The following is a 144179-nucleotide window of genomic DNA, read 5'->3' on the forward strand; positions in this document are numbered from 1 at the left end:
GGTTTGTTTCTCAGGAGGGACGCAGGGCGCCCCATACTTCTGACGAGCACTGTATGTTTATGGCAGTTTCGAGTTATTTTTTACATTATTGTTGTACCCATGCCTGGAAAAGGGAGTGAAAGAGTTGAATTTTCAGTCCTAAATGAGAAAACTGCACATCCTCCAAGGCCAGGCTCTTCCACGGGAGATGAAAGCGGAGGGTCAGATCTGATTAGCATAACGGAAGTTGAATCGCAACTTCCAGCTCCCACACCATGAGCATGGCTAAAAATAGAATCATAATGCAGTTTCAAAACTACAAATAAGTCTAATTATTACAAATACAGAGACAAAGCAGAAATAAATATGTTTACAGATGGGGGGAAACGTATTTTTTCTGTAATAACACATTCACCTTTCTCTATCATTTTACCTTGTTATTTTTGCAATATATGTTGCTGCTTCATAAACAGGGTGGTTGTGTGTGTTTTGTAAGGGAGGAAAAAGATTATATTTTCTGTCTGGGTCGAGATAATGGGTGTAACTACACCCAACGTAAATTGACTTAGGACCTATACACAGAATTGCTATGGGAGAGTTGTCTGTCCTTGCTTTGTGTTTCCACCTCTACCAAGCGAATTTTTTAGGCAAGAAGTAACTGGCAACTCCTCTGGTGTAGGCGGGAGGTGGTGAAACACTCAGCACGTCAGTGCTTGCCCAGAAGCGAGAGTGGGAGTATATGTTCCCGTTGCTCCGAGCTTGTGGGAGTATATGTTCCCGTTGCTCCGAGCTTGCACCTCCCTCTGTCTTTGTATGCATTACTGTTTGCTCTGTTATTTTCCTACAGTTGAGTTGTCATGCCTGGAAAGTACTGCTCAAGGGATGAGATGGTCCGTACCATTGCTTGGAGGCAGGATAATGCCCCTATCAACACGATTTGTGAACATACTGGACGCGCAAAGTCGACCGTCATGAAGATTCTTGCTGCAGCGTGCGGCCTGCCACTTGATGTAGTACCAGAGCACAAGCATGGCAATGGAAAGAAGAATACGACTTCCAAAGGTACAGATGCGCTTCTGAAGAGGGAAGTAATCAAGAATCCTCAACTGACAGCAGCAGAATTGAAGAGAATGCATCCCCAGCTGTTACAAGACGTCTCAATTCGAACTATCCAACACTGCTTGCAGAAAGAGCTGGGTTTGCCAAGCCGCACCACAACCAAGAAACCGCATCTCACTGACCGCATGAAGAAGCAGCACATTCAGTTTGCCAAGAAGTATGCACACTGGACATCAGATGAGTGGAGAAAAGTTAGGTTTTCCAATGAAAGCACATTTCATTTGTTCTGGGTGCGTTCTGCCAAAGTTTGTTGCCCTGCCTCCCATAGTCAATATGACCCTGCTTACACGGTGCCGACTGTTAAGCACCCACAATCAAATAATGGTATGGGGGTGTTTCAAACGTGAAATGGGAAAGGGAGGCCTTTACTTTCTTCCTAAGAACTTGATGATGAATGGTGGCTGGTACATTCAAATTCTGAAAGATCATTTGTTAAACTTTTTTGCTATATTTTTCATGCACGATTCAGCTCCATGTCACAAGTCAAGAAAGGTGACAAAATGGGTTCAGGGTAATCAGACTGAGGTCCTCGACTGGCTTGCAACAGTCCAGATCTTAATCCGATAGAAAACTGCTGGGCAAAGATGAAGAAAATCATGGCAGAGAAGACACCCAATCTGGACAACCTCAAGACTGAACTAATAAATGTTTGGTGCAAAGAAATGTCCTTAGATTACTTTAGAGATCTAAGTGATTCCATGCCAAAATGCATCCAACTGGTCCTGAAAAACAAGGGAAACATGATTTCCTATTAATGAATGGCATTTCATGAACAAACATTGTGATATACTACAATTTCTGTGTTTTTTAATACCTTGTGGGGGGAGGTCTGGTCAATTTGCAGTAGCTGTATGTGTTTTTAGGCAGGGCCCCGAGCAAAAAAATCGTACAGCCACTTGTCAAGGCGGCAGATGTTGAACTGACAGATGATATGTGAGAGGGTGAAGTGAAGGTCGGTCTCATATCCTAGATGTTCGTTTACTTCCCAAAAGTTTTCACAGTTTTCTACAAGTTGCTCTACATCGAATGATCCAAACCATTACAACAAACCTGAGCAAATGGGGAAAGATACCAAGACAGACTGTATTTTTCACTTATCATCATCTCTCTTTTGTTTGTGCCTGCATTAATTCATAATCATAAACAGGTGGTTGTGTGTGTTTTGCATGAGAGGACAAAGATGATATTTTCTGCCTGGGTCAAGATAATGGGCATAGTTGTGCTTGTTTAGGCATGGCCAGGTGCGAAAAAATTGAATATCCACTCATCACAGCAGCAGGCTTTGAACAGCTTGATGAGGTGTATGGGAGTGTAGTGTAGGTCAGTCTGAAGATGTTCAGAATATGCATTCACTTCCTAAAAATTTTGCAGTTTTTTATAGGCCGTGCTCAAACGACGCCTGCGGCCATTTATCACCTAAACGTCATTCGACGCCGGCGGCCACGGAGGGGTTAATCCTTAGAGTTCAGTTTGATGAATACATATTTTTGGCCATCAGGTTACCTTCATTTATAAAGGCTCCACCATGCTTGCATGCATTGACCTTGGTCATCTAATAGCAGCTTTCCAAGCTACATGATTTGTATCAGCCTTTCTGTTCAGTCCCTTATCCCTGAAGTCACACTTATGACCTAGTCCCAGGTTTTATTCAGTCAGCCACTTGCAACCCTACCCTGTGTTCACACTCTTACCTTCCACATCTGGTTGATGACCATGGCAACCATCATCCACTCACTTGGTGTACTGCTGCCTACTTCTTCCTTCACCTTTATCACTCTATCTCTTTGTCAACCCACCTCATCTCTTACTTCTCCCCTCCCTTCATGTCAGTTTTTATTACCCCTCTTTCCACTTCAGGTGGCCTTACAGTGAGTGACAAGCCTAATGGTTTCCTGTATCCCAGGGAACCATTTACTATGCTAACCACATAAATAGATAATGAGATGATGGGAAGCATGCTATTGTGCTTCTGTTAAACTGAGTGGGAACACTAATGCAGGATTCATCCAGGAACCAAACCTCCACACTTTTCCCTGCCTCACTGTTGCATGGTACTATCAACTGCAAGGGAACATTGGTTCACTGTGTAGTACGACCCTGCAGGGGTGGTTGCTTGCCTGTGGTTGATGTGTCTGCTTGGCCAGACAGACCAGGATTGATGAACAACAACCCTCAGCACCCAGTTGTCATCCTTCATCCTCTCCATATGTCTTGACCATCTCAGTCTACCCCTCATCACAGCACTAATTCATTCAAGTTCTGTCCTTCCTTTCACATTTTCATTCACAATCCTGAACACCCTGGTTGGCTATTCATGGACACACCACACATCCATCTAATCATCCCTGTACATATGAGTCTGTATGCTCTTCCTTTGCTGCCCAGGTCTCACTACAGTACAGCATTACACTCCTAGGAGATGCTGCAAAAAAGGACCCCAAAGCATGGAGGGAGAGCTCTTTCAAAGTCAGGAGAGGCAGCAACTTCCTGAACTTTTTCAGTCACTCCTTACTCTTGCCACAGACCCACCTCCAACACATACATCCCCCAAATAACAAATCTCCCCCATAAACTCAAGAGACTCCCCAGCAAAATCAATTGTTTCCTACTTCTCTGAATGCTCTCCCCTAAATACTGCATTATTTCACAGCCTATCTTTAATACCACTACATCTCGTATGCACCCACACGTAACAAACACTGCACAAAATGGAGTCACTTCCCACACCCTTGCAGCACACTATACATGGCCACACTTCATCTGCTATAACAGTGCCACCACCATTCCGAGATATTTTTGTTTTACCTGCATTTACTTTCAAACCCTTTTACCCCATTCCATCTCTCCACTTCATAAATCCTTCCTCCACCGCCCTCTCATTCTCCATGATCAGCACAAAGTTAGCACACAACACTTCCTATGTGAGTCCAGTCACATAAGAGGAAGGAATAATCCCCCAAGCTAGACCTCATTAGATCATATAGCTCTGCTAGGGTGACGGGAGAACGCTACCCCTCCCAGCATGGCAGCCACCCGGGCGGGGCGCGAACCTCTGACCTTACGGTCTCGAGCCTGACACCCTATCACTGAGCTGCCATGCTCCCCAAGTCACATGAGACAGCTTCAAGCACAGTAAACAATAAGGGTCTTAAGACTGACCCCAGATGCATGCCAGCATTCACAGAAAGCTCATCACTCAAACCTTTCACCCTCGCCAGGGTCCAAGCACCCTCGTATTTTGCCATAACCACTCCTCAATCCCAACCTTCCTCACTGCCCATTTTGCCTCCCTGGGGACCATGTCATAGGCCTCCAAATCAACAAAAACAAAGGTACAGCTCTCTCTTATGTATTTTTCCTGAAGGTGTCAGACAATGACTACTGTATCCTAGAAATGCTTGTCACCTGGCTCAGTGTCTAATACCCTGTGGTAGTTGACTTTAGGACAATACTAAAATCTGAATTTGATCCCCTGGAACCAAACAGCCTCCTTAAAGTCTGTGTCGTTATCAGCCCAAGACTCTCTTTTTAGTTTTCCCTACCCCCCAATTACCACTGAATCACCCAATAACATGTGAGGGGGTCTTTTTTTTTTTTTTTTTTTTTTTTTTTTTTTTTTAAGTGCTACTGTGCCATTTTGTATCCTCAGGTTATATAAAGTGAGAATGAAGTAAGAAATATATGGAAATTAACAAGTGAGTATTTAAGTAGGTTTGTGATGATGATGTAAGCATTTTATATAGTATATAGTACTGTATAATAAATATATTGCACACTGCTAACTTTAACTAAAAGATGCTAATTGTGCCACAATTGCCAGGTAAATGCCTGTAAAAGGGAGGTAAGTACATGATCAGTGCAGTATATAATACTATTTCCTAAGGCAAGAAGTGGTTTTTGAAGGGGTCAATTGTACCAAACTCTTTCATGTGTGCAAGGCATTGCAAGCAGGTTATTATTGATCAACTCCAATCCTTCTGGTCCAGTAGACATTAAGTCATGAAGTGAGAGATCCTAGTACCCTGACTTGTCAATGCAGTAATTATGCCTGACACACCAATCGTGATCACAGATCAGCTGTGCCACTGCTGACTCAGACATTGGATGAATACAGCCCTATACATAACCTCTTCATAAATCTGGTAGATTGCCCTAATCCTTGGAGTAGGCTGCTCAACTGGCAGGTTCTTATGGGTGGTCTCCATCTCCTGTTTTTCACATTTCTCCTCGGGCACATCTGTAGTTTGTGGAAAGAGGACACTCAATTGTCACAAGTCACCAACCATGTACAGGGATAGTGGTAAAATGACCTCTACAGCTTTGTGGCAGCTCAGAAACACAGCCATGCCAAGCCTTCCCTTCCCCCACCCTTTTTTAAATGTTAGGAAGTGGAACCAAAGGCTAGAAGCCTGCAAGATTTTCCCTTAAAAAAAAAAAAAAAAAAGGGTTCATGTGTGTCCATGAGAGAGTGCAAGTGATTGAGTGATGATACATGGCAATGATTTCTATGTAGGTCAGGTAATGGAGAAAAACAAGGACATGTCTTGGGTGTAGGACCTGGACTGTAGAGGGAAGTTATCAGCCCAGTATGGTTTCGTGCAGAACTTTGGCCATCAGATTCATGACAAGACGGCAGTGTTACTTTGCAGGGAAAACTTGGGTTAGCAACCCACTGCACTTTTCTGAGTATAAGACCACATGTAACTTTTATGATGGCAGTCATTACCCATAGGCCTGGTGGATCATCTTTGGTAGTTAGCATGTACAAGCAGAGGTCCATGATAATCCAAAGGGTGTGATCACAAACCCAAATGTAAGTGAATCGTTGCCCCTATCAGCGATGTCTTGTTGTTGCCAGTCTGGAGACAGTTGGCTTGTTACAATAATATTACCAAAAGAGTTAGGATCAGCAACCTTAGTTATATGCCAGTCCTGCAACTAATGCCAGAAGCAGGATTTGGTCTGTGATCTGACCAGAATGAGATCCCGTCTTATGGGTGGCCATGAGGCCTGATAATTTCCTCTCTAAGGGCTCGTAACTCTTGACTGATGAGCTCAGGTCAGGCAGGATAGAATGTGATATGGGCCAGTGACCCTGCTATCAGCTTAGAGGAATGGTGGGATTAGAATTGGCCAAAGTCCCTCTATATTGTCTGTGATTGGTACAGGATGTTACCCTGCTTTCTGGTTTAAATGTTTATTAACTGAGGTACTGATAATACAGTAATGCCAGGAATTATTTTCACTGATCAGTCAAGAAATCTTCCTTTTCCAGACAGCTGCTCTGCTAAAAGACCCTGATGTGATAAAGCAATAGGGGTTGGGAACATGGAGGCTAGGTGTGGCTGGCTATGAGAGGAACCAGCAAGCCTGCCTGACCCAGCATAAATTTATAGTTTATCTCACAGGGTCACAACCCAGACACAGTGTCTGATCGGCAACTTACATTAAGCCCAGGGCCATTTTATATACAACAATTAACAAATATGTATCTGGTAACAGGCTGAGGAATGCAACATGAACTGACAGACAGGGGTGTGTGACCCTGAAGCACTGTGCAACACTGTTTAATATTATGTAGGGTAGGAATACACAGAAGTGCTGTGAGATGGGGGAAGGATATGAGACATTGGTGAAGTGATTATGAAGGATGCAGCACATGTCAATGTAATTGTATGTATACACTATTACTGTATATATGTATGTATACACGATTACTGTATGTATGTATATGTGTATATATATATATGCAGTAATCCCTCATTCATCCAGACATAATAGAGCCAAAGGCATGTCCAGGTAGTGGCAACATCCGGACAATGAACACTATTCCCCTACCATACCCAGACCCTACCTATACCCACCTCCAACCTATACCTATCCTATTTGTACAGTACCTATGCTTAACCTAGCAGTGTTTTCTGGTCATTCAGCAATATTAAGACATCAAAACACACATTAGGCCAAAGTAATGGTAAACACCAAGAAAACCATGCAGAAAAATCAGTGAAAACCAAAAAACACCCTACTTAACCCCTTAAACACGGATCGTCGCATTTGCGACGCTCGCCAAAAAGGACATAACGGCGGAGCGTCGCGTTTGCGATTCGAGTTACTTTTGAATAAACCCGGGCAAGGATGTTCCAGCTGGTGTTGTCTATCAGTACCACCACCCTTTAGCTACAATTAGCATACTTTACCTTTGTACTACTGACCTCCGTTGTTGCCAAGTATCGCATTCCCCCCCCCCCCACGGCCCGGCCAGCCTGGCTGTGATACATGGCAGCGCTCTAGCTGCTCAGAACTGTAAATCTGCGCTCTCCTCTCACAAGCAGTTTATGCTAATAGGAAAGGCTTGTTTCCCCAGTTGTAACACTAGCTTTTTTTTTCACACGGTTTGCCCCTGTTTAGCATCAGTTTACCGCAGGCTTTCAAAGTGACATCATGGCGGGTTCTAGCTCTTCCGAGTCAGTGCGAGCGGCCGACAGGAACGAGAATAAAGTGACGGGCGTAAGGCGGAATAAAAAGCGCGCCGCGGTGATCTTTTGGGAATGAATATGATTGAAAATAATGTAGTATACATGTTTTTAGCTGTGAAAATGGAAATGTTTGTTGAGTGACAGGAAGACCGCCACCGCGCTGCATGTCGGCCGTACGCTCCGTTGATTTTAGCCTTATTTTCAGTGCTTATTGTACAAATACAGATTCCAAACTACCTGTACGTTGTAGTATAAAGTTTACTGTGACAGAATGAGGCTGTGGTAGAGGGGAAACCAGGTTACTGGAGGTGTGAAAGTGAAGATTTGGTTACCCAACTTTGCAAGTCTCCACAAGTCCTTGGGTAGTCCACGAAGGCTCAACACCTGTCTCTGGAGAAAGCTGAATGTAAGTACTATCTGCCATACCAAGTATAATGTTCTAGGGTTAATCTCTGATTTTTGGCTAATATTTTCCTACAGGTACTCAGACCGCGATACAACCCCGCCACCTGGGGGGGGTCGGCTGTCCATGGCCGCGCATTAGGGGTTAACCCCTCCGTGGCCGAAGGTCTGGAATTTTCCATACACCCCAGGCCGACGCCAGTGCCATTTTTTGAAGTTTCAAAAATTGATTATTTTTCTTGCCATATTGAAGAGAAAGTTCAGATGCACCTAACAGTGCAAATCCCAGCTTCCTAGACGCATTTTGTGGCTTCTAATGAAGCTCGGAAGTTGCAGAAATATCGGCAACTGATATTGCCGCCCAGGGGCGCTGCTGCATCGCAACTGGGCAGGTGTTGTTATTTTTTTTTTTTACCTTCCCAAACAATGCGAATGGTGCTGAAATGTTGTGCATATATGAGATATGATGATATCGAATCATTTCAGTACATAATCTGTTAGGAATGGCTGGAAAAAAAAAAATGTTATGAATACATTTTCACCTTTTTGATATAAAATATGTTTATGGTAGTTTTGAGTTATTTTTTATGTTATCGTTGTACCCATGCTTGGAAAAGGGAGCGAAAGAGTTGAATTTTCAGTCCTAAATGAGAAAACTGCACGTCCTCCAAGGCTAGACTCTGCCACGGAAGAATAAAGTGGAGGGCCAGTCTGATTAGCAATGTGGAAGTTGAGTCGCAAATTCCAGCTCCCACACCACGAGCATGGCTAAAAATAGAATCGTAATGCAGTTTCAGAACTAAGAATAAGTCTAATTATTATGAATACAGATACAAAGCAGAAATAAATACTTTTACAGACGAGGGAAAACGTATTTTTTCCGTCATAACATGTTCATCTTTCTCTAGCATTTTACGTTCATCTTTATCATTTTACCATGTTATTTTTGCAATATATAATGTAAACAGGGTGGTTGTGTGTGTTTTGCAAGGGAGGAAAAAGATTGTATTTTCTGTCTGGGTCGAGATAATGGGTGTAATTATGTGTGTTTAGGCATGGCCACGAGCGAAAAAATCATACATCCACTCGTCACGACTGCAGGTGGTGAACTGACAGATGATACGTGAGAGGGTGAAGCCAAGGTCAGTCTCATGTCCCAGATTTTCGTTCGCTTCACGGTTTTCTACAAATTGCATTGCATCAAATGATCCAAACCATTACAGCAAACCTGAGCAAATAGGTAAAGATACCAAGACAAAAATGTATTTTTCTCTTATTATCATGTCTTTTTTGTATGTGCCTGTATTACTTCATAATCGTAAACAGGTGGTTGTGTGTGTTTTGCAAGAGAGGACAAAGATGATATGTTCTGCCTGGGTCGAGATAATGGGTGTAGTTGTGCTTGTTAAGGCATGGCCATGAGCGAAATAATAAAAAATCCACTCATCACAGCAGCAGGCTCTGAACTGTTTGATGAGGCGTATGGGAGTGTAGTGTAGGTCAGTGTGAAGACGTTCAGAACGTTCATTCACTTCCCAAAAATTTTTGCAGTTTTTTATAGCCAGTGCTCAAACGACACCGGCAGCCATTTATCGGCTATACATCATTCGACGCCAGCGGCCACGGAGGGGTTAAACACTACTGTATGTACAATACTCCTCCTTATTTTGCCATTGTTTTCTGGTCATTCTGCCATATTTTGACATCAGAACATATATAGGATTATCCAAAATAAATTTCAACACCAAGAAAACCATGCCAAAAAACAGTGAAAACCAAAAAACACTCTATGTATACACCACTATGTACAGTACCCCTCCTAATTTTGGCAGTTTTCAGGTCAATCTGCCATATTGAGACATCAAAACACTCATAGGAATATCCAAGGTAATGCTAAACACCAAGAAAACCATGGAAAAAAAAAAAAAAAAAAAAAAAAAAAACTGAAAACCAAAAAACACACAACCTATACATGACTAAGTACAGTACCACTCCTAATTTTGGCAGTTTCCAGGTCAGTCTTCCATATTTAGACATCAAAACACACATAGGAATATCCATATTAATGCTAAACATTAAGAAAGCTTCCATAAACAACAAAAATCCACAAAAAAATTGACGATGATTTGAAAATCTGTTGTCTGTGACGAGTGATTGCTCCCAGGGCTCAAAAAAAATTCCATGGCCAAATATGCTACTGAAAAATGGTTATAATGGTAGAAATGTTATACCATTACCTTTGCTGGCGTTTATACTATACCATTACCTTTGCTGGCGTTTATACTATAAGCTAATAAAAACACATAAAACTGACAAGTAAAAATACAGAAATATAGCAAGAATAAAGTGTTCAGAGTAAAACTTCATCATTCATCCATCATCCAATCCTACATTGCCCCACGAGAAGTGTAGGAGCCTGGGGCTAGGCAAGTTGGTCCTGACATTTAAGATGAAAGTGGTCAGCCTTACCCATCCCTGAGTGGCATTACATGTGCAATAAACCCCAACCACCCCTTGGATATAAACCTTCACTGGCTGAATCCGATTGGAGCGCGATTATTACCCACTAAACCACCAGACACCATAATTTGGTTATATGGTTAACACCCAGCACAGTAAATGGTTTCCTGGTGTACAGGAAACCATTTGGCTTGTCACTCAGTGTAGAGTCACCCACAGGCAGAAGGAAGTGGAAAGAATGAAGGAAAGAAGAGGGTTGTAAAGTCACCCATAGGCAGAAGGATGAGGAAAGAATGAAGGAAAGACAGAAAAGGATGGAAGGAATTAATATTATATATATATATATGCTTGGATGATGGATGGATGAATGAATATACTGTATATCATCATCATCCGGACCTCCTTTCCCACCCTAGGGCAGAGTGAGGAAGGAGTAATCCCTGTACTTTCCGGACACCCCACTTACCGGACCTTGTGGGCCTGGACCTTTGGAACCCAAAAATGGCCAAAAAAAGAAAAAAATCCCCCCAGAATCCAATTTTTTCCCCACCCGTAATTTGAAATTGCTGTGTGGCGCCGAACTGCTGTTACACCATGGACCCTTCACCCCTTCCTTCCTCCCCCCTCCCCCCTCCCCTGTCAGGGTTGCCATTTGGTATTTTTCATTACCAAATGTGGGCCAATTTGGTAATGAAAAATTCATTTTTTTTTTTTTTTTTTTTTTAAATAACAGAACGGAGGAAGGAAAAACAAATGGGGAAAAAAAAAAAAATCCATACACCAGATTACTGGTGTCCTCTATTCATAAAATATCTGTAACAGTTAGACTTAAACAGTTGTGGGTTGAAATTTGGAGGAAAACAACTCTGGGGAGGCGAGTTCCAGAGAGATGCAGTTTGGGGAATGAAAGAATTCTGATAGGCAGAAGTTCTGCAATATGGTTGAGTGACATTCCAGTCATGAGCGCTACCAGATGCCCGCGTAGCATGAGGGAAGGCATGGAGAGGTGGCACCATGGACGCAACTTCGTCTGAGCATTTGCCAAAAAAATATCTGTAAAATAATGCAAGGGAGGCAACATTCCTTCTTACTTGCAGGGGAGGTAGTTTATATGTAATGGCAGGGTTGTTAACCCGCGGCGTCCCGTCGACGTACTTCCACGTCCTCACGTTTTGTCACTGCCAATCCCGTTGACGTACTTCAACGTCCTGCAATTGCAAGGTTCATAATTTTCACAATTTTCAAAATTTGCGCGAGATTTTCGATTCGCCCACCTACCCAAGCCTCCCCTACCTGCCACCAGGCGGGCAGCGTCCCAGACCCCGCGTGACCTGCGCTTGCCCTTGTCTCGGTCACTCACCTGTTAGCAGTGACCCAGGTCAGACATGGCGCGTAAAGGTCTCTCAGACGACGAAATACAATCCGCCCTGGATATCTTCACTGGAGATAGTGATTCTCCACTTGATGATGATGTGGTGGATCGAGATTATGTGCAGCCTGAGGAGGAAATAACAAGCAGTGATGAGGAGGTCCCTTCGCCCCGGAAAAAACGGTATGTCACGTATCGTAAGGCAAGGGAAGGCCAGCCTGCACCCAAAACACCTGCATGGACCTCTCTCCATCCCCTAGAGAGAGATTCTGATGAGGACGAGGATGAGGATGATGACGATGACGGCAGCTTAGGACATGATGTTGCCTTGTGGTTGGGGAAGGAAAAAATCTCACCCCGAGGATCAGAAGGTGGGGCGAGAAGGCAAATAAAGTATGGCCTAGTGTTTTGTCTGGGGAAGGCGAAAGTGGTGTGGTGGGAGTGCGGGGTGAAAGGGAAAGTGGTGTGGCGGGAGTGAGGGGTGAAAGGGAAAGTGGTGTGGCGGGAGTGTGGGGTGAAAGGGAAAGTGGTGTGAGGGAGGCAGCACGAGCACGTGGTGCACGCAGGCCTAGGGGAGAGGAGGTGGAGCCACTCCCCAGCACGTCTTTCACCATACAATATTCCCAAACTTCTTCCACACAGCCCCAGGATGTGGGGAAAGGAAGGAAAGGGAAGGGAAAGGGTAAAGGAAAAGGGAGAGGGAAGAGAAGTGCGAGTGATGAAAGGCGCCGCTCTCCACCTCCCCCACCACCACCAATGTTGCGTTGTGCCTTCAGCCATGTTTCAGAGAGTACCATAACTTCCTACACTACTGAAACTGTGTGGGATGGCGATATGACGCTCAGTATAATGGTAAGGCCAGTCAGTATGTGCTAAGTCTTACATAAACTTGAAACGGGTGTAATGTTTGGAGGAAAGTAATGTATAAGTTGAGAAATAGTGTAAGTTGAACGAAGTGATATGAAAACTACACCCACTGTATAAATCTGCGAAAATATGACGCTCAGTATAACACTCTGGTCAGTAAATATGTGATAGCAAGAATATAAAGTGGAAACGGGTGTAATGTTAGCATGAATAAAACATATAAGTTGAAAAATAGTGTAAGTTGTAATAATTGATGTCACGAGTACACCCACTGTGTAAATCTGCGAAAATATTACGCTCAGTAGAACATTCTGGTCAGTACGTGATAGGAATTATATAAAGTGGAAAAGGTTGTAATGTTAGTAGTAAGGTAAGTTATAAGTTGAATACTAGTGTAAGATGAAACAAATGATATCGCGATAACACTCACTGTGTAAATACGCGATAATATGACGCTCAGTAGAATCGTAAGGTCTGAAATTATGTGATATCAATTATATCAAGTGTAAACATGTGCAGTGTTAGTGGAGAATTATTATATAAGTACAAAAATAGGTTGTAAGTTGAAATAGTAGTCATAGCGACTTCACCGTGTGTTTTATTATGCGCTATTATTACGCTATATATTTACGTAAGGCCTGAAACTATCTCAAAACAGTTCTCTAAAGTTGAAAAGTGTATAATGTTATTAGGAAAGTATTATGTAAGTAGAAAAAACACAATACGAGTTGAAACAACAGTCACAGCGGGTTCACTCACTACGTAAATAAGCGCTAACATTACGCTAAATGTTATTGAAAGGCCTGTGAATACATAAAAACAGTTCAATAAAATGTAAAATGGTATAATGTTATTGTAGAAGTATTATGTCAGTAGAAAAAATGATATGTATCATGATTCTGGAATGTTAGCGATTCATCGTGACCAGTCTGCCCGATTTTGCTCGTTTCGCACGATGGTACAATGCTTATTTCAGCTCTATTTTTGTATAAAATCCAATTTACTCTTTTATCACATGTTTTTATGTTTGTAATAAATACATATCTACTTACTTTCATTGGTTTCCCAGACTTATAATACCATAGAAAACGTTAGAGGCTCAGACCACCTACAGAGAACACGGTGCCAGGTGTGACCAAGGCATACCTGTTTAGGGCAATTATGGACCCCGGGGAACAATTTCTTCGTGACTGACCATTGTTTCTGACCAAAAGCGAAAGTTTTAGCAAAAAAAAATTTGGGTCCAAAAATGGTCAGGATTGGGGGGTACCAGTGGTGAGAAAGTGGTCGGGATGGGGCGGGTTAATGATTCTAACAGCTTTATTCTGAATTTTGTCTAGTTGTCTTAATGCAACCTCTCCACAACCATTCCACAAGGGTGAGCAATATTCAAGCTGAGAGCGCACATGACTCTTATAAATTATAGCTAACTGCTCATCGGCGAAGAAGTTACGGACTCTGTACAATAATCCAAGTTTCTTTGAGGCGGTTTTAGCAAGTGATCTGACATGAGAGGTCCAGCTGAGGGCACTGTTAAGTGAGACCAAGAATTTCAATACTTTTGGAGATGGGAATATTAGTAGCACTGAAGGTAATGTACGAATCTGGCAATATCTGTCTATTAGTAAACTGTATATATTTAGTTTTACTAGCATTAAAAGAGACAAGGTTGTTTTGTCCCCATTCACTGATTGTAGCTAGATCTTGATTTATGGAGATGGCTGTACTGAGTTGAGAGGTACAGATATTAGACTTTGTAAATGGATGTCTGAGTGTGAATGAACTATGTAGTGTTGAGTCATCTGCATATGAGTGAACGGGATTGTGAGTGACAGATAAGAGATCATTAATATGAACCAGAAATAGGGTTGGCGCCAGAACTGATCCCTGTGGCACGCCGGCGTTAATTGAGTGGAAATTCGAATATACATCATCTACTTTTACTCTTATTTTCCCATCACTAAGATAAGAAGAAATCAAAGGAACAAAAGACGTTAGTCCATAGCAAGGGAGTTTGGACAGCAGGGAACGGTGCCATACTCTGTCGAAAGCTTTAGAGATATCAAGAGCTACTGCATGAGTTTCTCCAAAAAGATCAATTGATTGATGGATGGTATGAGTTAAGAGATTGAGTATGTCAATGGTGGATCTTTCGTGGCGAAAACCGTATTGTCTATCACCAATTAAGTTGTTGGATTCAAGATGTTTAACAATATGCTTATTAATTAAAGTTTCAAATACCTTACCAAGAGAAGATGTGACAGCTATTGGTCTGTAATTGGAGGGGTCAGACGAACTTCCTTTCTTCGGAACTGGGTGGATATTGGCTTCTTTCCATGAATCAGAATAATGCAATACCGAACAGAGTTTTCACATGTGTGAGGATACACAGGATGAAGATGGTGGATTGTTTGCTCTCTCTGATTAATCTGCTAGCCTATATAGTGTGAAAATAACAATCAACATGCTGTTAATTATAAGAGTGATTACATGAATTTCCACTTGTATATATAATTTGTGAAGAATAAATGCTAGCTTTACGAATTTGTTAATGAAAAGTTAAATTTTGGTAATGAAAATTGAGGAGTCTGGTAATGTGGCCGTTGCGATATGGCAACTCTTTTACCCCATCATCAATAGTCACAGCCTAACTCCGATCGAGAACAGATGCTTACCTTAATGGAAGCCACATGTGCTCGTTTTTTGTGAATAAACAGTGAATAAACTGCAATACCTCGCCACCAGACCACACGGGTATTTACAGTGTTGTGCCGTGTTAAAGAAATTAGAATTTAGAGTGCAAAGGATTAACTGTGGAGTGCAAACTGGCAGTTGAAACCAGTCCGGGAGCCAGGGACTTGTTGTAAGTACCCAGAATGTTTAATATTGTATAAATTCACCTCTAAAACCTCATTCTCTGGTCCTTTTGCATTTATTTCAGTCTTTTATGTCCCTTATTGGTGTGATTTGGGTCTTATATAGGTGCTATGCATGTCCAGTAGGGAGTTGTGTAGGTGTTTTTCTGAGTCAGGGTAGGTTAGGGTCCATAAGTACAAGTCCACGAGGCTGGGGCCCACTTTCCGGACGGGACCACTTTCCGGACATGCTTTTGACCCTATTACATCGGAAAGTGGAGGGATTACTGTTTATATATATACTGTATATACAGTAATCCCTGCACTATCCGAAAGCCCACTTTCCAGACTCTCCACTTACCAGACATTGTGGGCCTGGACCTTTGGAACCCAAAAATGGCCAAGAAAAGAAAAAAAATCCCCCTCAAATCCTAATTTTTTCCCACCCGTAATCTGAAATTATCGTGTGGTGCCACACCGCGCTGAACAGCTGTTTCCACCACGGCCCCTTCACCCCTTCCTTCCTCCTCCCTCCCCAGTCATGGTTCCCATTTGGTATTTTTCATTACCAAATGTGGGCCAGTTTGGTACTGAAAAGTTCGTTTAGTAGTAAATCGGCATGATCCATTACCAAACAGATTTTTCACATGTATGAAGATACAGAGAATGGAGACAATGGACTGTCTGCTCTCTTTCATTAATCTGCTAGCATACATAGTGCAAAAATAAACATGCTGCTGATTATAAGGAGAGTGATTAAATTATTTCCTTTTGTACATATAATTGGTGAAGAATAAATGCTTCCTTTAAGAATTTAGTAATGAAAAGGTAAATTTGGTAATGAAAACTGAGGAGTTTGGTAATGTGGCCAAGCTCAGATCTGGCAACCTTGTCCCCAGTTACTGGCTAACCACCGTCCAGGGAGGATGTTCATCGCAATGGATGCTGCACGTGCTCATTTTTGTGAATAAACAAATGAATAAAGTGCAATACCTCACCACTAGACCACATGGGAATTTAGTGTTGTGGTGTGTTAGGAAATTAGAATTTAGAGTACAAAGGATTAAGGGTGGAGTGCAAAGTGGCAGTTGAAACTGGTGTGGTGCAATTAAGAACAGAATGTGCAGTGTTAAACAATTATAACTCACAGTGCAAAGAATTAAGTGTAACACAACACTGGATTACTGTACGTGCTTCAAGAGCATTTTCACAACTACCAGAGCCTTAGAGAAGGCAGCCACAGACGTGCTGTAAGTACCCTGTACACTGCTAAGTATTTTCCATACTCCTAATTCCTCATTCTCTGGTTCCTTTTCATTTATTTCATGCTTTATGTCCATTATTGGTGTGAATAGGGTCTTCTATCTATCTATCTATTGCCAGACGCCTCAATCCCGTTTGGGGTGGCCACAAACAAATCGCCTCCAAGTCGCCCTGTCCCCCGCCATTTCACTGCCCTGCTCCCAACTCACACCCCCCTTTCTCATATACCTCTCCACCCCATCCCTCCATCTCATCCTCGGCCTCCCCCTCCCTCTTCCCCCCTCCACCTCACTCACATACACTCTCTTCGTCAGTCTTTCACCCTCCATCCTCTCCACATGGCCAAACCACCTCAGTGTGTTCCTCATAACGCTTCCTATCACATCCACATCAACACCACAACGCTCCTTTATATCCTCATTCGCCAGCCTGTCTCTCCATGTGACTCCACAGGCTCCTCTTAAATAACTCATTTCCACTGCTCTCACTCTTGACTTGTGTCCTTCCAACAACGTCCAAGCTTCACTTCCGTACGTTAGAGTTGGTATCACAATACTGTCATGTAGTAACTTTTTCACTTCCATGTTTCTTATCACTGCTTTCAAAGAACCAGCAACCTTTCTTCCCTGCTGTACCCTTTCAAGCACTTCACCCTCCAAACCTCCATCCTTACTCATCACACTACCCAAGTACTTAAACGTACTCACATTTTCCAATTCCTCACCATCCAACCTCGCTGTACATTCACTGACTTCACCTCTCTCAAAGACCATCACTTTACTCTTCCCTACATTCACCTTTAGACTCCGTTTCTTACACACTCTCCCAAACTCATCCACCAGGCCTTGCAGCTCCCCTTCGTCTTCAGTCAACACAGTATCATCTGCAAACAACAGTAGAGAGAGTTTCCAAACACTATCCTCTCTCACCAGGGCCACTCCAACATCCACTACCCTACCTTGTACCTCTTTTATCACCCCATCCATGTACAGATTGAACAACCATGGAGACATGACACATCCCTGTTTCAACCCAACTTTCAAAGAGAAAAATTCACTTAGTTCACCATCCACACACACTGCAGCCTTCGCACCATCGTACATACTCTTCACAGCATTCAACGACATCTCATCTACTCCATATATTCTTAACACCTTCCACAATCCTTGTCTATCCACCCTGCCATATGCTTTCTCCAAATCCATGAAAGCCGCATACAACTTCTTTCCCTTCTCTAGAAACTTTTTCACTAAAGATCTAAGAATGAATATCTGATCAACACAACCTCTTCCCTTCCTAAAGCCTCCCTGTTCTTCTCCAACTAATTTCTCTGTTCTTTCTCTAACTCTGTCAATAAGTATCCTACCATAAACTTTTCCTATTATACTAAGAAGACAAATGCCCCTATGATTACCACACACTTCTTTTTCCCCTTTTCCTTTGTACAAGGGAATAATTATACCTGACTTCCAATCCTCCGGGACTCTACCTTCCTCCCAGGCCAATCTGCACATCTTCCACATCCATTCTACTACTATCTCTCCCCCATGCTTCAGCATTTCACCACACACTCCAACAATTCCTGGGGCTTTCCCCGATTTAACTTTCTTCATTGCTTCCACAACTTCTATAGGGTCTTAAATAGGTTTAAATAAGTGCTATGCATGTCCGGTAGGGAGTTATTTAGGTGGCTTTCAAAGTAAGCTGGGTCAGGGTCATAAGTACCAGTCCAGCAGGCAGGGGCCCACTTTCTGGACATGTCTTTGGCTCTATTACATCGGATAATGGAGGGATTACTGTATATATGTGTGTGTGTGTGTGTGTGTATATATATATATATATATATGTATGTATCTATCTATCTATATCTATATATATCTATCTATCTATCTATCTCTCTATCATCATCATCATCATCCGGACCTCCTTTCCCACCCAAGGGCAGGAAGAGATATTTTCGAGAGGAATGTACAGTGAGGTCGGATGAGGAGGAAATGGAAACTGTGAGTGCATTTAAGTACTTGGGTAGTGTGATGAGTAAGGAGGGAAGTTTAGGGGATAAAATGCTTGAAAGGGTACAACAGGGACGAAAGGTTGCTGGTTCCTTGAAAGCAGTGATAAGAAACAGGGAAGTGAGCATGGGAGTGAAAATGCTATTACATGACAGTATTGTGATACCAGCTCTTAATGTATGAAAGTGAAGCTTGGACCTTGTTGGAAGGACAGAAGACAAGAGTGAGAGCAGTGGAAATGAGTTATCTGAGAGGAGCATGTGGAGTCACATGGAGAGACAGACCGACAAATGAGGAAGTGAAGGCGCGTTGTGGTGTGGATGTGGATGTGATTGGAAGCATTGGGAGAAACCCGCTGAGATGGTTTGGCTATGTGGAAAAGATGGAGAGTGGGAGACTTACGAGGAAAGAGTGAGGTGGGGTGGGGGAGAGGGAGGCCTAGGATGAGATGGAGAGATGGAGTGGAGAGGTATATGAGAGAGGGGGGGGGGTGAGCTGGGAGCAGGGCAATGAAATGGCAGGGGACAGGGCAACATGGAGGGGATTTGTTTGTGGCCACCCCTTATGGGATTAAGGCATCTGGCAATAGGTAGATAGAGAGATTATATATATATATATATATATATATATCCATCCATCATCCATCCTACATTGCCCCATGAGAAGCGTAGGAGCCCGGGGCTAGACAGTTGGTCCCGACATTTTAGTTGAGAGCGACCAGCCTCATTCATCTGTGAGTGGCATTACATGAGCAATCAACCCCAACCTCCCCTTGGATATAAACCTTCACCGGCTCAATCCGACTGGAGCGCAATAATTACTCACTAAACCACCACGTGCCAAAATTTGGTTATATGGTTACCACCCAGCGCAGTAAATGGTTTCCTGGTGCACAGGAAACCATTTAGCTTGTCACTCAGTGTAGAGTCACCCACAGGCTGAAGGAAGTGGAAAGAATGAAGGAAAGAAAGACGGAAGAGGGAGTGTAAAGTCACCTGTAGGCAGAAGGACAAGGAAAGAATGAAGGAAAGAAAGACAGAATATATATATATATATATATATATATATATATATACAATAGAGAAGCACTTGGTAAAAGTTTGTCACCCTTCCCCCCCACCCTCTTTTTTTTTTTTTTTTTTTTTTTAATTGGTACTTGGTAGTCAACAGAATGAGTCTATCCAACAAATGTATGTGAAATGCATCTACACAGATAAATATGGGCACAAGGTGTTTCTTGCAAGGTGGAGCCATGAATCCGAAGCCTACACTGACAAGTGAATGAATTTGTGGCCCATATCACTGGGGATGTTGACAGTTCTCCTACTATTGTGTTTTCTTTGTTATGGATCCTACCTCACTATATCTTCAGGTGGAAAAAAGGACTGGAGTGATGATGATGATGGAACACATCATTTAACATATCTGTCTTGACATATCTAGTTGATCCTTAAATACATGACAATGTTTTGACAATACAAACATATACAATGATATTATTTTTAGTGTACACATCAGTACTATAATCAGACACAACTTGAGTACAAGAAATAGATCACTGATTGTAGAGGTACCTTGAGATACTTCGCATATGCAATGTTATTACTTAACAAAGACTTGGAGCTTAAAAAGAAAAAAAAATACATTGTAACATTTCTGAAAATGATAATTAAAGTCACATAAACAAAACTATCAATACATACAAGAATTTAATTAATAGGATACTTCTAACAAAGTCTTCCAGTACAGTGTCTTGGATGATTTCTTTCCTCTTCCAGATGATGCCACAAAAATTACCATCAGAGGCATGTGCTTCTGGCTAGTTCATTTTCCTTGAACATAAGCTGCTGCTAACTGAAACATTTCTAAAGCACAGTTCATTTACCATATCTAAACCACTTGTTTCCATTTAAAAAAAAAAAAGAAAAAAAAAAGGGGGGGGGGGGGACTCAGAATTTTACCAAACTTGCTCACTGGCATGGCAACAATTAAGAAAATATTATATAACCATATCTAAGTTAACAGATTCTGTGACGTATGACAGCCTTTTCAACCAAAAATGTTGTCATATCTACTAAAATGGCACATCACTATGTTTACAGTATATCAGTAGGCAACTCTTATGATTAATTGAAGTTACATATTTACCCCAAAGCTAATAAGTGGAATAGCTGAGGGGCTGTATTAAAACTATGGGATGGGCTTTTGATCCATTCAGAATGATTGTCAGACTGGCACAGACTACAGAAAACTAAATAATACATCATCATCATCATCATCTAATCCTGTGTTACCCCATGAGGAACGAAGAAGCCTGGGGCTAGGCAAGTTGGTGTTGATATTTAAGATGAGAGTGACCAGCCTTGCTCATCCCTTACTGGTATTATATGAACAATAAACCCCAACCACACCTTGGATATAAACCTACCCAGGCTCAATCCGGCTCAATCCAACTGGAGCACCTTAATTACCCACTAAACCACCAGGCACCATAATCTGGTTATATGGTTACCACCCTGCACAGTAAATGGTTTCCTGGTGTACAGGAAACCATTTGGCTTGTCACTCAGTGTAGTGTCACCCACGGACAGAAGGAAATGGAATGAATGAAGGAAAGAAAGACAGAATACATCTATACTAACTGATGAATTCCACTGCTTGACGCACGTGGCACCACCTACTAATACATATTAACTATACGTCACTCCTGACACGTCAGTACTGTACTGTTATTATACAGTACTGTTATTATTTGGAAGTGCACCAATATGAAGTAGTCCGCTTGAGTTAGGCTGACTGACGACCTAACCCTGTCAGTCTAAGTATGTCATTATTGTTTTATTCTTGCTGCTGCCACACGATATTATTCAGATCAGTAAATAATGTTTTTTTAATGTTTAATAGATACTGTATACTTGGCAATATGAAGTGATACAGTACAGTGACACTTGATCACCTCATTTTAATGTATATCGAGTGTATAACAGTCTAGGATTTCAGAAGACAACAAATCATCAAATGACCTCAAAATATTCATCCTGAACCAGTAAGGCCATGCCAATGACCATGCACTTGGGCAGAAACTTCTGCCTGATGCTGGAGACCTGAGTCTTGAGTAGTGTCTGAAGAGAAAGCCCAGAATGCTGCAATTGACAGCGTCGCTTGGAAAGCAGCCATCAGGCAGAAAATAGACTGACCCATGCAAGCATGGATCCCTGTTTAATTAAATGTAGACAAGTATGAATACTGATGGTAGTCCGATAAACAGTACTCAAAACAGTATATAATTCCTATGATTTCACTGCAGTCACGTGTGTCTACTGATATCTCCTACAAGGTAAGCCAATTCATAATACAGTACTGTCACAACCATAAGCTATGTCATTTAAAGTACTTACAAAGTACATCCTGTTTCTAGGTAAATCCCAGCCAATTTGCTCTTCTTCAGCTCAGAATCTCATAATTTAACATTTGAAAACACAATTAAATAAAAAATCACAAAGTGTTATATGTCGATGCTCTTTGCATGTTTAGCCTGCATTTTGCTGTACTTATTCACTTAGCATTATACCTAAAGAGTACAGTATTTAGAAAAAGATATATATTTACAAAATGAAAGCATGAACTACATACAAATACTTGTCATTAAAGACACAAATAAAGCTGCATATACAGAAAATGTGTGTATCAGTTGGCATGAGTCAGTAGGGAAGAGTTGCAAAGACATTCCTCTTGTCTGAGGGTCAGGCAGCACTACGTCGCCTCACCAGATACTTGCCATGAGCCAGTTGAGCCAGGGTGATCTTCAGTCTGATGTTGTCTGGCACTTTCCTCACCATGATCTGATAATATAAGTGGTTATAAGCATCACAATCACAGTTTACTCTTACTTTGTGACTTGCTGTCTTCACTAAGAACTGATAATGCCATGATTAGTATACGAATTGCCATAGGCATCTGCCAGAGATAAGCTCTTGCACAAAATTAATATACTGTACTTCCTCATGTAGCACCCATGACATTAAGCATCCAGTACATATTCTTTCTTTAATTTATAAGGTAGCACTGGAGAGGGATGCCTTCATGTAATGGCAATGATTTAACCAGGCAGTTCCATTAACTGGCTATATAAACATCCCTCAACTTCTTTCAAATATATATATATATATATATATCTATCTATCTATCTATCTATCTATTGCCAGACGCCTCAATCCCGTTTGGGGTGGCCACAAACAAATCGCCTCCAAGTCGCCCTGTCCCCCGCCATTTCACTACCCTGCTCCCAACTCACACCCCCCTCTCTCATATACCTCTCCACCCCATCCCTCCATCTCATCCTCGGTCTCCCCCTCCCTCTTCCACCCTCCACCTCACTCACATACACTCTCTTCGTCAGTCTTTCACCCTCCATCCTCTCCACATGGCCAAACCACCTCAGTGTGTTCCTCACAACGCTTCCTATCACATCCACATCAACACCACAACGCTCCTTTATATCCTCATTCGTCAGCCTGTCTCTCCACGTGACTCCACAAGCTCCTCTTAAATAACTCATTTCCACTGCTCTCACTCTTGACTTGTGTCCTTCCAACAACGTCCAAGCTTCACTTCCGTACGTTAGAGTTGGTATCACAATACTGTCATGTAGTAACTTTTTTACTTCCATGCTCACTTCCCTGTTTCTTATCACTGCTTTCAAGGAACCAGCAACCTTTCTTCCCTGCTGTACCCTTTCAAGCACTTCACCCTCCAAACCTCCATCCTTACTCATCACACTACCCAAATACTTAAACGTACTCACATTTTCCAATTCCTCACCATCCAACCTCGCTATACATTCACTGACTTCACCTCTCTCAAAGACCATCACTTTACTCTTCCCTACATTCACTTTTAGGTTCCGTTTCTTACACACTCTCTCAAACTCATCCACCAAGCCTTGCAGCTCCCCTTCATCTTCACTCAACAACACAGTATCATCTGCAAACAACAGTACAGGGAGTTTCCAAACACTATCCTCTCTCACCAGGGCCACTCCAACATCCACTACCCTACCTTGTACCTCTTTTATTACCCCATCCATGTACAGATTGAACAACCATGGAGACATGACACATCCCTGTTTCAAACCAACTTTCAAAGAGAAAATTCACTTAGTTCACCATCCACACGCACTGCAGCCTTAGCACCATCATACATACTCTTCACAGCATTCAACAACTTCCCATCTACTCCATATATTCTTAACACTTTCCACAATCCTTGTCTATCCACCCTGTCATATGCTTTCTCCAAATCCATGAAAGCCGCATACAACTTCTTTCCCTTCTCTAGAAACTTTTCCACTAAAGATCTAAGAATGAATATCTGATCTACACAACCTCTTCCCTTCCTAAAGCCTCCCTGTTCTTCTCCAACTAATTTCTCTGTTCTTTCTCTAACTCTGTCTATAAGTATCCTACCATACACTTTTCCTATTATACTAAGAAGACAAATGCCCCTATGATTACCACACACTTCTTTTTCCCCTTTTCCTTTGTACAAGGGAATAATTATACCTGACTTCCAATCCTCCGGGACTCTACCTTCCTCCCAGGCCAATCTGCACATCTTCCACATCCATTCTACTACTATCTCTCCCCCATGCTTCAGCATCTCACCACACACTCCATCAATTCCTGGGGCTTTCCCGATTTAACTTTCTTCATTGCTTCCACAACCTCTATCCTACTGATTTCTACCTGTCTTCTCACCTCCCTCCTTCTCCCAGCCATTCCCCAGCCACTTATACTCGCATTACTTCCATCCTCTACGTTCAACAATTCCTTAAAGTGTTCTCTCCATCTGCTCACTTTTTTCTCCCTTCTCCACTAGTAATCTACCATGTTTATCTTTCACTCCCCTGCTAACTTCACTTCCACCCTGTCTTACTCTTTTCACTTCTCTCCAGAACATTTTCTTACAGTCCCTCCACTTTACACTCAAATTCCTTCCAAATTCCTGATCCACTCTCTTCTTACTCTCTCTTACTAATCTTTTCACCTCTCTCTTCCTTTCCACATATAACTCTCTCTTCTGCCTCTCAACTTCTTCCACGCCCCTATTTCTCATCCATTCATTGTATGCTTTCTTCTTTTGTGCCACAGCCTGTTTCACCTCTTCAGTCCACCACGCTGTTCCTTGCACCCCCTCCGTCTTCTCTTCCTTCCACACACCACATCACATGCTGCACATATTTCTTCTGTAAATATCTTACACACACCTTCCACGTCTCCCATCTGCTCCAATTCATATTTGCCCAATCGTTCCTCCACTTCTCTCTTATACTCTGCCTTTTTCTCATCCTCTTGTAACCTTTCCACTCTCCTTGCAACTACTCCTTCCTCTCGTCTTTCCCTTCTTCTATTCCTCCATCTTACTTGCATCCTAATTCTGGCCACCACCAAGTAGTGGTCAGAAAGGCCACTCCCCCAACCTCTATAAACTCTTGCATCCAATATACATCTTCGCATCCTTTCATCCACACACACATAATCAATCATTGCCTTCCTTTCATTCAGTTCACCACCCACCCTTCTCATCACTCGCCATGTATACCTGTGGATCATTTTATGCCTGAAGAGGGTATTGGCTATTACCAACCCCCTCCCAGCACAGATGTCCACTAACGCACTCCCATTCTCATCTATCTCAGCAGGCACACCCCACTCACCAACTATTCCATCCACCTTCACATTACCAACTTTACCATTCATATCACCGATCAAAAACACTCTCTCATTCCTTCCAAACTTTTCCATGCACACTTCCACATTTGTCCAGAACTCTTCTCTCACTCTTCTAGCACGATCTTGCGTTGGCGCATACACACACACAATCGCCCACATTTGTATTCCAACTTTCAACTTTACCCACACAATCCTTGACCCAACTGATCCATACTGTCTTATGCTCTTCTTCCATCTTTTACTCACAACTATACACACTCCTTCCTTTGCCCTCTCATTCTCATCTACTCCTGCACATATACCCCATCCATACTCCCATTCTCTCACACTTTCTCCTCTCCATTTTGTTTCAGTTATTCCACATACATCCACTTTCGCATCCTCAAGCACCTGGACAATCTCTCTCTCTTTCACCTCATCATTCGCTCCTCTTACATTCCATGTACACATTACCAAGTCCTTTGTCCGGTCCTGGGTCGTCAACGTTTGGTCAGTCCTTGTCCGAGGCTTCTTGTTTGTTTTTTTAGTTAGTTGTTTTCCGGGGAGGGGCACTAACCCTCCGCCAACCCTTTTAGTCGCCTTTTACGACAAGCAGGGATACAGTCAAGTCGCCTATGGCGCGGACTTCTATGCCGCGGTTTTCTATGACACGGCAAGGGGCCAGAACGAAAAAATAAACGAACCACGTGCATAAAACACCTATGGTGTGGGGGCACAGCAAGGTTTGAAATGCACCTCTTGCCTTGGAACCCCCAACCTTACCCCTTCCACTTTAGCACTACCACTGTCGGAGTTAGGTACATTAAGTATTTTATGCCCTTAAAGCCCTTTATTATTTATTGTTTAGTGTTTATGTGTAATACATGCATTGACTGACTGCTTAATTGTGTGCCTGTGTAAAGTGGGGGAAAAAGAGGAAAAGCTGGATGAAAAGGGGGACTTTGGGCGAATGTCCAGAACCAAATTCCATTTTTCCCATAGGTTTAGTTATTTGTATGGCACGGTTTTCTATGGCACAGGCTTGGCCTAGAATCAATTAGCCGCGCCTTAAGAGACTTGACACACACACACACATATATATATATATATATATATATATATATATATATATTATACAAAGGGAGATTTCTCCCTTTTGTGTATGCCTCTCACACTCTCACTAGTCCTCCTTTATGAGACATTTCTCTGATGCAGGCAGGGTGATCAAGGATGGGCCTTCATACTGTGTACTGATGTAGTGCATTAATCCCACTGCCCTCATACATGGGGTTGTTGTTGTTGTTTTTTTATGCGAGGAAGAAGGAACCAAAGGCCACGAGCCCACAATAACAGTTCCCCCCCAAGAGAAAAACAAAATACAATAAAGAGCATATAATGCTGCTTACCTTTAAAGTTTGCCCTGAGCAGTTTTGCCTTAAGCCCCACATAGTACCAGACTGAATGATGAATAATTAAATGTTATAATAATGTCTCTGCCCTCAACAACTTTGGTTCACTTTAGCCTTGCTGATACAAAGGGCCCCATGTATACTTTTAAAAAGATTTTCCTATGTAAATCAATAAAAATGAGAATACTTAGTCATGATTTACACAACTTTAGTATCCATTTAAATAAAAATGCACTCTTAAAAGCAGAAACCTAACAGGGTATATGTTTGTGCACAGTATGAAAAATATGCTACCTTATATACATACCATATCATTACTTGCAACAGTGAGGACAGCATTGAAGCGTGTGCCATCTTTACACTCTATCATCACTGCTTGGCCTTTGTGGAACCTGCAGAATATTCATAATCTTTAATGTTTCATCTACAGTACATAGCATGTTAAAACTGTGTGCAGTATTGTCTTAATTTTATTTCCCAGCATTATAATAAAGTGTGTCTTTCTTTCCTTCATTCTTTCCTCTTCCTTCTGCCTATGGGTGACTCTACACTGAGTGACAGGCCAAATGGTTTCCTGCACACCAGGAAACCATTTACTAAGCTGGGTGGTAACCATATAACCAAATTATGGTGCCTGGTGGTTTAGTGGGTAATTAAGGTGCTCCAATCAGATTAAGCCTATGTAGGTTTATATCCACGGGGTGGTTGGGGTTTATTGCTCACTTAATGCCACTCAGGGATGAGTGAGGCCGGTCACTCTCATCTCAAACGTCAGGACCAACTCGCCTAGCCCCAGGTTCCTATGCTCCTTATGGGGCGACGAAGGATTAGATGATGGATGGATGGTAGGATCCAGAAACAGCGGGTACAAAACACAAAAGCAGAACTACTGTGTTCAGTGAAATGGATCATCCACCATTACCTTTCAACTTCATCACTAGAAAATGTGATCAGATGATCCATAAATACAGTATGGAAGGCAATTAAGAACTCTAATAACAGAAAGTCCAGTGAAATGGGCAGCAAATTCATTTACTCATCATTCATGCTTTCCAAATTCTTACGTCCACTCACAAGTAAAAACTCATCCTCACATTTTTTTTTTTTTTTTTTTTTTTTTTTTAAGATGCACTTCACATATGCCCAAAGGGCAGTACCAGTCCATCCACTATAAATTAAAAAATAAGTAAATAAAAAAAGGTGTAAACCTTACCATATGTATCCCCATATATACTTCTATCTGTTTCTACTTAATTCTGTTCTGCCCAGTTTCCACACCCTCACTTTCCAGCAACATTTACTTACCATATCTAGTCATCTTCTGCTTATCCCTCCATGCTTCCATCCAATTACACATATCTTGTTCACCACATTATTCATATTCCTTCTCTGTATAGATGACCAGACCATCAAAGTCCACTCCTTCTAGTCTTTGATTAACAGACTTCCTTACTCTTTCTCTTTATGAATTTTAAGTAATCTGTCTTATTCATGACACACAACCCACTTATATGTTTCTTAACAACTCCATTTCCACTGCACTCACACCTGACCTTTCAAACTCATGCCACACCACTCTTACACCTAATCACTTATCTAAGAAAGGCAGCCCAAAATTCTAGGACATATTCCAGACACAAACATGATCTTTCCTCAAAACAAAAACATCAATGAAAATTATTCTTGTAAATTTAATTCATTAAAAATATTCTTAAACAACACTTTTGGACAACACATGGAATTCATAAAACTGTCTACAAACAATTCTCCAATAAATCTGACAGGGAAGGTTAAAAATAGGTGGTGCAGGTGGAGGAGAGAGAGTGGGAAGAGCCGAGACTGTATGCTCATGCTAGTATGACAGAGCAGGTTGAGTACACCCTGTTATGGCAGAAGAAAGTTGTGTAAGTGGCAATACAGTACAGAAAGTGGGAAGACCTGTCACAGATTTCCACAGCAATCTTTAGTGGGTAAGAAAAGGACGGAGTGGGCAACATAGTGTGATGATGGTGACAAGTGGGACTGGGCAGGAACACTACAGCCTGTGCAGATGGCAGCATGACATGTCAATTTCTTTGGGACAGAAAAGTTTGGGCAAGACTGACAAAATGACTGACTGACTAACATGCATATGGATAATAATAACAATGCTGTAACAGAACACTGTATTGTACAATAAATTTAGTACCAACTGAAAATCTCAGAACTAAGAATTCCTTTTAATATATGCAATAAACCAATATGTAATTAATGATATAATAACAGATCATCAACAAAAAATATGCATTTTTAATTTAACCATGCAACCCAAACTAAAGATACTCATTTCAAAGGAAATTTACACTTACCATTTTTTGTCAAAATATAATTTTCCATTTTCAATTTTTGGTTCATTGGCAATGGTCTCCGCTGGAGTTGCGGTAGTTACACCTGCAATACCACAACTGTATTATTAAAATGTAATGGAAAAAAAAAAAAATCTATCTATCTATCTATAGCCCGACGCCCTAATCCCACAAAGGGTGGTTGCAGACAAAACGCCTCCAAGTCGCTCTGTCACCCACCATTTGCCTAACCTCCCCCCAACTCACCCCCCCCTCCCTCATATACCTCTCAACTCCATCCCTCCACCTCATCCTCGTTCTACTCCTCCCTCTCCCTCCCTCCACCTCACCCACATACACCCTCTTAATCAGTCTTTCATTCTCCATTCTCTCCACATGTCCGAACCACCTCAGTGTATTTCTCCTAATCTTCTCAACCACATCCACATCCACCCCACAACGTTCCTTCACGTCTTCGTTTGTCAACCTGTCCCTCCATGTCACTCCACATGCTCCTCTCAAGTAACTCATTTCCACTGCTCTCACTCTTGACTTGTTCCCCTCTTGCAAGGTCCACGCCTCGCTTCCATACGTCAGGGTAGGGATCACAATACTATCATGCAGTGACTTCTTAACTTCCATACTCACCTCCCTATTCCTCATCACTGCTTTCAGTGAACCAACAACCTTCCTTCCCTGCTGTACCCTTTCACCCACTTCATCCCCCCCAAGTTCCATCCTTACTCATCACACTACCCAAGTACTTGAATGCACTCACATTCTCCATATCCTCACCATCCAACCTTACTATACATTCTGTGACTTCATTCCTCTCAAACACCATAACTTTACTTTTGTTTACATTAACTTTCAGCTTCCTCCTCCTACACACTGTCCCAAATTCATTCACCAAACCTTGCAACTCCCATTTGTCTTCACTCAACAATACTGTATCATCAGCAAAACAGCAATACCGGAATCATCCAAATCTCACCCTCATTCATCAGAGCCACCCCCACATCCACTGACTGCCTTACCTTGCACCTCCTTTACAACCCCATCCATGTATATATTAAACAGCCATGGAGACATCACACAACCCTGTTTCAGTCCCACACTGAGATCAAAGAACTCGCTCAGCTCACCATCCACTCGCACCGTAGCCCTAGCTCCTTCGTACACACTCTTCACAGCACTCAGCAATTTCCCCTCCACTCCATATATTCTTAATACCTTCCACATACCTTGCCTATCTATTCTGTCATAAGCTTTCTCCAAGTCCATGAAGGCAGCATACACTTTCTTTCCCTTCTCTAGATACTTCTTCACTAAACATCTTAGAACAAATATCTGATCTACACACCCTTTTCCCTTCCTAAATCCCCATTGTTCTTCTCCAACTAGCTCTTCTGTCATATGCCTAACTCTATCAATGAGTATTCTACCATATATTTTACCTGTCACACTAAGAAGGCAAATACCCCTATGGTTACCACATACTTCTCTCTCCCCCTTTCCTTTGTATAAAGTAACAATTATACCTGATTTCCAGTCCTCTGGAACCCTTCCCTCTTCCCAAGCCAATCTACACAACTTCCATATCCAAATAAAATAAATTAACTCCTGTTTATCTAAATTCCATCATGATTAATTCTTAGACCTCAGGATTCTTCCCAGGGGCAGGTAAAATAATATATGTTTGTTCATTTTGTAGTAGTAGTAGTAGTTGTTCCCTAGGCAGTTTGGCCAAACAGCCCCGAGTCCCTAAGGAAGGCCACAGCCGAGACCAGGCATTCCCACAGAGCTCTCAAGGAGTGTACGCTGTGTTTTTGGCGCAGGTAACTGTGTGCAATGCAGTCTTCCATAATGTGCTTAACAGTATGGGGTGCTGTGTTGCATCCTGGACAGGCATCAGTGATGGAGTCATCCAGCCTCTTCTGTTAACTCAAGAGGGCTGGATGATGTCCACATCTCAGCCTGGCCAGGTGGAACCTGTCCTCACGAGGGAGATAGGATTCAGAAGGGTGGATATCAGGAAGCCATGCATGCAGCTGTGTGTTGTCTTTAAGTGACTGAATGGAACGGCGAGTGATCTAAGTATGGATATGCTTCTGGAAGCTGGTCTGAGGCAGGCAAGGGGGGAGAGATGACAGTATTTATGTATGACATCATGTACTGTGTGTTGTTCTGATGTTTCTTGGTGTGTGTGGATGTGCTGCCATATAGTGTACTGGATGGTGTGCATTTGTGGAGGCTGCAGCAAGAATTTGTGTGCCTCTCATGTCTAGATGATCCCTGACTTTGAGGACTTTGGTTTCTTGGTGTAGGTGGTCTGTGGGTGTAGTAGCTGTGCAGCCTGTGATTACTGTATTTTTAGGGCCTTGTTCTGTATGGTCTGTGGGGTGTTGTAGTGTGTTTTAGTGAGGTTAGAAGCCCAAGCAGGGCTTGCATAATTCATCACTGAATGTATATATTGTTTGTATACTGTGGTAGTGGAATCTTTGTTGTGTCCAAATGTTGTATGGGCAGGTGACCTTAAGGCACTGAGTCTTGGTGTTAATTTGTCTTTAATGTTTGTGATGTGTTGTTTAAATGACATTGATGTATTGTATGTTACACCGAGGATTTTTGATGTGTGTGTGTGTGGTAGGGGAGTGTTGTTTATGGTGAGCTGTGGAATGTGACTATGTTCTGCTGTCCAGTTTGTGAGATGGGTCACAATAGATTTGGCTGGGGCTATTTTGGGCCTGTTTGTGATGATCCATTCATATACTGTGTTGAGGTAAGGTTGGAGGATGTGTGTGGCTGTGTTTGCATTCTGGTGTGTACATGTAAGTGTTATGTCATCTGCATAGGAAGCTACTTGTATTTGTGGTGTGTAGGGTGTGGGTATTTCTGGCATGTATAGGTTAGAGAGAGTAGGGGACAAAATGGATCCTCGGGGGATGCCATTTGTGAAGTTTCTGATGTTCGATGACTCACTGGCAAATATTACATATGCACATCTGCCTGCTAAATAGTTTGCCAGCCATCTTTTTGTGTTATTGTGTATGTCTGTGTTGAATACTGTATATTGTTTGTGAGGTTGTTGCGGGGGATGGCATCAAAAGCTTTGTTAATGTCTAGTGTGACTAGGAGTGTTCTGTGTGGTGGCCTAGCTGAATTGATGCCATCAAAAACTTTGTGTATGGTCTGTAAGAAGAGTGTCTGTGGAGTGTTGTGACCTAAAACCATGCTGTGATTGGGGCTACGGGGGGTGTGAGGTGTAACTAGTTGTAACACCAGTCGTTCAGTGACTTCGGAGGGGGTGCAGAGGAGTGTGATGGGGCGGTGTGAGGAAGGTAATGTGGGGTCTTTGTTAGGTTTGGGGATAGTGATGATAATGCCATGCTTCCAGATGATGGATATTATGTTGTGTGAGTAGCTGTAGTTTGATATGTTGGTGAGTGCTTGTATGCCTTGTGGTCCAAGGTGTTTAAGGTGTATGTTGCTTATGTTGTCTGGTCCATAGGTAGATGAGTGCTTAAGGTTGCTAATGATGTGCTTCATCTGGGTGTAAGTGAAAGGTGCGAAGTCTGGGTCTGTGGGGAACTGTCTTGCGTCGGATGACATGTTGGTCAATGCGATGGGGGTTTAGATGATTGACACGTGAAAAGTGATTGATGAGAGTGTTTGCTTGTTGTTTGTTTGAAGGTATGGTGTCTGTTGTTGTGATGGCAGTATGTGATTGTGTAGTGTTGCTGCTGCAGAGTGTGACGCTGTTTAGTGTTTTGTAGAGTTTGCTGGTGTTTGTTTTGTGATCAGGTACAGTATTGGAGATAATTATTCCAATTTAGTGTTTGCTGTTCTGATATTTTATTGTTTATTTGAATGTTGAGTTCTTGTCTTTGTTGTACAGTGACGGTGTCTTGTGTATGGGGTGTTGGGGAGTGTCGTAGTGTGACCCGTTGACTGATGAGGCTTTGAATTTCTGATATGAAGCTGGGGTTGTCTCTCTTTCTGTTGACTCTACGGACGTGTCTTTTGTCTGCATTTTCAATAACTGTATTGAAAGTGTGCACAGCAGTGTTGATGTTTGTGATGGATGTACTGTTTAATGTTTCAAAGTGTTGTTCTGTTTCAGTTGTGAAGGCCTCCCAGTTGGCCCTCTTATAATTAGCGTATGTGTGTCTGTGGCCAGCTGGGGTGATTCTGGTTTTGGCAGTGATGATGACTGGGAGGTGGTCAAAGCCAAGGGTTTTGACCACTATCCAGGATGTTGCGGGGGGCGAGGTTTGGGGAGCAAAAGGTGATGTCTGGGAATGATGGGAGGAAGAGGGATTGGTGTGGGATATGGGTATGTTGATGGAGATTATTGAGTATGAAAAGATTATCTGTTTGGGATTGTTGTACCAGCCCTCTGTCTGTATCAGGGTTGTTGACATGCCAGGCCGATGCCTTGGCGCTGAAATCACCACCCAGGATAATGCTGCGTGTGTTAGTGATGCAGTGTACCTGTGGAGAGTACTTGTGTGGTACTGTGGGGGATGAGTGGGCAGAATGTATGTACAGTATTGGCAATTGCTATGTGTGATTTGCTACCAGTGTGTATTTTAAATCCATTCACTCGATATAGTAGTGCTCTCAGGTGTCTGCCCTTTCCTCTCCTTCCTTCTTTCCTTCCTTCCTCTTCTGTCTTTCTCTACTTCATTCTTTCCTCGTCCTTCTGTCTACGGGTGACTTTACGCTCCCTCTTTTGTCTGTCTTTCCTTCATTCTTTCCTGTTCCTTCTGCCTGTGGGTGACTCTACACTGAGTGACAAGGCAAAAACCATTTACTATGCTGGGTGGTAACTGTATAACCAAATTATGGCACCTGGTGGTTTAGTGGGTAATTGCAGCACTCCAATCGGACTGAGCCAGTGAAGGTATATAACCAAGGGGTGGTTGGAGTTATTGCTCACATAATGCCACTCAGGGATGAGTGAGGCTGGTCATTCTCATCTTAAATGTTAGGACGAACTTGCCTAGCCCTAGGCTCCTACGCTCCTCATGAGGCAACGTAGGATTGGATGATGATGATGATGATGATGTTTATTTCAATTGACTGTATTTCTTTCATGGTGTCATGTGGGGGGAGAAGAGACTTTGTGTGTGCACTAGTATCAGAAAAGTTGATGGATTTATGTACTGTACCAAGATAATGAGTCCATTGCCACCGCCATCGGCCCGGTCTTGTCTAATGGTGGTGAAATTATGAAATGTAGGTGTTTTTTGTGTTCTGTGTAGTTTTGTTTCTTATAAGATGGCAATGTGTATGTTTTGCTGTTTGATGGATTGTGTGAGTTCTTGTTTTTTGGTGTTTATGCCACCTATGTTTATTTGAAGCATGTTTATGTTGTGTGTAAGACGTGTGTTGGGTGCTGCAACATACGGGGGAGGTGAGGGTATGGGTGGAGGGGAAGGGGTAGGAGAAGGCTGTGATGGAGGTAAGGGTTGGGGTGAATTAGACTTGGGCGCAATGGGAGGAGTTGGGGGGTTGGATGGTGTGGGAAGGATCAGTGGACTAGGCTGAGAAGGTGTGGAGGAAGTAGGAGTGGGGTTGGTGGGAGGGGGTTAGTGGGTGGGGGGAAGGAGCATAATGAGCAGGTCCAGGTGCTTGTGTAACATTTTTTGAATGCAAGTGCTGTGCAGGTGTAATGGGTCCAGTTCTTGCAAGAATTGCACTGAAATGAACCCTGTCTGTCGGCTTGACGTGATAGGTTTTGAGCATGCAGGTCATGTGTCTTTGTTCATGGGTCCTGGATTGCTCTCAATGTCACCGGCTAGAAGAAGTCTTCGAGAAATGTTTGCCAGGGAGTCATTTCTCGGTGTAGAAAAAACGGTGTTGTTGTGTGTGTTGTGTTGAGAGATGTGGTACTTATCCGGGTGACCGAAGCCACTCCCAGGTTCTTGGGCCCCGTGAGGGGCCGGGGGAGGGGTTTACGGTGGTTTGGCCCCCATGCTGTCCTCCTCCTCTGCATCAACAGCCTTTGGGGGGTAGACCCACGGCAAAGACGCCACCGCTCCAGGTCCGTTCATTTTGATTTTGTTTTTATTTAAAGGCTCTAACATGCTTGCATGCATTGGCCTTGGTTACCTAATAAAACAAAGACACTGTCAACCTAGGTTTCTATGGTAAAGAAGACTACCATACTGTACACTGTACTGGGAAGATATAAACACACTTCACACATCATGGGGGTGGTAGATGGTCACCACCATAATGCTCTCACTTGATGCAGTGCTGCCTACTTCCTTCCCCTTTCTCATACTATCTTTGTGTGTGCTCTCCTCTCATCTTTTTGCTTTCCTTCCTGTCACTGTTTATTACTCTTCATTCCACTTCAAGTGTCTCTAAAATGAGTGGCATGCATAATGGTTTCCTTAACTCAGAAAACCATTTACACCATTGGGTGGTAACCATATAACCAATTTACGGGGTGGTGGAGCCTGCTATAGTGCCCCTGTTAACTGGGCCAAAAGATAAACATGCAGCATCTATCCAGGAACCAAATCTGTATACTATTCCCTGCACCTCATTGTGGTGAGGTGCTGTGAGCCACAAAGGGACATCGGTCCACTGAACAGAACAACCCAGCATGAGGAGCTGGTTGCTTGCATTTGATGGGTCTGCTCAGCCAGACAGACTGGGGTTGATCTACAATACATTATGGGTCACAGCACAGCTCTCAGTACCTAGGATGTTAACCTTATTTATCATCATCATCATCATCATCATAATAACCTTTTTTTTTTCCCACCTAAGCATGTTGAGATAGAATCCAGAAAACACGTAAAAGGAAAGTAGAGATGTGGGGGAACTATCAACAGCATGCCCAGCGAAATGAACCAAACACTCATTAACCCCTACACCGCGGGCTTGTTTACCAATAACTTGCGTGTGCCGCGGGGTTATTTGGGCTCCGACAGACTCTCAAAAAATATTTGCCAAAAATCAGTTATTAGTCCTAGAATAATAAAATTACATATGCTTATGGCACATACCTTCAGCTTTCTCCTGGAATGATTGTTGAGCCTTCGTCGGTTACCGTAGGACTTGTGGAGACCTCTGAAGTAGGGTAACGAAGTCTCCACTTTACACTTCCCGACAACCCGTAATATGATTACCACAGCCAGATACAAACACTATAAACACTATTCTACAATTTTCAAGTAGTTTGGGATCCATACTAAAAAAAAAAAAAAACACTGTGAAAGCAATGGAAATTACGAGCGCGTCTGATCGTCGCACTGGCACTAGTTCGCTCATGGTAGCCTGTCATTTATTATTCATAAAACCCCTCACACTTTATATTTCTATTACTATATAACACTTATATATATCTACAGTCTTTATCCATAAGTTTCCTTCAGTAGTATTAGTTTATTGTCACTGTAGGGATTCAATTTCTTTCAGTAAAATACGTAGCATTCACTTTCTCGTCCTGTATACTGGCATTGAGAGTGAATGTCACTTTCATCTTCACTCTCATAACTCATAGCATTCAGACATGCTAGAGTGAAACTTTCACTTTCATTACTCCTAGGGTATATACTCGTAATCTTATAATACTACTCATTTACATTTCTATTTACGTTCTCTATTTTATTTACGTTATTTACATTTCTATTTTATTTACACTGTGTTGTGCACTGTCACTTGAAATAACTTATAAAACTATTTTCCATTGTTCACGTATATTTACATTCATTACTTTCACTTGCTGTTTACACATTATTTACACATTATTTACAATTCCACTTGCACTGTTTTACTCAATAGAAAGATCATAGTCACTCTTTTATCAATTGTCAGCCCTTTACCTCTTTCCACACGAGGTTTAGTAGGGGGTAAAGGTCACAGAGTCATTTGCATGGGGGTGAAAAAAAAGGCCTTGAAGTCAGCAAGATGAAACGTACGTCCTCTCACTTCGGAAGATGAGAGTACACTGATAACGCAGGGGCAGCCTAGAGGCCTGCTTTAGGGGTTATTCAGAGTTACCAATATTACTTCTTGAAACAGCTAAGTCTAGCACTGATATGATTGGCAGGAAATCTAGACAATACATTATAAATCTGGTAGTTCCAGGTGAATGTAAATATTCTCCCTTCCCTCCTTACATGTATATTTATTACGAAAATAGATTAGAGGCCTACTTAGGAGATATATAATCAGAGCTACCAATGTTAAATCTTGAAACAGCTTTGTGTAGCACTGATATGATTGGCAGGAAATCTAGACAATACATTATAAATTAGGTAGTTCCAGGTGAATGTAAATATCATTTAGGCTTCTCCCTTCTCTCCTTACATGTATATTTATTACGAAAATAGATTATACGGCATATTTCAAGGGGAAAAAAACAGCGAAAATTAGCGAACGAGTGCACGTGAGGTGTTGTCAGGTGATAATTAGCCAATTCCAGGTGTATGGCACTCTCACTTACCTGATTTCTTACTTGTATATATTATTTGGTATAAGAATACGACATAGGGCTTATTTCAATGGATGAAATCAGTGAAAAATTCCAGGGAAGATTTACTTAGCGTAGCATGGCCGGGCAGGCGAGAGCATAGGGTAATGGAGGGGGGGTAGGGAGGGGAGTCAAGAACGGGGAGAAATGGCTAAATTGTCAACAATGGATGGGAGTACAGATGAGATTAGGAGTGCTGACTAGTGTTGGACATTGTCAGTACTGATAGATGATACAAGCCCCCACTGGAAAGCCCGGGTGAATTCAAAATAACACAGAATCACAAAAGCGACGCCCCGCGGTATGATCCCTTGCTCCCAAGCGTCACGAAAGTGAAGCCCCGCGGTTAAGGGGTTAAGCCCCAGAATCCTGGCTTCACCTCACAGTCACAGGCCTAACTTTAAATGTTTTAATATTCTTCTTGATAAATGAGCTCCACATATACTTGTCAAAAAAGTCAATCTATTGACTTTAAAAAAGGGGAGGGGAGTGGGGGTGCAAAACCCTTGTCATAGGCTCCTCTGCAAATAATTAATCTAGCTCATTCACTCTCCTGTCAACTCCATAGTCTTAGTAACTTCCAAACCTCATTTTCTTACACATTTCCCATGTCCATCCATCCCCCTCCTCCTCCTCTGCTTATCATGCCTTCTCCTACCTCCAAACTCACTCACATATACTCTTCATCAGCCGATCTTCATCCATTCTCTCCAAATAACCATAACATGTAGGCATACTCTTCAACCCTAATATCAACAGACTCTCCGTCCCATACCTTCTGCAAACCATATTATTTCTTATGCTATGCATTATATACACACCACACAATTTCACTTCCACTGCTTTTACTCCTGACCCTTCACTTTCCAGCCACACACAATTTTGCACTCATACAAACCTATGTGCACTAACACACCTTCATGCAAACCTCCTGCAGCCTCCACACTCAGTCCTGTTTAACACAGAGGTCTTCACAGCACTGCCCACTTTTCTCTCTTGAGCCACTCTACTCTCCACTTTACACATTTTCTTCCCTTCATATTAATTAACAAACATCATAATATAAGTACTGTACTAACAGGCCCTAAACAACAATACAACCATATGAATAACTTGCCAGCAGCAGATATTGGTGGAGAAAGTTTACCAAGGCCCTATGCATCCCGTGGGGTGCCACAGGAAATTATTGACTGATTGAGTAGTTTACAGATTTTAAAACTGAACTAATGCTCATTCATTCGTTCGTTTTTGAAGGCTCCAACATGCTTGCATGCGTCAGCCTTGGTCACCTAATGGCAGCTCTCCTTGCTGCATGATCTATTGCAGCCTCCCTGTTCAGTCCCTTAACCCTGAGGTCACACTTAATGACCTCGTCCCACTTCTTTCTCAGTCTACCCCTTGCAACCCCACCCCCAATATTAACACTTCTCACCTTCAGCACCCAATTATCATATCCCATCCTCTCCACATGCCCACACCATCTCAATCTACCTCTCCTCATCACAACACCAATACACTTCAGTCCCATCCTACCTCTCAACTCTTCCATCATAAACCCAGACCCCCCAGGCCTTACATGCAGTGACACACTGCACATCCACCTAATGATTGTCATTTTTGTATGTTTCAGCCTGCGAATATCATCTTCCTTTACTGCCTAGGTCTCACTACCAGACAACATCACATTCCTAACACATGCTGCATGCAGAGACCCCTTACCATGTAGGGGGAATCCTCTCAATGTCAGGAGAGACAACAGCTCCATGAACTTCTTCCAACCACTTCTCACCTTAGCCACAGAGCTAGCTCCAGCCCCACCTCCAGCACATAATATGTCTCCCAAATAACAAAACTCTTCCACACACTCAAGAGACTCACCAGCAAGTTCAATCCTTTCATGCCTGACAATCTCCATCTGCTCTCGCTGTCATGCCACACACATAAAATTAGCATTATCTCGCAGTCTACCTCTGATACCACTACATCCCTTGTGCACCCATTTATCACAAACACTGCACAAGATGGAATTACTTCCCATGCCCTTGTGGCAAACTGCACATGGCCACTCTCCCTCGTCTTTGACAATACCGCCACCAACCCTAGATATCATCACTTTTGTTTTATCTGCATTTACCCTTAAGCCCTTGTGCCCCATATATTTTCTCCATTTCCTAAATCTTTCCTCTGCCTCCCTTTCATTCTGTGCAATCAACACCAAATTATCAGCATACAACATATCCCACAGGAGTCCATTCCTGAAGTCACAAGAGAGGGCTTCAAGTGCCATGATAAACAACATGGGACTCAAAACTGACCCCTGATACACACCAACATTCACGGAAAATTTATCACTCAAATCTCCATTCACTCTCACCTGGGTGCCAGCACCCACATACTATCTATCTATCTATCTATTGCCAGACGCCTCAATCCCGTTTGGGGTGGCCACAAACAAATCGCCTCCAAGTCGCCCTGTCCCCCGCCATTTCACTGCCCTGCTCCCAACTCACACCCCCCTCTCTCATATACCTCTCCACCCCATCCTTCCATCTCATCCTCGGCCTCCCCCTCCCTCTTCCCCCCTCCACCTCACTCACATACACTCTCTTCGTCAGTCTTTCACCCTCCATCCTCTCCACATGGCCAAACCACCTCAGTGTGTTCCTCATAACGCTTCCTATCACATCCACATCCACACCACAACGCTCCTTTATATCCTCATTCGTCAGCCTGTCTCTCCACGTGACTCCACAGGCTCCTCTTAAATAACTCATTTCCACTGCTCTCACTCTTGACTTGTGTCCTTCCAACAATGTCCAAGCTTCCGGTGCTGTTCCTCCATCACTTCCCCCCTCTGACTTCCTCTTCACCTGATGTATTTTCTGCCATTGCTTGTCTCAGTACTAATAAGGCATATGGGCCTGATGGAGTCCCTCCTGTTGTTCTCAAGAACTGTGCTTCTGTGCTTACACCCTGCCTAGGCAAACTCTTTCGCCTTTGTCTGTCAACTTGTACCTTTCCTTCTTGCTGGAAGTTTGCTCTCATTCAGCCAGTCCCAAAGAAGTGTGACCATTCCCAACCCTCTACCTATCGCCCAATTGCTTTAACATCCTGTATCTCAAAAGTTTTTGAGTCTATTCTTAACAGAAAAATTTTAAAGCATCTTTCCTATCACAACCTTCTTTCTCATCATCAGTAAGGGTTCCGTCATGGACGCTCCACAGGCGATCTTCTCACCTACCTTTCAGACTCCTGGTCATCCTCCTTTCGGGACTTTGGAGAAAGCTTTGCCATTGCACTTGATATCTCAAAGGCTTTCGATCGAGTCTGGCATAAATCTTTAATTTCCAAACTGCCCTCTTATGGTTTCAATCCTTCTTTCTGTGCCTTCATCTCTAGCTTCCTTTCTGGTCATTCTATAGCCGCTGTTGTAGACGGCTATCGTTCTTCTCCTAGATCTATTAACAGTGGTGTTCCTCAGGGCTCTGTCCTATCACCAACTCTCTTCCTTTTATTCATCAATGACCTTCTAAGCTGTACATCTAACCCTATCCACTCATACACTGATGACTCCACCCTTCACCTTTCCATTCGATTTCCACAACATCCATCTCAGCAGTTACTTCAGCAGGCAAGGGATGAGGCTATGGCACACCTAATGTCTGACTTGGTTCGTATCTCTGACTGGGGTAAAAATAATCTGGTTGTTTTTAATGGATCAAAGACTCAGTTTTTGCACCTAACAACCCGACAAAATCTTCCACAGGTATACCCACTTATGTTTAATAATACTCAACTTAATCCTGCATCATCCTTGAACATGCTTGGGGTTTCATTTGCTCGGTACTTGTCTTGGAAAGATCATATTACATCTCTTGTAAAATCTGCTTCCAAGCGATTGGGTGTGCTAAGCCGACTCCGTTCCTTCTTTGCCCCTGCACAATTGTTGACTCTATACAGGGGTTTTATCCGTCCCTGCGTGGAGTACAACTCTCATGTGTGGGGAGGCTCCCCACATACAGCTCTTCTCAATAGGGTGGAGTCAAAGGCTTTTCGTCTCATTAACTCTCCCCTTCTTACTGACTCCCTTCAACCTCTGTCTCTTCGCCGCAATGTTGCATCTTTATCTCTTTTCTATAGCTACTTCAATGGTCATTGTTCCTCTGAACTGTCTGCATGCATTCCTCCACTTCTACGACAGGCGCGTAGCACCCGTCTAGCAGCAAACTCTCACCTGTTTTCTGTCCAACTCCCTAATGCAAGAGTTAACCGTTACTCCCAGTCCTTCATTTATGCAACAGGTCAACTCTGGAACTGTCTCCCTCTGTCTGTATTTCCTGCTTCCAATGATCTCCAGTCTTTCAAACGCAGTGTGTCCAGGCATCTCGAAATGAATGGATCTTGAATTTGGCTCTCTCTTGTATTTTGTTTTTCTCTTGGAAGGAACAGTTTTGCGGGCTCATGGCCTTTGGTTCCTTCTTCCTCACATTAAAAAAAAAAAAAAAACATGGCCATAACCACCCTAACCAGCCACTCTTCCAAGTCAAGCTTTCTCACTGCCCACTTCACCACCTCTCTAGGGACTCTGTCAAAGGCCTTTTCCAAATCAACAAAAACAAAATACAGATCCCTTTTCTTCCCAATATATTTTTCCTGAAGCTGTCGAACAATGAATATGGCATCAGTGGTCCCCTTGCCTGGCATAAACCCAAACTGCATCTCGTCAATATTCACTCTTTCTCTAATCATACCTTCTAAAACTCTCCCCATTACCTTCATTATCTGATCTAAAAGCTTTATACCTTTATAATTTCCTCCTTCCAGGGCATCACCCTTCCCTTTGTACACATTTACAATTAAACTCTTCAACCAATCATCTGGGACAACACACTCATATATAATCATATTTATCACGTCAGTGACTAACCTCACCCCTATATTCCCTGAGGTCTTCAACATTTCCGCAGTCAACCCAGACACACCTGCCACCTTCTCCACCTGCATCCTGCCTATTGCCTCACTCACAGTAGCAGCATCAATCAAAGGCCAAGGGCCAAACACTGGATCTGCTGGCTCCAAACCTTCCCTGTCCCAGTCAAACTCCTCATTCAACAACCAGCTATAATGCTCTCTCCATGCATCTTTAATATCCCCACTGTTCACCACTACCCTACCTTCATCCTTCTTCAGACACTGCTCACCTATAATATCCCGATTATCCCTCTTCATTTGATTTGCCACCTTAAATATCATATTTTTCCTTTCCCCATGATTTAGGTTATCAAGTAAAAGTCTCTGTGACTCAGACTTCGCCCTGCATACCTCTCTTCTAGCCCTACGCTTGGCAGCCAAGTATTCCTCTTTGTTACCACCCTTCTTCCATTCCTGGAAAAGTCTTCTTTTCTCCTTAATTGCAGCTTGTACACCCTCATCCCACCACCAAGTTACTTTATGTCTTGGTGGGCCTCTTGTCCAACCACATATTACATCAGTAACTCTCAAGAGGTTGTTCTTGAGGGCTCTGTTTTGTTCACTAATGCCTCTGTCTACGGCTCCTTGTTCAGCCACCACTCTCCTCATCTCGCTATAGAAAGCATCCCTTACTATGTGGTTTTCCAGCTTCCATATTTTCCTCCCAGGTACAAAAGTCCTCTTTTTCATCACTCATTCTAGAGCCATATCACAAATCAGTAGTTTGTGCTGCTGCACACATTTCTCGCTTCCTATGACTTCAACATCCCTCACTAACCTCCTATCAGCCCTCCTAACCTGAAAATAGTCTATCTGACTGCTATTTCCCCCAGAGTCATACATAATTAACTTACTCTCTCTTTTCCTAAAATGTGTGTTGCACACAATCATGTTCGTTGCCTCCCCAAACTCGAGTATCCTTACCCCTTCCACATTCCTTATACCATTTGCACATCCCCTACGTACTCCTTCATAACCTTGAGCTGCTTCACCTACATGGCCATTTAAGTCCCCTCCCCAAACCACTATCTCCTCATCCCCCACACCACCTACTACACGTATTAAGTCATCCCAAAATCTATCCTTCTCTACCTCATCCAAGCCTGCCTGTGGAGCATATGCCAATATAATTGCAAACATTCCACCAAATAAAATTTTCACTACTAATATTCTATCACTTACTCTCATAACATTCATAACATGTTCCACCCATTTCTCCACTACCAACACACCCACACCTCCATATACATGTCCCCCCCCCAAAAAAAAAAAAAAAAAAAAAAAAAACTTATAGAAGCAATCCTTCCCAACAATCTTTCTGGCTGATCCACCCCTGTACTGGACTTCCTGCAAACATGCCACATCCACCCACCTCCTACTGAATGCCCCAACAACTTCCCCTGCTCTTCCCCTCAAACTTCCCATATTCCATGAACCCACTCTCATCCCTCTGGGTGATTTAATCTCCTCAGGCTTGCTTTGAAGCTTATTCTTGTATTTAGTCACAGTCAGTAATAATAAAGGAGGTAGACATACCACAGGCCCCACCCACTGCACAGTCCCAGGTCCAGGCAATGCATCTGGGACCCCTAGCCCACCAGCTTACCAGTGGCTGTGGCAGTGGCCTCAGGGCACCCCACAAGGACAGCTGCAGGGACACCCTCCAAGTGCGCCTTGGCACTGCAACTATCCCGCCATTATACACCCACTGATAGGGCTGCCTCCTGGGGTGCTACTCCAAGGCTTGGGCCCCTCTCTATAGGGCAGAAGTGACAGCCTGGGAACAGCAATGGCCTGTACCCTCGAGCACAGGTTCGAGCCCCATCTAGCCCCGGACCCATAATCTACGCAGGCGGAACCCCCATCATGCCCCCCCCCTCCCAAAAGTCCGCCACTATGGTCGTACCATTCTAAAGTGGCGGTTTGGGTGGGGCACGACCCTCTGTACAGTGTTGCCACGTTTTCCATACTCACGATGCCTCTCTCTCTCTCTCTCTCCTGGGGGATGTGCATCACCCTAGGGAATTTTGTTTCTTTTATGTCTTATAAACTTGTGCCTTCATTTCTTTATTTTGTTTTTTATATTATTGCTTTACATATGGCGCCAGATGACCTCGGTGTTACGGCGCCTTTTTATTCAATCATTCTCGCCCTCCTTCCTTCCCTCCCTTCATCTTTCCCTCAGCTTGACAGTGCACTCAACACTGCCCCTTGCCTGCCTTCTCTCTCTCTCTCTCTCTCTCTCTCCTTGGGGAGATGTGCGTCACCCCTGGGAATTTTGTTTCTTTTATGAGTGACTTATAAACTTGTTCTTTCATTTCTTTATTTTGTTTTTTTTTATATCTAATTATGTTTAAAAATATTATTGTTTTACATATGGCGCCAGATGACCTCGTTGTTGTGGCGCCATGATTTGTTTTCATTCAATCACTCTCTCCCTCCTTCCTTCCCTCCCTTCCTCCATCTCTCACTAAGCTGCACTCAACACTGCCCCTGGTCTGCCTTCCCCCCCCCTCTCTCTCTCTCTCTCTCTCGTCTGTGGTATTTTAGGATACATTTTGGTTATTTTCTTTTACGTTATAATGTACATATTGTAAATTTGACTTTATTTCCACACCACCCAGGAGGTTAAAGTCTTGGCGCATTTTTTTCAAGAGGTGTTCCCAAACAGGCCTATTCCTCTATCCCTCACAGATGACCAGGTTGGACTGGGTGTGTGAGTGTTGCCGCTCACGAGGGTTCCGAGGGTTTCTTACTAAGAAACTGGCATATTTTTGCTTATAATCCTGCATATTATCTAATAATCATAATTGTGACATTATTACCCACCCAAGAAATACGGTAACAGCCAATAAAAGTGACTATTTTTTTTTAGCAACACTGTAAAATAATTATGCCACGTTTCTGTATTGCCGTATAAATATTTTACGCATAATCGGTTTACTGTTCTTTCATATATTATAATACACACGTTACCATTATATTCTTATGTGTTTATCTTATTGTGATGCCTATTACATATATCTGAGCCGTTCACATAGCGGGTATGGAACACGTGGCACCACTGTACAGAGGTTCGTGCCCCACCCAAACCGCCACTTAAGATTGGTACCACCATAGGTAACGGGGGCAAAGTTTTCTGGCCGCATGCCCTTGCTGGCGCCAACCCGTTACATAGTGGGATACGTTGTGTGAAATGTAATGCGCATGTGGTGTAGTGCATAAAATAGTTAGAGGAAATGTTTGGGAGAGTATGCTGGTCTACTCTCCATGTTACCGTTACACTGAAAAGGTCAGCAAAGGGGGATGGTTAGATAGCTTGTGAAACAGGAGCTCCAGCTCTCCCTATCACCAGCATTCCTATTCCCCTCGGGAGTACAACCCTGTTTGGCCCATGCTACAGCCTCCTCCTACAACAATTTGATACAATTCTTACTTTTCTTCATATTCAACAACTTGCTCTTGTTAATTAGCTTTAAGTCATCATCTACTTCTCTGTCATCAAGGAGCAGCTGCAGGGTTGTTGACACAGGCTTGCGTCGTTTCTCGATGATGGGTGCTGGCTCATTGCCCCGACGTCGTAGCTTCCGAGTGGATACAGGTTTATACTGTGGTGCAGTAAAGTTATTAGTACAAGGACTATATCCTATCAATAACTTATACCAACATATACAGGACTAAATTACAATACAGAAACATGCTACTGATGGGAAGGGGAAAAAAAAAAAAGGATTCAACAGTGGATGAAATACAGTACCATCATTCTCACCTAATTACCAACAGTCATATTAGGCTGCCAGATCCAGAATGGAGGGCACCTTATTAGGGATAAATCAGAGAAGAAAGGAAGTCCAAGGAACAATTTTCTCCTGTGCTGTACTCATACTCATTTCTTGTGTGCTTCACACTGCTATTGCATAAAATTTCATGTAAAACCTTCTACTACGAAAGCTAGCTAGGAACTTTTGCTCGTGAAACTTCATACAGAACATAACTTAAGTCCTGCAAGAGAGGATTACAAACCTCCATTGAATCTCCAGTCAGCTCAAGTGTGTATCGTTCCTGCTCTATGATTTTCTTCTTCTCTTCAAGTTCAATCAGCAAATTTTCTTTCAGTTCCTTCTTCTTCTCTTCAAATTCACGAGCAGCCAAGCGTTTTTCAGCCAGGTAGTCGCGTTCCACCCACTCTGTCTCCACATCTTTCCATAAATCATTTAGACGTATTCTGGAATGGCAGCAAAAATGAAGTCCAGTGAAAGGAAAACTATGAAATTTTATGATGGAAACAGTTTATCAAAAACTACAAAATCTTTAGATGAAAACAGTTTATTAATTCTCCAAGAAGAGATTTAATAGGGTATCATGTTCTGGGTTGTGGTAGGTGGTGGTGACCATCATCCACTCACTTGATGTAGTGCTGCCTACTTCCTTAGCTTTTATCATTCTTTTTCTGTGCCTGCCCTCCTCTCTTCCTATTTCTCCTATCTTTCCTGTCACTTCTTATTCCTTTTCTTTCCTTTACAGGTGGCTTTACATTGAGTGACAAGCCAAATGGTTTCCTGTAAGCCAAGAAACCATTTGCAACGCTGGATGGTAACCATATAACCAAACCATACGTGCTCCCTACGTGTCAACAAATGGGTTGGTGGAGGGTTGGTGCCCCTCCCTGTAAAACAACTAACTCAGTGTCAAATGGCCACCCTTTGCGGGATTATGGTGTCTGGAAATAGATAGATAGACTGATGTTCTGGGAATGTTACATGGTTTTTAAATGATAAATGAGTGTAATGCATGTGCATAAATTGATGGCAAATTAACATTAAAAAAAAATATATATACAGTATAAGAATGAACAAAATTATAAGAAAAAACACTTTAGTCCTGTACTTCTTGTATACATTTCAAACCAACTGCCAACACCAGGGGTGCGGAGTTGGAGTTGGAGTCAGAGTCAAGAGTTGAAGAGTCAGATACTTTTGGCTGGAGTCGGAGTCAGAGTCGGAGTCAGTAAAAATATCTCCGACTCCGACTCCTTCAAGTGATCAATTCTCGTGTAAAGTACTTGGGTGCTCTGCTAGGCCAGTTGTGCCACTTTGTGGGAGAAATTAGCTTTTGTGGGAGCATGCAATTTGTGGGAATATTGATTTAACATTTTACGATATTATACACTAATAACATGGATGAAGTAAACTTGAAAATATGTAAGTAATGCAATGTGCCTACTGCTGTACTGCACAAGAGGGGGAGTGGGAGGGGGGGCGGAGTCGGAGTCAGAGTCGGAGTCACAACCTTAAAATTTCCTGGAGTTGGAGTCGGAGTCTGAGTTGGAATTTTTAAAATCCGACTCCACACCCCTGGCCAACACTCCTGAATGAAATAAGGTACTTTGGTACAGTATCCAGTAACTACATTAGAATAATTGTTATGTCTAATAAACTGACTAAAATACTGTAAAGTACTGTCTGAAGTACAATACAGTACAATGAAATAGAGAGACTTTATGATAGCAATGGTATCACCTTTATCTTCTGATGCATACAACCTGAGTCTCAGGTGACAGACATTTGATGCTGATGTAATATGTTCATTCATTTACAATCCCTGTATAGGTTCAAGGTGCTGGAAAAGGTCAACTTCACATGGTGGCACCAATATAAATGGGCCTATACAATACAAATGCCCCTTAATTCTCTTCTCATTACCCCACAAGGAGGATGACAGATTTCATGAGAGCAACATTTTCAGCCTGGAGTCCACTGGATTCAGTCAGAAGAGGATGGGACAGCAATAACAAAACCAGCATATGTTCACACACTTGCTAGATACCAATGACTTATACTAAACAGGACACACACAAACACAGCCAATGTAACATTTCCATCGTAACATGCAGTACTCTCACTCCACATGGCCCTTCCTGATTCATACTTGGCCAGCATGGGGAAGGTATATTTCTGGTCCAGTTCTGAAGTGGATCTCACATGGAATGATGCAGAAGAGAAACAACCCAAGACTAAGACTACGAGCCAACAAAATATGCTCTTTAAAAAAAAAAAAAAAAAAAAAAAAAAAAAAAAAAAAAAAAAGATACCTGGGCACAGTGTGTTCAACTGTGTGGAGAATACAGGCTGTGGGAAAGACAGACAGAGGGTGACAGTTCCAGAGATGACCAGCTGTGTACATGACAGACGGAGAATACTGGTCAACCCTTGTGCAAGAGAGCTGTTACACTTGCTCACAATATTGCCATAGCCTAGATGAGAAACAAAAAAATTAGTATAAGGATATGTACAAGAACTGAAAAAATGTGAAATACTGTAACCTTTCTCTGTATGCTGCATCAATCTTTTTTAGCTTCTTGTTGTATTCTGGATGACTGTTGTCTCTAAGTTGCTGCAGCTGCTTCTTTAGTTGTGCAAGTTTGTCTTGATACATTCTGGAAACAAAAAAAAATGGACTAAGTACGAGGTCAGTTCAGAAAGTATACCCCCTAAGGCTCTGAAAAAATAAATACCGGTAGTTAACATATTGAGCTAGGACACTAATTCCCCTCAAAATGGGCCCCTTCTGACTTGTCACATGTAGGCCACCATCCATTCCATGGTCTAAAACATTTTTCAAAGTCAGTTTTCAGTATCTCCTGCAGGTGCTTCATTGCATTTGTCATAATCTCTTCTCTCATCTCAAATCGTGAATCCTTCAGCTGAGTTTTACGCTTGAGGAATAACATTACACGGAGCCATGTCTGGTGAGTAGGGAGCCAGCTGGACCTGTGGAATGTTGTGCTTGGCCAAAAATTCCTGAACCAGTTGAGAAGAATGGAATAGGTGGTGTCATGGTACAGCTTCCAACTTGCCGCTTTCCAAAAGTCTGGTTTCTTCCACCAAACTGCATCACAAAGTCAACAGATAACATCGAGGTAGATATGTTTGTTGACAGTCTGACCTTCTGATGTGTATTCATGAAGTACAACATGGTAGTCGAAAAAAACTGTCAACGTGCAAGTGCATTTCACCTTGCTGCGATTCTGCTGTGCTTTTTTTGGCCGAGACTACCCTGCATGCTTCCACTGGGACAACTGTGCTCTGATTTCTGGGTTGTTCCCATACACCCAAGTCTCATATCCAGTGATAACAGTCTTCAGAAAGTCTGGATTGCAATTTGCACACTCCAACATGTCTTGGGCAATGTCCATCCAAGAGTAGAGATCATGATGAATGAGACAAAGCACCTGCAAGAGATACCAAAAACTGACTTTGTACAATATAGTGCTGCATAATTACCTCACAAAATTACACAAATGACAAGTACTGTAAAATACACATTATCTTCAAACCAAGTCCTTGGGATTCTGATATGTATCCTACAGTTTTTTATTATCTCTCCATTATCATAATCTGATCCAGTAAAAATGAATGAGAAGCACAAAATTAGAATAAATATAAAATAATATGACAAATGATGTGGGCCACACAGTCATGCATGTCATCCACATGTTTTAAATTCTGGCTCCACCATATAAACAAATTCATCTGCACAGATCATCAGGAGCTGCATTAAAAACTGCTTGAGAAAGACTGCTGAAGGATGCCTCCATGTAACATCACTGACTTACCTGAGAGAGAGAGAGAGAGAGAGAGAGAGAGAGAGAGAGAGAGTTTGTTTCTACCATCATCATTAGCTAAACCAAGAGATGATGTACATTACCACGGACACAGGCTAGAATCCCTTCCACTCATTTCATATTAATGCCAATCTAGATACAACAACAAAAACAACATTGTCCACATCTGTTACCCTTCCCACCTACTCCCACACTGAGCTCTGTAAATGATGCTGCACTACCAGTTTGTTCTGGCATCAAACACTACTACCAGGGTATGGTACCTTCATGTGGAGACAAGTCCACATCTCATCTGCTGCATAACCTAAGTAAACAGGAAATATGTAGGCAATTAGAATCATGCTGATGGCAAAAGAGTGTGATGTGGATATTTGAGGTCTGATGTGGAGTTCAGTTTTATAAGTACAGTACTGTACTGTATATCATAACAGATTTATACCCGGTAAATTTACAGGTAGGGTAGTGGATGTTGGAGTGGCCCTGGTGAGAGAGGATAGTGTTTGGAAACTCCCTGTACTGTTGTTTGCAGATGATACTGTGTTGTTGAGTGAAGACGAAGGGGAGTTGCAAGGTTTGGTGGATGAGTTTGAGAGAGTGTGTAAGAAACAGAATCTTAAAGTGAATGTAGGGAAGAGTAAAGTGATGGTCTTTGAGAGAGGTGAAGTTAGTGAATGTACAGCAAGGTTGGATGGTGAGGAATTGGAAAATGTGAGTACGTTTAAGTACTTGGGTAGTGTGATGAGTAAGGATGGAGGTTTGGAGGGTGAAGTGCTTGAAAGGGTAAAGCAGGGAAGAAAGGTTGCTGGTTCTTTGAAAGCAGTGATAAGAAACAGGGAAGTGTGCATGGAAGTGAAAAAGTTACTACATGACAGTATTGTGATACCAACTCTAACGTATGGAAGTGAAGCTTGGACATTGTTGGAAGGACACAAGTCAAGAGTGAGAGCAGTGGAAATGAGTTATTTAAGAGGAGTCTGTGGAGTCACATGGAGAGACAGGCTGACGAATGAGGATATAAAGGAGCGTTGTGGTGTTGATGTGGATGTGATAGGAAGCGTTATGAGGAACACACTGAGGTGGTTTGGCCATGTGGAGAGGATGGAGGGTGAAAGACTGATGAAGAGAGTGTATGTGAGTGAGGTGGAGGGGGAAAGAGGGAGGGGGAGGCCGAGGATGAGATGGAGGGATGGGGTGGAGAGGTATATGAGAGAGGGGGGTGTGAGCTGGGAGCAGGGGAGTGAAATGGCGGGGGACAGGGCGACTTGGAGGCGATTTGTTTGTGGCCACCCCAAACGGGATTGAGGCGTCTGGCAATAAATAGATAGATAGATATAAATAAGTAAGATAAGTGATACAATCATTGCATTTCATAATAAGATTGTCTTCATATGTGGTAAAACAATGGATATTTTCAAGTATGGGACATTTTCAAGTAAGGGACAAGTTGATTCTCCATTTACTCCCTTAAATCAAGGTTTGAGTGTATATAATATATATATATATATATATATATATTTATTTATCGTATATATATATATATATATATATATATATATATATATATATATATACATATATTTGGCTGCCAAGCATAGGGCTAGAAGAGAGGTATACAGGGCAAAGTCTGAGTCACAGAGACTTTTACTTGATAACCTAAATCATGGGGAAAGGAAAATTATGATATTTAGGGTGGCAAATCAAATGAAGAGGGATAATCGGGATATTATAGGCGAGCAGTGTGTGAAGAATGATGAAGGAAGGGTAGTGGTGAGCAGTGAGGATATTAAAGATTCATGGAGAGAGCATTATAACCGGTTGTTGAATGAGGAGTTTGACTGGGACAGAGAAGGTTTGGAGCCAGCAGATCCAGTGTCTGGCCCTTGGCCTTTGATTGATGCTGCTACTGTAAGTGAGGCAATAGGCAGGATGAAGGTGGTTACGGCAGCAGGTGTGTCTGGGTTGACTGCGGAAATGTGGAAGGCCTCAGGCAATATAGGGGTGAAGTTAGTCACTGACCTGATAAATAGGATTATTTATGAGAGTGTTGTCCCAGATGACCAGCTGAAGAGTATAATTGTGAATGTGTATAAAGGGAAGGGTGATGCCCTGGAAAGAGGTAATTATAGAGGTATAAAGCTTTTAGATCAGATAATGAAGGTAATGGAGAGAGTTTTAGAAGGTATGATTAGAGAAAGAGTGAATACTGATGAGATGCAGTTTGGGTTTATGCCAGGTAGGGGAACCACTGATGCCATATTCATTGTTCGACAGCTTCAGGAAAAATATATTGGTAGGAGAAGGGATCTTTATTTTGTTTTTGTTGATTTGGAAAAGGGCCTTTGACACAGACCCTAGAGAGGTGGTGAAGTGGGCAATGAGAAAGCTTGGCTTGGAGGAGTGGCTGGTTAGGGTGGTTATGGCTATGTATGTGGGTGCTCACACCTAGGTAAGAGTGAATGGAGATTTGAGTGATCAGTTTTCTGTGAATGCTGGTGTGCATCAGGGGTCAGTTTTGAGTCCCATGTTGTTTACCATGGTACTTGAAGCCCTTTCACGTGACTTTAGAAACGGACTCCCGTGGGAGTTGTTGTTGCTGATGATTTGGTTTTGATTGCAGAGAACGAAAGGGAGGTGGAGGAAAGGTTTAGGAAGTGGAGAGATGGTATGGGGCACAAGGGCTTAAGGGTAAATGCAGATAAAACAAAAGTGATGATATCTAGGGCTGGTGGTGGTACTGTCAAAGACGAGGGAGAGTGGCCATGTGCAGTTTGCCACAAGGGCGTGGGAAGTAATTCCATCCTGTGCGGTGTTTGTGATAAATGGGTGCATAAGAGATGTAGTGGTATCAGAGGTAGACTGCGAGATAATGCTGATTTTATGTGACACAGACCCTAGAGAGGTGGTGAAGTGGGCAATGAGAAAGCTTGGCTTGGAGGAGTGGCTGGTTAGGGTGGTTATGGCTATGTATGTGGGTGCTCACACCTAGGTAAGAGTGAATGGAGATTTGAGTGATCAGTTTTCTGTGAATGCTGGTGTGCATCAGGGGTCAGTTTTGAGTCCCATGTTGTTTACCATGGTACTTGAAGCCCTTTCACGTGACTTTAGAAACGGACTCCCGTGGGAGTTGTTGTTGCTGATGATTTGGTTTTGATTGCAGAGAACGAAAGGGAGGTGGAGGAAAGGTTTAGGAAGTGGAGAGATGGTATGGGGCACAAGGGCTTAAGGGTAAATGCAGATAAAACAAAAGTGATGATATCTAGGGCTGGTGGTGGTACTGTCAAAGACGAGGGAGAGTGGCCATGTGCAGTTTGCCACAAGGGCGTGGGAAGTAATTCCATCCTGTGCGGTGTTTGTGATAAATGGGTGCATAAGAGATGTAGTGGTATCAGAGGTAGACTGCGAGATAATGCTGATTTTATGTGACACAGACCCTAGAGAGGTGGTGAAGTGGGCAATGAGAAAGCTTGGCTTGGAGGAGTGGCTGGTTAGGGTGGTTATGGCTATGTATGTGGGTGCTCACACCTAGGTAAGAGTGAATGGAGATTTGAGTGATCAGTTTTCTGTGAATGCTGGTGTGCATCAGGGGTCAGTTTTGAGTCCCATGTTGTTTACCATGGTACTTGAAGCCCTTTCACGTGACTTTAGAAACGGACTCCGTGGGAGTTGTTGTTGCTGATGATTTGGTTTTGATTGCAGAGAACGAAAGGGAGGTGGAGGAAAGGTTTAGGAAGTGGAGAGATGGTATGGGGCACAAGGGCTTAAGGGTAAATGCAGATAAAACAAAAGTGATGATATCTAGGGCTGGTGGTGGTACTGTCAAAGACGAGGGAGAGTGGCCATGTGCAGTTTGCCACAAGGGCGTGGGAAGTAATTCCATCCTGTGCGGTGTTTGTGATAAATGGGTGCATAAGAGATGTAGTGGTATCAGAGGTAGACTGCGAGATAATGCTGATTTTATGTGACACAGACCCTAGAGAGGTGGTGAAGTGGGCAATGAGAAGGCTTGGCTTGGAGGAGTGGCTGGTTAGGGTGGTTATGGCTATGTATGTGGGTGCTCACACCTAGGTAAGAGTGAATGGAGATTTGAGTGATCAGTTTTCTGTGAATGCTGGTGTGCATCAGGGGTCAGTTTTGAGTCCCATGTTGTTTATCATGGTACTTGAAGCCCTTTCACGTGACTTTAGAAACGGAATCCCGTGGGAGTTGTTGTTGCTGATGATTTGGTGTTGATTGCAGAGAACGAAAGGGAGGTGGAGGAAAGGTTTAGGAAGTGGAGAGATGGTATGGGGCACAAGGGCTTAAGGGTAAATGCAGATAAAACAAAGTGATGATATCTAGGGATGGTGGTACTGTCAAAGACGAGGGAGAGTGGCCATGTGCAGTTTGCCACAAGGGCGTGGGAAGTAATTCCATCCAGTGCGGTGTTTGTGATAAATGGGTGCATAAGAGATGTAGTGGTATCAGAGGTAGACTGCGAGATAATGCTGATTTTATGTGTACAGCGTGTAGGGGAGAGCAGGTGGAGATTGTCAGACATGAAAGGATTGAACTTGCTGGTGAATCTCTTGAGTGTGGGGAAGAGTTTTGTTATTTGGGAGACATGTTGTGTGCTGGAGGTGGGGCTGGAGTTAGCTCTGTGGCTAGGGTGAGAAGTGGTTGGAAGAAGTTCAGGGAGCTCTTGCCTCTCCTGACACTGAGAGGACTCTCCCTACGTGCTAAGGGGTCTTTGTATGCAGCATGAGTTAGGAGTGTAATGCTGTATGGTAGTGAGACCTGGGCAGTGAAGCAGGAGGATATTCGCCAGCTCAGACGTACAGAAATAACAATGATTAGGTGGATGTGTAGTGCATCCCTGCGTCCAAGGTATGGGGGGGCTGAGTTCACGATGGAAGGGTTGAGAGGTAGGATGGGACTGGGGTGTATTGGTGTCGTGATGAGGAGAGGTAGATTGAGATGGTTTGGACATGTGGAGAGGATGGGGGATGATAATTGGGTGAGGAAGGTGAGAAGTGTTAATACTGTACTGGGGGTGGGGTTACGAGGGGTAGACCGAGAAAGAGATGGGACGAGGTCATTAAGTGTGACCTCAGGGTTAAGGGACTGAACAGGGAGGCTGCAATGGATCGTGCAGCATGAAGGGCTGCCATTGGGTGACCAAGGCCGACGCATGCAAGCATGATGGAGCCTTTAAAAATGAAACGATATACTGTATATATACAGTATATATATATATATATATATATACACAGTATACAGTACATACTGTAAGAAAGGGCAAAAGAAGGAGTGTGTATTGTTGTGAGTAGCAGATGGACAAAGAATATAAAAGAGTATGAATCAGTTGGCTCAAGGATTGTGTGGGTAAGATGGGAAGTTGGACTACAAATGTGGGTGATTGTGTGTGCATATGCAACAATGCAAGATCATGCAAGCAGAGTGAGAGAAGAGTTCTGGACAAATGTGGATGCGTGCATGGAAAAGTTCAGAAGGAATGAGAGACTGTTTTTGACTGGAGATATGAATAGAAAAGTAGTGAATGTGATGGCGGATGGAGTAGTTGGTGAGTGAGGGGTGTCACGGGGGGGATGTGAATTTAAGAATTAAAAATGGCAAATATTGTTTGAAAGTAGACACAAAGAATTGACTTATGAAAATCAAGTAGTAAGTGTTACTTTATGCCTGCTTACTTCGTCGATTCTCTAAGGACGAGAATTTTATAAACTTTCTCAACAGCACACAGTAGAGAGTAATTGCTCACAAATGCTGATGTTTAGTACTGTTAGCCTTTTGAGAAAGTGACTCCACCCCTGACAATCAATAACTAATAATAATAATAATGGACAGGTTCTTGCTGGTGCTTAACTCCTAGCTGGCACAACGGATTTAAGTTTGATACAAAAGAACTGGCCTAAGTACCAGTTATGAATAATGTAGAGTTTGTGCAACTAGGAGCGGCAACTAAAGTAAGCCTGATGTGGAGAAATAAAACACGATTCTAATTACCGTACATTAAGCTCAAAGAAAAGAACTGTAAATTTATTGATAACAATAAAATAAATTTACGTTATATGAACCTCAAAATGAATTCAAAAGGGGAATACACGGTCACACAAGGACTCATTAATTCAAATACAAAGGAAATACACTCACTTACTCATTCAAAAGCTAATCAGACTTAAGCCTAGAAAACGAACGAAAATACTCGTCAGTGGAGGGAATGGAGCTGAAGCTAAGAAAGACTGGGCATCAGCGTGATGAACTCCAAGCACTGCTATTCGCTGCAAGCCCACTTTGCCAATCACCGTCTAGGTGGAGATCCAGGAAATCACTGTACAACGGAGACGCTGCTCTCTACACTGGGCACAAACGATCCTATTCTCGAGGCTGGCATCCCTTACCTGGCAGATCTTAAGGTGAGCCATTAGCTCAGCAGGCCACAACTTTTCTAGCTGCATGCGCAGCATAAGGTCATTTATCCCCTCTCGCGTGGGAGGGGTTTCATCTTTCTCCATCCACTCATCTAAGTAAGCAGTAAGCCCATCGAGGAACTGAACAGCAGTCTCCTTTTCTCGTAGACGTGCCCTCATAAACTGACTCCCGGCGTCGTCAACTGTGAGACCGTATGCTTTGATGAGAGTGGCCTTCATCATCTCATACATGAGATTGTCTCCACGAATTCTGTGGAGAATATTGAGTACAGGGCCCTCAAACAAGCTAAGAAACTGCAGCCGCTTAGCTGCCTCATCCAGCTGGTACAGCTGCGCCATGTCTTTGAAACGTGCCATGAATGGCTCGATTCACTTGCCTTCCTCGTGTGAAGGAAGCTTGAGGCGTGGGGTTGCCAGAACATGTGCAAGGTGAGCGCTCGTGGAGCTTGGGTCGGCTGCACCAGATGTGCCTGAAGCCAAGGAATCTCGCTTGAGCTTCAGCATCCCAAGTTCATGTTTCTCACATGCCTTGTGCTTGGCACGTTCATGTTCTCGCTCTCTCTCTTGTTGTTCTCGCTCGTATTCACGTTCTCCTCGCTCATATTCACGTTGTTCTCTTTCGTGTTCACATTCTTTCTCGCATTGTTCACATTGTTTTCGCTCGTGTTCACATTCTCTCTCGCATTCCTTGCGCTGTTCTCGCTCATGTTCGCGTTGAATTCTACGCTCTTCACGGGCATCACTCTCACCCTACTGTTCATAACTAAACCGTGAAGAGCACATATTCTTTAATTTCTTAGGGATCAATAAGCCCCACATCTTTGGCTTCCTGTACAAATATATTAGTAGCCATGATGCTAACTCAATTAAGGCTGAGGAGACTAAAGACTGAGTACTGACTGCTGTTCCGCAGAGAAATACGAATAATCAAAGGTAAAGAATATAGGCACAGGTTGGTGGTGACTAGTTTTATCTAGTTAAACTAATAAAGAAAATAAGAAAAAAAAATGCAACTGACTGGGAAAACTATTACGCAGAATTAATAGTGATGAATCAATAACCACCAGTGCCTATAGACTTTAATGATAACAAATACCTAGCTGTGAGTGAGTGCGTATTATTTCGTTAATAACTTTAGAGCTAGGAGTTGATATCCTGGAATGAGGTCACCAGATGTCATGGGGGAATGTGAATTTAAGAATTAAAAATATCTGATATTACTTGAAAGTAGAGACAAAGAACTGACTTGTGAAAATCAAGTAGCAAGTGTTACTTTATGCCGGGTTACTTCCCCGATTCTCTGAGGACGAGAATTTTATAAACTTTCTCAATAGTACACAGCAGAGACTAATCGCTCACGAATGCTAATGTTTAGTACTGTTAGCCTTTTGAGAAAGTGACTCCACCCCTGACAATCAATAACTAATAATAATAATAATGGACTGGTTCTTGCCGGTGCTTAACTCCTGGCTGGCACAACGGATTTAAGTTTCATACAAAAGAACTGGCCTAAGTACCAATTATGAATAATGTAGAGTTTGTGCAACTAGGAGCGGCAACAAAAGTAAGCCTAATGTGGGGAAATAAAACATGATTCTGATTACATTATGCTCAAAGAAAAGAACTGTAAATTTATTGGTTACGATAAAACAAATTTACGTTATATGAATCTCAAAATGAATTCAAAAGAGGAATTCACGGTCACACAGGACTCATGAAATCAAATACAAAGGAAATACACTCACTCTTGTGGTAGGTGGGGGCGCTCAACATCCACTCGCTCGATGTAGTGCTGCTCTCGGGTGTCAGCCCTTTCCTCTCCATCCTTCTTTCCTTCCATTCTCTTCTGTCTTTCCTTCATTCTTTCCTTGTCCTTCTGCCTATAGGTGACTTTACACTCCCTCTTCTGTCTTTCTTTCCTTCATTCTTTCCACTTCCTTCAGCCTGTGGGTGACTCTACAATGAGTGACAAGCCAAATGGTTTCCTGTGCACCAGGAAACCATTTACTATGCTGGGTGATAACCATATAACCAGATTTTGGCATCTGGTGGTTTAGTGGGTAATTATTGAGCTCCAATCGGATTGAGCCAGTGAAGGTTTATATCCAAGGGATGGTTGGGGTTGATTGCTCAAGTAATGCCACTCAGGGATGAGTGAGGCGGGTCACTCTCATCTTAAATGTCGGGACCAACTGCCTAGCCCTGGGCTCCTACGCTCCTCATGGGGCAATGTAGGATTGGATGATGGATGGATACACTCACTCGCTAATTTAAAAGCTAATCAGACTTAAGCCTAGAAAATGAATGGAAATACTGGTCAGTGGAGGGAATGGAGCTGAAGCTACGCAAGACTGGGCATCTGCATGATGAACACCAAGCGCTGCTATTCGCTGCAAGCCCACTTTGCCGATCACCGTCTAGGTGGAGATCCAGGAAATCGCTGTACAATGGAGACGCTGCTCCCTACGCTGGGCGCAAACAATCCTATTCTCGAGGCGGTCCAAAGCTGACTGAGTTCAAACTGGGAAGGGGGGGTAAGAGATGGCCGTGTTCGCCGGAAGTAGGCGTGGCCTAACTTCAATGGTCAACGGAGAGAGGGCGGACGATATACACACGCAATAAAATCACTCAGTGAAAGCACTAATGTCGTGAATAAGAATGGTCACTTATGAAACAGTGATAAATGTTCTGAAAACCATCCCAATCAAAGTGCATATGAGGACAGTTGAACTGAGTGATGGCCAGTGGGAATTCCACTAGAGTTTGTGGTTTTCTCACCAAAGTACAATGTCACGAATTTGTATAAATACACAATCATGCGAATTCGTGACAAGGGGTGCTTGCAGAGGTCGATGAGAATGGCAGTGCTTTAGTGGACATTTGTGCTGGGAGGGGGTTGGTAATAGCCAATACCCTCTTAGACAAAAAATGATCCATAGGTATACATGGCGAGTGATGAGAGGGGTGGGTGGTGAACTGAATGAACGGAAGGCAATGACTGATTATGTGCGTGTGGATGACAGGATGAGAAGGTGTGTAATGGATGCAAGAGTGAATAGAGGCTGGAGGAGTGGACTTTCTGCCCACCACTTGGTGGTGGTCAGAATCAAGGTCCAAATGAAATGGAGATATAGAAGGGAAGGACAGGAGGAAGTAGTTAATGCATGGAGAGTGGAAAGGTTACAAGAGGATGGAAAAAAGGCAAAATATAAGAGGGAAGTGGAGGAGAAACTGGGTAAATATGGATTGGAGCAGATGGGGGATGTGAAAGGTGTGTGAAAGATATTCACAGAAGAAATCTGTGCAGCACGTGAGGTGGTGTGTGGGGTGAAGTGAAGACGAAAGGGGATGCAGGGAACAGCATGGTGGAATGAAGAGGTGTGAGAGGCTGAGGAACAAAAGAAGAAAGCATATAGTGAGTGGATAAGACAGGGGCGGAAGAGAGAGTTGTATGTAGAGAGGAGGAGAGAGGTGAAAAAATTAGTAAGAGAGAGTAAGAACAGAGTGGATGGGGAATTTGGAAGGAACTTCAGTGTAAAGTGGAGGGAATGTAAGAAAATGTTTTGGAAAGAGGTAAGGAGAGTCAGACAGGGTGCCAAAGAAGTTAGTTGGGGAGTGAAAGATAAAAATGGTAAATTACTAGTGGAGAAGGGAGAAAAAGTGAGCAGATGGAGAAAACACTTTAAGGAACTGTTGAACATAGAGAATGAATGTAATGCAAGTCCAAGTGGCTGGAGAATGGCTGGGAGAACGAGGGATGTGAGAAGACAGGAAGAAATCAGTAGGATGGAAGTTATGGAAACAATGAAAAAAGTTAAAATGAGGAAAGCCCCAGGAACTGATGGAGTGCGTGGTGAAATGCTGATGCATGGGGGAGAGATAGTAGTAGAATGGATGTGGAAGATGTGCAGATTGGCCTGAGGGAAGGTCCAGTCCCAGAGAACTAGAAGTCAGGTATAATTATTCCCCTGTACAAAGAAAAAGGGGAAAAAGAAGTGTGTGGTAATCACAGAGGCATTTGTCTTCTTAGTGTAACAGAAAAAGTGTATGGTAGGATAAGTGACAGACAATATGGTTTTCGCCATGAAAGATCCACTATTGACATACTCAATCTCTTAACTCATACCATCCATCAAGCAATTGATCTTTTTGGAGAAACTCATGCAGTAGCTCTTGATATCTCTAAAGCTTTCGACAGAGTATGGCACCATTCCCTGCTGTCCAAACTCCCTTGCTATGGACTAACGTCTTTTGTTCCTTTGATTTCTTCATATCTTAGTGACAGGAAAATAAGAGTAAAAGTAGATGATACATATTCCAATTTCCACTCAATTAATGCCGGCGTGCCACAGGGATCAGTTCTGGCGCCAACCCTATTTTTGGTTCATATTAATGATCTCTTATCTGTCACCCACAATCCCATTCACTCATATGCAGATGACTCAACACTACATAGTTCATTCACACTCAGACATCCATTTACAAAGTCTAATATCTCTATCTCTCAACTCAGTACAGCCATCTCCATAAATCAAGATCTATCTACAATCAGTGAATGGGGGACAAAACAACCTTGTCTCTTTTAATGCTAGTAAAACTAAATATATACAGTTTACTAATAGACAGATATTGCCATAAATATATACAGTTTACTAATAGACAGATATTGCCAGACTCGTACATTACCTTCAGTGCTACTAATATTCCCATCTCTGAAAGTACTGAAATTCTTGGCGTCTCACCTAACAGAGACCTCAGCTGGACCTCTCATGTCAGATCACTTGCTAAAACCGCCTCAAAGAAACTTGGATTATTGTACAGAGTCCGTAACTTCTTCGCCGATGAGCAGTTAGCTATAATTTATAAGAGTCATGTGCGCTCTCAGCTTGAATATTGCTCACCCTTGTGGAATGGATGTGGAGAGGTTCCATTAAGACAACTAGACAAAATTCAGAATAAAGCTGTTAGAATCATTAACAACCCTGCCATTACATATAAACTACCTCCCCTGCAAGTAAGAAGGAATGTTGCCTCCCTTGCATCATTTTACAGATATTTTTTTGGCAAATTCTCAGACGAAGTTGCGTCCATGGTGCCACCTCTCCATGCCTTCCCTCGTGCTACATAGGCATCTGGTAGCGCTCATGACTGGAATGTCACTCAGCCATATTGCAGAACTTCTGCTTATCAGAATTCTTTCATTCCCTGAACTGCATCTCTCTGGAACTTGCTTCCCCAGAGTTGTTTTCCTCCAAATTTCAACCCACAACTGTTCAAGTCTAACTGTTACAGATATTTTATGAACAGAGGACACCAGTAATCTGGTGTATGGATTATTTTTTTTTACTCATTTGTTTTTACTTCCTCTGTCCTGTTATCTATCTATCTATTGCCAGACGCCTCAATCCCGTTTGGGGTGGCCACAAACAAATCGCCTCCAAGTCGCCCTGTCCCCCGCCATTTCAATACCCTGCTCCCAACTCACACCCCCCTCTCTCATATACCTCTCCACCCCATCCCTCCATCTCATCCTCGGTCTCCCCCTCCCTCTTCCACCCTCCACCTCACTCGCATACACTCTCTTCGTCAGTCTTTCACCCTCCATCCTCTCCACATGGCCAAACCACCTCAGTGTGTTCCTCACAACGCTTCCTATCACATCCACATCAACACCACAACGCTCCTTTATATCCTCATTCGTCAGCCTGTCTCTCCTGTTATATATATATATATATAAAAGTATTACTGACAGAGTTAGGGAAATAACAGAAGAATTAGTCAGAGAAGAACAGGGAGGTTTAGGGAAGAGGCTGTGTAGATCAGATATTCATTCTTGGATCTTTAGTGGAAAAGTTTCTAGAGAAAGGAAAGAAGTTGTATGCGGCCAACATGGATTAGGAGAAAGCTGACAAGGTGGATAGACAAGGACTGTGGAAAGTATTAAGAATATATGGAGTAGATGGGAAGTTGCTGAAGGCTGTGAAGAGTAAGAATGAGGGTGCTAAGGCTGCGGTGCGTCTGGATAGTGAACTGAATGAATTTTTCTATTTGAAGGTTGGATTCAAACAGGGATGTGTGATGTCTCCAGGGTTACTCAATCAGTATATGGATGGGGTAATAAAGAGATACCAGGTAGGGCACTGGATGTTGGAGCAGCCCTATTGAGAGAGGGTAGTGTCTGGAAACTCCCTGTACTGTTGTTTGCAGATCATACTGTGTTGTTAAGTGAAGATGAAGGGGTGCTTCAAGGCTTGGTGGATGAGTTTGGGAGAGTGTGTAAGAAGCAGAATCTAAAGGCGAATGTAGGGAAGAGTAAAGTTATGGTCTTTGAGAGAAGTGAAGTCAGTGAATGTACAGTGAGGTTGGATGAGCAGGAAATGGAAAATGTGAGTGCATTTAAGTACTTGGGTAGTGTGATGAGTAAGGAGGGAAGTTTAGAGGGTAAAGTGCTTGAAAGGGTACAATAAGGAAGAAAAGTTGCTGGTTCCTTGAAAGCAGTGATAAGAAACAGGGAAGTGAGCATGGAAGTGAAAAAGCTATTACATGACAGTATTGTGATACTAATTCTAACGTATGGAAGTGAAGCTTGGACCTTGCTGGAGGGACAGAAGTCAAGAGTGATAGCAGTGGAAATGAGTTACTTGTGAGGAGCATGTGGAGTCACATGGAGAGACAGACTGACAAATGAGGAAAAGAAGGAGCTTTGTGGTGTGGATGTGATAGGATGCATTAGGAGAAACACATTGAGGTGGTTTGGCCATGTGTAGAGGATGGAGAGTGAGACTGAAGAGAATAGTACAGTAATCCCTTTACTATCCGACGTAATAGAGCCAAAGGTATGTCCGGAAAGTGGGCCCCAGCCTCCTGGACTTGTACTTAAGGACCCTAACCCAGCCTAACTTTGAAAGCCACCTAAATAACTCCCTACTGGACATGCATAGCACCTACTTAAACCTATTTAAGACCCTACTCACACCAATAATGGACATAAAGCATGAAATAAATGAAAAGGAACCAAAGAGTGAGGAATTAGAAGTGACTGTGCTTCAGCCAGGGTACTTACAGCATGTCTCTCGCTGCCTTCTCTAAGGCTTTGGCAGTGGTGGAAATGCTCTTGAAGCACATACAGTAATCCAGTGTTGTGCTGCACTTACAGTAATTCTATGCACTGTGAGTTATAACTGTTTAACACTGCACATTCTGTTAATTGCACCTTGCCAGTTTCAACCACCAGTTTGCACTCCACAGTTAATTCTTTGCACTCTGAATTCTAATTTCTTAACACTGCACAACACTGTAAATTCTCGTGTGGTCTAGTGGCGAGGTATTGCAGTTTATTCACAAAAAATGAGCACGTGTGGCATCCATTGCGATAAGCATCTACTCGTGATCACAGTTAAGCAGTAACTGTTCATGAGGGGGAAGCAGGGTTGCCAGATCACGACTCAGCCACATTACCTCACTCCTCAATTTTCATTACCAAATTCATAAAGCAAGCATTTATTCTTCACTAATTATATATACAAGTGGAAATACATGTAATCAATCTCCTTATAATTAACAGCATGTTGATTATTTTCACGCTATGTAGGCTAGCAGATTAATCTGAGAGAGCAAACAATCCACCATCTCCATCCTGTGTATCCTCATACATGTGAAAAATCCATTTGGTAATGCATTATTCTGATTCATTACCAAACAAATTTTTCATTACCAAATTGGCCCACATTTGGTAACAAAAAATACCAAATGACAACACTGACAGGGGAAGGGGGAGAGGGGAGGAAGGACGGGGTGAAGTGGCCGTGGTGTAAACAGCTGTTCGATGACACACGGCAATTTCAAATTACAGGTGGGAAAAAATTTGGATTTTTTGGGATTTTTTTTCTTTTTTTGGCCATATTTGGGTTCCGAAGGTCCAGGCCCACAATGTCTGGTAAGTGGGGTGTCCGGATAGTACGGGGATTACTATATAAGTGAGGTGTAGGGTGGGAGAGGGAGGGGCAGGCCAAGGATGACATGGGGGGATGGAGTGGAGAGGAATATGAGAGATGGGGGTGTGAGCTGGGAGCAGGGCAATGAAATGGACAGGATGACATGGAGGCGATTTGTTTGTGGCCATCCCTTACAGGATTAAGGTGTCTGACAATAGATAGCTAGCTAGATAGATATATATATCACCTTTTATTTAATCAAACTATGGGAGAAAGAGACTGCCGGAGGCCCAGCTGTGTGGCTAGGCACAAATAAGTGACCAAGGCAGACGCACACAACCATGTTGAAGCCTATATATAGCAACCTTTCTCTCTCTCCAGTATATATACAGTATACAGTATATATCTATCTATCTATCTATAGCCTGACGCCCTAATCCTGCAAAGGATGGCCACAGACAAAACGCCTCCAAGTCGCTCTGTCACCCACCATTTGACTACCCTCCCCCCATCTCACCCCCCCCTCCCTCATATACCTCTCAACTCCATCCCTCCACCTCATCCTCGGTCTACCCCTCCCTCTCCCTCCCTCCACCTCACCTACATACACCCTCTTAGTCAGTCTTTCATTCTCCATTCTCTTCACATGTCCAAACCACCTCAGTGTATTTCTCCTAATCTTCTCAACCACATCCACATCCACCCCACAACGTTCTTTCACTTCTTCATTCGTCAACCTGTCCCTCCACGTCACTCCACATGCTCCTCTCAAGTAGCTCATTTCCACTGCTCTCACTCTTGACTTGTTCCCCTCTTGCAAGGTCCACGCCTCGCTTCCATACGTCAGGGTAGGGATCACAATACTATCATGCAGTGACATCTTAACTTCCAAACTCACCTCCCTATTTCTCATCACTGCTTTCAGTGTACCAACAACCTTCCTTCCCTGCTGCACCCTTTCACGCACTTCATCTCCCAAAGTTCCATCCTTACTCATCACACTACCAAAGTACTTGAATGCACTCACATTCTCCATATCCTCACCATCCAACACACACGGGATGAAATCCCATCTCTACACTATCTAGGATGGAAGTTAAAGGTGAAGAGATTCATCTGTATAACTGAAATATTTGGATGTCCTTTAGAAGCTGCATTGAAAACAAAATTTCAGGCGGGAGAGGCGAAGCAGAGCTGCATATGGTCGACAAATGTGGTGATTTCGAGGGATCTGACCATCAGACCATCATGCATGAGTTAATAAAAGCATTAATGATTAAAATTTCTGAGATGAGAGTGGTAATTGAGAACATGACAAGTGATAGTTTAAAGACAAAGAAAAGTGAAACAAAAGATTGGCAGGAGCTGAGTGCTGCCAAGGAGAGTGCTCTTATGAAGAAAATAAGTGATTTAAAAGAGGAAAATAATGAACTGAGAAAGAAATTGAGTGAAACTGACCGTATGACTGAGAAGGTATGTACAGCTCTGGAATGAGTGCAAGAACAAACAGGATGGGTGGTTAAAGGGCGTGAAAAGATGTCAGAACTGAGAGTAATAATAAAACATCAAAGTGAAGAAAATAAAAAATTGGCAGACAAAGAGGCATCTTCAAAAGTGAAGTGGAGAAAGTTTTGCAAAAAAAAAAAAAAGGGGACAACTGGGAGGAGCACAGTTGAAAAGAAAAGATGTGTGATCATCTTTGGAGCTGAAGAGAATGAACAGAAATCAAAGCAGGCTAGGAAGAAAGAAGATGACCAAGATCAGTGAATTATTTACTAAGATAAATGAAGAAGTAACTGGGAACAAGAAATTGAGGGTGTAAGAAGAGTAGGCCAGTATAAAACAGAAGGACCTAATGTTTGGCTCATCCGGATTAAATATATGAATGAAAACGTGACATAAGAAGTGTTGGGAGCAGCACATGGACTGCGTGATGATGAAAATCTGTAAAATGAAATGATCAGAAAAGATCTAAACTCCAATGAGAGAACTAAACTGAAAACATTACTGGAAGAGGCTAAAAACAAAAATGAAGAATGATTACAGGGACAATGAGAAGTGTTTTTTGGGGGAGTGAAGGGCATGAAACTCAAAAAGTGGTATATAAAGAAGGACTGAAGAGAAAAGGACAAAATGATTTGGTAGGCCTAGGTAAAGTTAGAGCAAATATGGAAGTGATTAAAAAGACTCAGGCTCACATGATAAGGGTAATGTATACACATGTGGATGGATTGATAATGATGAAATTAGAACTTGGTGACTGAATCAGAGAAAAGAAGCCAGAAGTGTTATGTCTAGCTGAAACTAAATTTGATAGTGAATTTGATGCAAATGTGCATGGTTGGAAAGACTATTATGTGTGGAGGAAAGACAGAGAGGGAAAGTTTGGAGGAGGAGTGATGATTATGTCAGATAAAATGGCACTGGTAAAAGGAAAAATGGTCTGTCTATCTATATACCTAGGCTGCTTCCCCCAAGGAAAGGGAGGTAGCCGAGACAGGACGACACACTCCCCATTTACTCATCCATTCAAACACATTTATTCGCATCTTAGCCCCAAAGGGGAGAACGGACAGATCCTCACCGCACAAGGGTCAATTGCGCAATGCAATCAGTGACATCCGCATTGCGCAGTTGACCCTTGTGCGGTGTGGTGCGGTGAGCATCTGTCCGTTCTCCCCATTGGGAGACATTTAGAAAATACAAATGTGGAAATAATGGAAGAACATGGAGAGAAGCTAGATATAGTTGTGATATACATGCCACCACAGACCAGAGCACGGAATACAGATGAGTATGAACAGTTAATGAGGTAGTCTCTAGATATGCTAAAGATGATACTTGAGTGGTGAAACAGATAGCTGCTAGTGGATAATTTTGGTTGTAGAGTGGTCCATTGGGAAGGAACTGATGCAGGGAACAATGTGAAAATCTGGGGGTATAAAGTGATGGAGCTGATAACAGAAAGTATGTTAATAAAGTTGGTTAAAGAAAATACATGAATTAGGGGAGAGGATACACCATCAAGATTGGATCCGACTGTTACAAGAAACTGTAAAGGTATACAGAAATTACAGTATCATTGTCCCCCAGGAAAGAGTGACCACCTGGTTACAGTGATGGAGGTTTAGCACTGTACTGGGTGAGGACACAGGAGAAAGAGACATATCGACAAAATAGATAAAACTATGGATGAGCGGATTTTGACTCTCTAAGACAGTATTTTGGAAATATGGACTGGAGTGAAAAGGAAAGGAGAAAAAATATCCAGGAGAAATATAACAACTTTATGAAAATACCGGTATATCAGAAGGGAATCAGAAACCATGCTCCTAAGGTAGCTGCATATATGGATGACAGAAAGAAAGACTGGTTTTATAAAAGATGTAGGGAGACACTTGGAATTAGGAATAGAGAATGAGATAAAGTAAGAAAAATATACTGTATACTTGTCACGAATCAATTCGCGACATTTCCTTTTTGTGAGAAGCCACGAACTATTAGTGGAAAACTCACTGTGTATCGCTCAGTTAACCGTTTCTCTCTCCATTTCGGGGTATACTTTTCAAATCATTCGTCACCGTTTTCAGGGGTGACCGATTTGATGCACGTCACTAAGTGCGCTACTGAGCGATACTATTGTTTCTTTATTGTTCGCCCCTACTCTCCTCAACCGTTAGCCACGCCTTCTTCCGGTAGCTTGTGCGTCCTGCCTATGCATTATTTGAATTCAGTCTTGTGTTTGCTGTGACGGAGGAAGGTCCTGTGCTCCAAGAAGTGTGAGAGGTCGCTAGCACCTAAGCTCCACTGAGACAGTTAATCCAGTCCTCCCACCTTAGTGGTGATACATAGCATTCATCGACTGGTATTTCTTTTGTGTATTTTGTAGTTTTAAGAGCTTAGTTAAGGTGTTTTTCCCTAGGCGTAAGTATTTAGCTATTGTGAGAGTGAGTGAGTGCGTCTCATTTAATTGATTTGAATTGTAACGTTAAATTTATTTTTTGTGATTAATAAATTTAACAGTTCCTTTCTTGAGCTTAATGTAAGTAAACTCTTGTTTCATTTCTCCATAATTAAGCTTATTTTCCATACAGCTCCTAGCTTGCATAAACGTTTGCTTTCATAACTGGTACTTAGACCAGTCTTGTTGTATTAACTTAAAATCCGTTGTGCCAGGAGTTAATGCATCAGCAAGAACCTGATGTTATTATTATTAGTATTAGTTATTTATTGTCAGGGGTGATGTAACTTTCTCCAGAGGCTAACAGTACAGTAATTCAGCAATTGTGAGTAATTAGCCTCTGCTGTGTACTGTTGAGGAAGTTTATAAATTCTCGTTCTCAGAGAATCGTGCTAAGCCAGCGTAAAGTAATCGTTGCTTGATGTAGCAAGACAATCATTGTCTCTGCTCTTCAATATTATTGAATATTATTATCAATTTAAATAATATTTAACCATTTATATCAAAATTACCGTGATATTATAAAAACCCCGTGACAATTGGCGACCTCGCCAGGATATTAACTCCTAGCTCTAAAGCTATTCACGAGATAGTGCTCACTCATTCATATTTAGGTATTTATCATTAAAGTTTATAGGCACAAGCTTACTGGTGTTTACCCTTAATTTAGCAAGTGAATTTTGCTTTATTAATCAATAGAATACTTAACTCGTTTATTTTTGGTAACGCCAGACAATTTTATTCGCTTCTGGGAAGTCGCCGTACCATTGTGTTTATTATTGAGTCTTCCCAGTCATTTACATTTTTGATTTATTCTTTGCCAGTTAACTGGATAAGACTGGTCACCACTAGCTTGTGTCTGTACTCTTTACTTTTGTATTATTAGCATTCGTTTGCGAAGCAGTCAGTGCTCAGTTTCGTTTGCTTAATAAATTAGCACCATGGCAGCCAGTGCTTATGTACAGGAAGCCAAAGATATGGGTCTCACTGACCCAGAGAAAATACAGAGTTACGTTCTCTCATGGTTTAATTACGAGCAAGAACGTGAGAAAGACGCTCGTGAACGTGAGCGAGAACAACGCGAATACGAGCGAGAACAGCGCGAATATGAGCGAGAACAGCGCGAATATGAGCGACAACAGCGCGAACACGAGCTAGTACAAGAGCGAGAACAGCGCGAATACGAGCGTGAACGACGAGACAAAGAACGAGAGCACGAACGTGCCGAACGTGAGGCACGTGAAAAACACGAATATGAAATGATGAAGCTCAAGCGAGATTCCTTGGCTTCAGATACATCTGGTGCAGTTGGTCCAAGCTCCACGAGCGTTTCCCCTGCACATGTCCTGGCGACCCCACGCATCAAGCTTCCTTCATACAAGGAAAGCGAGCGAATCGAGCCGTACATAGCTCGTTTTGAGGACATGGCAGACTTATATCAACTGGATGAGGCAGCTAAGCGGCTTCAGTTTCTTAGCCTATTTGAGGGCCCTGCCCTCGATATTCTCCACAGAATTCGTGGAGACAATCTCACATATGAGATGATGAAAGCTGCACTCATTAAGGCGTATGGTCTCACAGTAGACGACGCCAAAGTTCAGTTCATGCGAGCTCGTCTCCAAGACAAGGAGACAGCTGTTCAGTTCCTTGATCGTCTCACAGCTTACTTAAATGAGTGGATGGAGAAAGATGAAACTCCTTCCACGCGTGAGGGGATAATTTACCTTATGCTGCGTACACAGCTAGAGAGGTCGTGGCCTGCTGAGCTCATAGCACAGCTTAAGATCTGCCAGGTGAAAGATGCCAGCCAAATGGCAGAGAAGGCTGACGCATTCTTTACTGCATACGGGTATCAAGCTCGTAAGCAAAACACCTGGAGCAGAAAAGATACTGCCAAGTCTGGGAAGCCGTCTCAGACTGAATCCCAGCAACAAGGCCATTCTCAGAGTAATGGCCAAGGTCCAAAACCGCAGTGGAAGGACCAGGGGCAAAACACTCAGAAACCTGAGTGGAAAAGATACAACAAGTACCCTAACCAGCAGCAGTATCAGCCACGCAACCAACCGTCGAGACAAACTTTTCCACCACCAGCTCAAAAGAGGCAGGAAGCGAATGCAGCCTTCATTCCTCAGCAGCAGCCTGGTGGTCACGTCCCTACCAGTGTGGGTACTTCCCCACAGTTCACTAGTCCCACAGTGACAGTGAACCCCCCTCCACAGATGGCCAATGTTCCATCTCCCCAATATAACCTTCAAGGCACAATGTTTGCCACATCAATTCAGCAGCCTCATGAGTGGCTAGCTGCTTCCTCCACAGGCCCTCCCACAGGTGACAGTACCTTCCTTGTTCAGCCAGGGTTTGTGGGAGGCATTCCTGTGAAGGTCCTGAGAGACAATGGTTCCTCAGGTTGCTCTGTTAAGCAGAGTTTAGTTCGGCCTGAGCAGTATACAGGTCGACAGATCCATGCAAAGCTTATTGATGGATCAGTGAGATTGTTCCCTGAGGCATGTATCCAGGTGGCATCTCCATTTTATACTGGTACGACACTTGCAGTTGTCATGCCAGAGCCTCTATTTGACTGTATAGTAGGCAATATTAATGGAGTCAAGGATAGTTGCTCCGATGACGCTACTCAGACTTCGGCTGCTGCGGTAACACGAGCCATGACTGAGGCTCCAGATTGTGTCACCCCAGTGATCATTGAATCGCCGCAAGATCTGATGTGTAGTCAACTTGTTGTGCAATAACAACATTCTGACCCGACACTTGCTGCCGTGTGGAACAAACAAAAGGGTCGAGTGATAAAGTATTCACGGGGAGGTCGAGCCAAGTTCCTTCGCAAACAAGGACGGCTCTACCGTGAGTCACGAACACCCGAGGGCGAGGTTCGACTGCAGTTTGTCGTTCCCGCCAAGTACCGCCTAGCAGTGTTACAATGGGGTCATTGTTCAGTCTCAGGAGGTCACATGGGCAAAAGGAAGACCCAGGGCCGTATCCGAGCTGACTTTTTCTGGCCAGGGATGGGACGGGACATAGATAGTTTTGTCCGTTCTTGCAGTGTGTGCCAAAGTATCACCACTAATCAGGGACATGCCCTTCCTGTGCCATTTGTAACTACACCTGTAATCTCTGAGTCAGTTGAGAGACAGGGTAGTGGTGAAGTGGGTGCAGACCTGACGTCTCGCCCATTGGCCCCACAGGACACAGTATGTCCAGGGCCTGTACATACACGTGTACTGTAGGTTAAGGGGGAAGTTGAGAGGCGACTTGAGGCTATGGAAGACCCAAGTTTGCACAAGGATTCTCAGCTTCCCGATACTAATATAAGTATTGTATTGTAGGTTAAGGGGGAAGTTCGAGAGAGAACTCCACAGAGGCGACTTAAGGCTATGGAAGACCCAAGTTTGCACAAGGATTCTCAGCTTCCCGGTACTAATAGAAGTACTGTAGGTTAAGGGGGAAGTTGAGAGGCGACTTGAGGCTATGGAAGACCCAAGTTTGCACAAGGATTCTCAGCTCCCCGATACTAATATAAGTACTGTAGGTTAAGGGGGAAGTTGAGAGGCGACTTGAGGCTATGGAAGACCCAAGTTTGCACAAGGATTCTCAGCTTCCCAATACTAATATAAGTATTGTAGGTTAAGGGGGAAGTTCGAGAGAGAACTCCGCAGAGGCGACTTGAGGCTATGGAAGACCCAAGTTTGCACAAGGATTCTCAGCTTCCCGGTACTAATATAAGTATTGTACTGTAGGTTAAGGGGGAAGTGAGAATTCCGCAGAGGCGACTTGAGGCTATGGAAGACCCAAGTTTGCACAAGGTTTCTCAGCTCTCCGATATTAATATAAGTACTGTACTGTAGGTTGAGGCACAGGTTGAGGACCCGTGTGCAGTTCGAGGCTATGGAAGACCCGAGTTTGCACAGGGATTCTCAACTGGCCGACCATAATCGTGTGCTAAAATTAATGGCGACCTCGAGTGTACTTTTCATAGCATGTACTGACTGCTAGCCAGAGAGAGTAATTGTAACATAATAAGAATTTTGTCTCATTGACACTTTTGATGCTCCACCTTAATTGGTTTTGCAGGTTCAGCAATGGGTGTAGCAGTTTTGCTGTGCGGACCAGCTGATCATCTGCCGCACGCTGCTGCCTCTTCTCCTCTGCCTTCGTCGTCGCCATATTATTTACTGTGTCATTTTACACGTAGGTACAGTTACACTACAACTGTCACACCTACACCGTGTATTACATACACCACGCTACACAACAATTAGTTGTCAGTGTAAATGTAGCGAATTTTCGCTCAGTTTGACCTGAGTACAGGATTTTCACCGTCGTCACGGAGTTTTTCCCTCAAGCTTGCTTCTATTAACGTAAATACGAGGTTTTTTCACTCACTGGCGACTGCGATTTTCTCCTGTAGCAGGATAGCACACACACCACAGTGTGAATCTTGTGAGACTGAGTTTCGGTTTATATGTATGTATATTGAAATCATTCTTCTGAAGGAAGAAAGATTTAATTTTCATGGGGCGTAATGTCACGAATCAATTCGCGACATTTCCTTTTTGTGAGAAGCCACGAACTATTAGTGGAAAACTCACTGTGTATCGCTCAGTTAACCGTTTCTCTCTCCATTTCGGGGTATACTTTTCAAATCATTCGTCACCGTTTTCAGGGGTGACCGATTTGATGCACGTCACTAAGTGCGCTACTGAGCGATACTATTGTTTCTTTATTGTTCGCCCCTACTCTCCTCAACCGTTAGCCACGCCTTCTTCCGGTAGCTTGTGCGTCCTGCCTATGCATTATTTGAATTCAGTCTTGTGTTTGCTGTGACGGAGGAAGGTCCTGTGCTCCAAGAAGTGTGAGAGGTCGCTAGCACCTAAGCTCCACTGAGACAGTTAATCCAGTCCTCCCACCTTAGTGGTGATACATAGCATTCATCGACTGGTATTTCTTTTGTGTATTTTGTAGTTTTAAGAGCTTAGTTAAGGTGTTTTTCCCTAGGCGTAAGTATTTAGCTATTGTGAGAGTGAGTGAGTGCGTCTCATTTAATTGATTTGAATTGTAACGTTAAATTTATTTTTTGTGATTAATAAATTTAACAGTTCCTTTCTTGAGCTTAATGTAAGTAAACTCTTGTTTCATTTCTCCATAATTAAGCTTATTTTCCATACAGCTCCTAGCTTGCATAAATGTTTGCTTTCATAACTGGTACTTAGACCAGTCTTGTTGTATTAACTTAAAATCCGTTGTGCCAGGAGTTAATGCATCAGCAAGAACCTGATGTTATTATTATTAGTATTAGTTATTTATTGTCAGGGGTGATGTAACTTTCTCCAGAGGCTAACAGTACAGTAATTCAGCAATTGTGAGTAATTAGTCTCTGCTGTGTACTGTTGAGGAAGTTTATAAATTCTCGTTCTCAGAGAATCGTGCTAAGCCAGCGTAAAGTAATCGTTGCTTGATGTAGCAAGACAATCATTGTCTCTGCTCTTCAATATTATTGAATATTATTATCAATTTAAATAATATTTAACCATTTATATCAAAATTACCGTGATATTATAAAAACCCCGTGACAATACTGAAAAAGCTTGGAAAAAGTACAAAGAAGTAAGAAGTGAATATGTAAAAGTAAGAAGGGAGGAGGAACAAAAATACAAGAAGGATACTGTTAATAAAAGGAACAAAGAACCCAAGCTGTTCTACAGGTTTGTTAACAATAAAATGAGAACACAGAACAGCATTGTGTGATCGAGAGATGGTGATGTAATATATGAAAAAGAAGAGGAAATATGTAATATAATGAATGATAAATTGCTGTCACTATTTGTAACAGAAATGGAGTTCCTAGAACCTGTAACAGAGATGCAACCCCTGAAGCTGGAACAATAGTAGTTGACAGAAATGAAATACTTCAACTGATGAAATATTTAGATGTGAGAAAGACAATGGGACCACATGAAGTAGCTGGTTGGATCTTGAACGAATATGCAGACCAATTACTGAGGCCTATCTATGATATTACAAAGGTTTCCAAAGAAAGTGGGGAGCTACCTACTGAATGGAAAAGTGCAAATATAGTTCTGATTTATAGAGGTGGTGACAGGGAGGCCCGCCTAACTACAGACCTGTCTCCCTCGCTAGTGCAGTCTGCAAATTATACGAAAATGCCAAAAGAAAAAGATGGATAAAACTCCTTGAAGAGCATATGGTAATAACATCCAAGCAAATGGATTTAGAGGAGGGTCGTCTTGTGTTACGAAGTTGTTGAGCTTCTATAATAGAGTGATAGATATTGTTCAAGAAAGGGAAGGATAGGCAGACTGATTTACCTGATTTAAAGAAGGCTTTTGATGGAGTGCCACACTAGCCTACATGGAAAATTGTTGAAATGGATGGTAAATTATTTGACAGAAAGACAATTGAGAACCATAATAAGAGACAAATTTTCCTAGTACAAAAAGTAACTAGAGGAGCACCCCAGGGTTTGGTGCTAGCCCCAATTATGTTTTTCATATACAGTCAATCCTCGTAAATCGCGGCAATTTGGGCCTGGACCACTGCCATGATTTACAAATTCTGTGGTTTATAAATACTAACTCTTATGTGAAAAATGAATTTGGGTCTGGACTTTGGCCAACCACCCCCCACAGCACCCTACCTACACCTATCTAGGCACCATCAAACACAAGCATACAAAATTAGGAATATTCAGTGCATGTATTTAACAGAAATAAGCAATGTTAAGGGATCTCACCTTAATCCTATGACGATATTGCTTAAGTGAATGGAGTGGGGTGGTGTTGGGAAGAACTTTGAACCTCTCAGCATGAGGTGGGGGTGCTCCCTCATGCTGTTCTCCCTTCTCCAGCTCCTCTGCCTCCCTCAGGAAGCCCTCAAAGTCTGCCTCAGAGATGACAGATGCTACATCATCCACGTCCTCAGTGTGTGAAGGGCCAGGCTGTGGTTCAGGCTCAGCTTCTGCCCTTCTCTTTCTTCCCTAACTCTTTCGTCAGCCTTGAAAACTTCTCTCCCTTTTCAACACGACGAATGAGCTCCAAACGTTGACTGTACGACAACGGCCGCAGCTTCTTGACACCATGTTGCTTACAGCACTTCATCGGGGGTTTGGGAGGGGCCATAGAAGGTAGGAGGCAGGGGGGGGGGTGCACAAAAAAAGGCACGTAGCTCTTGTACTCCACGGCGATGGTCTGTAGTGTGCGGACTGGTGGGAAGAACAAGAACAACGTGGCGGCATTAGTATGCACACTTGCCACCAGGGATACGTGGTGATTGGTTGTTGGGTCGCGATTTTCAATTTGAATGCCGCGGTTTACGATTCTACTCGGAAAAGGCCCACTTGGGTGTCTAGGTCCGCGATTTTCGTGACTTAACAGTGATTTAAGGGTGCCAGCAGTCTGACAGCCACTTAGCCGTGATTTATGAATCCATGATTTATGAACACGCGATTTACGAGGATTGACTGTACTGTATATGTAAATGACATCCCTGAAGGGTTGAGCACTTACCGGTATATGAGTTTATTTGCTTACGATGCAAAAATTATGAAACACATTAAAGGAGTAACTTGTTGTATAGAATTGCAAAAAGATCTAGATAAATGCTAAAAGTGGAGTCAAACATGGAAAATGGAATTCAGTAAGGAACTAACAAATGTCATGTATTGGAAATGGGAGTCAGTGATAAGAGACCATGGTATGTATACATGATGGGAAATGAAATGACAAGGAGGGCAAAAGAAAAGGATCTTGGTGTTACTATACAGGACAACCTATCGCCAGAGAAACGTATAAACAGGATTACTGGCAGAAGTTACAGGATACTGACCAACATGAGAGTGGCATTTAATTATATGGATGAAGACATGCTGAGAGAGTTAACTGTGACCATAAGACCGAAACTGCAATATGCAGCAGTGATATGGTCACCACACTTGAAAAAGCATACTAGAAGAATACAATGGATAGCCATAAAACTGACACCAAGCTTGAGAGGAGATAAGAAATGTTGAAATTGCCGACCCTGTGAAATAGAAGAGAGAGGGGAGATTTGACTGCAACGTTTAGAGGAGTAAGAAGAACAGAACGTGTGGACAAAGAAGACCGCTTTGTGAAAGATGATGGAAGAACAAGAGTACATGAATTCAAGCTGAAGAAGAATGGATGCCTCACTGATGTAAAGAAATTTAGTTTCCCAAAAAGAACTATAGACAACTGGAATAATTTAAAGAGAGAGGTGGTGTGAGCAGAGAGCATCCATGTGTTTAAATTTAGATTGGATAATAAATATTTGGAGAAGAAAGACGGGAAAACATGAACTTAGCTTAAATCCCATATAATACAATTACAGTAATCCCTGTAATATCCGGATGCCCATTTTCCGGACATCCCCAATAACCGGACATTTTCGTCCCAGGATCCAATATTCCCAAGATGGGCCAAAAACCGCAAAAAATTCGAAAAAAATCCGACTTTTTCCCGCCCATAATTTGACATTGGCGCGCGCGGCCCGGGCCAGCAGTGTTCTGGTGCGTTGTTCCGTCAACGTCCGCTAGAGTGCCCCTGCATTCTCCCCATTTACCGCCCGTCTCTAGTTGTGTGTGCACGCTCGTCGTCATGGCTGCCCACGTGCTCGCTTTTGTGGTGATGTCTTACCTGCTGCAGGCTCTCCTGCTGCTCTCGTGCCTCTCCTTCGTGTGTGTGATGATGGCCGCGCCGCCTGGGAAGAGGAAGAGAGTGGTTTTGACTCTGGAGAAGAAGAGGGAGATATTGGACAAGTTGGATGCGGGATGGTCTACCTCATGCATCCTCCATGAACTCAACCTGGTCCGATCTACTTTGTTTGATATCAAGAGATCCCGTGACAAACTCATGCAGTACATGGCTGAGTTCTCGTTGAAAAGCAAACACAACGTGGAGAGGAAGGTGATGTATACTCCCAAGTATGCAGAAGTCAACTGCTCCACGCTGATTTGGTATCGACAGCAACGTGCTGCTGGTGTGATGGTGCGTGGCACGGAGCTGAAGGCTGCTGCTGAGAAGTTCGCAAGGCTTCACAACGCCCTAGATTTCAAGGTATCCGAAGGTTAGCTCTTCGCGTTCAAGTTACGACATGGCCTTACAAACCCTAAGTCTCATGGCGAAGCTTTGGATGCCAACGAGGATGGAGTAGACGAGTTTCAGCACAAGGTGAAGGGCTTGATCGACAGGGAGGACCTCACTCTCGGTCAAGTCCACAACGTTGAAGAAACTGGCTTATTCTATCGCTCTTTGCCTACGAACACTCTAGCCGAGGAGACGGAGAAGCGTGTACCTAGCCGCAAGCTCTGCAAGCAATGGATATCTGCTTTGTGTTGTGCCAATGTGAACAGCATGCACTGGCTCAAGCCCGTTATTGTTGGCCGTGCAAAGCAGCCTCGGTGTCTTCGTGGGGTGATGGATGCACTTCCTGTCGTCTGGTACCATTCCTTGAAGGCATGGTTCACAGCCCAGATCTTCAAAGACTGGTTCCACTGCCATTTCATCAAGAAGGTCATCCATTACCAGACGGAGAAACTGGGAATCCCACGCAACCAGGTAAAGGCCCTCCTCCTCAACAATGCACCTGCCCACCCATGCGACAAGGAATTGGTGGCTGAGAATGGGCGCATTAGGTGAATGTTTCTGCCACCTAATACTACTGCTCTCATCCAACCAATGGACCAAGGAGTGATCGTGGCAACGAAGAGGCTGTACCGCCGGAAGTTCCTGGACGAGGTGATGATTGTTCTCGAGGACGAGGACAAGCGCAGGGAGGGACGGGACAAGCGAGGCCAGCGGACTTTGGAAAACCTTCGCCACTACAACATCAAGTCTGCCATCTACGACTGGGCCAGTGCATGGAAGGAAATCCCTGTCAAGACTCTAGAAAATGGTTGGTCTCATCTGCTTCTCAGAACGGATGTGGAGCACGATTTCCTAGGTTTTGAAGTGGATGACTTCCATGCACGTCTACGTGCGCATGGGGACGATGTTGATGTGGACGAAGTCCGTGAGTGGTTGGATGACGACGAGGGCGATCCTGGGTATCAGACATTGTCTGATATCGAGAACGCATCTTCAGTTGCAGGTGTCAGTATCCAGCTTGAAGATTCTGACGAGGACGGCGACGATGATGCAGACTCCTCTCAGCGTGACACTACTCCAGCCATCCCCAAGCTGAGTGCACTCCAGGAACATCTAAAGTTCGTTCTGGACTACCTGGAGCACCCGGACTGCGACAGGGAGATTGGGCCCTTGGGACTTGTGGAGGAAGTGCGCACTTTCAGGCAGTGCATCATTAATCATCAAAATCATCGTTCCTTGCGTCAATCAACCACTGACAGCTTTTTCAGGCCCATGACCCCCCCTGTGCCCAGCCCTGGCTCCACTCCATTGCCTCCCCAAGACAGGCCCTCATGCTCCGAGCCACAGCCCAGCACATCAGGCACGGTGGAGTCACCACTCGACGTGAGTTTGCGCCTCTCTTCAGAGTCGTCTGCAGTGAGTACATCATCACCACGACCCAGGAATGCACCCCTAGGTCACCTGCATGAGTTACTCTCAGACTCTGACAGTGATTAGACGCCAAGAACTTCTCCACTAGACCACAGGGGAATTTACAGTGTTGTGCAGTGAAAAAAAAAACAGTGCATAGTGTTAAGGAATTTGAGTTCTGAGTGAAAAAACAAATGGACTGTCAATGTAATATAAATTAACTAAAGTGTGCTTTGTTTCATATATAAAGGAGCGTTGTGGTGTTGATGTGTATGTGATAGGAAGCGTTATGAGGAACACACTGAGGTGGTTTGGCCATGTGGAGAGGATGAAGGGTGAAAGACTGACGAAGAGAGTGTATGTGAGTGAGGTGGAGGGGGGAAGAGGGAGGGGGAGACCGAGGATGAGATGGAGGGATGGGGTGGAGAGGTATATGAGAGAGGGGGGTGTGAGTTGGGAGCAGGGGAGTGAAATGGCGGGGGACAGGGCGACTTGGAGGCGATTTGTTTGTGGCCACCCCAAACGGGATTGAGGCGTCTGGCAATAGATAGATAGATAGATAGTGTTTTGTTTAGAAAATGGTTTTATGAGTGGAAAGACTTTAAGTGCAGAGTGGAACACTTATTTCATTAAGGTACAATGGAGCGCAAGTAAGATAAGAGTGCGCAGTGTTAAGAGAATGGAATTCTGAGTGCAAATGACTAAGTTCTGTGCAAGACTTCATGAGCAGTGTACTGCAAGTGCTTCAGGAACTCCTTCTTACTGTCAGAGTCTGAGAGGAGGCGGGTTATTCATTGAGATAGCCAGGGACTTGCTGTAAGTACCCAGAATGTTTCATATTGTACTGTGCTGTATTTTCCATACTTACTCTCTTCCTATTTCTCCCATCTTTCCTGTCACTACTTAATGCTTTTCTTTCCGTTACAGGTGGCTTTACGTTGAGTGACATGCCAAATGGTTTCCTGTAAGCCAAGAAACCATTTACAACGCTGGGTGGTAATCATATAACCAAACCATACATGCTCCCTATGTGTCAAGTGGGTTGGTGGAGGGTTAGTGCCCCTCCCTGTAAAACAAATAACTCAGAGTCAAATGGCCACCCCATACGGGATTATGGCGTCTGGCAATAGATAGATAGATAGATAAACCTCTAACACCTCATTTCACTCTTTTATGTCCCTTATTGGTGTGAATAGTGTCTTAGGTGCTATGCATGTGCAGTAGGGAGGTGTTTTTCTGAGTTAGGCTAGGTTAGGGTCCATAACTACCAGGCCAGGAGCCAGGGACTTCTTGTAAGTACCCAGAATGTTTAATATTGTATAAACCTACCTCTAAAATCTCATTTTATGGTTCTTTTGCATTTATTTCAGTCTTTTATGTCCCTTATTGGTGTGATTTGGGTCTTACATAGGTGCAATGCATGTCCAGAGGGAGTTGTATAGGTGTTTTTCTGAGTTGGGGTCCATAAGTACAAGTCTAGGAGGCTGGGGCCCAATATCCGGACAGGATCACTATCCGGACATGCCTTTGGCTCTATTACATCGGATATTGGAGGGATTACTGTAGTTACCGGTACATAGAACTGGGTAAATGCACACACACACACACACACATACACACACACACACACACACACACACACACACACACACACACAATTTTGGGAAAGCAATCTTTACAGGACTGAGGAAATTTTTTGAAAATGCAGATAGGGGAAAATTCAGAGAAACAAAAGATGCAGAGGAAGTGGGATATCTTTCTAGACCTCTATAATTTGGGAGTGGAAAAATATGTTCCACGAGTAAGTGGGAAAGAAAACAGGAAAAAGGACTGGTTTAACAGAAGGTATATGAAAGCAAAAGAAAGGGAAGGGCATGGCATGGAACAACTGGGGAAAGAGAAGTAATAACAGAACAAAGGAAAAATATAGAAGAACTAGAAATGAACATGCAAGAATACACAGAGAGGAAGAATGGAACTCTGAAAAAGGTATAACTGACAAATGTAAGGAAGAACCCAAATTGTTTTACAGATTTGTCAATGGCAAACTGAAACAAAAGGAAGGAATCACCAAACTGAAAGTAGAAGGAGAGGTCTATAAAGATGCAGCAATGCAAGCTCAAATAATGAACAAATGTTTTCAACTGGTTTTCACTAAAGAAAGGGATTTAGAGGAGGGGGAGGGAGTGACTAAAACTGTAGTGATAAAAGATATAAATGTGGATGTTCAGGAAGTGTATAAATTACTGGACACTCAAAATGTAGAGATAGCCCAAGGACCAGACAGAATCTCTAACTGGGTACTGAAGGAATGCAGAGAACAACTGGTGAAGATTCATGGTTTAACTGTGAGTTCTCTGGAAGAAGTGAAAGTGCCTCGGGAATGGAAGAGGGCCAATGTGGTACCAATTTATAAGGGAGGAAACATAGAACCCCTGAATTATAGATCAGTGTCCCTGACCAGCATAGTTGCAAAATTGTGCAAGAGAATCCTGAGAGACAGATGGATAAAATATCTGGAGGAGATGAACATTTTGGCTGAAAGTCAGTTTTGATTCAGAAGTGGAAGGTTGTGTGTTTCCAACTTGTTGAGTTTTTACTTAACAGTGATTGACATGATACAGGAGAGAGACAGTTGGGTGGACTGTGTGTTTTTAGATTTGGAGAAAGCCACTCACAAGGTACCTCACAAGCAATTAATGTGGAAACTGAAGCACACAGGAGGACTGAAGGGAAACCTTCTGGAGTGGATGAGTGACTTCTTGAGAGACAGACAAATGTGGACAGTAATAAAGGACAGGATGTCTGGATGGGGGGAAGTAACAAGTGGAGTCCCACAGGGCTCTGTGTTAGCACCAGTAATGTTCCTAATTTATGTAAATGATATGGCAGATGGAATGAACAGTTATGCAAGTCTGTTGATGATGCAAAGATCTTGAGAAGAGCAGAAGTTGAGGAAGACTGTAAAATGCTGCAGGAGGACCTGGACAGGATTCATGATTGAAACTGGATGTGGGAAATGAAATTCAATGCAAAAAAATATAAAATATTGGAAATGGGTAAAAGTACCAAGAGGCCATCACTGAAATATTTGATGGGCAATGAACCAATCACAAAAGTGAGAGAAGAGAAAGATTTGGGAGTGCTGGTCCAGGATAATTTGTCACCTGAAAATCACATTAACAAGACAGTTAGAGAGATGTATAATCTCTTGACTAACATGAGAGTAGCATTTCATTACATAGGTGAGATGATGAAAAAATTGATAGTGGCCATGATCCACCCCAGGGTGGAATATGTGGCAGTAGGGTGGTCCCAACACAAAAAGAAAGATATAAACAACATGGAGAGCATACAAAGAACAGCAACCAAGATCCTCCCTAGCCTGGCAGAACTGTTGTACAGAGAGAGGCTGGAAAAGCTGGATCTGCCTTCCTTAGAAGAAAGGAGAGAGAGAGGTGATGATTACAGTGTTCAGGGCCTTGATGGGAGTAGATAAAATTGACAGAAAAGATCTGTTTTTATGGGATGGGAGAGTAACAAGAGGACACAGAATGAAACTGAAAAGGCCAAGTTGCTTGAAGGATATCAAGAAATATAGTTTTATATATAGATGCACAGACCTGTGGAACAGCCTGGACAAAGAGATCGTCCAGTATAAAAACTTGAACGAGTTCAAAGCAAAATCTGACTTACTGAGAAACAGAGATGGGACCCCACGAGCATAGCTCATTTCCTGTATATCACAACTAGGTAAATACACACACACACACACACACACACACACACACACACACACACACGGCACAATGCTTATACACGTTATCTTACTCTACTGCACTAAGCATACGTAATACATACAAACTGTTATCTAAAACTCAACACTGCAGTGTGCATGCCTCAATAACAATGAGCAATCTGTACAAAGTGTTTCAGGTCAACCATGTAAGAATCTATGAGAGCCAATTTCTGTACTTCTTTGGTCAAACTGAAGCACACTGTACTCTCCTCCTTACTGAAAGCACACAAGTATTCTGACACTTTGCCATCCACATCAGAATTTCATAGGACCAAAATTTAATTACCGGGTAGTTTATCTTTGGGTTAAGGGCACCTTCCCTACAAATTTTCATCTTGAATATCCTATAATTTTCTTGTATATGGTGGAAAGTCTGGTACACAGACAGCCTGGGGTGAAAATATAATCTACACTTTTGTAATGGAGGTAATAATCTGTATTTTAATACTGTAACACTCACTGTTCTTTAATACCAGCATACTCCTCCTTGCCTCTTGGTTCTCCTTCACTGCCAATATCAGTATCTGTAAATAAACAAAGAAATTACCCTCAGAAATAGCTTTGGCTGATGTGCTTTCCACTGAACATCCTGTTATAAGCCTGATGCTTACATAAGTATATCAGGGGTACCTTAAAGATCTGCTTGTAATATCCATCATTCACCTCATCCATGTACACCAACTTTTACACCAAACTCCAGTACAGCAATCATTGTAAAATTATATCTTATTTGTATCAAGATGATATCAATACACAGGGTTATTGTAACCAACAATGAGAGCCTCTCATTACCATGGCACAATAAAGTCGACTGCAGCAGAAAGCAGTACCAGTAGCTGTACTGTCCATGCTGCATGGCTATCAAGAGCTGCCGTGCTGTGTTGCGCTGATTCTTTGCCGCTCCAACCTGTTATAAAGGTCCTTAACCCTTCCACCTAAGGAGTGTTTTTTTGGCTGCATATCCCACACATGGGGGATTTGAGATGTACGGTATAAAGAGAAAAAAATTTTTATACAATGTTCCACATCAAAAAACTGACCATATTTTTCTGAGTAAAATGATGTCTAACATAATGTAAAAAAAAATAATAATAATGATTACCTGTCTTTTAAGCTGTCAAAAACTGTGATGTTGGAGCTCTGTCAAGTGGCAATTAGAGCGGCCAGAGGCTGGCGCGGCAGCAGAAACATCTCGTACCACACTGAGAGAATAAAATAGTGCTCCTGTGATGGCAACACCTCAGTAGTCACACCTCCTGATACGTGAACGATCAATGACCTCTAGTACTGGCGCACAAATATAAAAAGTCCAGAACAAGTATACGTGCCACCCAATGGCTAGACATTTTTTTTTTTTTTTTTTGTGGCACATTTACTGTACGTAACATCTGATGTGAAAGAGTTCAACCTTTGGATCTGAATACCTTTTTACTTTTTCTTATTCTAGCTATCTCCAGACAACAGCTACTATTTTATAACTTACAAATAACCCATTATTCCCACAAATGCAATGCAGTCCCCTATAGGCCTATGCGGTACCACAACACACTTACGTTGCACCACACTGTTACAATACCGTACATACCGTATAATCCTTCAACATAACCTTAACAAAAGGTCTGTGGGAGTGACCAGTTGACATGGCTGGTTTCCTTTGGTCCACCGGGTTCACATCCAGCCAAATATAGAGTTACAACAACACCTAATTATATACCGGTACAGCATTTCTGAACCAGAAAAGTTAGATGTAACATCTACTTCCCTTCACTAACACTGTAGACATAATTTGTCAGTAGAATAAAAGCATCTGGAGGCAGCTTGGATATGTAAAAAATAATACTTGACTGAAAGGGTTAAACTGGCTACCATTTTCCTGCTACCCACACTAATTTCTTGTAAGCAACAGTATTATGCATGCTGTATCACACTGTCATCAGCCCTCATCACTCTAATCTGCCTCATTTCTGCCATACGCTTGTGGGTAAGTTTGAATTCAACACATTTTAAAATGGTAAGCCTATGCAATGAAAGTGCAGTCAAACAATGCCCAGGTTTGCTTGTTACAGTTAGTTAGGCTGAAATTATTATTTCATTTACAATGACTCCAACATGCTTGCAGGTGTCAGCCTTGGCCACCTAACAGTGGCTCTCCACATTGCTTGATCCCCGGCAGCCTCCATATTCAGTCCCTTAACCATACCACCAACGTTCACAATTCTCACTTTCTGCACCCAATATTTGAATATTTTTGGATGATTTTTACCAAGGCTATGTGGCTATGACTGCATATGAAATTCTTAAATGGGGTGGGGAAAGCTACTGCAAAATTGGATCACTAATTTATAAGTGATAAGTAACAGTAGGTCAAAATCATCCAAAACACAAGAGCATTGGAAATGTACACTAATCGTTGTGCAAAAATAAAAATTTACCCAGGCTAATTTACAAGCAGCAGAAAAGTGGAGTGTGGGAAATGTGCTGATGTGGACTGAAGATTTTCTAACAAAGAAAGAGCACACTGTCCATAATGGGTGTCAAGTCTGACTTAACTAAGGCATCAACTGGCATCCCACAAGGCTCAGTACTAGGTTCCTTGTTGTTCTTAGTACTGGTATCCTATACATCAACGACCTCCTGAAAATAGTGACCGGAGCTCCACATGCAAGATCTCTGCAGATAACACAAATATATATAACCAAGTCAATACACATGAAGAACACCAAATAATACAAAGCGATATAAACAATTTGGTAGAATGGTCTGATAAGTGGCTAATGAGATTCAGTCCTTCTAAATGCAAAGTTATGCATATGGGAAGGAACAATCCATGGCACACCTATGACATCAGAGGGGTTTTTATATTGGAGTCCACATCAGAAAAAGACCTTGGGGTACTTTTTAGCGATAACTTAAAATTTGACATACGGTACGGTACCGGTACACACACACAGGATCATGCCTAAGGCAAACAGTATCCTTGGACTTATGAAGACAACATTCAAGTATTGGACAAATGAGTGTTTCACCACCATGTACAGGACATACATCTGACCCCACCTGGAGTATGCCATTCAAGTATGGTCTCCCCAACTAAGAGGAAAACTTAAACAAACTTGAAAAACTTCAACGAAGAGCCACTAGGACAATCCCACATCTCAGACACCTTTCCTATGAACAACGACTTAAAACTCTAAAAGCCCCAAAACTGGAGGACTGCAGAAGACGAGAAGACATGACTTAAGTCTATAAGATACCGGAAGAACATGAAAACATAAACCATTCAGACTTCTTTCAAAGGACAGACATTAGTGTGCACAGGAACTCAAGAGGTGTAGAAAAAGCGATTCAATAAATCACAAACTGGAAACACATTTGCTCACAGAGTAATCGGTATTATTTTACAATTTGCCAATGTGCAGTTCAAGGATATTACCACCATAAACGCATAGCATATTACCTAAGAATGCTAATGAACCTCCATAACCCAATTTGGAAATCGATATTTACAGAGATAATGAATTTAATTAAAATTCCCCAAAACCATACGGTACCTTGGATCTTGACTCGGTCAGTCCATGTAAAAAATGCATGTGTTCGTATGTGTGTTTCCCTTTCCATTGACTGCGCATGCGTCTGCTAGGTCTGTTTCACCCACTCACAGGCATACTATATGTCACATGATGGTATTCTACCAATCAATTTGAAGTGCGGTCTTTGATTCCTTCTGGATGGAAAATTCAAATCCTTCATGTTGTGCCTTCTGATGAAGGACAAGATCTGAGCACCAGGGTTAATATTTATTATTTTTTCATTCATTCATTCATTGCCAGACGCCATGTATCCCAAACAGGGTGGCCAAGGCTTAGAGTTAATTGTTTTACAGGGAGGGGCACTAATCCTCCACCAACCCCACTTGACACGTAGGGAGAACGTTATGCCAACAGCATCTGGTGTTCCCAGGCGGTCACCCATCCAAGTACAGTACTAACCAAACCCAACGTTGCTTACATGTTATTAAGCGTTTCCACTCAGAACCAGAGGAAGCTGTTGAGTTATTGAGAAAACACGATGTATTTTTTCTGCTAGTTTCTGATGAGATTGAGTGATTTTGACCTTCATTTTTTTTGGTAATGCTTCATTTTGCCCCTTTTCCAATCATGAACTCTGAGTGGATGAGGAGGTGAAATGAAGCATTTTCGACAGAAAACGAAGGCAAAAATCACTCAAATCGCATTAAAAACCACCAGAAAAATATACTGCATAACCTGGACCATTGTCTCTCTAAGGTAAGCATTTCGTTGCAGCACGTTAGGTTAGGTTTGGTTAGGTTAGTTTAGGTCTGTCTGGTTTGGTTAGCCAGTTTTTTTAGTGCAATTTGAGTGATTTTTTATTTCGTTTTATGACGGTCAGGTTAGGCTAGGTTAGGTGTGTTTGGTTAGGTTAGGTTAGGTCTCTTTGGTTCAGTTGACCAATTGTGTTATATATTTTTCTGGTGGGTTTTTATGCGATTTGAGTGATTTTTACCTTCGTTTTTTGTCGGTTAGGTTAGGTTAGGTTAGGTCTGTCTGGTTAAGTTAAGTTAGGTTGTGTAGTATATTTTTCTGGTGGTTTTTGATACAATTTCAGTTATTTTTGACTCTGTTTTATGTCAAAAATGCTTCATTTCACCTCATCCAGTCTAAGTTCATGATTGAAAAAGAGGCAAAATGAAGTATTTCTGACAAAAATGAAGGTCGAAATCACTCAAATCTCATCAAAAACTACCAAAAAAATATACTGCACAACCTGGGGGGTGTATTGGCAACTTGTAAAAATTTACCGAGTAATCAGTCACTGCATCAGACTACCACAGAATGCAGTGAGTGCTCCCTCAATAAATATTTTTAAGGAAAGCTATGATAAATACACGATGCAGCTGGAAACGTTGGTGGGCAATAGGATCTATATCGAACACTAGCAAACCCGTGGATTATATTGGTAAGTCTAAAAAGGCTGGAAAGCAACACTTCATTTCTATGGCAAGTTTTACCCAAATTATGAAAGTGTGGTACGTATATATGTTAAACGTCACTTCCAGTAGGCTATGGTAATCCTAGGCTATAACCAACTTGTAATGTTCAGCCGGTGTTTTCACACTTACCATCATCACTTTCTCTGTCTTCATAGTCACGGGAATCCTCAAAGTCGGCATCATTATCGTCATCATAGTCGTAATCATCATGGGCAAAATCTCCTGACCCAGGTGATCTTGGCGACGCCATTTCTGACATTAATATTGGGATACCGGTACTTCAATCACTTCCATATAAAACATTGGGCAGTTTAACGTCTTGTTATACAAACTGTTATGCATATGTCGGAAAATAAAGGATCTCGAGATCGTTTATAATTAAATGAAAAATTTCAGAACCTATGTGATGTGATGTGATGTTGTTGAGGTATTGCCTTTACAACGGCACCTATTACAGTGTTTGTTTACTGTTCCAAAGCACGTTCGGGTCTCGGGATCGGCGGAGTTCGGTTTGGTAATGTTCGGCTCCAAAACCTCAGACCTGTCTGTCTGGCTGAGTAGACCAATCAACCATAGGCAAACGAGTGCCCTTGCATGGCCGTCCCGTGCAGTGAAACGATGTTCCTTTGTGGTTGACAGCGCCCTACCTCGGCGAGGCGCGGGTAAGTGTGAAGGTTGGTCCATGGGTAGTGGCTGCATTTGCGTCTTCCCACCTAGTGGAGCACTATATAGTAGACTCCACTCCGTCATCTGGTTGTATGGATACCACCCACAATTGTTGAAATACCCACCCGAGGAGGAGACCCCTGGGAGGGCGAGACACCCACCCCAAGTGGAGGCCACGGGGAGGCGCACAGAGGCCCCGAGCCACACCGATGTCCTGCATAAAGTCACTCCGTGCATACGACAGTGGTGAGTCACTGATAATGAAAATAGTCTGCTTAAACTGTATATCTTCTCTTACTTTATATTTCATGTAGTTCACAAATAAACCACGATGAGTTGGTCTGAGCAAGTCTGGCTGAATGGATTAACAAAATGCAGTAATCACTGCAGCCCGAGGATGTCTTCACACATTTTTACATTCTTGCCGTATAAGGATTAAAATACCCGCCGCCGCCGGACCGCCCACCCCGCCACCACCCACCCCACCACCGAGCCACTACCACACCACAACCCCAGGAGGACACCACGGAGGGACTAGTAACCCGGAACAAGAGGGTCACCGGGACACTACTGTCCTGAGTCCCTCTTCCCCGCACCTATCCCAACACCAGGTAAGCGGGAAGAGACAACGACCCTGCGAGCAGGACAGCCGTCACCAGAATCGGGGTGGGACTGAACAAGATTCAGTCCCAGGTAACACCGCGTCGACGGCCACTGTACGTGACGGGGAAGGGGCGGCCACTGTACGCCCTTCAGTTACCTCCCCAAGGGCAGGAGGCCCAAGGCTACGGCCAGAAGTACACACCAGGGTAAGTAGACCCTCGGCTATGGCCTCAGTGTGTACCGGAGAGGGCGCGGCCTCTGTGCACCCCTCTCCTGCTGTTCTCTCCTATGGAAGCAACACCGCGTCGACGGCCACTGTACGTGATGGGGAAGGAGCGGCCACTGTACGCCCTTCAGTTGCTTCCCAGAGGGCAGGCAGGCTTACGGCTATGGCCGAAGTACACACCAGGGTAAGTAGACCCTCGGCTGTGGCCTCAGTGTGTACTGGAGATGGCGTGGCCTCTGTGCACCCCTCTCCTGCTTTTCTCTCCTACGAGAGCAACACCGCATCGACGGCCACTGTATGTGATGGGGAAGGAGCGCCCACTGTATGCCCTTCAGTTGCTTCTCTAAGGGTAGATAAGCTCCCGGCTACGGCCAAAATACGTACCAGGGACCCTCGGCTATGGCCTCAGTACGTACTGGAGAGGGTGCAGCCTCTGTGCACCCCTCTCCTGCTTTTCCCTCCTACGGGAGCAACACCGCGTCGACGGCCACTGTACGTGACAGGGAAGGAGCGGCCACTGTACACCCTTCAGTTGCTTCTCATAGGGCGGGTAGGCTCACGGCTACGGCCACAGTACGTACGAGGGTAAGCAGACCCAAGGCTATGGCCTCAGTACATACTGGAGAGGGCACGGACTCCGTGTACCCTTCTCCTGCCTTTTCCTCCTGCGGGAGCAGCACCGCCAGCACGGCCATTGTATGTGCAGGGAAGGAGCGGCCACTGTACGTCCTTCAGCTGCGTGCCCCAGGAGTCACGAAACTGCGTTCACGGCCACTGTACGTGACGGGGAAGGAGCGGCCACTGTACGTCCTTCAGCTGCATGCCCCAGGAGTCACGAAACTGCGTTCACGGCCACTGTACGTGACGGGGAAGGAGCGGCCACTGTACGCCCTTCATTCTTGGCTCTGAAAGCACTCCCGACGCAGGAAGTCCCTTGCGCGGCCGACCCCTTCCCTCTCGGCTGTGTGGGACGCCCTTTGTCACCATCTGGGAGTGTTGCCCTGGAGGTGTTGCCAGAGTGGTGGCAAGGCCCGATCCAGGTCCTACCGCCTACCCCTGGGAGATCCCTGCTCCTGCCGGACACCCGACGGAGACGGTGCCGCAGCTCACCCTTGTCGGCGCCTCCCCCTACAGGTGACCGCAGTCTTAGGACCCCCAGGCCTGACCAGCAGCCTCCAGGTGAGGGCAACCCAGGCTCTCTCTCCCCACGGAGCCAGAGGCGACAGGCCCGCCTCCTACAGCTGTTTGGCCCCAGTCCCGAGGGCCACCTCTCAGGTCGAGGCCCCCAGATCGGAGGGCCTCCCTGCACCCCACCAACGAGGCTCCAGTACGAGGGCCTCCTCTCAGGTCGAGGCCCCCAGACAGGAGGGCCTCCCTGTACTCCACCGACGACCAGGACCCGGGCAGTGTATTGCCCTCTACAGGAAGGCTCCCCCTAGGGCCTCCCCCTCACGCCCGGACACCAGAGTGATTTGTACCCAAGACACACGGGTAAATAGTGACGCCCCTTGTATCACGAACAATCAAGACGGGAAAATAACAGTGAATAGTGACAAAGTGAGGGCCAGAATAATACCAGTGAAAGTTACTAAAATGCCCGCCGTGCCCGCCACAGGACCTCCCACCTCACCACCCCCCACACCACCGCTGAGCCGCCACCCCACCACCACCCCAGGAGGACACACCGGTGAGGTTAGTGACCTCGGGCAAGAGGGTCATCGGGGCATCCCGATCCTGAGCCTCAACCCCAGGCGTTCAGGCAAACTGAACTACTGTGCAGGCGGGGTAGTGACCGTCAGACCAGGGGTGGGACTGAAAAGAGGTCAGTCCCAGGTAACACCGTCTTGACGGTCTTGTTACACCCTCTAGGGCAGGAAGAGGCCCAAGGCTACGGCCATAAGAGAGAAATAGACACAGGCTACGGCCTGACAGAGTGTGTAAAGGGGAAGGTGACCCCAGGCTCCGGCCTTAACACGCTAAGGAGAGAGAGTTGCCTGTGTGCATCCCTCTCCAGTTGTACTTTGGCTACGGCCAGAATACGGTCCAGGGTAGAGAGACCCTGCTACCGTACGTGTAGCGCTACCCAATTACGGAAGCGGCGACTCGGGGCCGGCCTCTCGCCGGAGCAGACGGGTGATCCCGTTTCTCCGTTAGTCGTTTCCCGTACAGGCAGACACTCGGCTCCGGCTGGGGCACGTACCAGGGTGGAGAATTCCCTGACGGTAGGATCTGTCCGTATTGGAGAGAGTGCGGCTCTTGAGCCCCTCACTCTGGCTTGTCTCCTACTGCGGGAGGAATACCACGTCGACGGCCTCTTGCCTCGGCGAAAGGGCGACCTCGATCACCCTATAGGTGTCCCTCGCACGCCGGGCAAGTTCACGGCTCCAGCCAAAGTCCACACTAGGGGAAGTAGAGCCCCAACTCAGCCCTATGAACACACTCAGGGAACCACGAAGAGCGTGAGTCTCCCTTTAGCCTCTTTCCCTTCGGGAAGCCCTTCGTCGCCATCCAGGCTTCTTGGCCAAGAGGAGGCGTTAGAGTGGTGGCAAGGCCCGATAGCGGATTTACCGCCCACACCCAAGCGTTCCTTAGCCCTGTCGGAGCCCTACAGGAGATGCTGCCGCAGCCCAGCCCTGACGGCGCCTCTCCCCCTGAGCACCCGCAGTCCCAGGACGCCCAGGCCTTCTACCGCAGTCCACGACGACGGAGACCCAGGCTCCCTCACTCCCCGGAAGCAGGCCCGAATCCTCCGACTGTTCGGCCCTAGCCCCAAGGGCCCCCGATCAGGTCGAGGCCCCCAGACCACAGGGCCTCCCTGCACCCCACCAGCGCGGCCCTAGGAAGGAGCCGCCCCTCAGGTCGAGGCCCCAAACAAGGGAGCCTCCCTGACAGTAAGTACCAGTGACTTAACCACCCAAGAAACAAGGGTAAAACAGTGACAGTGACAGTGACCCCGAATACAGTGACAGTGATCCAATGCACAGTGGCAGTGTCTAATAAAAGATATATTAAACAGTGGTATCATAGAAATTCGTGTGCAAGCGTTAAACAGTTCAGTCCCCCTCTATAGGAAGGAAACGGGGAGTTTTCTGTGGAACTAGAGGTAGGTGCGTGAGTGAGCCGAAAAGCAAGTGAAGTGTTCCCCCGCGACTTGGTGACAGTGTCGGATGTCGCCATACGCACCCTACCTCTATTATAGTAATATCTCCGCCACAGCCTCCCGATCACAGTGAACCAAAGTGAGACTCCCCCATTTATTATTATCCACCAATGACACGATAATTAATCCAAACTGACAACCACAGTGAAGTGATATCTCATCTAAGTAACGGTAAAACATATCCACGACTGCCCCGTGCCATGTATTAATGTATATTGGATCAGGCTATGTAAACGAGTGTAATATTGTATCTCTGTTCTATTATGTGTCAAATATTGTTGTATGTACACTGTAATGAGTAGAACTTAAGCAATAGATGTGATTCGGTGTACTGTCTCTTTTTATGCCCTGTTCCTTTGTTAGTGCATTACATCCGGTCTAGTAAAAGGACCCCGTTCCAGTGCTCGTGTTTTTACGACGAGAAGTCGCCTTAAAAACACAGCATTACAGTTACCACTAACCTATTAAAGCCCGATACCCGGCAGAATAGAAAATAGCCTGAGTCCCAGATAAGAGAACTTATGGTAATTGTGAACCAAGACTAGGGTGCGCGAAAGAATCAAAAGTCTAAGTGCCGTCGCGACTAGTGACTACATCAAGTGTCGCGATCCGCACCCTGTCTAGTTATAGTAGTATTCACCCCACTGACTCTTGGCCTTGTTCACCCCCAGTGCATCGGACTAAATATATATAATATTAAATCTGCCTAAAGACGAAATGAAGGTATTGCAATATTATAACTAACAACATAAGTGTACATGCAGAATACTGTGTCTCAAGTGTAACTGTAAATCTTGGTGTTAAAGGCTTACTCTGTGTCCCTGTCTACTGTATATCCAATACCTCTCTGTGTTATATTGTAATGGTGTAGAAATTAAGACAATAGATGTGTTAAGGTATACTGCCTGGTTTTTATGTCCTGTTCCTTTGTGGGTGCTGTACTTCCGGTCCGGAAAGAGGACCCCGCTCAGTCGCTGGTGTTCTTAGGACGAGAAGTCGGCTTAAAAACACCCAGCATAACAAGGATTCTATTTGGAAGAGTTACATTTGACCTTCATTAACCCCTTTAGCACTAGAAGTTTAGTTTTGGCTTGGCTGGACTTAAAAAAAAAAAAAACGTAATAAGTGGACAGTTATTCGCTTCAACATCATAGGGACTGACCTGAGTGACAGTTTAGGTCACCTTAGGTATCATGATCAGTACACCTCAGATACAGAAACGAGTAGTTTATTATTTTGATAACGATAAACAGAACAGGAAAGAAGTACCGAAAATAGGTTAGACATTGACTGCGTCGAGTATCCTACACATTTACTTTAGTCCCGAAAGCAGACGATATATCACTATAGTAAAATAGCAGAAGTGGATGTGAGCACTGGGCAGGTTGAATTTTTGTAGAACTGACAACAGATGGACAATGGGATGGTCCTTACCTATACACCAAAATATAAAAATTTGAGAAGTATTTGTCTCACCCCCCCAAACTTTTCCTTTTGGGCCAGAAACCCACTGTATCAAATTTCATTGAGAAATATGAATATTTATAGGTGGCTCATTGGATCAGAAGTTTTTCACCTATCAGGTTCTTTCACGCATCTGCAAAAATACTTCTTACAAATTATTTGTATTTTGCTATTTGTATTGTTATTTTTTTTTTTTTTTGTTATACGGACAAACAACCAGGAGATTATTACAGGGAGCTGATTGAGCTTACCAAGCTTTTCCTTGGTGTCCCACCCCTTCGTAGAACACGATTTGCTGCTCCTGGAGCTATGCATCATGCCTGATGGATGGCTAAGGCCATCTACACTAGTCTAATGATTACTTAGACTGTGATCTACACATTCAAGGTTTGGATGTTTCGTTCTCAGTTCATTCTGACCGCAAAGCAACAGCGAGGGCTACGTGATCCATGCGTTTTCTTGTCCATAATTTACGTCATAACCTGGATAATCGTCCTGTGTGCTGTGAAGGCACCCCAATTCACCTAACCTTAGTTAAATCACTGCAGACTTACAGTGCAATCCATAAAGAGATCCATTGCCACCTTGCACAAGATGATGGGCCACCTTTGGTTCTTGTCAGAAGAGTTGGTTGCTCTAGACTTGTCTGATGATGATGTCGCCTCTGGCATCAAGCAAGAGATGGCAAATGCTATGCTGCAACCGGGTCCAACAGATGAAGAGGATGATCCACCCAAACGTTCAGCAGGGGAACTGCAACTGTTGCAGGGAAAGTCACTTGCGAACTTTAGAACAAAGCACGCTAGAATACTACTGAAGAAGTTGAAGTTGCCAGATGGATTCTTGCAATCACCAACCCAGTGGGAAGAAAATGCCGAGTTCCACACAGCAAAGGCTTTAGTATCAACTCCGGATGTAACCAATGACCATACTGAACGGGGAGTTGCACCGGTGCAAGAGTTCTCTGATCTGATCAAAGATGAAGAGCAGCTGCAGTATGTTCCTCAAGTTGTTGCTGACCACAGGAAACATTTCCTTGAAGCTCTTAAGCAGACCTTAACTGGGCAACAGTGAGTGGTTGGTCACCATGATACCCTACCAATGAGTAGATAATACCCACTATGAAGTGGGGTGGACTCAGACAAGTTAAAGCTGATGGCTCATCCAGTTATGTACACAGTTGTTTTTCCCACCTTTAGCCATCAGGGAAGAAAAACAGATCCTTGAGCCACCTCTAAATATTAATATTTTTTCAATGAAACTTTATACAGTCTGTTTTTGGCCCGAAAGGAACTGTTTAGGGAGGAGGTGAGCAGAAAAAAATCAAATTTCAAAAATAAGGACCACCCCAGTGGACAACCAGTTAAGCCGATGATGCGAGGAAGAGGCGGCGAAGCTAGAAGAGACTGTGATTGGCTGGGACTGGAGAGAACTGATAAAAGGCTTTTACGTGACACCAAACCCTGATGTCCGCCAAGATAAAGAAAAGAGCACGCGAAAGCCAGGTGCCTTTCATATCCCTGCTTGAAAAATTGTGCGTTCTTGCAGCGTCCATGGTTGATTGTCATAACTGGAAGGATCGGGAGAAACAGTACAGGGTACAGAAGTCAGGCCGGAACCAGGGAGAGAACTACTTTAAAAGTGGCTTGCTCGGCTGATTTTTTTTTTTTTCTAAATTATTATCAGGATTTGTTTAACGTTGGGTCTGGTTAGTACTTGGATGGGTGACCGCCTGGGAACACCAGATGCTGTTGGCATCTCTACGTGTCAAGTGGGGTTGGTGGAGGATTAGTGCCCCTCCCTGTAAAACAATTAACTCTAAGCCCCTGGCCACCCCGTCTGGGATACATGGGGTCTGGCAATGAATGAATGAATGAAATGTTTAACTTGTCTCCGGTAAGTCAGGCCCGTAGCCAGGGGGGGGGGGGGTTGAGAAGATCGGACGATCCCCCACCTGCTACGGTCAATCATGTTGGCCAACACGTTTGACAACACGATGTTTGAGAGTATGTTTGAACATGTGAAAGGGGTAAACATGTTGGACCAGCGTGTTGGACGGATGTCTGATCTGGCCTGACTTTTGTGGGCGGAGCTTGCTCGTTCATGTCCATGCATGAACGTCTGAACACGCATCAGTCTCCAACCGTCATACATACTCAAATCTCGCGGAGGTAACATCTATAGCAGCTCCTTCAGTGACAGACTTGCCGATTATTTCCAAAATGAATGATACGTGTGCCGTTAAGGACAAGGAAAGGGAAATTATGGTGGATTTCATTGACATATATAGGAAGCGTATAGCATTGTGGAAGGTGAAATCGAAAGAATACTCTAATAGGAATTTAAGAAATAAAGGTATAGATGAATTGCATGGACATGACAACAGCAAGCTTTGCTAGGAAGTTGATAACTGATGTACTTTTTGAAGCAGAGAATGGGAATTTGACTGCCTCTTCTAAAATTGCAACTGAACCATATCATTTACATGAATCATTTGCAACACCATTACCACAGTCTTCAAGTTCCTCACATTATACCGATAATAGTGACTCCAATATTTGTCAATTTTTCTCAAGTTTTCAGCCCTTGTAACAGTTTCATAAGTTAGAAGTAGGCTGGCAAACGAGGGGTATTTTGTTTTGGCTTGGTATTATTTTTGTTTTGTAATTTTGATTGACTTGAGAAGGTATTTATTTGGTATTTTTTGTTTTAGGTTATACATTATTACTTTTGTAGGCCTATATTATTTACCTTTGAAGAATGAGATAATAACGGGTTACATTTTTGGATTGGTTTGGTTCTGTCCCTTCGTTTACCACTGTGTTTAGAAGTATTGCACATTTCAACAGCAGGTTTCAATATTTTTCACATATCCTGAGTATTATTTTTGTTTTTTAATCTTGATTGACATGAGAAGGTATTTACTTGTTTTTTTTTTTAAATTTTAGGTTATACATTATTACTTTTGTAGGCCTATATTATAAAAGATTACCTTTAAAGACTGAAATATAACGGATTACATTTTTAGATTAGTTTGGTTCTGTCCCTTCGTTTGCCACTGTGGTTAGAAGTATTGCACATTTCAACAGCAGGTTTCAATATTTTTCACATATCCTGACTATGTACTGATTTTCCACAATAAATGAACATTACATTTTGAATATCATAACTCACCTTTAAATAGTCATTCTTAAGAACTTTGTAGATGGCATGACAAGTTTCTGGTATAATCCTAGATAAGGTGCTAGTTGCGATGGGAGCTGAAAATCTCAAGTCTTGCAGAGATCTGCCCGTTGCTAAAAAACGCAATGTTGCGCTCAGCCGTTCTTGAGGGCTAATGGACTTTCTCATAAAGGTGTCTTTACAAGTAATGAATGGAGTGACCAAACTCAGAAGTTCTAAATATGTTGATTCGTCCATGCGCATATAATTGCGCCAATCATCTGGGTGTAATTTCAGCTCCTTCATTAAGTTGGTATGAGAAATGTGGTCCCTTTTCAGTAACCAGTCCTTTGTCCACTTTGAACGCTTCCTTTTCTTTTCGTTGAGGGCAATCACTATCCCAATTGCCATCACCTCGTCTTGAGTAAGGGACATGTTGCCCCTTCGCCTCTTGGCACCGACTGAGGTTGTCTGTCTGTTTGGTTTGAACGTGTAACAACTCTTCAAACATGTTGTGTTGGAGGTTTGATGAGCGAGTTGGCCAACACGTTTGACCGTGTAAAACCCACTTAAGGTTCACTTTATCACTTTATATATATATATATATATATATATATATATATATATATATATATATATATATATATATATATATATCAGTGCAAAAAGAGTCATTCTTTGTTTTTCAGAAGTATTGCGCTGCTCCTCATAATCGCTTATGCATACACCCAGACTTCCATGGCAAGCATGCAGCGACCTTTGATCAGCGGGTTGCTATGCAAATCCAGATTCAACAGAAAACACCTCCCCCCCCCCTTCGAAACGTCTGGCTTCGAGCCTGTAAGTAAAGATGTTCTTCCATCCTAAAGTGTTCCCTGTTCATTTAAATGACAGAGAATACAGTTCCACACTTGAAATTTAAACGGAATGGTGATGCTGCTAGTTGTGCTAAGTGTGCTGGGGATCATCAAACCAACTGTGTTAGGCATTCACGAACTGAAACAAATCATATAGTGAATAGTAGAGGCTGTAAGTCACTAGAGCTGGAACTTAATAATATCAGAGATATGACTGACCATGGATCCTAGAAACACCGATCATATTCAATATGGATTTGTAAATGTGCAGTCTCTTGATAATAAAACTATTGAAATACGAGAATTAATTACTGAGAAGGCATTTGATGTCTTTACTGTAGCAGAAACGTGGCTGAATGAATCTGATTGTGCAAAAAATCCATGAAATGACTCCTACTGCTCATATTTTCATGCATATTCCTAGGATCAACAGAAGAGGAGGAGTAGGGATATTTATATTAAAGAAATACTTTCATATACAATTGCTGGTCTCTCCAAAATTTAACACATTTGAACATACAAAGGGTGTTTTATGATAAACAATAATCAAAAGCTAAAGGCGCGATTCCACCGAGGCAACATTTCGGCAACATGTGGCATGCTACATTGTCGCGTAGGCCAAGTGTGTTCCAACCAGTTCAGCACAAGGCAACATGTAGCTTCCGACTGTGTGGCATGGAACAGGTGGCAACAAGTTGCCCGTAGAACGTGTCGCATGCGACAAGATTTGGCTGTTGCCTAGTGTTGCCCGCCTTCCCACCAGTCGCTGGAAGGATTCGATGTTGAAAGCAACAAGAAAAAAAAAAAACGAAGAATTTATAGAAGAATATAGAAAACTTGTGGTTCTATGAGGATATACGCTTGGAACAATACAAGAATAACCAGGCTAAACTAGATGCATTGCGGGGATTAGCCAAGAACACACACAGACACACACTCTCTCTCGATTTTTGTCTTGTCTCTTCTCTCTCTTCCCTACTTCTCTTCTCTGCGTCCCCCCCCCTCCCCCTCTCTCTCTCCGCCAGTCCTAATACTATGCCAACACTAGCAAATCTCTCATCTTTTACATTATTCTCTCTATCCTGTCTGTTGTTAAGCTAAGATATGGTACTTCAGAAAATTTTTGCATTCGTGCCTCCTTGTTGACGGTGGGCACTCATCACTCGTCTTTCTATACATTCAAACCTTTTTATAAGTTATTCGGCTGTGTGTGTGTGTGTGTGTGTGTGTGTGTGTGTGTGTGTGTGTGTGTGTGTTTTACATGGTATCTACTTGTATGTTTTTTTGTTATGCTCTGTTTATCTACATATCTGTCTGTCTGTCTGTTACATGGTGTTGACAACGGGCTCAGTTTTTGCTGAATCGGTGGAAATGGTTTTGTGGCATTCAGCACTGGCATGTGGCATGCTACATGAAACAACAATGTTGACTTGTCGCAGTCAATATGTCTCCTGGTTGAATGCCGCATTCAACATTCATATTGAAAGCCAGGCAAGTCGCATGCTACATGTTGCCTGTGTTGCCCCGGTGGAATCGCGCCTTAGCATTTATAGACCTCCGGAGACGAATCGAATGTCTTTTCTTGATGAATTTAGAACATATTTAGAGGGAATCGATCACTTAAATAGATGGACCTTTATTTGTGGATATTTTAATTTATGGATTGATGATAACAATGATCATTACTGCAAAGTATTTATTGATGTGATGGACTCTCAGCAATTCACAAGCAAAGTTAGTCATGTAACTCCTCGTTCTGGCCATATGCTAGTCTTTTGTGATAGTGAGTTAGACAAAACTCGACATCTTGCAGTGGAACCAGACTTCTATTTCTCCTAATCACAAACTGGTTAGGTGGTGGCGACCATCATCCACTCACTTGATGTAGTGCTGCCTGCTTCCTTAGCTTTTATCATTCTTTTTCTGTGCCTGCCCTCCTCTCTTCATATTTCTCCTATCTTTCCTGTCACTTCTTATTCCTTTTCTTTCCTTTACAGGTGGCTTTACATTGAGTGACAAGTCAAATGGTTTCCTGTAAGCCAAGAAACCATTTACAACGCTGGGTGGTAACCATATAACCAAACCATACGTGCTCCCTGCGTGTCGACAAGTGGGTTGGTGGAGGGTTGGTGCCCCTCCCTGTAAAACAACTAACTCAGTGTCAAATGGCCACCCTTTGCGGGATTGTGGTGTCTGGCAATAGATAGATAGACAAACTGGTTACTTACAGTCAGGGTTGGCACCAAAGTGGGTAACCCGGTTTTACTCACCCGGGTTTTGTCAGTAAAACCCACTTTAAAAAAAACACTTATCTACTTCACTGGGTTTTATAAAAATATTGTATTTAATATCAAATTCAGTTTTATTTGATTAAATGGTTATATTTTTGCACACAATATCAGAAGTAAATAATGACTACTTAATCATATTCTATTTCACTGGTTAAAAAAACACAGCATCGCCACGTATTTATAATATACTATCTTGGAAGCATAATCTTAGTAATTAAAAAAAAAAAAAGATTACATTTCTCATCACCAACATAAGTAAAACATGCTCTTTGCAAATATGAATGTTGTTGTTTGATTTTTTTCTAAACTATTCTTAATATTTCTGTTTTTCTAATAGCTTTTATAACCAATATCCTTTTCTTTTGAAATGATAATATAACAAAAGAACCTTTTTTTTTTTCTTAATATGAATGCAATTCTTTGCCTCAGTGATAAAATAAAAATGACATTTCACTTCTAAATGACTTACCAACATGAAATAACAATACTTCCTGAAAAATAATAACATTATTCCTTACAGCAGTTTCAAAAAATCAGATCAAAGTTTCCTTCATCTTAAAAATATTTTTACATTGCTTTCCTTCTCAACAGATTCAGTTTTTATACGTCCACAGGTAATGTGGTGAATACAAACTTTACAGCCAGCACTACCTGTCTCTAATTTTGAAAGTTTTGAAATTAGTTGGGTAAATTTGTTATATAACAGTAATCATTACTGGAGTTAACTTATACTATATGTTGTCTCATATCATTACCAAATATCAATAATTCTGTAGAAATACGGTATATTATAACATTGCTTTCTGTTTAAAATAGATGTATTTAATAGGCTTAGATATTTGGTTACCAAAGCTATTATTACTGGTACTGTTAAGATAATGTGTGAAATCACTTATGCAACTGAATTTCCAATAATAATTATTTAGAAGACTGAGAAATGCAAGTATATAATTACCAAAGAAAGGAGAGTAGCAAGGCAAATGACTCCTTCTACTGTTGTGTAGTGTGGACTGATCTTTGCCAGCTCATGAGTTGTGCAGTGTTCTCAAGCCTCTTATGTTGAAGCATGTTTTGCTGTGTAGCAGGCAGCCCAAGGATAACAGCCAAACAGGTCAAAACATGATTGTGTTCATTTCCCTCATTCAAATAACTGTGTGAAAAATATGATTTTATTGGGCTGTTCATATATGTATACCGGAAACATTATTTTATTTAAATTTAAGGTAGGTGGGGGCGCTCACCATCCACTCACTTGATGTAGTGCTGCTGTCGGGTGTCTGTCCTTTCCTCTCCTCCATCCTTCTTTTCTTCCATCCTTTTCCGTCATTCCTTTCGTTCTTTCCTTGTCCTTCTGCCTACGGGTGACTTTACACTCCCTCTTCTGTCTTTCTTTCCTTTATTCTTTCCTCTTCCTTCTGCCTGTGGGATACTCTACACTGAGTGACAAGCCAAATGGTTTCCTGTACACCAGGAAACCATTTACTACGCTGGGTGGTAACCATAAAACCAAATTTTGGTGCCTGGTGGTTTAGTGGGTAATTATTGCGCTCCAATCGGATTGATCCGGTGAAGATTTATATCCAAGGGATGGTTGGGGTTGATCGCTCATGTAATGCCACTCAGGGATGAGTGAGGTTGGTCACTCTCATCTTAAATGTCGGGACCAACTGCCTAGCCCCGGGCTCCTACGCACCTCATGGGGCAATGTAGGATTGGATGATGGATGGATGGATGGATAATGTAAACTGAAAAAAAAAAAAAAAACACTTTTGCCCGTTTTGGGGGGGTATTTTGTGAAAAAAAAAAACGAAAAAAAAAAAAAAAACAGGTGGGTTGGGCTAAAAAAAAAAAATTTTTTTTTTTTTGCCAACCCTGCATACAGTACTGATGTTTGTAAGGGTTTAAAAATCAAGAAAACTATAACTTTCAGAAGTAAAAGAAATTTTGACTCTACTGTAGAGTATTGCTTCATAGAATACTTGATAGAATGTCAGAGAATATTCATAATTTTTGCACACGTACAGATGGTATTGTAATACAAAAGAGTGAATGTCTGAGTTGTATGATCTTATTATATAAAGGTGCACTACAAAATAAATATGACAACATGTGTCCAGTGTTAGAGAAAGAAGTTATTGAGAAGGACAACACTCCGTGGTTTAACTCTGAGGTCGCAAATGCTCTTAGAATTAGAAGGCGTAAGGAAAAACTGTGGCGTACTTTAGGAACAAAGGAAACCAGGAAAGAGTACATTAATGCAAGGAATAGGGTAAAGGAGAAGAAAATGTATGTATTTTAGACAGAAAATTGCTGTAGCAGGGTCAGATGTGAAGAAACAGTATTTTCCTATATGCCCTTGATAGGGCATATAGGAAAAAAGAAGCTTCCTGATAATTTCTCTGATGCAGACTTAGCGAATAAATTTATGAAATATTTTTATGAGAAAATCTTAAATATTGTCAACAGTTTCCAAGGTGTAGGACCTATGGTCCGCCAAGTGCATCTGCCAGACATCACGTACATTGGTTTGTGTTGCTTTAAGGATGTTAGTTATGTGAAAACAGAGACCTTAATGAAAAGAGGTTAGACGACATATTATTCTACTGATCCAATCACAGTGTCAGATATAGCTAATGAGGAAGGCTTCCCTAGTCTTGTGCAGTTTATCATGAAAATCGTGAATTTAAATATTACTGAATGGGTGTGTCCACAAAGTGAAAAGTTGGCAATTGTCAGATGGGCAATAAAGATCATCAGAGTTTGAGCTCGTATAGACCAGTTTCAAATCTGTCATATTTGTCCAAAGTAAGAATGTTATACTTGATCAACTGATGGAATATCTGGTGAACATTAATGTATTACCAGATAATCAGTTTGCTTATAGGCAGTTGTACTCAACAGAAACATTATTCTGTAGTGTCACTAATGATCTACTAGGATGGATGGATAAGGGAAAATACGGTGTCATAATATTATTAAAGTGCTGCTTTTGACACAGTAGTACATGAGCTATTGTTGGAAGATCTTAGGGCTATAGGAGTGACACAAAGGGCACTCAGTTCCTTGGAAAGTTATTTAGACAATAGAAGTTACTGTGTACAGGTGGGGAACTTTTCTGAACATGGTACACTTAGAAGAGGTGTTCCCCAAGGCAGTGTACTAGGACCAGTACTGTTTTGTATTTACACTATTGAACTTTCATTTTTGCTGAGGAAACATGGAGTGGCATTTCTTCGCTGATGATACTCAGTTTTATTTATCTGTTAATAATGTACTGGACACTTAAACTCTGTTGACTAGGATTATGGGAGATATCAAGAAATGGATAGATAGTAAACAACTAAAACTGAATGAAGACAAAACAGAATGTCTGATTATTGGTAATAGGGGTGTCTTGAGAGGTTTGAATGGTTTGCAGGGTTTTAGTATTAATGGAAATATTGTCAATATATCTGAGAAGGTCAAGGACTTAGGTGTGATTATTGATAAACATATGAATTTCAATGAACAGATATATGGAATTGTAAAAATGGCACGACTTAACTTACGAAATATTGTCTTTATAAAGAAATATTTGAATATACATTCTGTTAAGATGCTTATACATTACTATGTCATTAATTGATTAGATTACTGTAATTCTCTGTACGTTAGTTTGCCTAAATATCAACTGAAGAAAATGCAAATTATTATGAACAAAGCAGCTAGATGAATGATGAATTTGCCCGCAAATGAGAGGATTACACCAGTTCTCATTGAACTACACTGGGTGCCAGTGAAGGCCAGAATCATACATAAAATTTGTGTTATGACATGTGGCAGTGAAGACTGGGAAACAGGAATACTTATGGAAATTATTACAACCATCTGAATTACAGACAGATATTGCAGTAAGACATGCTTCTGATAGCTATAGACTCTTGGAACCAAGGTGCAACACAGACATTGGTTTTAGAGGCTTTAAAAATTGTGCCCCAAGACTGTATAATAGACTACCAAGTGCTGTTACGAGCAGTAATAATGTGGATCTGTTTAAAAGAAGACTAAAAACATTCTTATTATTGACTGCTATGATATGGAGGACAAATGTATTAGAGATTATTATGCATTATGAAATTTTGTAAAGTGAACAGTATTAAATTGATAGGAGACATTATTGTGTTATTTTAAGTAAGTCAGTATGACTGTGTTATTTATTATAAAGTGTCAGGGTGATCAATAATAGTCTTATGTCAAATGTATCTTATTATTAAAAGTGGACACTACTGAATCGGAAATACGGTACTAATTTTTATTACTTTTAAGTAAACATAACCATGTTTTTTTTACAATTTTTAATTTTGTCTTAATATTATTACCTAGTCCTAGATTTATAATCTTCTTTAATATTAAGTTTATAATGCAAATATTTTATTAATACATGTTATATTCTTTTTGTAAAATATTGGCGGCTCTGCAGAGCGCCACATGTTGGTGGACTGGAGCCAGATAAACCAAATAAAGATAAAGATAAAGATAGTGACAAATGGTGGGGCTCAGGCTAGTGCCAACAACTGCCAAAGTTAGCCATGAAGGGACCTGGGGGAGCCGAGGCCCCCCAGCCAGACCCATGGCCTCTTCATTGAGCTTTCTCCCATTTGATACTTCTGATCATTCATATTTAAATATAGGCCTGGTACGACCCCCCACCTCCATCCCAGGATACAAACCATCTGACTGTAAGCTTCAAGCCTCATCCCGTGAGATCGTCGGCTGTAGTGATAAGAATATCAAATAGGTAATGTCTGGGTAACTTATCCTAGGAAGGGGTGTCCGGTCATTTCGCGTGCACGTCATTTCGCCCACAAGTCATTCCGCCCACACTGTGAAGCCACTTCACCCACAAGTCATACTCTACTGTAGGTATTCTGTGTCAGGAAAATCACGTACGGGATTAACTCCGTTCTAGTGTATTGAAATAAAGACGATTAATTTGGTGGCGGGTCTAGATCGTTCAGTTACTAACGTGACAAGAGAACAAGTGGAATACTCATCACAGGTCAGGATTGCCGAATCTGAATTAACACGCGTTGTCACAGCATGTAAAGGAGGATGTAGATTTATGCCCCACGTAGATTCAACAGATATGTATGTGACCCTGATCACATCTCAAATAAGATATAAGATTACCCTCTCGGTGTATTTATAGGCTATATTAAAAGGACGTATAAACAAAGTAAGCGAGACAAGTGCGGGAGGTGGCAGCACAGAAAATGTGATGCTGGTGTATCTCCAGCTGGATACTGGGAAGCTGAGATCCGGTATTTCTATATACTGGAATCGCAGTTCCTTCTTGCAATGACAATCATGACAGTATCAGACATGAGTATTTTAGAATCCAACAAGTGTAATATATATATATATATATATATATATATATATATATATATATATATATATATATATATATATATATAATATTGTTGAGAAGCAAGAGAGCTAGTAAAAATTTTCCGGAGTTTCGCGCTTTTTCATTTACTATAGTCGCGGCGCGTGACTCTGAAGTTGTTATTATCGTGCCCTGGCAACGTACCATTCAAAAGTGCGTCTGATATCGTGTATAAAACGAGACGCAAGTGATTCGTGTATAATATGTTCGTGTATAATAATATTCGTGTATAATATATTCACGCATAATATCATTCGTGTATGAAATAATAAGAAAACGGACGCACTTTTGCATAGTAGGTTGCCAGAGTACGATAATGACAACCTCAGATTCGTGCGCCGCGACTATAGTCAGAGTTGCCAGATGTTGTGAGCGGAGGTATTTTGTAAAGTTATGCATTAATTTTTATTGAGCCAGGTACACGAAGTCGATGGTCATCATTTCTGTACGAAATGTGTGTGTCAGAAACTCAAACATCAGAAAGTGTTGATTGTAGAAGGAAAAGTTATTAATAACAGTTGTTTAGAGTCACAACTTGAGCTCATGTCACTCAAACAGCATTGGTAGTCATATCCAGAATTGATACAATAGTCAAGTTTTCATGTAACAGTATTATTACAGTTCAGGCTCACAGATGACAGCTATTCTTGTTCTCTCGTTCTCTATAACGTTTTATTTAGGTGACTTAAATTATGTCATTTGATTTCAGGTTGTATGATAAAACATTCAGAGTGCTACGTAATGTAAGAAAGCCCTGGAATATTTTGAATGTCTCCGATTTGGAATTGTCGTCGCCACTGAGCTCTGTAGTATGAAGAGGCTATCTCCACCGCGAGCGTGTGATTTTGGCGCCATATTGGAACACCAGCACTCAAATTCAAATACTTTATTTCCACAAAGCAGTGGTTATTAATAAAGATACACTCGTGGCTTATAATACAAAAACATAGATTATGATTTTTTTTTCTGCCTAATTCAACGAATTATATCGGGTACATTTAGCCAATGAGTATAAAACAGGGATACTGGGGAAGAATCTTCCCGCCCCACCCCCTTACCTGTGAAATGTAACGCCATCTCTCTTCTGTGAATTCCTATAACCATTTTTATATCCGAAAGCTGCACAGTGGACCATGGCACTATATTTTCCGGAATCATCAGCTGCTTTCAAAAACCCACAGAGCAGCTCAGTACAAAAACGTGGGCATCAGGCGTGGTGTAACATGGCTGCCGCTACACCAGTGGTACCCTGGCGGCAGCTACATTAATTACGCGGTGCTACTCGTGAGAAGCCTCACCATACTATAGAGCTCAGTGGTCGTCGTTAGTAGCACCTATAGAACAATCTAGTATCGAGCAAGGTCATAAAAGGATGAGGGAGAGAATTGAGGAATTTTAGTCAATTTAGTTTTACTAGAGGCCTTGTGAAGTTAGTGTAGCTCCGATACTTGTGAAATCAGTGACGTGCAATTGGCAGGCATACCTTGTAATTACTGTACTTGGTAAATAAAAACAACGAACGCGAGAAGCTTGTGTTATTGCGATGCCTGAGCTGATCTTGTGTAAACTGAAAGCCAGACACTATGAAGAACTGTGTGACGTCCTTCCTATATTGGACTACTGCTGTTGGAGCCTGTGGCAATCGGCTTGTGCGGGCCGATTACACTTGATTCACAGACTACACACATACAAAGCCACTCCAACACTACAGTTACACTTACAAGCACTTCTCACCCTACATACAATCTCTACCAGACAACCTAAGCCACTTGGTAGATACATTGGCTGTATCGTCCCCACTGCGGTCGGGATAGGCCAGTCCTGCAGTGGACACTCAAACGGCTGACAAGATGAGATGAGATATATATATATACACTAGCGGGGGTACCGGCTTTGCCGGGCCAAAAAGGAGAACACTCTAATCCTATTTTAGTTAAAGTCTTTTATATTCCAGAAAGACCATGTACACTACCTCATGCTTTTGAAGAGGGTTTATAAGAGGTACAGGAACTTTCTATTTCGGCTTTCGCAGACTAGCGCACAGTATTTGTGCGCACTTGTTTACTATTACTGACTACCTTAAATGACCTTCGGTCGGTGACCTGAAATTACTTCGAATATCAGCCTCACATAGCACATGTCGTAACTGGAGGACATGTGCGTCTCCATGCCAGAAACTGGGCTGCTGGATCCAGTCGTTCGAGAGTGTATTACCGGTGACCTCAAATGACCTCCGACCAGTGACCTCAAATGACCTCGGAAGTCAACCTCACATAGCCCTTTTCCGAACTGGAGGTCATGTAAGTCTCCATGCCAAAAATTGGTCTGCAGGGGTACCCAGCGTTGCCTGGGCCCAAAAGACGAACACTTTACCGGTGACTTCAAATGACCCAGATCTGAAGATTGACCCTCTAAAACCATCCTTAAGTCACCCTGACTCAGAATATATATGGGTTTGGGAGTCTCTGGCCCTTGATTTGGGCGTCATTGAAGGACAAACAAACAATGCAGCTCTCTCTCTCTCTCTCTCTCTCTCTCTCTCTCTCTCTCTCTCTCTATATATATATATATATATATATATATATATATATATATATATAGAGGGAGAGAGAGAGAGAGAGAGTAAGGAAGTCGGTGGACACCAGAATCGAAGAGAGTGTGCTGAGATGGTATGGTCATGTGGAGAGAAAGGATAACAATAGAGTGGTGAAAAGGGTATATCTGAGTGAATCTGAAGGAGGGAGGAGGCGAGGTAGGCCAAGGAGAAGGTGGAGAGATGACGGATGAGTGTGTGAAAAAGAGAGGTTTGGAAGTCAATGAGGCTAGGGAACTGACAAGAGATCGAGCTGGCTGGATGAATGTTGTGAGAAGTGCATGATCAGGGATTTGGCACCCCTTTTTAACATGGCAGCGTCCTGATAGACTCAATCGGATACGTTTATGTGAAGCTACAGAACGTGGTGCATGTTTTTGGTGTATCCGATAGAGCCAGGATTCCGGGGGCTTGAATGATGAGTGAATGGCAGTGTGGCCCATTGGACTGGGCAAATTTGGACTGTCTGGACATTGCTACTCGAGCCTCACCCTGCCTTAGGGTGGGAAAGGAGGTCCGGATGATGACGATGATGATGATGATGATATATAGGCTATATATATAAACTGTGTATGTGTGTGTGTGTGGGTGGGTGTGTGTGGGTGGGTGTGGGTGTGGGTGTAATTGTAGGCCCAAATATTCGTTCTTTGGGAGGAGTACATGAGGGGCGAGGGGTCATCATAACAGCTTTCGAAAGCTTGTGCCCATCTCAGTGGTCCGCCCAGTCAGCAGCTGATATGTCATCAAGTGATTATATGGCCAAGCATCTTTTAACTTAGTGTATTATATAATTTTGTTAGTTTTGATATTAGCAGTTACTTATTTTGCGTATATATATCTAGAACATGATACTTTGTGCATTATACAGTTTTATAGAATTTAAATATTAGCAGTTACTTGGCTTATATTGTATATATTATCAGAGCTTTGTGTTTTATATGATTTTATAGGTTTTAATATAAGTGGTTTGGTAATTATTTTTGTATATGTCTAGTACATGGATAAACTAGAAAGCTCTCACAGGGCGCGCCATACTTCTGCCAATGCCACTGCAGGATCCGGATCTGGATCTGAATCCCCCCCCAAATTTAATCAATTCTTTCTTGGCCCATGGCCATTCCTTCCACAAAATTTAAATGAAATTCATTGGGAACTTTTGGAGGTATCGTCTGGACAAACAAACAGACGGACAAACACAGGTGAATGCATAACCTCCTCCAACTTCGTTGGCAGAGGTAACAAACACGAAACTTGTGGGCGAATTGACCAGTGTGGGAGAACTGACTCATGCTTATGGGTGAATAAATTCTAGATGTTGGTGAAAGGACTTACGAGACTCGGGGACGAACTGACCAGTCAGTAACCCAGGAAGTACTGTGTACTCTACATCAGAGTCACTGAACATATTGCTCATTAAATACGGATTTTCACGGATTAATGTTAGAAGCGTAACACTCCATCTCATATTCTAAGTCATCCTTGTACTCAACAGGGGCTCTGGATCGACTTTTCCATTTGTTATTTCCAGGTATGATAAAGATTAAAATTCTTTCCGAGACTCCGTGTGTCTTCAGTTCAGTGTTTACGTTGCTTTTTTCGTCATGGTGGCGCATCTATAGGTCAAGAGCCAATAGAAAAGAGTGGAAATAGATGGGAAAATTCAGTGTCCTGCGGTGAACTAACTCGAGCTGCTATTGTTGCTGCTGCTGATGATGATGATGATTATCGGAGTTCAGTTACGTTTCAGTTTAATAAATGCAGGAAGTAATATAAATTCTTGTAATTAAGAATAGTTAATTATTCTTACAGTAAAAGGAGAAACATAATCTCTGTTGTCTATCTCACAAGAAATAATTTCTAGAATCGTTAGCCTACAGACTAGTTCCTGAACAGACTAGAAGTGAAAATGAATTCAGTACTTTACAGGTATACAGCATGGGAGATATAACAGGGAAGTATATAAGAATAAGGTACGTGGTTGGAAGGGGAAGGAGATGGAGACTGAGAACAAGGCGAAGAGAGGTGCAAAAGTTTGTAAGGAAGGCTGATGTGTCGTGGGAACCTAGGTCATTGCTGTGTAGGAGAGAACTCCGAAGGGTTCTTCTGTCGACGCCACCCTTCACAGGATGCAACATTAGTCAGCTGGGTTTTATAGGCTGTGCTTTCACGTTAGATGCAGTAACTGCAGCTGCATTTTTAATCCCTTCAACCCAGTGACGTATTTGTAGTTTGCCAACGAAGTTGGACAGAGGTATTCAACTCGTGTCTGTTTGTCTCAAAAAGTTGCTATCGGATTTCATTGAAATCTGGTGTATACAATAGGTGGGTCACGGAACACGTAAGTAAGTTTTGAATTGGATGTGAATCCGGATGCAAAGATCGACCATATATTTTATTGGCGTTGGTGGAGGTATGCGTTGCCAGATTGTAATACAGGGCAAACGAAGACGATAATATAATAAAACTGATTATGCAAAGTTGTAAAATTATTCGTTTGGTAGGAAAGAGGAATTGCAGCAGTAAATGGAAAATTTTCTTGGCTTTGGCAGAGGTATACATTTTTTTTTTTTTCTAGTTTTGTTCTTGCTATCGTCGGACGATTTTACTCAGCTTGGGGAGGACAATTTTTAGCGAGGGAGCTGATTTTGGCTATACTTAATTCCTCGAAGTCAAAAGTCTCCCCTAAGCTTAATAAAAACCACTGATATTAGTAAGAAAAAATACTTAATCGGACTGAAGAGTTAATATTATGGAAGCGGCCACTGCAGCCTTTGCTCGGTTTGAGTTAGGCTACCATGACAGCTCCAGCCAGCATTCAAAACTGAAATAGTACAACTCTCAGTTTTTTATCATATCTTCTAAAACATAAAATAAAGATAAAACGTGTCTGAACTTTCTTTATGATTTATGACTAAAAAAATCTGTAATTCAGGATGCAAGCTGTTCGCATCTAACAACTGCAGGTGTTCCTTATGACTCCAAAACCTAGGGCTTGCTTACACTTTCGTGTACTCAGCTTTATTAATACGGCTGTGCGGTTCGTAAGTGTACAGCAGGAATTGAATTTTTTTGTAAAGCTCACCCGCATATACAGGGTCGCATCGGGTGAAGGAGGGGTGGCGGGTGAAAAGTTGATTGTTTGGGGATCCCCCTCCCCTTTTCCGCAGTAAACATTACATACAACTAATGATACATGTAAATTTGTGACAGATCATTCCGAATATATACAAGCTTTTTGAGGATCCTTGCAGAATCATACTATGCTGTTTTTATATTTCTTCTTTGTTTATCTACTTCTTTATACATATTTTCCTTCCTGTATCCTTTCAACATTCTCGGCCAAGAATGTTTACCCAGTAGAAACTCCCACCACCCTTCCCCCTCCTACAATTTTGGACACGTCCTTGTATGCGTATACGTGTGTACGCCAAAGTCTGGGTGTACGCGAAATTTTAGATTATGATAGATCTATATGGATACAATAAGAAATATCCTAAATAGCAATTATTTAATAACGTATCTTTAATAGTTTGAGTAGGGTGAAGTAAGCTTTATCTCATTTACTCTTTAAAGATTTTATTTTTATATTGTAATGCTGTAAATGTAGTATATACAGTATTTATAAAAGTCTCAATAAATATTTCCAAGTTTAGATTCGGTCGATAATTATATTTAAGAAGCGCGAGATCATGTGGAAATTATAATGGCAGCTGAGAGCTCATTGTGTGTGTGTGTGTGTGTGTGTGTGTGCGTGTGTGTGTGTGTGTGTGTGTGTGTGTGTGTGTGTGTGTGTGTGTGTGTAGGCACTAGTATATATTTCATAACACAATGTACAGGATGTAGTGTCTGATGGAGATACACACAGCTTCTCACTAGGAATGTCAATCCACATAATGTATATCCACAATTTTCTTGTCCCAGACCATCAAGAATTCTTAACATATGATGTATGTCAAACAATCCCTTTGTAGTCCAGACGACCAAGAATTTCATGACGTATTCAAACACGTGGAGTAACCAGCCCTAGTCGGTTAGTCCACGTGAATGGAAATCTACTAGACACTATATCACACACACACATCCTCTCCAAGCTGTATATAATGGAGTGATTCCTTTCAGGTCAGGAAGGGTTGGAGAGAAGGCGAGATAACACGAGGTCAGCTAGGAGGCCTTGCCGTTGCGCTCCGTTATGCTGTAACTCACTCTTCGATATAACTGCACAATAAACTCCGTAACCCAAGAGTGCTGTAACACCTCGCTGATACACAAAATACAGAAAGAGAGAGAGAGAGAGAGAGAGAGAGAGAGAGAGAGACAGACAGACAGACAGACAGACAGACAGAGACAGAGAGAGAGAGAGAGAGAAAGAGAGTCCTATCTAGTCACTCTTGCTGACGACACATCGTGTAATAAGCAGCGACAAGTTCGAGCCATACTATGTCTCACGACTTTATTCTGGCGGTGCACCGACGATCTACAGCCGACCTTCCTATCTCCCTACAAGTACTTACGACCACGCTATCGAGATTGGTGGCAAACGGTAACAAAGAACCAACTACGATAAATTACGCTAAGCGATGTTGGCGACAGCGGTAAACGAAGCCAATTAACGTCTCAATCAACAATCAAACTATAAAACAGAGGGCGAGAGCTGGCGGAGCATCAACGCAACTTAACTTTGCCCCTAATCGCTCCTAACCACCACAACCACAACTCCATGATTTACGAGAAACAGTAGCAACGATATAAACACGTCTGTCGACAACTCTACAAGCCTACACGTTAATCCCAACAAGTAAGGAAAATCAAACATACAAACGAACAAGGAAGTGAGCGAAGTGTGTGACATCTGAGTAAAGCACAGCATAGCTGACCTACAGTACACCATCCTACTCCACCACCCACCATGAACCCATCACTTTTCCCCACCACCACCATCTTCTCCACCACAAGTACCAGAGTGAGGCACCGACTCGGTCAGCAGCGTCATCGTTTGCTAAGAACATCATAACATGTCAATCATTCCAAGTGCTTGACAACGCCACCCTGCCATCCTGTACTTTCCTGCCGGCCTGCCAGCCTGTCTGCCTACCCCGCAGTGATGACACACCCTACCAACACCCTTCAACCAACATCACTATCATCACCATTACTACAAAAATGAATATTAGTGAGTTGAACATTTATTCTATTAGTTTAATAGTACTACTTAATTTATATACAACCATATGTATATACACAGTGATAGACAATATCCTTACGTCAACATATAAAACATACATATGAATATCTAGTAAAATCAGAGAATCAGAAAATAGGTACTCATGTATCCTTCAAATTACAGTTACAGTACAAGGAAAAGCAAGTGAAAATGCCTAACACAAATGGAGCTAGCAACAGTATGCTGTACTCAACCACACACATTAGTACTTACAACCTATACCTAAAGATGAAACAAAAAGTTGACTTCACAACCATTGGAGAACTATAGTATCAAGTGATGTGTGGTACAAAGAAAACTAAGTGAACACTGAACATACTGTAAATATTGTATACATAACTTTATATAAAATAACAAAATATGGGGTTACATATGATATCATTTAAATTTAAACTGTGCAACATAACTAAGTCAATACACCTATGGTATCTCAAATAAACAAGTAGCTACATCAGATATGGCTGATTCATGATACAATTAGCTACCTTAGACATGCCATTGTATTGCTATTATTATATAAATTATATACATATGTATCAGTTCTATAGCTACAATGACCACATTTGTGATTCCTGCTATTATGTTACAGTTGCTATAATTATTTAACTTAAACACTAGCATTACTGCAATCGTGTTACAGTTGCTACAATTATGTAACTACGAACACTAGAATTACTGCAGTTATGTTACAGTTGCTACAGTTATGTAACTACAAACAATAGCATTACTGCAATTATATTATAATTGCCACAATTCTGTAACTACAATTTGTTACAATCACATTTTGTGAAAGTTGCATTAACACGATGTAACTACAATTTTATTGCAACTACAGTTATGTAGCAGGTGCATTAACAAGATGTAACTACAGTTTTATTGCAACCACAGTTGTGTAACGGTTGCGTTAACACAATGTTATGTTATAGTCATACTTGCGTAACGGTTGCATTTACACAATGTAACTAAAATTGCATTAACACGATGTAACTGCAGGTATGATACAATATTCATACAGTTATGGTACTTTTACAATATTATGTATTTCACTTTATTAGCTTACAAGTTGATTGTAATGTGTATATGATTATGCATTAATGGTTATGACAATATTTACTGTCCTTGGTACGACAGTGGGGGTAATCGAGCGATATGTACGCACTAGTATATTATCTCATAACACAATGTACAAGATGTGTCAGCTGGAGACATACACAGCTTCTCACTAGGAATGTCAATCCACATAATGTATATCCACAATCTTGTTGTACCAGACCATCAAGAATTCTTAACATATGATGTATGTCAAACAATCTCGTTGTAGTCCAGACGACCAAGAATTTCATGACGTATTCAAACACGTGGAGTAACCAGCCCTATTAGTTCACGTGAATGGAAATCTACTAGACGCTACATCACACACACACATCCTCTCCAAGCTGTATATACTGTAATGTCGGAGAGATTCCCCTCAGGTCAGAAGCGGTTGGAGAGAAGGCCAGATAACATTAGGGTCAGCTAGGAGGCTTTGTCGTCACGCTACGTTACGCTGTAACTCACCATTCAATATAACTGTACAGTAAACTCCGTAACCCAAGAGTGCTCTAACTCACCTCGCTGATACAGAGAGAGAGAGAGAGAGAGAGAGAGAGAGAGACTTACCTGTTCGCTCTAGCCGACGACACACCGTGTAATAAGCAGCGACAAGTTCGAGCCTTACAGTACTACGTTTTATTCTGACAGTGCTTCGACGATCTACAGCCGACCTCCCTATCGCCCTACAAGTACCTACGACCACGCTGTGGAGATGTGTGTGTGTGTGTGTGTGTGTGTGTGTGTGTGTGTGTGTGTGTGTGTGTGTGTGTGTGTGTGTGTGTGTGTGTGTGTGTGTGTATGTATGTGTGTGTGTGTGCATGTGTGTGTGTGATTTTATTTCAAGTCTTCTGGGTCCAACGTAATGATACACCGTTGTAAGTAACTCGAACAACACACAGGTAAAGTCTGATGAAGCACTCTGTAGGCTATGCGTCTTCATCAAAGTAAGCAACAAACACCTCGAAGCAAATTCATAAACCGTAGCAGAGTGGAGAAGTGCATGTCTTTATGAATATTTGAAAGGTGGTGCGTGGACAGGGCAGGGTGGGAGGGCGGACCTCAGTTGGGAGGGAGACGATACACTCTCTACACACAAACACACTCTTCATTTCGCTACACACACACACTGCATCGCTAAGGTTTGTTATTTGGACCCGGCTTAGAAGACAAACTTAAGATATATTCCACATTGTAATTTAGATTTGTGTTCGAAGTAAGAAGTACCTTATTCATACTACAGAAACAAGTATTAGTTACGAGCGCAACAATATCACTATTTGTTTCACAGGAAAAGGAAAAAAGGGGAATGCAGAATTTTCCCATGTCTCTAGTTCTTGTAAAATCAAATATAAGTTACAACAGGGAATCGATCGTAAATATCGTACGTTCGAGAATCCAGCCCCGGATTTACACAGCTACAACCAATTTGTTGTCGTAACTAAGATTTCTTTTTGTAGGAAGGCCATGATGAAAGGAAAATTTCTGCACTCACCTTTCCTTGCCTCGCATGAAAAGACAAATATAGCCACAAGATTTAAGGCTGGGTTTTCGCAGGATGAACAGAGAATAGGGGAAGTTGTTGCATCCTCCTTAAGGGAGTTGTTAAAAAGTGTATCTAGCCCTTACCCCCCCCCCCCAAAAAAAAAAGAAAAAAAAAAGAAAAGAAAAATCTTACCCTGAAGAAACTTGTCTGGAGATAAAAAGAACATAAGAAGAAGTATGCCCATGGCCTGAATGGTTTAAGGCGAGAGTGACTTTATTATATTCGCTCTTCCCCAAGCGAAATTATATGAGTAATAGACCTCAGCTACTTCTCAGACTTAAACCCTTATCGGTCACATCCCGGTAGAGTGCCTTTCTTCATTACAGTAGATCATCAGACATTTCGGCCTGATGAAACAGCCAGAATCCAGGCGCATGGTTAGTCCCTTCAGCACAATGATGTATATTCAGTTTAGTCTTTTTTAAACTTTTCAAGCTTAATATTTTCACTACGATGACGTCTTTTATACTTCATTCTTTCGACCACCAGACGATTGCTGTGGCTGATAATGATTGGCTGATGATGATGATGATCATCATCATCATCATCATCATCATTTACTATAAATATACTGTATATTTATATATATATATACTGTATATATACTATATATACTATATATATACTGTATATTTATATATATATACTGTATATATATATATATATATATATATATATATATATATATATATATATACACAGTATGAATAAAGTCCTCTGTCTGAAGGGATCAGTACCAGTTACCTTAATAAGACCTCCTTAGAAAACGAAATGTGGAGGATGAGCAAGGCAACTATGCTCCTTTTACTCTATCTGGGCTTAAAATTGCCAACTATCCATTTTGATTTCTGACCTGTACCAATAGACTGACATTAGAATATAACGGTACTGACGAAGAAGTGCTATGGACAGAATGTAATGCAGTGGCTTTATTTTTTCCCCTGTCACTGAGGTACATGAAACAAGGTGCTAAAGGACAAAAATCCTGGCTGAGTTAAGGTTAAAGAACTGCATTGACCTTGGCAATACAGCTACTGTAACCATTGATTTAACTGACTAACGTAATTATCTTTCCAGCTATCTTTGATATAATTTACTGGCTGATACAATAGAGAAGCATACTGATTAATGCAAATAACCATGATAATAGTTCTTAATAACGCTGACTGACAAGAAAAGGACTCAAACATTCCCCCAGACAACGACACACAATCATCACTACGCAAATCCAGGTTTCTGATTCAGTTATATAGCTTTTTCACCCTAACCTGGCCAAAATTTTCGTCCTTTTGCGGCTTATTTCACATATCTCGAGTAAACAAGGGCAAGGGAATTGATAAGCTAGCGTAACTGGCAAGAAAAGAACTCGACATATAATCCCCGAAACTCGGACACACAGCCATCGATTTACAAGTTCAGTTCCCTATTTCAGATCTAGCTGCGAACACACTGAGGGTAAGGAGACATTACTCAAAATAGTCAGCCCGCGCATCGAACTTGGAACCTCTTAGTTGTGGACGAGTGCACTTCTGATTACACCACCCCTGCCTGTGATAGATCTAACTGTGACAAGCAATTACGATCGTAACTAACGCGACAAGGAATCTACCTTAGACATTTATTGGATAGCTATGTGTAATTATCTAACTAACTCTTCTCACGTACTACAGAACACTGATATATCCAACTTGCTAATCTGTTAGTAATTACTGAACTCTTGCAGGTTACCGCCATGAAGCACTTACTGAGGCTACCCATAATGTTGATCCTTCTGTTCCGCTGGCAAGGTGAGTCATACCACGACCACTCTACTCAGTTCGCTTTAACTGGACGAAAAATTGCTGTCTCTCTATATTGAATTTAATATACTGTGTGTGTGTGTGTGTGTGTATTTTGGGCAGCCGAAACTACGTATTCAAATCGCACCAAAACTGGCACAAAAATCGCAAAAAATTCGCTTATGTGAAAAACTTGGTCCCATCACAATTGAAAAACTTTTACTATATTTAATGAGCGATCACATTTTGACCAAAAAAACGCTGCTCCAGGCGCCCGGCATAGGATCTCCGTAGAATTTTTTGCCCACAGCTATAACTAAAATATATTATAGCAGCTAGAGAGCCCTCCGCAGGAGCAAGTGCGAGGGGCCCGAAGGGCCCAGGAGCACTTGTGTTTAGCTATGGCAAGAGCATAACGTACAAATAAGTTTTATGGAAAAGTTGCAGGGCCATAGCGTTATTTATTTATTTATTAATTACCTGTCCCCGCCCCGGAGGGGCTCAGGGACGGGTAGGCTATTGTTTTCACTCGGTTTGTCTGTTTGTTTGCTTTTCTGTCTGTCTGTCTGTCTGTCCGTTAACAACTTGACGAGAAAATCAATGGTACGATTTTGACTAAAATTATAGGTTTGATGGGTTATGACGTTCTGATCACTTGATTAAATTTTGGACCAAATTGAGCCAAGTCCCTGACAGTTGGCTCAAAAAATGTAAAAAAACGGGGACGGGTAAAAATCTTTTTTTCGCAATAACTCCTTTCAGATTCGTCATATTGACATGAAACCAAAACCTAAAAGTACATCTTTCAAATCTGCATCCTATACCATGCCTCATTGCATCAGGGAGGTCACTCCCCAGTTAGCGGTAGGGGAGTCAGTGTCAGGTGGGTCGTGCCTAAAATTTCAAATGGGCATAAAATCGTCAGGGTTCACCCGATTAACTCCAAATTTGTTGTGACATCTTTGACTTGATATCCTGTTTTGTTCATACGTCAGCACTAAAATGACTGCCGGGGACGGGTTTGCTGTGCCTTGGCACCGCTTATTATTGTTTATTTATTTATGCCGCTGACAGGACCGGATTCACCTATTCGTGGGCCCCAGGTCAAACTCATCAGTGGACCCCCAGATTTTATAGAAATGTTTGCATGTTTCATTAATCAATATATATATATATATATATACATATATATATCATCAGCCGTTTGAGTATCCACTGCAGGACCGGGCTATCCCGACCGAAGTTAGGATGATGCAGCCAATGTATCTCTACCAAGTGGCTTAGGCTGTCTAGTAGAGCTTGTATGTAGGGTGAGAAGTGCTTGTAAGTGTATTTGAAGTGTTGGAGTGGCTTTGGATGTGTGTAGTCTGTGAACCAAGTGTAATCGGCTCGCACAAGCCGACTGGGTGCAAGCATACTTTATAGTAAGCGACTCTGGTTCCACCACAGCACCCCTTGTGGCCGCCTATGCAGTACGTGGCCGGGTGAACACTCTCAAAGTTTATTACCCTGACGGGGCGCGAACCCTGGTTCACCCGTGTACGAAACGCACGCTCTACCACTGTACCACAGAGGTTCCATATACTGTATATATACCGTACATATTGCCAGATGCCTTAATCCCATACAGGGTGGCCACAAACAAATAGCCTTCACGTCACCCTGTCCTCCGCCATTTCACTGCCCTGCTCTCAATTCACACCTCCCTGTCTCATATATATATATATATATATATATATATATATATATATATATATATATATATATATATATATATATATATATATAATTACTTTGCAATGACCAAATGTCATGAAATATTACATAATATCATAATGTAAGAAATAAACACACACCACAAAGCTAGCCAGGAGACAGGACGTGTGTGCTGGGCAATCCCCAGGTCCTGTCCTCCCCCCTTACTGTTTTTTAACCAGCCCATAACCCACTGACCGGGCTAATGTATGGCCCGGCCTGCACTATACGTGCAGGGAATCTTTAAGCAACAACAACAGTAAGAAATAAAAATTTCAGCACAATGTAACACATCATAACTTTTAATCAAATTAGTTCTATATCATGTACATCGTATATATGGGATTTCAGTGGGCCATGGCCCAACGGTTGAAGACCGCTGCGGACCTATACTTATTGTACAGGGGCCTCATATTCCAGGCCCTATATTTATTGTATAGGGCCCGTGTGGTTGTGAATATATTATATAATGAATTACTCGGTGTACACCTGAAACAAGGTTATACGCTGGCACACTGCAAGACAAATTAGTTTCAGTTTGCCTACTTGGCCTATTGGTAAATCCGGTCCTGGTCACTGAGCTATGTGAAATAAGTTGCAAAAGGACAAAAATCTGAGCCAATTTAAAGTGAATGAACTATATTATGTATCCTTTTTACCGCCACACGATCCTAATAAGCCTGCGCTCTACTAGCACAGTGATTCAGTACAACACTTTCGTTACACTAACAGGGCCACTTCTTACATATTGCTGCATTCTCCATTTCTTTTTTTTTTCTTCTTTTTTTTTTTTAAGGATACGCCTCTACTTGTAACAGTCTATTCTGGACTCTTCACTACGATGACTTTTTTGTTTTCACTACTACCAGACATTTTCATTCAGCTTGCGAGAGATCATCATCCCCAAAATTAAAGAGTTAGGCCCTCATTCCCGTCAGTTAAGGAAACACCTTTAAGCCTTTTCCTGGATGATTTATTTTGTGTCCTATTCTGTGTTACATAAATCTTTTCATTATTGTCATACTCTGCATAAATAGTGTACAAAAGGATATTAACCACCCATATCCAAAAATAAATCGCTAAGGAAGAGGTGCTAGGAAGCCTCTATACCTGACGAGAATACGGGTCTTAAGTCTCCACTATTTAAAGGGGTTGATGATGGCTGCATCTAACCCCTCCGGTACGAAAAGTCTTCTGAAACGAATAAAAAGACACAGGGACAGCAAAAATAAAATATAAAAAAGGACATAATAGTGAAGGTTTTATGCTAGCAGTTTACATTCTTGGCGGGAATGCACAGTAAAAATGGTACTGTAAACATATGTTTAAAGATATGTGACCAGGGGCGTCCGCAGGATTTTTTGTAAAAGGGGGCAAAATAAAAGAAATTATACATATATGTGCAGTTATAATATATTAAACTACACACACTCCAAATAGGCATTGGCGTATACATACATGAGTTGCATGACTTACATCAAATGCATAAAGTGACAGAATCCATGAATCGACTCAAATCACTTAATCATCGTTGAACAAGAACTGAAGCACTTTGGAATTCCAAGGGGGGGGGAACTGCCCCCCTTGCCTCCCCCTCCGGACGCCCATGGATGTGACAAGTAAAAAAAAAAAAAAACGCGTTAACACTTTCAGTGGTGACATGTGGAGGTGCATGATATGTAGGAGGACTACTGGGCCTTGAAAGCAGGCTGTGAAGCCTGTGCCCAGAGTCGGACACATAAAAAAATAAATAAATAAAGTTGGATGCCGTATTTTTATATTATGTTTTTGGTACTTCAGAGCCTTTTATTCAGCAGAGGAGAGACTACGAGTTGAGGGATTTTCATAAAGCCTTCATCAATCACTTCCTTAGCAAATGTCTTTCCAGAAAAAAAAATCGTCTGGAGAAAGCAAGAATAACTCCTCCCCTCCCCCAGAAGACGTCACCGGATTCAAGGGGTCAGTGAGAATGCACATTTCTAGATCCTGCTGTCAAACTGGTCCATTGGTAACTTGTCTGGTGGTCTAGTGAATTAAGGCTCTCCGGCTGGGTTTGGCTTATGAGGGTTTAAATCTGAGGGTGGGTAAGTAGCTGAGGGACGTTTGTATAACCAGGCAGCTCCACCACCCAGTTATAGGCCTACCGGTGCCACCACGTGAAGGCGCCCCTCTCCAGCACCTAAATATTTATAAAGGATCTAAGATCGCAGATTTATAAAGGATCTTAATCGCAGAAACTGGTTTAAAACCAGTTTCTGCGATTAAGTCTCTATATAATTTAGGATCGTATTCTAGGTGACTTGGGAGGCCTCACCTTCTCCTGATGGATTTAGTCTGCAGATTGCACATCGGTATTATCTTGTATTTTATTGATGATAATTACGAGTGTATCGATAGTAAAACGATATAAATAACTGAGAATATTCAGGTGTAACGTGCAAAATAATTTGCCAAGGAAGAAGTGCAAAGAAACCTCCGCCACACTTATCAGATAGTTGCATAAGAGCCTGTCATTATCAAGAATACCAGTATTTTACTGACTTCATACCACACCATTTATGTGATCTTTGGCGTTTTACGTAAGAACCAACATTACATAGCCAGTCCTCGCTCAGCTATATTGATCACTCGGTACCTCACTTCGAGACCGTAAGGTCGAGTGTTCGCGCCCCGCCCGAGTGGCTGCCGCGCTGGCAGGGGTAGCGCTCTCCCGTCACCCGGCAGGGTTATTGATCAAATGAGGTCTATCCTCTTCCTCGGTACCTGTTTAAAGTTTGTGGTATCAATTCTTCTTTTCTTGTCTCGTCCATTCCGCTGTGTGTGTGTGTGTGTGTGTGTGTGTGTGTGTGTGTGTGTGTGTGTGTGTGTGTGTGTGTGTATGTGTGTGTGTGGATCATTTTGTACGACTATAGATTTTTCTTTTACAGTATAGCACCACTTTGTATGCACGCGTGTTCTTACCTAATTGTTCTTACATAATTGTATCTTTACAGGATTGAGTCAAGCTCGTACTGTCCCGTGTCTTAAACCATATTTATCGTACATATCCTTAAATTTGTGAATTGTTTTGGCACACAATATTTCATTCGGTAGTGCATTCCATTGATCAATTGCTCTGTTTGGGAAACTGAATTTCCTTACGTCTTTATCACCTCTCTTCTTATGCAGTTTTTTGCAGTGTCCTCTTGCTGATGCATCTCCATATGTTAAGTAATCATTTTTGTCTATTTTCTCCTTCCCTGATATGCACTTATATAGCATTATCATGTCACCTCTTTTCCTTCTCTCCTGTAGTGTTGGTAGATTCAGTTTATTTAGTCTTTCTTCGTAGCTTAGGTCCCTTAAGCTTGGTATCCATCTTGTAGCGGCCCTTTGAACTTTTTCAATTTTGTCTATGTGTTTTTTGAGATGAGGACTCCAGACTACTGATGCATATTCCAGGGTTGGTCTAATGAATGATGTTATTATCCTTCTTAGCATGTCTTCATTTATGTATGTGAATGCTATTCTTATATTTGCATGCAGTGTATACATGTTCCGTACCTTCTCGCTGATGTGGTCAGCCGGGGATAGTCTGTTATTGATAATCACACCTAGGTCCTTCTCTCTTTCTGATGTGTATAGGGTTTTATTTCCTAACTTATAATCCCAATCAGGTCTTTTTCCACTTTTACCAAACTTCATTACATGACTCTTGTCCACATTGAATTCCATTTGCCATGTATTACTCCATTCATGAAGTTTATTTAATTCTTCTTGTAGCTCTTTACAAGAGTCTGTGTTAGTAATTCTCCTTTGTATTTTTGCATCATCTGCAAACATATTTAGATAGCTTTCATTTCCAGTGTTACTGTTTATATCATTTATATACACTAAAAACATGATTGGTGCCAGCACTGAACCCTGTGGTACTCCACTAGTCACTTCTTTCCATGATGAGTAGTTTCCTCTTAGTACTGTCCTCATTTCTCTTTTTATGAGAAAATCTTGCATCCAACGAAACAGTTTGCCTCGAATTCCTCCTTGATGGTACAGTTTCCATAAAAGTCTTTGGTGTGGTACTGTGTCAAATGCTTTCTTGAAATCTAAATAGATATCCACCCATCCTTCTCTTTCCTGTATTGTGTTTGTTACTCTGTCATAGTAGCTCAACAGATTAGTTACACATGATTTTCCTTTTCTGAAACCAAACTGTCTTTCTGTTATCATACTGTGTTCTTCTAGATGATTTACCCAGCTTTTCTTATCAGCTTTTCTAATACCTTGCTTACAACACTGGTCAGTGATACTGGTCGGTAGTTGAGTGGATTTTGTCTATTTCCTTTCTTGAATAATGGGACAATATTTGCTTTCTTCCAAATATCAGGTAGTTTCCCTTGACTCAAGGATTTCTTGAAAATTAAAAATAGTGGTTTACTTAACTTTTTTGCACATTCTCGTAGTACCCAACATGAAATTTCATCAGGACCATTTGCTTTTCCTCTGTCTAATTTACTTAACTCCTCCTGTATTACTTTTTCTGCTATTTGTATATCTGGTAGTATGTGTGGACATGCATGTTCCACATAGTCCCTCTCAAAATTTTTTTCTTCTGTAAAAACTAATTGGAAATTCTTATTTAGTGCTTCACAAATATCTTTCTCTTGTGTATAAGTGATTCCCTCGTCCGTAATGGATTGTATTATATCTTTTACTTTGGTTTTGCTTCTGATGTAGCAGTAAAACAGCTTTGGTTGATCACTACTTTTATTTATTATATCCTCCTCAAACTGTTTTTGGGCTTCCCTCCTTATTCTTGTATAATCGTTTCTTGCCTGTTTGTAATTATTATATGCCCTTTCACTATTGTGTCTCCTGTATCTATTCCACAACAAATCTCTTCTTTCTTTTGAATTTTTACATTCTGTATTGAACCATTTCTGTATTTTCTTATCTGCTTCTTTGTGCTGTGGGATGTACGTCTGGACTCCTATTTCATAAAATTCACAGAATTTTTTATATTCAGCATTTAAATCTTGTCCTTTAAGCTCATTTTCCCAATCAACTTCTAAGAAATACTTCTTTAGGTCTTGATAATTTCCCTTTTTATAGTTTAGGCTCTTTTTGTATCTTTCATTGCTGTTAACTATGTCATATGCTATCCTGAAGTTGTAATTTAGTACAGCATGATCGGTTTTGGCGAGTGGAGGGTGATATATTAAACTGTCAATATCATTTTCTTGCCTAGTAAATATTAGATCTAGCATTGAAGGTACATCGAGTCCTCTTTTTCTGGTGGTTTCCCTCACATGTTGCGTTAGGAAAAACTCTTGCACGAGATCCAGGAGCTTTTGGTCCCAACAGCTTTCTTGGCTAATTATATCTAGAGTATTCCAATTTATATTTGTATTAAAATCTCCAGTTAGTATAATTCTTTCCGATTTCTCTTCCATTTTATGTAGTAATGATCTTAAACTCTGAATTGTACTCTCTGTTAGGTCCTCATATTCGTCTCTTTCCCATGTGTTTGATCTGGGTGGCATGTACAAATTGGCTACAATTACTTTCCCTTCAGATGTGTTGATCTCTACTGCAATCAATTCTACTTGTGATGGTATATCTAGTTTTATTTCATTGACTTTTAGATTTTTCTTAGTTAATATTATAATTCCTCCTCCTTTTTTTAAATTTCTGTCTCTTCTCCATATATTGTATTCCTCTAAGTTTAGTATGTCACTGGATATCCTTGGTGTTAATTTTGTTTCAGTGTGTGTGTGTGTGTGTGTGTGTGTGTGTGTGTGTGTGTGTGTGTGTGTGTGTGTGTGTGTGTGTGTGTGGATCATTTTGTACGACTATAGATTTTTTTTTATAGCACCATTTTGTATGCACACGTGTGTGTGTGTGTGTGTGTGTGTGTGTGTGTGTGTATCATTTTGTACGACTAGATTTTTCTTTTATAGCACCAGTTTGTATGCGCGTGCGTGCGTGCGTGCGTGCGTGCGTGTGTGTGTGTGTGTGTGTGTGTGTGTGTGTGTGTGTGTGTGTGTTCGTTGGTTCGTTCAAAGATTCCCTGCACCTATAGTGCAGGCCGGGCCATACATTAGCCCGGTCAGTGGGGTATGGGCTGGTTAAAAAACAGTAAGGGGGGAGGACAGGACCTGGGGATTGCCCAGCACACACGTCCTGTCTCCTGGCTGGCTTTGTGGAGTGTGTGTGTGTGTGTGTGTGTGTGTGTTTTAAGTAATGGGACTGAGGATGCTTTTCTGTCCAGTTTTTCATATTCTGATAACGTTTTTGTATCATTGTCTTCCACATTACTTCAACGTTTTCCATATAATATCAATGCTTTTCATATTATATAATCTTTTTCCATATATCAACCTTTTCCTTATTTTATAAGTTTTTTTCCATAATACTCCATTTTCCACATATCAACGTTATATTGTGTATACATATATATATATATATAATTATGTAAGTAGAAGTGTTATGAAAAAGATGTAGATCGTTACCATTGTCTTCTTCAACTGAGGTACGTGAAATAAGCCACAAAAGGACGAAAATCTGGATCAAGTTAGAATAAAAACAGCAGGCTTATAAGTTCAGGCGATTTTATTTTGTTTAGGAGAGGTGTTTAGTAGTGGAGGGATTAATGAAGGCAATACCTAACCCCTGAAGTTCAGTATGTATCTTCTGGGCTGTATAATTTCGTCTAGAAGCAAAAATTAACTTTATAAATACGTTCTGATGCTGAAGGGATTGGAATATGTACTCGACCGTATTTGCGCGCGCGCACACACACGCACGCACGCACGCACGCACACACACACACACACACACACACACACACACACACACACACACACACACACACACACACACACACACACACACACACACACACACACACACACACACACACACACACACATTCATTTCCCTCTCCCGTACTAGGTATTCAACCCGTATCAGTATCATTAGCTACTTCCTGTCGCAGTTGCAAAAACAAGATCCTGCTCAAGCTTTCTTTGTACCTGCTAGAAATTTATCTTGTATAAACCTATATGTAGTTTTCCTTCTTTATAGGATAGGCATTCAAACCATATCGTAAATTCCCATCATATTTGCCAACAGTAGTAATAGTTAGTAGTAGTGTTAGCAGTAGCAGTCCAACATCCTCCTTATGTGGGACAGGGAAGGAACTGAGGGTCGTATGCAAAACCGGGCAGTGGTACCGCCTAGCTATATCGGTTCCACCACGTGAAGGCGTTCCTCTCCAGCACCACCATTTACGTTTTCAGCGTGTATAAGCTTCTACGTTACTATGCTTCATTAAATGGTACAGTAGATACTCAACCCGTATGCAGATTGCCATAAATTCCTTCTATATTTACAAATAAGGATAATGAATTTCGTACTTACTGTTTCTACATCACTGTTTCTCTACACGCTAGACATTCAACGTGTACAAACTTGTATGTAACTATTCCTTTACTGAATTTGTACGAGCTGGTTTTTGTTCATACTGTCTTTACTTCACTCTCCTTCATTCTAGATAACTAAGTTTTATGCCCCTCTGCCTCCCCTTCCTTCCATTGAGCTTGGTGTTCAACTCACTTAAGGATCGTAATTTCTTAGTATAGTTATGAAATGGATTCTGCACACACAACATTCATTTCTTCATTCTCTTTCATTCTAGATAATCGAACAACTAACCTCTCCTCCTTTTACTTCCCTCGAGCTAGGTACTGAACGTGTCCATTTGATATGAAGATGAAAATTTCTTACTTAATTTACTGCGGATTCTCTGCACGCTACCTTTACTTCAGTCTTCCATTTTAGAAATTTTACAAATAAACCCTCAACCTTCCTCTCCTTCCCTTGTATCAGATTTTGTACTCATAAATATCAAACATTTCGAGTGTACCAAAAAGTATATATTATACTATACGGTACAACTTACAGCCATGAGCATAAGTTCGTCAATACTCGTCAGCCAGCATTGTGTCATGCCTTCTACATTTTTCATTCCTCCCTAACCAAAGTAGAGTATCCTTCCTTCTCATACTATTATATTGTCTGCTTCATATTGCTGTCACACAAAAATAGTTCATTGCCACAGCCGAGAGAGAGGTGGCGGCTTACTTTTGCGTATAGCTGTACGTTCACCTCACTTACTTTCTTCCCCACGTGCTATGTACTCAGCATAAACCTTCCTTTTCTTTCCTCCTTTTCCTCACGTCATTCTCGTCTAAAAAGCGTAAATTCTTTAATTATTACAGCAAGTACTGAAATTCTAGACAGATGCGGAACCATAGGGAGTTTCGTTAAAGTGAAGCACCTTGCGTTTGAAAATCTTTAGGATGTGACTGATTTACCGGGCTTTTCATAGAGGTGCTCCCGCGTCGAATAAGTGTATCCTATAGCCTACTAACAGCCATTAAAGAACCGCAGTATCTTTAACTGCTCCTATAAAGCGTATAAACTTTAATGTCTTCTTTCTTCCCGTATGGTAGATAATTTGTTCGTGTATACTGTACTACCGCGATTTATTACTATGCTATGTCTGTGCAAAAACTTTTGGCTTCTTTTCTATCCAGTCCTCCCCGCCCTCTCTATCTCATTATGTGTACATGTATGCATTTTAGCTATCCGTGTTCTGCTTTTACTCCTGTTGTACGGGGCAATGACCTCTGTTGTTATGTTGCCTCAACCTTGGGTAGTGTAATCTCTCTCTCTCTCTCTCTCTCTCTCTCTCTCTCTCTCTCTCTCTCTCTCTCTCTCTCTCTCTCTCTCATGCTAGGTAGCTGTTAAACTTTAGTAAAGCGTGTGTCGGCGTAACATGTTAAAGAGTGATTTAGCGTGGCGAATCGCAGCATTTACTTTGTGATCTAGTGTACAGCTGTTAGGACAAAGCTGGCAGGTGGGAGCTTTAATTAGTTCTTGCATATTTCATTCAGTTTGTAACAAGTTCTGATGGTAAAATGTTCTTGATTTATTGAGAGTTTTTACACATACACAGTACATTGCGTCATTATTTTGTATAACAATACGTCCCTTGGAGAAACTTGTCATGTATAACAATACCTCCCTTGGAGGAACTTGTCATGAAGGTTCTGTGAAATGTTCTAAGGTTTCTCAAAGAGTTTCCCAAGCAACCAGTGGCGTAGCAAAAGGAGTGACCAAGGTGGCACTGGCCACCTGTGAAATATGGCTACCTAGGCTAGTGACCACCTCATGTTTCGGGAGGAATACCACATATCCTCCTGAAGAGGTCTCCTTGTATCAACCCATATTTTTGGGTTGGTCTCCCTGTTAAAAAAAAAAAAAAAAAAAAAAAAAGTAGCAACGCTCCTGCCACCACCAACTTTGCCACTGTGTCGTCAACCCAATTATTACCCTTGTTTTCAATCGGTTTGTCTGTTTGTTAATTAAAAGATTTACGCGAAACCACTGGTGCGATTATGACTAAAATTGCAGGGATGATGGACTATGACCTTCTGATCACCTGAATAAATTTTGAGCCAAACTGGGCCAAGGCCTAGGCTGTAAGCCCAAAAAATGTAAAAAAAGAAAAAAAAAGGGGGGGGAGGGTTAAAAATCGTTCTTTTGCCATAACTCCATTCAAATTCGCCATATCGACATGAAACCAAAACCTAAAGGTGTATCTTTCAAATCTGCCTCCTATAACATGCCTCATTACATCAGGGGGGTCACCCCCCAGTTAGCTGTAGGGAGGTCAGTGTCAGGTGGGTCGGACCTAAAATTACGAATGAGCCTAAAATCGTCAATTTTCACGCGATTTACTCCAAATTTGATACGTGACATCTTTGACTAGATATCCTATTGTGTTAATACGTCAGCACTAAAATGACTGCCGGTGACGGGTTTGCTGTGCCTTGGCACCGCTTCTTGTATTAATAGGGTTGCCATACGTCCGGATTTTCCCGGACATGTCCTGCATTTATTAAGGCCGGTTCACACGAGCAAAATTGTGGTCGTTTTTTGCCGGAATTTGCTTCCCGGTAGAAATTCCGGCCGCTTTATTCGCCGGTATGGGGAGGCCGACATGTCGGTCTTTTTTTGCCGGAATCGGGAGAAAGAAGCCGGCCCGATTTAAATGGAAGCACCGATCAAGGCAAAGCACTGGGAACGAAAACGAATACGACATCTTATGTTTACACTGCTACTACTAATCTCACTTTAACGTTCATTCCAGTTTGGGTGTATCTGATATGAACATGAGTATAAAAGTATGATTATTTAAGTATGAGTTAAAGGTAATGAGTTAAAGGTAAAGGAATCTTGTACATGATTTTTGCTTACGAAAATTTATGCATACGGCCTCTGAAGCCACCTGAAAGCTGAGTGGCGTAAAGGCCAATTCACAGGACCTAAATCGGGGCCGTGAGGGCTCATCTTGAAGTAGGAAAAGTGCAAGTGCAAGAGCTGCACATCTAAAAAAAAAAATAATAATAAACAGTACGAGTTCGGTGGTCCATCTTTGTAAACACTGTTGCCGCGTTCCTGCCTCTGCAGTCCCCGTACGTGTGAACACCTTTCCGGGAGAAATGCCGAAATTGGCATTATTTTCCCCGCAACCCGGAGAACAAAAAGGGCCGCGATTTAGCTCGTGTGAACCGGCTTGGTGTCAAAATCTTCGTCCTGGAGGAATTTTTAAATTTCTCCACAAGTTCGGAATTTCAGCTTCCATCACATTTTCTCGAAAAAAAAGTTTAATATACCATTACACTCTAATGACGAGAGAGAGAGAGAGAGAGAGAGAGGCCTTCGCTGTTTTCTTCAGCTGTTAAGTGTTGCCAACTTGGATGGTTTAGTGTCAGCAGCTAGCTAAAATGTCCTGCCTTTTCCTGTTGTTCAGCCACGAGTTTTTTTTATTTTTTTTATTCATTCCATAGTGCTGTTATAGCCACAAAATACATGGTAATTGCACACAATTATTGGCCTAGTTTTCGTTTTTACACTGTAGCATTTGTTATTCTTATGATCTTATCTTGCATCTAAGGCGCTTTAGCATTTTTCAGTCATAATCTAGCCAATTCTATCTTTGCCTGTTTTTCATTATATTGTAAAAAAAAATAAAGACTGTGATACAGTACAGCAGTACTTTTTTTTTATGTGACCGACTCTGGGCATAGGCCTCACAGCCTGCTTTCTGGGCCCAGTAGTCCTCCTATGTACCGCACACCTCTACTTGTCACCACTTCGGCGCTAACACCCACCGTCCATACTGAATACATGCTAGGGCTGTCTCATACACGACTGGTGTATTGGTATTAGCGGGGGTATTTTTACGACATGTCGGCGGGTCTTTTGGTAGATCAGTAAAGTCTGATATTTATGAAATTAAAATCCTTAAACTGTTCCCTGCCCCAGCGGGATTTGAACCCGGGTCCGTTAGGACTGCAGATCAACTCTTTACCGCCTGTGCCACCGCCTCCCCCCCCCACACACACACCGCCTGGGGTGTGTGTGTGTGTACAGTATATATATATATATATATATATATATATATATATATATATATATATATATATATATATATATATATATATATATATATATATATATATATATATATATATATATATATATATATATATATATATATATATATATATATATATATATATATATATATATATATATATATATATATATATATATATATATATATATATATATATATATATATATATATATATATATATATATATATATATATATATATATATATATATATATATATATATATATATGGATGCGATAAGGAAGAGATGGGCAGAGTATTTTGAAAGATTGTTAAATGTAGAGGAGGAAAGGGTGGCTGAGATTGTGGCAGATAGAAGGGTGCAAGGAATAAATGTGTTGGGAGAGTTGAATGATTCTTTGATCACGAAGGAGGAAGTGGAGAAGGCAGTAAAGGAGATGAAAACAGGGAAAGCTGCAGGTATGGATGGGTGTGCTGTGGAATGCCTGAAGGGTGGTGGAGTGACTATTGTTGACTGGTTAGTAAGATTGTTGAATGTGTGCTTTGAGAAAGGTATGGTGCCAATTGACTGGGCAAGTGCTTGTGTGGTCCCGTTGTATAAAGGCAAGGGTGATAAGTATGAATGTACTAGCTTTAGGGGTATAAGTCTGTTGAGTGTTGTAGGTAAAATGTATGGTAGATTGTTAATTATGAGAGTTAGAGAGGGTACAGAGGGAGTGATTAGTGATGAGCAGTGTGGCTTTAGGAGAGGGAGGGGATGCGTTGATCAGGTGTTTGCTGTGAGACAAGTGTGTGAAAAGTATTTAGCGAAAGGCAAGGATGTGTTTTGGGCATTTATGGATTTAGAGAAAGCGTATGATAGAATTGATAGGGAAGCTTTGTGGACTGTTTTAAGATTGTATGGACTTGATGGTAGGTTACTACAAGGGGTGAAAAGTTTTTATGTAAATAGTAGAGCGTGTGTAAGAGTGGGAAATGCTGTGAGTGATTGGTTTCCCGTGAGAGTGGGGCTGCGACAGGGATGTGTGATGTCGCCTTGGTTGTTTAATATTTACATGGATGGTGTTGTAAGGGAGGTGAATGCAAGAGTTTTAGGTGGTCTGAGTCTGGTAAATGTTGATGGAGGAGAGTGGAATCTGAAGCAGCTGCTGTTTGCAGATGATACTGCACTGGTGACTGATTCAGAGGAGAGACTGAGACAGTTGGTAGAGGAGTTTGGAAGGGTGTGTGAAAGGAGGAAATTGAAAGTAAATGAGAATAAGAGTAAAGTGATGAAGTGTACGAGGTTGATAGATGGTAGGGGGATGAATATAGCTTTGAATGGTGAGTTGCTTGAGGAGGTAGATTGTTTTAAGTATCTAGGGTCACATGTTGCTGTGGATGGAAGAATAGATGCAGAAGTGAAGTTTAGAATAAATGAAGTAGGAAAGGTGCTGGGAGGAATGAAAAAAGTGTTTAAATGTCGTTCGCTTAGAATGGATGTAAAGAGAAGGCTGTATGAGGGTGTTGTGGTACCGACTGCGTTATATGGGGCTGAAACATGGAATATGGGTGTAGCAGAGAGGAAAAGTTTGAATGTAATGGAGATGAGATGTCTGAGGAGTATGTGTGGAGTGACGCGTATGGATCGAGTGCGAAATGATGAAGTGCGAAGGAGAACTGGAGTTGTTCGGGAGATGGCTGGTAGAGTTGAGCAGAGGGTGTTGCAATGGTTTGGGCATATGGAGAGAATGGATAATGAGCGATTGGTGAAAAAGATAACTAGATCTGATGTGAGAGGTGTAAGACTGAGAGGAAGACCACGAATAGGATGGATGGACAGTGTGAAGAGAGCGCTGGATGCGAGAGGGATGTCTGTTGAGCAAAGGAAGAGTGGCTGTGCGTGACAGAAATAAATGGAGAGAAATTGTGAATGAATAAGTGATGACGCAGCCCTGAGGGGATATTCTCCCGCATTTGGTCTGATCAGCTAGTCAGGTCAGGTGCGGGTAAGGGGATGGGTCTGTTATGATGTGGCAGGGGTAAACCAGTTCTGCTGTCGGGCCCTGCTGTGGATGTCACTGCTTGCATTGCGCAGTTGACCCTTGTGCGGTGTGATGCGGTGAGGATCTGTCCGTTCTCCCCTTTGGGGCTAAGATGCGAATGAATGTGTTTGAATGGATGAGTAAATGGAGAGTGAGTCGTCCTGTCTCGGCTACCTCCCTTTCCTTGGGGGAAGCAGCCTAGGTATATATATATATATATATATATATATATATATATATATAAATATATGTGTATGTATATATAAAACTATATATATATATATATATATATATATATATATAGGTTTCCTACGTCAAAGCCCCAAACTGTGTGTTGGGGGGAGGGGGGAGCATAGGTTTCAGCGGAGGCGTCCGGTATTTTGACCGTTCAGATATGGCAAACCTATGTATTAATAAGAGAAAATGTTAATAATAATAAAACTAACATTCAGTACTATATTACCCCTTACGAGGTCCAGGGGCCCGAGGTTAAGCTACCGCAGTCCGATACATTTTAGAATAGATAACCATATTATTCCCTTTGGTGGCATTACATTACAGGTCTTGGAAATCGATCCTATGCACCATAAAAGAGCCAAGCAAGATGGCATTCGTCAGTTTGGCCAATCTTGCTGACTTTGAGGGTCATTCCATGGCTGCAGAAAATCGTCTGATAAAAAAGAATTAAAGAAAAACTCCATGATACTGAAAAGAACCAGAAATAACTGTCTAACAACTTCATGCGCGGTCTTTCTTAAGCCGAATACCATTATGTGGCTGTAGCATGAATCAAATAAACAAACGCGTTAGTGGAGTGCATTCTTGTGTCGTGCTGGGGTAACCGACAAAGAAACAACAATCGAAATTGCCATTGATCTTCCTGTGTAAACTACTTTGGAACGAATAAATCAAGTCCTTAATTCAGGCCACTTAAGGTATTGTTACGTCCATTCCTCTAGGTTATAACACCATGTCCCGATCTAATCAGTGAAGGGCGGTTATTATAAGTTAATGTCAGGTAAACTGGGGTTTATTATAGGCAATTTAGGGTCATTTATTCCAAACAGAGGGTGTCAGAAAATGGCTGATCACATTTCTTGATGTCATTAAAAAAATGATAATCCATCCATCCGTCATTCAATCCTGTGTTGCCCCATGAGGAGCATAGGAGCCCGAGGCTAGGCAAGTTGGTCCTGACATTTAAGAAGACAGTGACCAGCCTCACTCATCCCTGAGTGGCATTACGTGAGCAATAAACTCCAACCACCCCTGGGATATAAACCTACACAGGCTCAATCCAATTGGAGCGCCCTGATTACCCACTAAACCACAAGGCGCCATAATTTGGTTATTTGGTTAACACCCAGCGTAGTAAATGGTTTCCTGGTGTACAGGAAACAATTTAGCTTGTTACTCAGTGCAGAGTCACCAATAGTCAGAAAGAAGAGGAAAGAATGAAGGACAAAAAGACGGAAGAGGGAGGTAAAGTCACCCTTAGGCAGAAGGAAGAGGGAAGAATGAAGGAAAGAAAGACAGAAGAGGAAGGAAGGAAGAGAGAAAAGGGCAGACACCCAAAGCCGCACTACATCGAGTGAGTGGAGGGTGAGCACCCCCACCTACCACCGCGCCCCCACCTACCATCCATCTGTCCATCACCCAATCCTACATTGCCCCGTGAAGAGCGTAGGAGCCCGGAGCTAGGTAGTTGGTCCCGACATTTAAGGTGAGAATGACCAGCCTCGCTCATCCTTGAGTGGCATTACATGAGCAATCAAGCCCAACCATCCCTTGGATATAAACCTTCACCGGCTCAATCCAGTTGGAGCCCAATAATTACCCACTAAACCACCAGGCGCCAAAATTTGGTTATATGGTTACCACCCAGCGTAGTAAATGGTTTCCTGGTGTACAGTAAACCATTTGGCTTGTCACTCAATGTAGAGTCACCCACAGGCAGAAGGAATAGGAAAGAATGAAGGAAAGAAAGACAGAGGAGGGAATGTAAAGTCACCCGTAGACAGAAGGAAAGAATGAAGGAAAGAAAGACAGAAGAAGATGGAAGGAAAGAAGGATGGAGAGGAAAGGGCAGACACCCGACAGCAGCAGTACATCGAGTGAGTGGATGGTAAGCGTCCCCACCTACCACAAGACACACACACACACACACACACACACAAAATGATAGTATACTGGAAAAAAAAGTGGAGTAGCAACATTTAGAGCAATCCCTTAAGCTTTTGTAGGTATTCGATTTATGGTTTTGTGCATTCAGTTGAACGTAAAGAGCAAATAACTATAACGGTTGCTCTCTCAGGGGTGGCAAGAGTTTGAGTGACTGAGTCGCGTTTTCTGAGGCTATCCACCCATAGGTCTACTTTTACATTGGCACTGGAATGAATATAGTAACAAATTGTAACTTATTTGCAAATTTATAAAAGATTTTGTAATCACACGTCGTATGTACAATATATCTCTATATCTATATATATACGGTATATCAATACTCGTATACCTATCTGTATCCCTCTATGGATATAGGTAGATAGACAGATCGATATTAATATAGAGATATAGATACAGATATCTGGGTGTACATGTGCGTATATTAACGTGTATGTATGTATGTATATTATGAATTTCTATGACAGAGAGAGAGAGAGAGGGGGGGGAGGGCATTAAAATGCAGACAAGGCTGAAGTAATTATTAAGAATTTATACTGATATATATATATATATATATATATATATATATATATATATATATATATATATATATATATATATATATATATATATATATATATATATATATATATATATATATATATATATATATATATATATATATATACACACAAGACTACCCTTCATCTGTGAGCCAGGTAGACTAATAATACTATCTATCTGTCTATCTATTGCCAGATGCCACAATCCAGTAAGGGGTGGCCATTTGACTTTGAGTTATTGGTTTTACGGGGAGGAGCACTAACCCTCGACCAACCCACTTGTTGACACGTAGGAAGCACGTATGGTTTGGTTATATGGTTACCATCCAGCATTGTAAATGGTTTCTTGGCTTACAGGAAACCATTTGACTTGTCACTCAATGTAAAGCCACCTGTAAAGGAAAGAAAAGCAATAAGAAGCGACAGGAAAGATTGGAGAAATAGGAAGAGAGGAGGACAGGCACAGAAAAAGAATGATAAAGGCTACGGAAGAAGTGGGCAGCATTGCATCAAGTGAGTGGATGATGGTCGCCACCACCTTTAGTTGAAAATTTGACTATTAAGTATCCATCTTGGATGATCCCAATGCCGGTTGAACGACAAATGAACTTAAGTTGTGACTCTAAACTACTTTAATTAACAACTTTTCCTTCTACAGTCAATACTTTCTGAGATTTTAGTTTTCGACACAGACACGCACAGATACATTTCGTACAAAAATAATGGCCATATATATATATATATATATATATATATATGGTGTCCCGGGTCATATTTCCCTTGTGTATTGCGGTTCGGCATCACCATCAGGAATGTCAACCAGGAACGACGCTGGCTTCATCGTTTCAAAACTAACCATAGGTTTTTCGTGGAAATACACTCAATGTGTTTCCCAGGCATAATTACCGTTGTTTGTCTAACCTAATCTTACTTTAACTTCTTCCACTAGGGCTGCCTGGCTGAGGGCGGTGGTGCTGGGCCGTAATACAGAAGAGAATGAAAGAAAAGCATTCGGGAGCCGAATGCTAATCGCCCGCTAGTATATGCCGTTGGCCAAGTTCAAGATTTTGGCCATATCTTTATACCCTGAAGGTTTCATGTCGATATCTCAAGTCGTTCATGAGATATAATGACGTTAAAGGTGGGCAACCAACAAAACTAGATGACCTTTGGCAGCCATTTTGGAGATCTTGACCTTGACCCCAAGCTCCCATTTTCGAACTTGGCCAAGATTTTGGCCATATCTTTATACCCTGAAGGTTTCATGCCGATAGCTCAAGCTGTTCATGAGATACAATAGTGTTAATTTCAGGCAATTAAAACTAGTTGACCTCTGGCAGCCATTTTGGTGATCTTGACCTTGGCCCTGAGTGTCTATTTTCGAACTCGGCCAAGATTTTGGCCATATCTTGATACCCTGAACGTTTCATGTTGATAGCTCAAGCCGTTCATGAGATATTATGGGAATAGATACACACACACACACACACACACACACACACACACACACACACACACGATAGAACTAGACAGAAACAGAACTACATATACCCTCGCAAGTAAAACTGATTGAAGTAGAGATTAATATATCTGAAGGGAAAGTAATTGTGGCAAATTTATACATGTCTCCCAGGACAAACACTTGGGAAAGAGGCGAATATGAAGACCTGGCAGAGAGTACAATTCAAAGTTTAAGAGCATTACTACATAGAATGGAGGAGAAGTTTGAAAGAATTATATTAACTGGAGATTTTAATGCAAATATAAATTGGAATGCTCTAGATACTAAAAGCCAGGAAATCTTTTGGGACCGAAAGCTCCTGGATCTTGTGCAGGAGTTTTTTCCTAACACAACATGTAAAGGAAAACACCAAAAAACGAGGACTTGATTTACCATCAGTACTGGATCTTATACTTAGCCTACTAGACAAGAAAATTATATTGACAATATAATGTATCACCCTCCATTCGGCAAAAGCGACCATGCAGTTTTAAATTGCAACTTCAGGATTGCATATGACAGTTAACAGTAATGTAAGTTACAAAAAGATCCTAAACTACAAAAAGGGCAACTATCATAACCTAAAGAAGTACTTCTTAGAAACAGATTGGGAAAAAGACCTTAGAGGACAAGATTTAAATATAATATATAGAAAATTTTGTGAACTTTATGAAATAGGAGTCCGAAATTACATCCCACAGCACAAAGAAACAGAAACGAATATAAAGAAATGGTTTTAAAAAGAATGTAAAAAATCAAAAGAAAAAACAGACTTCTTGTGGAATAGATAAGGTAGACACAATAGTGAGTGGGCATATAATAAATATAAACAGGCAAGAAACGATTACATAAGAATAAAGAGAGAAGCCCACATACAGTTTGAGGAAGGCATTGTAAATAAAAGTACTGATCAACCGATGCTATTTTACAGCTACTTCCGAAGCAAAACCAAAGTAAAAGATAAAATACAATCCATTACTGGCGAGGGGATCATCTATACACAAGAGAAAGATATTTGTGAAACGCTAAACAAAAATTTCCAATCAGTTTTTCCAGAAGAAAATAATTTTGAGAGGGGTGATATGGAACATGCATGCCCACATATATTACCAGATATACAAAACATCAGAAAAGAAATTCAGGAGGAGTTAAGTAAATTAGACAAAGAAATAGGAAATGGTCCTGACGAAATTTCATGTTCTGTGTTCAGTGAATGTGCAAAGGAGTTAAGTAGACCAATATCTTTAATATTCAAGGAATCCTTGGATCAAGGTAACCTACGTGACATTTGGAAGAAATCAAATATTGTTCCGTTATTCAAGAAAGGGAATAGACAAAATTCACCCAACTATACCCACCAGTATCACTAACCAGTGTTGGAAGATACTCGAAAAGCTGATAAGAAAAGTTTGGGTAAACCATCTAGAAGAACACAATATGATAACAGAAAGGCAGTTTGGTTTCAGAAAGGGAAAATCATGTTTTACTAATCTATTAAGCTACTATGATAGAGTTACAGAAACATAACAGAAAAGAGAAAGGTGAGTGGACAGTAGCTATCTAGATTTCAAGAAAGCATTTGACGAGTAACACATCAAAGACTTTTATGGAAACTGTACCATCTAGGAGGAATCCGAGGGAAACTGTACTGTTGGATGCAAGATTTTCTCAGAAAAAGGGAAATGAGAACAGTACTAAGGGGAAATTACTTATCATGGAGGGAAGTGACTAGCGGAGTTCCATGGGGCTCGGTGCTGGCACCAATTATGTTTTTAGTGTATATAAATGACATAGTAACATTGGAAATGATAGCTATCTAAATATGTTTGCTGATGATGCAAAAATACGATGGAGAATTACTAACACAGACTCTTATAAAGAGCTACAAGAGGAATTAAATAAACTTCATGAATGGAGTAATACATTGTAAATGGAATTCAATGTGGACAAGTGTCATGTAATCAAGTTTGGTAAAAGTAGAAAAAGATCAGATTGGGATTATAAGTTAGGAAGTAAAACTCTACCCATATCAGAAAGAGAGAAGGACCTACGTGTGATTATCAATGACAGACTATCTCCGGCTGACCACATCAGTGAGAACGTACGGAACATGTATACACTGCTTTACAAATATGAGAATAGCATTCACATGCATAAATGAAGACATGCTGAGAAAGATAATTACATCATTCATTGGACCAACCCTAGAGTATGCATCAGTAGCTGGAATCCTCATCTCAAGAAACACGTAGATAAGACTGAGAAAGTTCAAAGGGCCGCTACAAGATGGGTACCAAGCTTAAGGGATCTAAGCTACGAAGAAAGACTAGAAAAACTGAGTCTGTCAACACTATAGGAGAGAAGGAAAAGAGGAGACATGATTATGTGATGTAAATGCATATCAGGGAAGGAGAAAATAAACATAAATAAGTATATAACCTATGGGGAAGCATCAGCAAGAGGACACTGCAAAAAACTGCATAAAAAGAGAGGCGATAAAGACATGAGGAAGTTTAGTTTCCCAAATAGGGCAATTGATCAGTGGAATGCACTACCGAATGAAATAATGTGTGCCAAAACAATTCATAAATTTATGGATATGTACTGTATGATAAAAATGGTTTAATACACGGGTCAGTACGAGCTTGACTCATTTCTGTAAAGATGAAATTAGGTAAGAACAATTAGGTAAGAACACACCGACAGACACACATTATCGCTGCGCCTTCTAAAGGCGGGCGATAAATATGCGTCCCGGGACTTTACCTAGTACTCGACCATTACGGAGTTGTTAATGACCTATTGACAAATGTGTGTGTGTGTGTGTGTGTGTGTGTGTGTGTGTGTGTGTGATCTTCATCCTTTTCTCTATATGTGTGTTCAGGTGTGTATGGGCGTGAGGTGGTGAAGGTGAGGCTGCAAGAGGAACGACCCAGCTCGGAGAGTCGTCTGGACACTGGACCCACATCACTGCCCGCCATGACACAGGTGAATAGACCTTTTTTTTTTTATGTTTGTTTGTTTTTTCATTCGCCCTACCAATACGGCATTTAATTCAACTTTACGCTTTGCCTCGTAGGATTTTCCTCATCTGAATAAATGAGAGACTCACTAGAAAAAGGTAACTAAGGTGGTGGAGGGCAGGGGGAAGCGGAGACCAAGGATGGATGGGGTGGAGAGATATTTGAGAAAGGAGGATGTCAGCTGGAGGTAGGGCAGCCTGATGGCAGAAGACAGGGTGACATGAAGGTTGTTTGCTTGAGGCCACCCATTGCGGGATTAAAGCGTCTGGCTATAGATAGTAAATCTGAACAAAATACATAGATTTTTCCACATCAGCGAAACGAACATTCTGAAAATGATAGGGGTGCGGAGAAAGGGGGAGGGGAGGAAATCAGTTGTATTCTCTGGTTGGCCCAGAGGATTTCGTAATACCTCTTCCTCACGATTTATTTTGCTTGTTATATCGTGATTTCGTTGGACTGTACTGATGCAAGCCTTGTCACTATCCAGAAGATAATTATTGAGAACATACAAGAAAACAGTAAAGTGTAGTGTGCACAGCAATACAATAAAAAAAAAAGTGCTTCGAAATACCCCATGGCAACAAGAAACAACCCTGAGGTCCGTATTCTAGGTAATATAGGAGGCTTCGTAAAATCACTTACTTTGAAATTTATTTTGAATATTACATTTAGCATTCTCATGTATGTTACTTAAATAATTTATCAGTTTAATCTGTGTTTGTAATACACAAGAGGATGCAGGATAAAAGAAATCAGGAGGAGGTTTCACGAGATCTCCAAAGCCGCTTCCACATTTTGAACCTGGCGTATCTTGCAGTCAAAGCGACTTCCTCCCCCCCCCCCCCGGCCCCGTGGAGTTACGTACGCACTATGCTAGTTTCTGCGCCTTTAGTTGTGCATGTCAGAGTTGTGTACAAGAATGTGGCGTGTTTTTAGCTCGTTCAGTTCGGCGACGATATTTTTTTCTGTGTTGTTATTATTGTTTCTGGGAGATTTTATTGCAATTGGGAAAGACTTCTGGTACTGAAGGGGAAAATGAATGCTATATCTGACGTCCCCAGTTCGAAAAGTCTTTCCTAAGCCCAATTGAATTATAACGTCGTGCCTTGAAAGGTCGCTGGCATTAAGTTGCAGGAAGCCTCATCCTTTTAACAGCCGAAGTAGTGTGCACTGGATCATGACTAGAGGCGATAATAGTTCACTCCCTGGTTCGATCCAGAGACAGTATGGTCGGTCTGCAAGCATCAGCTATATCCACTTATAACTGAGTTGAAATAGGTTAATGCCTATCGACTGCACAAGGGTCATATAAGGCAGGTAACTATAATACGGTTTTAACCTTGATGAGGGGAGATTCTGCGACTTCCACCTTCCATCCTCTCTATATGCAAATCAAGGCCATAACAAGTTCCCAGAAAACCCTGCTGACATCTTCCCAATGTCTATCTATCTATTGCCAGACGCCTCAATCCCGTTTGGGGTGGCCACAAACAAATCGCCTCCAAGTCGCCCTGTCCCCCGCCATCTCACTGCCCTGCTCCCAACTCACACTCCCCTCTCTCATATACCTCTCCACCCCATCCCTCCATCTCATCCTCGGCCTCCCCCTCCCTCTTACCCCCTCCACCTCACTAACATACACTCTCTTCGTCAGTCTTTCACCCTCCATCCTCTCCACATGGCCAAACCACCTCAGTGTGTTCCTCATAACGCTTCCTATCACATCCACATCCACACCACAACGCTCCTTTATATCCTCATTCGTCAGCCTGTCTCTTCACCTGACTCCACAGGCTCCTCTTAAATAACTCATTTCCACTGCTCTCACTCTTGACTTGTGTCCTTCCAACAACGTCCAAGCTTCACTTCCGTAGGTTAGAGTTGGTATCACAATACTGTCATGTAGTAACTTTTTCACTTCCATGCTCACTTCCCTGTTTCTTATCACTGCTTTCAAAGAGCCAGCAACCTTTCTTCCCTGCTGTACCCTTTCACGCACTTCACCCTCCAAACCTCCATCCTTACTCATCACACTACCCAAGTACGTAAACGTACTCACATTTTCCAATTCCTCACCATCCAACCTCGCTGTACATTCACTGACTTCACCTCTCTCAAAGACCATCACTTTACTCTTCCCTACATTCACCTTTAGATTCCGTTTCTTACACACTCTCTCAAACTCATCCACCAAGCCTTGCAGCTCCCCTTCGTCTTCACTCAACAACACAGTATCATTTGCAAACAACAGTACAGGGAGTTTCCAAACACTATCCTCTCTCACGAGGGCCACTCCAACATCCACTACCCTACCTTGTACCTCTTTTATTACCCCATCCATGTAAAGATTGAACAACCATGGAGACATGACATCCCTGTTTCAACCCAACTTTCAAAGAGAAAAATTCACTTAGTTCACCATCCACATGCACTGCAGCCTTCGCACCATCGTACATACTCTTCACAGCATTCAGTAACTTCCCATCTACTCCATATATTCTTAATACTTTCCACAATCCTTGTCTATCCACCCTGTCATATGCTTTCTCCAAATCCATGAAAGCCGCATACAACTTCTTTCCCTTCTCTAGAAACTTTTCCACTGAAGATCTAAGAATGAATATCTGATCTACACAACCTCTTCCCTTCCTAAAGCCTCCCTGTTCTTCTCCAACTAATTTCTCTGTTCTTTCTCTAACTCTGTCAGTAAGTATCCTACCATACACATTTCCTATTATACTAAGAAGACAAATGCCCCTATGATTACCACACACTTCTTTTTCTCCTTTTCCATTGTTACAAGGGAATAATTATACCTGACTTCCAATCCTCCGGGACTCTACCTTCCTCCCAGGCCAATCTGCACATCTTCCACATCCATTCTACTACTATCTCTCCCCCATGCTTCAGCATTTCACCACATACTCCATCAATTCCTGGGACTTTCCCCGATTTAATTTTCTTCATTGCTTCCACAACTTCTATCCAACTGATTTCTTCCTGTCTTCTCACCTCCCTCCTTCTCCCAGCCATTCCCCAGCCACTTATACTCGCATTACTTCCATCCTCTATGTTCAAAAAATTCCTTAAAGTGTTCTCTCCATCTGCTCACTTTTTCTCGCTTCTCCACTAGTAATCTACCATTTTTATCTTTCACTCCCCTGCTAACTTCACTTCCACCCTGTCTTACTCTTTTCACCTCTTTCCAGAACATTTTCTTACAGTCCCTCCAATTTACACTCAAATTCCTTCCAAATTTCTCATCCACTCTCTTCTTACTCTCTCTTACTAATCTTTTCACCTCTCTTTTTCTTTCTACATATAACTCTCTCTTCTGCCCCTCAACTTCTTCCACGCCCCTATTTCTCATCCATTCATTGTATGCTTTCTTCTTTTGTGCCACAGCCTGTCTCACCTCTTCAGTCCACCACGCTGTTCCTTGCACCCCCCTCCGTCTTCTCTTCCTTCCAGACACCACATCACATGCTGCGCATATTTCTTCTGTAAAAATCCTACACACACCTTCCACGTCTCTCATCTGCTCCAATTCATATTTGC

General features: G+C 42.2%; 1 protein-coding gene across 1 annotated transcript; it reads right to left on the minus strand.

Annotated features, from left to right (window-relative positions):
- Window positions 1-20347: 20347 nt before the first annotated feature.
- Window positions 20348-88409, minus strand: LOC145393477 (sin3 histone deacetylase corepressor complex component SDS3). Its single transcript, XM_080267584.1, has 8 exons — window positions 88144-88409; window positions 83464-83527; window positions 49036-49149; window positions 46737-46938; window positions 46150-46321; window positions 29273-29354; window positions 27232-27316; window positions 20348-22647 (listed from the first exon to the last, which is right to left on the minus strand). The coding sequence occupies exons 1-8, from the start codon at window positions 88271-88273 to the stop codon at window positions 22549-22551; spliced, it is 948 nt and encodes a 315-aa protein (XP_080123710.1). The 5' UTR covers window positions 88274-88409; the 3' UTR covers window positions 20348-22548.
- Between the last annotated feature and the right edge of the window lie 55770 nt (window positions 88410-144179).

Source organism: Coenobita brevimanus, chromosome 24 (genome assembly GCF_032717465.1).
Source record: "Coenobita brevimanus isolate Jiangsu-jjx chromosome 24, ASM3271746v2, whole genome shotgun sequence".
NCBI lineage: Eukaryota > Metazoa > Arthropoda > Malacostraca > Decapoda > Coenobitidae > Coenobita > Coenobita brevimanus.

Bases quoted from the DNA above. Each gene is read 5' to 3' on its own strand.
- LOC145393477 (XM_080267584.1), bottom strand. From the start codon at position 88,273: ATGTCAGAAATGGCGTCGCCAAGATCACCTGGGTCAGGAGATTTTGCC. The intron at 83,528-88,143 runs GTAAGTGTGAAA...GTTTATTTACAG, and splicing joins AGACAGAGAAAGTGATGATG to ATACTGATATTGGCAGTGAA. The intron at 46,322-46,736 runs GTTTGTAATCCT...ACTGCACCACAG, and splicing joins TGACTGGAGATTCAATGGAG to TATAAACCTGTATCCACTCG.